The 144,179-nt window shown below is 46.4% G+C and overlaps 1 protein-coding gene and 1 non-coding gene across 2 annotated transcripts; both read left to right on the top strand.

Moving 5' to 3' along the window:
• The first annotated feature begins 62,707 nt into the window (after positions 1-62,707).
• CLRN3 (clarin 3) lies at positions 62,708-96,692 on the top strand. The gene is made up of 3 exons (XM_038743954.1): positions 62,708-63,081; positions 90,989-91,168; positions 95,308-96,692. The coding sequence occupies exons 1-3, from the start codon at positions 62,853-62,855 to the stop codon at positions 95,577-95,579; spliced, it is 681 nt and encodes a 226-aa protein (XP_038599882.1). The 5' UTR covers positions 62,708-62,852; the 3' UTR covers positions 95,580-96,692.
• Positions 94,832-94,969, top strand: LOC119926403. The gene has a single exon (XR_005450282.1). It is a non-coding gene; the product is annotated as a small nucleolar RNA SNORA7 (small nucleolar RNA).
• Positions 96,693-144,179: the final 47,487 nt, after the last annotated feature.

Here is a 144,179-nt window from a genome sequence, read left to right as displayed (position 1 = left end):
CTTGGGAAGTACAAGCTGGCAACATATAGAGACAGTCCCTACCCAACAGTGGGCTCACATCATCATCATCATCAATCGTATTTATTGAGCGCTTACTGTGTGCAGAGCACTGTACTAAGCCCTTAGGAAGTACAAATTGGCAACATATAGAGACAGTCCCTCCCCAACAGTGGGCTCACAGTCTAAAAGGGGGAGACAGAGAACAAAACCAAACAGACTAACAAAATAAAATAAATAGAATAGATATGTACAAGTAAAATAAATAGAGTAATAAATATGTACAAACATATATACATATATACAGGTGCTGTGGGGAAGAGAAGGAGGTAAGATGGGGGGATGGAGAGGGGGGCGAGGGGGAGAGGAAGGAAGGGGCTCAGTCTGGGAAGGCCTCCTCTGATAGATGGTGAACCCCGTGTGGGACTGTATCCGACCTGATTATCTGGTATCGAACCCAGGCGCTTGCCACATAGCAGGTGCTCAGTAAATAACACTAATTTTTTATAACCTCTGGATTGTTTTTCTACAAAAACGTTGAGGACACATCGCCCCGCTCCTCGGAAAACTCCAGTGGTAGCCCAGCCCCATTTTACAGATGTACTCAGTGCTTAGTACAGTGCTCTGCACACAGTAAGCGCTCAATAAATACGATTGAATGAATCCACCTCAGCATCAAACAAAAACTCCTCACCCTTAGCTTTCAAGCTCTCCATCCCCTCGCCCTCCTCCTACCTCACCTCCCGTCTCTCCTTCTCCACCCCAGCCCGCACACTCCGCTAAACTCCTCACTGGGCCTCCATCTCACCTATCTCGCCACAAACCCCTGGCCCAAATCCTACCTCTGGCCTGGAATCAATCAATCAATCATATTTATTGAGCATTTACTGTGTGCAGAGCACTGTACTAAGCGCTTGGGAAGTCCAAGTTGGCAACATATAGAGACGGTCCCTACCCAACAGCGGGCTCACAGTCTAGAAGGGGGAGACAGAAAACAAAAGCATTGAGGTCTGTCTCCCCATCTCTACACTGTAAGCTCGCTGTGGGCAGGGAATGTGTCTATTATTGTATTCTTCCAAGCGCTTAGTACAGTGAAGAGAAGCAGCGTGGCCCAGTGACAAGAGCAAGGGCTTTGGAGTCAGAGGTCATGGGTTCAAATCCCAGGTCTGCCAACTGTCAGCTGTGTGACTTTGGGCAAGTCGCTTCACTTCTCTGTGCCCCTGTTCCCTCATCTATAAAATGGGGATTAAGACTGTGAGCCCTCTGTTGGACAACCTGATCACCCTGTAACCTCCCCAGCGCTTAGAACAGTGCTTTGCAAATAGTAAGTGCTTAATAAATGTCATTATATGTTGCCAATTTGTACTTCCCAAGCGCTTAGTACAGTGCTCTGCACATAGTAAGAATTCAATAAATACGATTGATGATGATGATGATGATGATGATGATGATTATTATTACAGTGCTCTGTACACAGTAAGTGCTGAATAAATACGATCCAATGAATAAAATACTCCATTAGATTATAAGCTCACTGTGGTAGAGAACATGTCCGTCATCCAGTCAATTGTATTTATTGAGCACTTACTTGAGCAGAGCACTGTATTAAACACTTGGGAGAGTACAATATAACAGACACATTCCCTGCCCACAGTGAGCTTAGAGTCTAGAGAGGGAGACAACCCCCCTCTGTCTACCAAATCTGTTGCATTGTACTCTCCCAAGTGCTTAGTACAGTGCTCTGCACACAGTGAATGCCCAAATAAATACTATTGATTGATGGATGGACTGTCTCTATGTGTTGCCAATTTGTACTTCCCAAGCGCTTAGTACAGTGCTCTGCACATAGTAAGCGCTCAATAAATACGATTGATGATGATGGATCGTGATGCAAAACTACGGTTGGCCAAACAATTTTTAGTTTCAGTTTGACATGAAGATTTTTGGTTTATTAGCCTGATTGGAACATTTACAAACAACACGCAAAACAGCAACCTTAGAAAACTAATCGATGCAGAGAAAGAATGAATAACAAAAGAATAAAAGTCGGCAGGATTAACAGGGTTCTGATAAATTATGGATGGGCAGACCAGAGTGGGAAGCAGTGTGATATAGTGGATGGAACCCCGGGCCTGGGTGTCAGAAGGTCATGGGTTCTAATCCCGCCTACGCCACTTGTCTGCTTTGTGACCTTGGGCTAGTCACTTCACTTCTCTAAGCCTCACTTACCTCATCTGTAAAATCATCATCGTATTTATTGAGCACTTATTGTGTGCAGAGCACTGTACTAAGCGCTTAGGAAGTACAAGTTGGCAACATATAGAGACAGTCCCTACCCAATAGTGGGCTCACAGTCTAAAAGGGGGAGACAGAGAACAAAACCAAACATACTAACAAAATAAAATAAATGGAATAGATATGTACAAGTAAAATAAATAGAGTAATAAATATGTACAAATATGTATGTAAAATGGGAATTAAGACTGTGAGCCCTTTGCGGGACAGGGACTGTGTTCAACTCAATTTGTATGTATCCTCCCCAGTGCTTAGTACAGCGCCTGGCACATAGTGAGCATTTAAGAAGAACCAGTTATTATATTAAAATAATTATTAGTATTACTATTATTAAAAGGAACATCCTCGGTCACTGAAGGAGACTCAGGGAGTAATCAATCCATCAATGGTATTTATTGAGCACTTACTATGTGTAGAGAGCACTGTACTACTACTACTACTAATAATGATTCTGGTATTTCACTGAGGGAGACTCAGGGAGTAATCAATCCATCAATGGGATTTATTGAGCACTTACTATGTGTAGAGCACTGTACTACTACTACTAATAATAATTCTGGTATTTGTTAAGCACTTACTACATGCAAAGCACTGTTCTAAGCGCTGGGGAGGATACGAGGTGATCAGGTTGTCCCATGTGGGGCTCACAGTCTTAATCCTCATTTGACATGGCTCACAGTCTTAATCCTCATTTGACAGATGAGGTAACTGAGGCACAGAGAAGTGAAGTGACTTGACCAAAGTCACACAGCTGACAAGCGGCGGAGCCGGGATTTGAACCCATGACCTCTGACTCCCAAGCCCGGGCTCTTTCCACTGAGCCACGCTGCTTCTCGTACTAAGCGCTTGGGAGAACCCAGGAGCTGGTGGGCAAGTTTCCTAACCACAAGAAGCTTACAGTCTAGAGCAGGAGACAGACCTTAATATAAAGGAATAATTTGCAGATTCTGAACATTCATTCATTCATTCAATCGTATTTATTGAGCGCTTTCTGTGTGCAGCGCACTGTACTAAGCGCTTGGGAAGTACAAGTTGGCAACATATAGAGACAGTCCCTACCCAACAGCGGGCTCACAGTCTAGAAGTAAGTAAGTACTTTAATAATCTGGGTCATTGGGGAGAGTCAGGGATGGACAGGGGAAAGTCAGAGGGGTTGGATGATCAATCAATCAATCAATCGTATTTATTGAGCGTTTACTATGTGCAGAGAACTGTACTAAGTGCTTAGGAAGTACAAATTGGCAACATATAGAGACAGTCCCTACCCAACAGTGGGCTCACAGTCTAAAAGATCCGTGCTGGGTCCCTGGGAAAAGTCAGGGATGGAGAAGAGGAGGGAGCCAGGAGTTTGGGGGGATTCTGAGAATAGCAAACACAGAAATGGCAGAGAGATAGAAACTGCTTCCCAAAGCACTTCCCACAGACGTTTTTGATAAAACTTCTCAATTGGAAATCAACTATTTTTGGCCTGGGACCAGATGCGGTAAATTCAAAATAGGGACGGAAGTTAGACGGACAAAGAGATGTGCCGGAATGTCTGCTGAGCAGGCAAAAGCATACGGAGAGTCTGTGGACATGCTCAGAGTTAATTCATTAATTAACGATGGCATTTGTTGAGCGCTTACTATGAGCCGAGCGCTGTTCAAAGGGCTGGGATAGATTCAAGGTTATAATAATAATAATAATAATGGCATTTATTAAGCACTTACTCCATCCCCCCATCCTACCTCCTTCCCTTCCCCACAGCACCTGTATATATGTATATATTTTTGTACATATTTATTACTCTATTTATTTATTTATTTTACTTGTACATATCTATTCTATTTACTTTATTTTGTTAGTATGTTTGGTTTTATTCTCAGTCTCCCCCTTTTAGACTGTGAGCCCACTGTTGGGTAGGGACTGTCTCTATATGTTGCCAATTTGTACTTCCCAAGCGCTTAGTACAGTGCTCTGCACATAGTAAGCGTTCAATAAATACGATTGATGATGATGATGACGTGCAAAGCACTACTAAGCGCTGGGGAGGTTACAAGGTGATCAGGTTGTCCCCTGGTGGGGCTCACAGTCTTAATACCCATGTTACAGATGAGGTAACTGAGGCACAGAGAAGTGAAGTGACTTGCCCAAAGTCACACAGCTGACAGGTGGTGGAGCCAGGATTAACACCCACAACTTCTGACTCTCAAGCCCCTGCTCTTTCCACTAAGCCACACTGCTTTTCATTCATTCATTCAATTCATTCAATCGCATTTATTGAGCACTTACTGTGTGCAGAGCACTGTACTAAGCGCTTGGGAAGTCCAAGTTGGCAACAAATAGAGACGGTCCCCACCCAACAACGGGCTCACAGTCTAGAAGGGGGAGATAGGGATAGGGACCATCTCTATATGTTGCCAACTTGGACTTCCCAAGCGCTTAGTACAGTGCTCTGCACACAGTAAGCACTCAATAAATACAATTGAATGAATGAATGAATCTGGGAGAGGACAACAGAATTGGGAGACAGGATTCCTTCCCTCAAGGAGCTTACAGTCTATTGTGTAAAGAACACTCTGCTGAGCGTTAGGGAGAGGACAATAGAGTTAGTAGACATGATCCCTGTCCTCAGGGAGCTGACAGTCTACTGCATGGCCTAGTGGTTAGGTATTGGTTCATTCATTCATTCTATCGTATTTATTGAGCGCTTACTGTATGCAGAGCACTGTACTAAGCGCTTGGGAAGTACAAGTTGGCAACATATAGAGACGGTCCCTACCCAACAGTGGGCTCACAATCTAGAAGGGGTTCTAATCCCGGCTCTGCCACCTGTCTCCTGTGTGACCTCGGCAAATTCACTTCACTTCCCTGGGCCTCAGTTACCTCATCTGTAAAATGGGGATTGGGACTGTGAGCCCCATGTGGGACAGGGACTTTGTCCAACCGGATTTGCTTCCATCCATCCTAGCACTTAGTACAGTGCCTGGCACATAGTAACCTCTCAAACAGCTTAATTATTACTATTACTGTGTGCAGAGCTCTGTATTGAGCATCATCAATCGTATTTATTGAGCGCTTACTGTGTGCAGAGCACTGTACTAAGCGCTTGGGAAGTACACGTTGGCAACATGTAGAGACAGTCATCTGGGAGAGGACAAGAGAGTTAGTAGAAATGACCACTGCTCTCAAGGAATTTAAAGTCTACTATGGGCTGAGCTGTGGACTGAACGACTGATTCCCTTGACACCATTCGTTCATTCATATTTACTGAGTGCGTAATTCATTCACTCGTATTTATTGAGTGCTTCCTGTGTGCAGGCACTGTACTAAATGCTTGGTGGGCAGAGCACTGTACTAAGCGCTTGGGGACAACCATAAACAGATACATTCCCTGCCAAAAGGGAGTTTACAATCCAGCCCCTATTTTCTCCTGCCTTCACTTCAACCCAGCACCTATTTTCTCCTAAATCCAGACCTCTTCATTTCCAATGACGCAAGGATGTGCACACGATTCAACAATTTCCTCCGGGAATCGCTGGATTAAGTGGTTATTGCTGCTGATCACCTCTCCTACAAGGCCTTTCCACTAAGCAGCTGTCGGAGAAGCAGCGTGGCTCAGTGGAAAAGAGTGCGGGCTTTGGAGTCAAAGGTCATGGGTTCAAATCCCGGCTCTGCCAATTGTCAGCTGTGTGACTTTGGGCAAGTCACTTCACTTCTCTGGGCCTCAGTTACCTCATCTGGAAAATGGGGATGAAGACTGTGAGCCCCATGTGGGACAACCTGATCACCCTGTAACCTCCCCAGTGCTTAGAACAGTGCTTTGCACATAGTAAGCGCTTAATAAATGCCATTATTATTATAGGCCGATGGCATTCATTCATTCGTATTTATTGAGCACTTACTGTGTGCAGAGCACTATACTAGGACAGAGCGAGCTCCAGGTCCACTATCAGGGAATGGCAGACCCCAAGACCACCTCGAGGGCCGAGTGAGGCTTACTGACAAGAGCTTAGGAGTCAGAGGTCTTGGGTTCTAATCCCGCCTCCACCACTTGTCTGCTGTGTGACCTTGGGCAAGTCACTTTACTTCTCCAGGCCCCAGTTCCCTCATCTGGAAAATGGGGGTGAAGACTATGAGCCCTTCGTGGGACAACTTGATTATCCTGCATCTCCCCCAGTGCTTAGAACAGTGCTTGGCACATAGTACGCGCTTCATACTATTATTATTATTATTAATAATAAATGCCATCATTATTATTATTATTATTATTAGAGAGAAGCAGCATGGCTTAGTGGCAAGAGCCCGGGCTTGGGAGTCGGAGGTCATGGGTTCTAATCCCGCCTCCGCCACTTGTCTGCTGTGTGACCTTGGGCAAGTCACTTCACTTGTATATATGTACATATGTTTGTACATATTTATTACTCTATTTATTTATTTTACCTGTACATATCAATTCTATTTATTTTATTCTGTTAGTATGTTTGGTTTTGTTCTCTGTCTCCCCCTTTTAGACTGTGAGCCCACTGTTGGGTAGGGACTGTCTCTATATGTTGCCAACTTGTACTTCCCAAGCACTTAGTACAGTGCTCTGCACACAGTAAGCGCTCAATAAATACGATTGATTGACTGATTGATTCTCTGTGCCTCAGTTCCCCCTTCTGTAAAATGAGGATTAAGACTGCAAGCCCCATGTGGGACAACTTGATTAGCCTGTATCTACCCCAGTGCTTAGAAGAGTGCTTGGCACATAGTAAGTGCTTAACAAATACCATCATTATTATTATTATTATTATTATTATTAATTATATAATTATATATTATATAATAATTATCATATCATTAATAAGAATAGCAATTATTAATAATATGATTAATAATCATGACAATTAATAATATTGATAATTACATGCAATATATTATATTATTATTATTAACCATCATAATTATTAATCGTATTATTAATAATCACTATTCTTATTAATTATATAATAAGAATAATATTATATAATAATTATGATCATATAATTAATAAGAATAGTGATTATTAATAATATGATTAATAATTATGATAATTAATAACATTGATAATTATATGTAATATATTACATAATTATTATTATTATCACATGATGATGACAGGCTCCAGGCCCACCCCGGGGTTACAGGGAGCACAAACCCGCCTTGAAGGCACAGAACTGAGGCGTTTCCAGCCTCCTCTCCAGCAGCTCGGGGATGACACGTCTGGTCACGTCCAGTAGCCAGTCAATCAATCGGTCAATCGTATTCATTCATTCATATTTATCGAGCACTTACTGTGTGTAGAGTACTGTACCAAGCCCTTGGGAGCGTACAATACAACAATAAACAGACACACTCCCTGTCTGTCGGATGTGAGGAGGAAGGGCATTCCAGGCCAGAGGCAGGACGTGGGCGAGGAATAGGCGGCAGAGGAGCGGAGGGTGCGGGCTGGGATGGAGAAGGAGAGAAGTGAGGGGGCGAGGTAATAATAATAATAATAATGGCATTTATTAAGTGCTTACTATGTGCAAAGCACTATTCTAAGCACTGGGGAGGTTACAAGGTGATCAGGTTGTCCCACGTGAGGCTCACAGTCTTAATCCCCATTTTACAGATGAGGGAACTGGGTCACAGAGAAGTGAAGAAGTCACACAGCTGACATTTGAAGGAGCCGGGATTTGAACCCGTGACCTCTGACTCCAAAGCCCGGGCTCTTTCCACAGAGCCACGCCGCTTCTCGTGCTCTAAACCCAACGGTGAGGAGCTTTTGTTTCATGCGGAGGCGCACGGGCAACCGCTGGAATTTTTTAAGGAGCGGAATGACGCGTCCTGAAGGTTTTTGTGGAAAAATGACCCAGGCAGCAGGGGGAAGGATGGTTTGGAGTGGAGAGAGGCAGGAGGCAGGGAGGTCAGCAAGGAGGCTGACGGGGTAATCCAGGTGGAATAGGCTGAGTGATTGTTTTAATTTGGTAGCAGTTGGGATGGAGAGGAAAGGGCCGATTTCAGCGACGTTGCGAAGGTGGGACCGACAGGGTTTAGTGATGGATTGAATATGTGGGTTGAGTGAAAGAGAGGAGTCAAGGATAATGCCAAGGTTACAGGCTTGTGAGACAGGAAGGATGGTGGTGCCGTCTACAGTATTAAGTAAGCGCTCAATAAATACGATTGATTGAAGTGATGGGGAAGTCATGGGGAGGATAGGGTTTGGGTGGGAAGATAAGGAGCTCTGTTTGGGATATGCTGAGCTTGAGGTGATGGGAGGGCATTCAGGTACAGATGTCTTGAAGGCAAGAGGAAATGCAAGACTGCAGAGCGGGAAAGAGATCAGGGCCTATTGAGCACTTACTGTGCGCAAAGTGCTGTAATAATAATGATAATGATGGCATTTATTAAGCGCTTACTATGTGCAAAGCACTGTTCTAAGCGCTGGGGAGGTTACAAGGTGATCAGGTTGTCCCATGGGGGGCTCACAGTCTTAATCCCCATTGTACAGATGAGGTAACTGAGGCCCAGAGAAGTGAAGTGACTTGCCCAAAGTCTCACAGCTGACAGTTGGTGGAGCTGGGATTTGAACCCATGACACTAAGCGCTTGAGAGTGTACAGCACAGCAACATAACAGACAGATTTCCCGCCCACAATGAGCTTTCTGCCAAGATGGGCCAGAATCAGTGTCAAATAGCCAGACAGGAAGAAGCTTCGTGGATTAATGGAGAGAGCCCGGGCCTGGGACTCAGAGGACCTGGGTTCTAATCCCACCACCTTCCCCCCCTGTCTGCTGGGTGACATTAGGGAAAGTCACTTCTCTTCTCCAGGCCTCAGTTCCCCTACCTATAAAATGGGAAATCAATACCTGTTCTTCCTCCTACTTTTGTTGTCTGTCTCCCCCTTCTAGACTGTGAGCCCGTTGTTGGTTAAGGACCGTCTCTATACGTTGCCAACTTGTACTTCCCAAGCGCTTAGTACAGTGCCCTGCACACAGTAAACACTCGATAAATACGATTGAATACATGAATGAATGAATACTTAGACTTTGAGCCCCATGTGGGACTCAATGACCTTGTATCTATCCCGGTGTATATTTCAGTGCTTGGTACATAGTAAGCACTTCAAAATTATCACAATTATTAAAGGTCCAAGACCAGGCACAGTGGAAAACAAAACAGAAAGAAAACAATGTGACAACATTACATCCTTGGGACAAGAGAAGTGAGACTGAAGTTTCTCTAACAGCCTTGACTTGGTAACTGTATAGTGTGGCTCAGTGGAAAGAGCCCGGGCTTGGGAGTCAGATGTCATGGGTTCTAATCCCAGCTCCGCCGGACTGAGCCCCCTTCTTCCTCTCCCCCTCCCCGCCCCCCCCCCGCCTTACCTCCTTCCCCTCCCCATAGCTTTAATTCTATTTATTTAAATTCTATTTAATTCAATTTATTCTGACAATTTTGACACCTGTCTACATGTTTTGTTTCCCTACTGAGAGCTCACCTCCTCCAGGAGGCCTTCCCAGACTGAGCCCTCTTTTTCCTCTCCTCCTCCCCATCCATCCCACCCTACCTCCTTCCCCTCCACACAGCACCTGTATATATGTTTGTACAGATTTATTACTCTATTTCACTTGTTCATACTTACTATTCTATTTATTTTGTTAATGATGTGCATCTAGCTTTATTTCTATTTGTTCTGACAACTTGACACCTGTCCACATGTTTTGTTTTGTTGTCTGTCTCCTCCTCCTAGACTGTGAGCCCGTCGTTGGGTAGGGACCGTCTCTATATGGTGCCAATTTGTACTTCCCAAGCGCTTAGTACAGTGCTCTGCACACAGTAAGCGCTCAATAAATACTATTGAATGAATGAATGTATATATGTTTGTATGTATTTATTACTCTTTTATTTATTTATTTTACCTGTACATATTTATTCTATTCATTTTATTCTGTTAATATGTTTTGTTTTGTTGTCTGTCTCCCTCTTCTAGACTGTGAGCCCGCTTTGAGTAGGGACCATCTCTGTATGTTGCCAACTTGGACTTCCCAAGCGCTTAGTACAGTGCTCTGCACACAGTAAGCGCTCAATAAATACGACTGAATGAATGAATGAATGTCTGCTGTGTGACCTTGGGCAAGTCACAACCTCTCTGAGCCTCAGTTACCTCATCTGTAAAATGGGGGTTAGATGGTGAGCGCCATGTGGGACAACCTGATCACCTTGTATGCCCCCCAGCACTTAGAACAGTGCTTCATACATAGTAAATGCTTAACAAATGCCATTATTATTATTATTATTATTATTATTATTATTAAAGCACTAGAGAAGTTGTGTTGTCTAGGGCCCGGGCCTGGGAGTAAGAGGACCTGGGTTCTAATCCTGGCTCCTTCCCTTGTCTGCTGTATGACCTTGGGCAAGTCACTTCCCCCCAGCCCCTCAGCACTTGTGTACATTTCTGCCATTTTATTTACTTGCACTGATGCCTGTCTCTCCTTTCAGACTGTGAGCTCATTGTGGGCAGGGAATGTCTCTGTTTATTATTGCATTGTCCTTTCCCAAACTCTTAGTACAGTGCTCTGCACACAGTAAGCGCTTAATAAATACAACTGAATAAATGAATGAATACTAATCCATAATGTATTTATTTCTGTTAATACCTGTCAATCAATCAATCAATCAATCGTATTTATTGAGCACTTACTATGTGCAGAGCACTGTACTAAGCGCTTGGGAAGTACAAGTCAAGTACAGGGTGTCCCCACCTTTAGACTATAAGTTTGCTGTGGGAGGATAAAATAATAATGATGGCATTTGTTAAGCGCTTACTATGTGCAAAGCACTGTTCTAAGCGCTGTGGAAAAGGTCTACCAACTTTTATTTTTTCCTCTACCAAGCGCTTGGTAAAGTGTCCTGCACATAGTAAGCGCTCAATAAATATGATGGATTGATTGACTGATTGATTTCTAAGCATTTGGAAGAGTACAGTAGAATAGACACTATCCTAGTTCTCCAGGATATTTTCATCCCGGCTCAAATTCCGGCTCCGCCACTTGTCAGCTGTGTGACTTTGGGCAAGTCACTTAACTTCTCTGTGCCTCAGTTGCCTCATCTGTAAAATGGGGATGAAGACCGTGAGCCCCACATGGGACAACCTGATCACCTTGTAACCTCCTCAGCACTTAGAACAGTGCTTTGCACTTGGTAAGCACTTAATAAATGTCATCAATATTATTATTATTATTATATAGTTGGATCTCACAATTTTTTAGTCTAAGACAACGAAGAAGAAATTGGACAAATTGCAGGGGTTAAAAGACCAGGCTGTGAGAGAAGGATTAAATAATGGAAAAGAGATGGGTAAATAAAAGGCCTAATATGAATAGACACACCCAGTTCTCCGGAACCTCTGTGCCTCAGTTACCTCATCTGTAAAATGGGGATTAAGACTGTGAGCCTCACATGGGACAACCTGATCACCTTGTAACCTCCCCAGCGCTTAGAACAGAGCTTTGCATGTAGTAAGTGCCTAATAAATGACATTATCATTATTATTATTATCTAGTTGGATCTCACAATCTTTTAGTCTAAGACAAGGAAGAAGAGATTGGACAAATTACAGGAGTTAAAAGACCAGGCTGTGAAAGAAGGTTTAAATAATGGAAAAGAGATGGATAAATAAAAGGCCTAATATGAATAAATAGATACACCCAGTCCTCCAGATCCTCTGTGCCTCAGTTACCGTAAAATGGGGATTAAGACTGTGAGCCTCACATGGGACAAACTGATCACCTTGTAACCTCCCCTGTGCTTAGAACAGTGCTTTGCACGTAGTAAGTGCCTAATAAATGCCATTATCATTATTATTATTATTAATATTATCATTATCTAGTTGGGTCTCACAATCTTTTAGTCTCAGACAAGGAAGAAGAGATTGGACAAATTACAGGAGTTAAAAGACCAGGCTGTGAGAGAAGGTTTAAATAATGGAAAAGAGATGGGTAAATATAAGGCCTAATATGAATAAATAGACACACCCAGTTCTCTGGAACCCGTGACCACTCTTGCAAAATATGCTATTAAACGTAAATAAAAATATTTAAAAGAGGACGCACGGCCTCTGGTAAAGAGTATGGGAATGGGGAGTCAGAGGACCTGAGTTCTAATTTCAACCCTGCTCTGGCCACGTGACTTAACCTCTCTGGGCCTCAGTTTCCTCACCTGAAAAGTGAGGGTGAAATAAACGCTCTTCCTCTCAGATTGTGAGCGTCCTGAAGGCCGGGGATTGTGTCTCATCTGATTATCCCCAGTACTTACCACTGTGCTCTACAAACGGGCATTGCTCGATAGACACTATCGATAGCTTGCGATTCCTAACCAAAATTCTCAGAATAATGAAATAAATCCCATATCATGAGGCCTACTTAAGTCCTTCCTGATTTTCCCAGCCAGTTTTCCTTTATCTTCTTTTATCTGCAAATCGTTCTGTGTGTCTGTCCCTGCTGCTACACCGTAGGTTTTTCCATACTTTCAGGGCATGGAAGCGGCCCAGCCTAGTGGAAAGAGCGAAGTCCTGGGAGTCAAAGGATTTGGGTTCTAATTTTGGCTCCATCGCTTGTCTCCTGAATGGCCTCGGCCAAGTTATTTTACTTCTCTGTTCCTCAGTTTTCTCCTCTGTAAATGGAGATTCGATTCCTGTTCTCCCTCCCCCTTAGACTGTGAGCCCCAATTAAGCCCTCGTCCTTCCGCATAATCACTATAATAATAATAATGGCATTTATTAAGCGCTTACTATGTGCAAAGCACTGTTCTAAGCACTGGGGAGGTTACAAGGTGATCAGGTTGTCCCACGGGGGGCTCACAGTCTTAATCCCCATTTTACAGATGAGGGAACTGAGGCCCAGAGAAGTGAAGTGACTTGCCCGAAGTCACACAGCCGACGATTGGCGGAGCAGGGATTTGAACCCATGACCTCTGGCTCCAAAGCCCATGCTCTTTCCACTGAGCCACGCTGCTTCTCTACCCTCACCAACTCTGAAGTCCCTCTATTTGACCACAACCTCCTCCCTGTAAATCTGTGCTGTTCTCCCACAGAGCCCTCCGAACCTTTGACAACCATCTCTATTTATTTATTTTACTTGTTTTATTTTATTTTACTTGTACATATCTATTCTATTTATTTTATTTTGCTAGTATGTTTGGTTTTGTTCTCTGTCTCCCCCTTTTAGCCTGTGAGCCCACTGTTGGGTAGGGACTGTCTCTATATGTTGCCAACTTGTACTTCCCAAGCGCTCAGTACAGTGCTCTGCACACAGTAAGCGCTCAATAAATACGATTGATTGATTGATCCAATTTTCTCAAGTCATCACACCTCATTTAGTCTCCATACCCAAACTACTTTTTGTGGGTGACCAAAATGACGCGCTCATCATCACCCTCTCTAAAGAACTGAACTCACTTGCTCCCCTATCTCTTCGTCGATCGCATACCACTAACCCACATCTCTGGATCACCTCTGCAGTTTGGGCACAAAGCGACTTCACCGACGTCAGGTTTATCCTTACGTGGTTCAACCCTGCCCTCTCCTCTGCCTGGAAAAATGATTTCCTCATCTTTATTGACACCCATTGCCCATTGCCCTCTCCAGTTGTTTAACTCTCTCCTCAAACCCCCTGTCCACCCACCTCCCCCATCCTTAGCCCCTAATGATCTGACCACGTATTTTATTGAGAAAATTGAAACTATCAGGCGTGATCCCCATAAAATCTCCCCTGCCCCTTTCCAGTCCCTCCCTCCTCCATCCCCTTCTTCAATTCTCCCATCTTTCCCAGCAGTATCTCAAGAAGCCTTCTCTCAAAATTGGATGCCCTTCATCTATGCTTCATTGGATGCATCTTCACATCCAAGCCGTCACCAAAACCTGCCGGTCTCAGGTCCGCAACATTGCCAAGATCCGCCCTTTCCTCTCCATCCACACCGCTACCCTTCCCGTTCAAGCTCTCATCCTATCCCGTCTGGACTACTGCATCAGCCTTCTCTCTGATCTCCCATCTTCGTGTCTATCCCCACTTCAATCCATAGTTCATGCTGCTGCCCGGATTGTCTTTGTCCAGAAACGCTCTGGGCATATCACTCCCCTCCTCAAAAATCTCCAGTGGCTACCAATCAATCTGCGCATCAGGCAGAAACTCCTCACCCTGGGCTTCAAGGCTGTCCATCCCCTCGCCCCCTCCTACCTCACCTCCCTTCTTTCCTTCTCCAGCCCAGCCCGCACCCTCCACTCTTCTGCCGCTAATCTCCTCCCTGTGCCTCGTTCTCGCCTGTCCGCCATCGACCCCTGGCCCACGTCCTCCCCCGGGCCCGGAATGCCGTCCCTCTGCCCATCCACCAAGCTAGCTGTCTTCCTCCCTTCAAGGACCTACTGAGAGCTCACCTCCTCCAAGAGGCCTTCCCAGACTGAGCCCCTTCCTTCCTCTCCCCCTCATCCCCCTCTCCATCCCCCCATCTTACCTCCTTCCCTTCCCCACAGCACCTGTATATATGTATATATGTTTGTACATATTTGTTACTCTATTTGACCTTATTCAAATAAATATGGATTTTTCTAATAAAGTTCAAAAACATTTTCAGGGAGAAAATTGGTATTCATTATCTTCTGCTTTAGTATGAAGTTGTTCACATGAGAATAGTGATCTGATCACTCCTCCGCCACTAATCTCCTCACCGTACCTCGTTCTCGCCTGTCCCGCCATCGACCCCCGGCCCATGTCATCCCCCGGGCCTGGAATGGCCTCCCTCTGCCCATCCTCCAAGCTAGCTCTCTTCCTCCCTTCAAGGCCCTGCTGAGAACTCACCTCCTCCAGGAGGCCTTCCCACACTGAGCCCCTTCCTTCCTCTCCCCCTCGTCCCCCTCTCCATCCCCCCATCTTGCCTCCTTCCCTTCCCCACAACACCTATATATATGTATATATGTTTGTACATATTTATTACTCTATTGATTGATTGATTGATTGATTTTACTTGTACATATCTATTCTATTTATTTTATTTTGTTAGTATGTTTGGTTTTGTTCTCTGTCTCCCCCTTTTAGACTGTGAGCCCACTGTTGGGTAGGGACTGTCTCTATATTTTGCCAATTTGTACTTCCCAAGCGCTTAATACAGTGCTCTGCACATAGTAAGCGCTCAATAAATACGATTGATGATGATGATGATGATGATTTATGTATTTATTTTACTTGTACATATCTATTCTATTTATTTTATTTTGTTAGTATGTTCGGTTTTGTCTCCCCCTTTTAGACTGTGAGCCCACTGTTGGGTAGGGACTGTCTCTATATGTTGCCAATTTGTACTTCCCAAGCGCTTAGTACAGTGCTCTGCACACAGTAAGCGCTCAATAAATACGATTGATGATGATGATGATGAAAAAGCCCGGGCTTGGGAATCAGAGGTCATGGGTTCTAATTCTGCCTCTTGTCAAGAGTGTGACTTTGGGCAATAATAATAATAATAATGGCATTTGTTAAGCGCTTACTATGTGCAAAGCATTGTTCTAAGCGCTGGGGGGATACAAGGTGATCAGGTTGTCCCACGTGGGGCTCACAGTCTTAATCCCCATTTTATACTGAGGTCACTGAGGCCCAGAGAAGTTAAGTGGCTTGCCCAAGGTCACACAGCTGACAAGTGGTGGAGCGGGGATTTGAACCCATGACCTCTGACTCCCAAGCCCAGGCTCTTTCCACTGATGATGATGGCATTTATTAAGCGCTTGCTATGTGCCAAGCACTGTTCTAAGCACTAGGGCAGTTACAAGGTTATCAGGTTGTCCCACGTGGGACTCACAGTCTTCATCCCCATTTTACACTGAGGTCACTGAGGCCCAGGGAAGTTAAGTGGCTTGCCCAAGGTCACACAGCTGACAAGTGGTGGAGCGGGGATTCGAACCCATGACCTCTGACTCCCAAGCCCGGGCTTCTTTCCACTGGGCCACGCTGCTTCTCAATTCTCCAAGGACTCCCCATTTCTCACCCAGTAAGATCCCACGTCCCATTCCCGAGCTTCCAGGCTCTCCAGCAGCTGTCTCTTTCCCATAGGGCTAGCCGCTCTCTTTTCCCACCACCCCCCAGCTCAGACCCTAGCCCTCAATTCCCATTTCCACCCATTTCACAGCATTCCCCTCTCTTCTCAGCTTCACCAACAAATCAATCCTTCATTGAACACCCTTTAAGTGACACTACAAAGCCCTACTGAGAGCTCACCTCCCCCAGGAGGCCTTCCCAGACTGAGCCCCCTCCTTCCTCTCCTCCTCCTCCCCCTCTCCATCCCCCCCGCCTTACCTCCTTCCCCTCCCCACAGCACCTGTATATACGTATATATGTTTGTAAGGATTTATTACTCTATTTTATTTGTATATATTTATTCTATTTTATTTTAATATGTTTTGTTTTGTTGTCTGTCTTCCCCTTTTAGACTGTTTGTTGCCAACTTGTACTTCCCAAGCGCTTAGTACAGTGCTCTGCACACAGTAAGCACTCAATAAATACGATTGATTGATTCCGAGCCCGCGGTTGGGTAGGGACCATCTCTATATGTTGCCAACTTGTATTTCCCAAGTACTTAGTCCAGTGCTCTGCACACAGTAAGCGCTCAATAAATATGACTGAATGAATGAATGCTTCTCTATATCTGTCTCCCCCTCTAGACTGTAAGCTCGTCATGGGCAGGGACTGTGTCTGCTTGTTGTTATTTTCTACTCTCCCAAACGCTTAGAACAGTGCTCTGCACACAGTAAGCCCTCAATAAACACGATTGAAGGAATGAAGGCAGTTAGTAGACATGATTCCTGCCCTCAAGAAGCTGACAGTCAAGCAGGGGAGACAGACATTTCAGTAAATTTCAGGGAGAAGGAAGCCAATCTATTTTCTCCGCCGGAGCCCTGGAGCTCTGCGGCAAGCCATCAACCCAGCATGGCTTGGTGGCAAGAGCCCAGGCTCGGGAGTGAGAGGTCATGGGTTCTAATCCCGGCTCCGCCACTTGTCTGCTGCGTGACCCTGGGCAAGTCACTTCACTTCTCTGGGCCTCAATCACTCATCTGTAAAATGGAGGTTAAGACTGTGAGCTCCACATGGGACAACACGATGACTTTATATAGTGCTTTGCACATAGAAGTGCTTAATAAATGCCATCAGTATTATTATTGCAACAGATATAGAGAAGCAGCGTGACTCAGTGGAAAGAGCACAGGCTTGGGAGTCAGAGGTCTTGGGTTCTAATCTCGGCTTCGCCACTTGTCAGCTGTGTGACTTTGAGCAAGTCACTTCATTTCTCTGAACCTCAGTTATCTCATCTGTAAAATGGGGATTAAGACTGTGAGCCCCACAGTCCTTCCCAGACCGAGCCCCCTCCTTCCTCTCCCCATCCCCTCCGCCTTACCTCCTTCTCCTCCCCACAGCACCTGTATATATGTATATATGTTTGTACATATTTATTACTCTATTTTACTTGTACATATTTATTCTATTTATTTTATTTGGTTTATATGTTTCGTTTTGTTGTCTGTCTCCCCCTTCTAGACTGTGAGCCTGCTGTTGGGTAGGGACCGTCTTTATATGTTGCAAACTTGTACTTCCCAAGCGCTTAGTACAGTGCTCTGCACACAGGAAGCCACTCAATAAATACGACTGAATGAATGAATGAATGAATTATTATAACCCCAGTGCTTAGAACGGTGCTTGTCACATAGTAAGTGCTTAACAAATACCACAATTATTATTAGTAGTAGTAATAATAATATTTATATTAGTCTTTTAGACTGTGAGCCCACTGTTGGGTAGGGACTGTCTCCATAGGTTGCCAACTTGTACTTCCCAAGCGCTTAGTACAGTGCTCTGCACACAGTAAGCACTCAATAAATACGATTGATTGATTGATTGATAATAACAATAATAATATTAACCTTGCCTTCTGACTTTACTGCTAGTCTGTCTGTAAGCTGCCTCCTGATCTCATTCACTCATTCATTCAGTCGAATGAATTGAGCGCTTACTGGGTGCAGAGCACTGTACTAAGCGCTTGGGAGAGGACCCTAAAACAATAAAAAAACACATTCCCTGCCCACAATGAGCTCACAGTCTTAAGTGGGGAGACAGATATCAATACAAATAAATAAATGACAGATATAGACATAAGTGTTGTGGGGCTGGGATGGGGGAAGAGAAAAGGGAGCGAGTCAGGGCGATGTGGAAGAGAGGGGGAGCTGAGGATTGAGAGCAGCGTGGCTCAGTGGAAAGAGCGTGGGCTTGGGAATCAGAGGTCATGGGTTTGAATCCAGCCTCCGCCACTTGTCAGCTGTGTGACCTTGGGCAAGCCACTTTATTTCTCTGTGCCTCAGTTCCCTCATCTGTAAAATGGGGATTAAGATTGTGAGCCCCATGTGCGACAACCTGATCACCTTGTATCCCCCCAGCACTTAGAAAAGTGCTTTGCACATAGTAAGTGCTTAACAAGTACCATCATTATTATTATTAAAAGTGGGGCTTGGTCTGGGAAGGCCTCTTGGAGGAGATGATGTGCCTTCAATGAGGTTTTGAAGAGGGGGAGAGTCATTGTCTGTGGGATTTGAGGGAGGGAGGGCATTCCAGGCCAGGGGTCAATCAATCAATCGATCAATCATATTTATTGAGCGCTTACTGTGTGCAGAGCACTGGACTAAGCGCTTGGGAAGTAAAAGGCGGCAACACATAGAGACGGTCCCTACCCAACAGCGGGCTCACAGTCTAGAAGGGGGAGACAGAGAACAAAACCAAACATACTAACAAAATAAAATAAATAGAATAGATATGTACAAGATAAATAAATAGAGTAATAAATATGTACAAACACATATACATATATAAAGGTGCTGTGGGGAAGGGAAGGAGGTAAGATGGGGGGGATGGAGAGGGGGACGAGGGGGAGGTGGGATGGGCGAGAACGAGGTCCAGTGAGGAGGTGAGCGGCACCAGAGGAGCAGGGGGGGAGGGCTGGGCTGGAGAAGGACAGAAGGGAAGTGAAGTGCTCTTCCTCCTCCCCCTTGTCTTAATCTCCCCCTTGTCTCTATCTGTTACCAAATTGTACTTTCCAAGCGCTTAGTACCGTGCTCTTACCGCCTTCCCCTCCCCACAGCACCTGTATAGATGTACATATATTTCTATGTATTTATTACTCCATTCATTTTGTTTGTATATATTTATTCAATTTATTTTATTTTGTTAATATGTTTTGTTGTCTGTCTCCCCCTTCTAGACTGTGAGCCCGCCGTTGGGTAGGGACCGTCTCTAGATGTTGCCAACTTGGACTTCCCAAGCGCTTAGTCCAGTGCTCTGCACACAGTAAGCGTTCAATAAATACGACTGAATGAATGAATGAAGGGTAGACCGCAGTCTATGTCCCACCTGGGACTCACAGTCTTAATCCCCATTTTTACAGACGAGGGAACTGAGGCCCAGAGAAATGAAGTGGCTTGCCCAAAGTCACACAGCAGACATGTGGCAGAACCACAAATTCAAGCCCTTCTCTTAATGGAGATTAAGACTGTAAGCCCCCCGTGGGACAACCTGATCACCTTATATCCTCCCCAGTGCTTAGAACAGTGCTTTGCACATAGTAAGCGCTTAATAAATGCCATCATATTATCATATTATTATTGTCTACCTCCTCCTCTCATTGGTACACTTCCTCCTTGTGCCACCTTCCTTCACCTCCTCTTCTTATGATGACACTTCCTCCTCCTCCTTCTCTTCTTCTTTTTCTTCCCCCACCTCCTCCCCCACTTCCTCTTCCTCCTCCTCCCTCTCCATTCCCCTTCTACCTCCTACTCTGGACACTCATCCATTCTTTCAATCAAATTTATTGAGCTCCAACTGTGCGCAGGGCACTGTACTAAGCGCTTGGGAGAGTACGCTATAACAATAAGCAGACATATTCCCTGCCCACAATGAGCTGAGAGTCTGGCCACTCTGGTCAGCTGTAGAGTGGCCAGAATCAATCAATCAATCAATCGTAGTTATTGAGCGCTTACTGTGTGCAGAGCACTGTACTAAGCGCTTGGGAAATCAGGGGGCTGACATGGCGGAAAGAGTTTGTGATTAAATGCCGACAGCCTCGCCGGCCCTTCCTATACAGACCGGGCTTCCCCTACATAAAGAACTTTTCTACATTATTTTTACGGTATTTGTTAAGCGCTTACTATGTGCCAGGCGCTGTACTAAGTGCTAGGATGGATACAAATTAATCAGGCTGGATGCAGTCCATCTCCCACATGGGGCTCACAGGCTTCATCCCCATTTTACGGATGAGGGAACCAAGACACAGAGAAGTGAAGTGGCTTGCCCAAGGTCACCCAACGGACAAATGACGGGGCCGGGATGAGAGCCCAGGTCCTCCCGACTCTTGGGCCCATGCTCTAGCCATTAGACCACCCTGCTTCTGCATTTTTGTTAAACTATTAGAGAAGCAGCGAGGCTCAGTGGAAAGAGCAAGGGCTTTGGAGTCAGAGGTCATGGGTTCAAATCCTGGCTCTGCCACTTGTCAGCTGTGTGACTTGGGGCAAGTCACTTAACTTCTCTGTGCCTCAGTTACCTCATCGGTAAAATGGGGATTAAGACTGTGAGCCCCCTAAGGGACAACTTGATCACCTTGTAACCTCCCCAGCACTTAGAACAGTGCTTTGCACATAGTAAGTGCTTAATAAATGCAATTATTATTATTATTATTATTATCTGAAGTAATGTCTCTCACACAAACACACACAAACCAGCTCACTGTCAGATGCTCAGCCATGAAAGAAAGAGACCCAATTATGTCCCACATCTGGCTAGTTCAATTCCAGTAGGGAATGTCCACAACTAAAGAGATTAAAGCCCTAGTTGTCATCCAGGACACAACTAATTCATTCATTTATTCAATTGTATTTATCGAGCGCTTAATGTGTGCAGAGCACTGTACTAAGTGCTTAGGAAGTACAAGTCGGCAACAGATAGAGACGGCCCCTGCCCAACAACAGGCTCACAGTCTAGAAGGGGGAGACGGACAACAAAACAGAACACGTGGACAGGGGTCAAAATCGTTAGAATAAATCAAATTATAGCTATATGCACATAAAATAAATAGAATAGTAAATAGTACAAGTAAAATAGAGTATTAAATCTGTACAAATATATACAAGTGCTCTGGGGAGGGGAAGGAAGTAGGGAAGGGGGTGTGGGAATTTATTCATTTGAATTTATGGAGCATCTGCTAAATCCTCTACCAAGCGCTCAGTGCAGGGCTCTGCATGCAGTAAGCACTCAGTACATAGCACCAATTGATTGATTGACCACAGAGCACTGAGCTGGACTCCTGCTGTGAGCTACGCACTGTACTGGGCCTCGGGAGTACACAATTAAGGTAGAAAGCCCAGTTTCGGCTCTTAGGGCTGCTACTTTCTAATCGGGTGGGAGACAGACGGATGCAGACTGTACTCATAAAAAAAGGAGCAGGAGGAAAAATACATACAGACCAAGCCATAGCCAAAGTCTAAAAAATAAAAAATAGTGTAGGAACAAGGGAAACAAAAAGCAAAAATACCCATAAATTTTGGGGGCATTCATTCAATTGTATTTATTGAGCACTTACCGTGTGCAGAGCACTGTACTAAGCGCTTGGAAAGTACAATTTGGTAACAGATAGAGACGATCCTTACCCGACAATGGGTTCACAGTCTAGAAGGGGGAAACAGACAACAAAACAAGTGCAGCGTGGTTCAGTGGAAAGAGCCTGGCTTGGGAGCCAGAGGTTATGGGTTCTAATCCCGCCTCCGCCACTTGTCAGCTGAGTGACTTTGGGCAAGTCACTTCACTTCTCTGGGCCTCAGTGACCTCATCTGTATAATGGGGATTGAGACTCTGAGCCCCACGTGGGACAACCTGATCACCTTGTATCCCCCCCCCCCACCCCCGCAGCGCTTAGAACAGTGCTTCTAGACTGTGAGCCCACTGTTGGGTAGGGATCGTCTCTATATGTTGCCAACTTGTACTTCCCAAGAGCTTAGTGCAGTGCTTTGCACACAGTAAGCGCTCAATAAATACGACAATGAATGAATGAATGCTTCACACATAGTAAGCACTTAACAAATGCCATCATCATTATTATTATAAGTAGGCAGGCATCAGTAGAATCAAAACAGATAAAATGAAGTCTAGATATATACACATCATGAATAAAATTGAGTAATAAATATGTACAAATATACACAAATGCTGTGGGGTGAGAAAGGGGGTAGGGCGGGGGGGATGGGGAGGAGGAGAGGAAAAAGGGGGCTCAGTGTGGGAAGGCCTCCTGGAGGAGGTGAGCTCTCAGTAGGGCTTTGAAGGGAGGAAGAGAGCTAGCTTGGCGGATTTGAGGAGGGAGGGCATTCCGCGCCAGGGGGAGGACGTGGGCCGGGGTCGATGGCTGGACGGGCGAGAACGAGGCCCAGCAAGGAGATTACTGGCATTGGAGCGGAAGGAGCCGGTTGGGATTCATTCATTCAATCGTATTTATTGAGAGCCTACTGTGTACAGAACACTGCACTAAGCGCTTGGGAAGTACAAGTTGGCAACATATAGAGACGGTCCCTACCCAACAGCGGGCTCACAGTCTAGAAGGGGGAGACAGACAACAAAACATATTAACAAAATAAAACAAATAGAATAAATACGTACAAGTAAAATAAATAAATAGAGTAGTAAATATGTAAAGCACTGTTCTAAGTGCTGGGGGAGATACAAGGTAATCAGGTTGTCCCTCGTGGGGCTCACAGTCTTCATCCCCATTTTCCAGATGAGGGAACTGAGGCCCAGAGAAGTGAAGTGACTTGCCTAAAGTCACACAGCTGACAAGTGGCGAGGCCGGGATTAGAACCCATGACCTCTGGCTCCTAAACCCGGGCTCTTTCCAGTGAGCTACGCTGTGGCGGAGCCGAGATTAGAATCCAGGTCCTTCTGATTCCCAGGCCTGGGCTCTATTCATTCATTCATTCAATCGTATTTATTGAGTGGTTACTGTGTGCAGAGCACTGTAGTAAGCGCTTGGGAAGTCCAAGTTGGCAACATATAGAGACGGTCCCTACCCAACAGCAGGCTCACAGTCTAGAAGGGGGAGACAGACAACAAAACATATTAACAAAAAACAAATAGAATAAATATGTACAAGTAAAATAAATAGAGTAATAAATATGTAAAGCACTGTTCTAAGTGCTGGGGGAGATACAAGGTAATCAGGTTGTCCCTCGTGGGGCTCACAGTCTTCATCCCCATTTTCCAGATGAGGGAACTGAGGCCCAGAGAAGTGAAGTGACTTGCCTAAAGTCACACAGCTGACAAGTGGCGAGGCCGGGATTAGAACCCATGACCTCTGGCTCCTAAACCCGGGCTCTTTCCAGTGAGCTACGCTGTGGCGGAGCCGAGATTAGAACCCAGGTCCTTCTGATTCCCAGGCCTGGGCTCTATTCATTCATTCATTCAATCGTATTTATTGAGTGGTTACTGTGTGCAGAGCACTGTAGTAAGTGCTTGGGAAGTCCAAGTTGGCAACATATAGAGACGGTCCCTACCCAACAGCAGGCTCACAGTCTAGAAGGGGGAGAGAGACAACAAAGCATATTAACAAAATAAAACAAATAGAATAAATATGTACAAGTAAAATAAATAGAGTAATACATATGTAAAGCACTGTTCTAAGTGCTGGGGGAGATACAAGGTAATCAGGTTGTCCCATGTGGGGCTCACAGTCTTCATCCCCATTTTACAGATGAGGTCACTGAGGCACAGAGAAGTGAAGAGACTTGCCTAAAGTCACACAGCTGACAAGTGGCGAGGCCGGGATTAGAACCCATGACCTCTGGCTCCTAAGCCCGGGCTCTTTCCATTGAGCTACGCTGTGGCGGAGCCGAGATTAGAACCCAGGTCCTTCTGATTCCCAGGCCCGGGCTCTATCCACTATGCCATGCTGCTTCTCTCTCAGCTTTCTGGATCCCAGCCCGACCTTCGCACCCGAATTACCTTTCTTCAAGTCTTAAAATAAAAGTTCAGACAAAAAGCTTTTTGTCTTGAGGAGCTGCCACAATGAGTCATGTTCCTTTTTTTTGTTGCTGAGAAGGCCTGAAGTCAGAGGTGTGACTTCCTGTGGGCATCTCTGGAAGCCTGGGGTCCGGGGGTCATCAGACCCTGGGATGTGACCTCTGACCTCTGACCCCTGCCAATTCAGCCTTCCCTGGCAAGATTCGACCACCGGCTCCTTCAGGAACCTCAGTGCCAGGCTGGTGTTCTGGCCTAGGGAGTCTGGAATAATAATAATAATTATTATTATCATTATTATTATTGTCATTGTTATTATTATTATTATTATTATGGTATTAGTTAAGGGCTTACTATATGCCAAGCACTCACCTAAGTGCAGGGTTAGAGACAAGGTAATAGGAATGATAATAATAATAATAATGGCATTTGTTAAGTGCTTACTATATGCCAAGCACTCACCTAAGCACAGGTTGAGAGACAAGGTAATAATAATGATAATAATAATGGTATTTGTTAAGTGCTTACTATATGCCAAGCATTCATCTAAGTGCAGGGTTAGAGACAAGGTAATAGTAATGATAATAATAATGGTATCTGTTAAGTGCTTACTATATGCCAAGCACTCATCTAAGTGCAGGGTAAGAGACAAGGTAATAGTAATGATAATAATAGTAATAATAATGGTATTTGTTGAGTGCTTACTATATGCCAAGCACTCACCTAAGCGCAGGGTGAGAGACAAGGTAATAGTAATGATAATAATAATGGTATTTGTTGAGTGCTTACTATATGCCAAGCACTCATCTAAGCGCATGTTGAGAGACAAGGTAATAATAATGATAATAATAATGGTATTTGTTGAGTGCTTACTATATGCCAAGCATTCATCTAAGCGCAGGGTTAGAGACAAGGTAATAGTAATGATAATAATAATGGTATTTGTTGAGTGCTTACTATATGCCAAGCACTCATCTAAGCGCAGGTTGAGAGTCAAGGTAATAATAATGATAATAATAATGGTATTTGTTAAGTGCTTACTATATGCCAAGCACTCATCTAAGTGCAGGGTTAGAGACAAGGTAATAATAATAATAATAATGATGGTATTTATTAAGCGCTTACTATGTGCAAAGCACTGTTCTAAGCACTGGGGGGATACAAGGTAATCAGGTTGTTACACAGGGGGCTCACAGTCTTAATCTCCATTTTACAGATGAGGTAACTGAGGCACAGAGAAGTTAAGTGACTTGCCCAAAGTCACACAGCTGACAATTGGCAGAGCCGGGATTTGAACCCCTGACCTCTGACTCCAAAGCCCGTGCTCTTTCCACTGAGCCACGCTGTAATGATAATAATAATAATAATAATGGTATTTGTTAAGTGCTTACTATATGCCAAGCACTCACCTAAGCACAGGGTGAGAGACAAGGTAATAGTAATGATAATAATAATGGTATTTGTTGAGTGTTTACTATATGCCAAGCACTCATCTAAGTGCAGGGTTAGAGACAAGGTAACAGTAATGATAATAATAATAATAAATTTGTTAAGTGCTTACTATATGTCAAGCACTCATCTAAGCGCAGGGTGAGAGACAAGGTAATAGTAATGGTAATGATAATGGTATTTGTTGAGTGCTTACTATATGCCAAGCAATGTTTTAAGCACTGGATTAGAGACAAGGTAATAGTAATGATAATAATAGTAATAATAATGGTATTTGTTAAGTGCTTACTATATGCCAAGCACTCATCTAAGCCCAGGGTGAGAGACAAGGTAATAGTAATGGTAATAATAATGGTATTTGTTGAGTGCTTACTATATGCCAAGCACTGTTTTAAGCGCTGGATTAGAGACAAGGTAATAGTAATGATAATAATAATAATAATAATGGCATTTATTAAGTGCTTACTAAAGGCCAAGCACTCACCTAAGCAAAGGGTGAGAGACAAGGTAATAGTAATGGTAATGATAATGGTATTTGTTGAGTGCTTACTATATGCCAAGCACTGTTTTAAGTGCTGGATTAGAGACAAGGTAATAGTAATGATAATAATAATAATAATAACAATAATAATAATAATAATAATGGTATTTGTTAAGTGCTTATTATATGCCAAGCACTCATATAAGCGCAGGGTGAGAGACAAGGTAATAGTAATGATAATAATAATGGTATTTGTTAAGTGCTTACTATATGCCAAGCACTCATCTAAGTGCAGGGTTAGAGACAAAGTAATAGTAATGATAATAATAATAATAATGGCATTTGTTAAGTGCTTACTATATGCCGAGCACTCACCTAAGCACAGGGTGAGAGACAAGGTAATAGTAATGGTAATGATATTTGTTGAGTGCTTACTATATGCCAAGGACTGTTTTAAGCACTGGATTAGAGACAAGGTAATAGTAATGATAATAATGATAATAATAATGGTATTTGTTAAGTGCTTACTATATGCCAAGCACTCATATAAGCGCAGGGTTAGAGACAAGGTGATAGTAATGATAATAATAATAATGATAATAATAAGAAGCAGCATGGCTCAGTGGGAAGAGCACGAGCTTCGGAGTCAGAGGTCATGGGTTCAAATCCCAGCTCTGCCAACTGTCAGCTGTGTGACTCTGGGCAAGTCACTTAACTTCTCTGTGCCTCAGTTCCCTCATCTGTAAAATGGGGATTAAGACTGTGAGCCCAACGTGGGACAACCTGATCACCTTGCAGCCTCCCCAGCACTTAGAACAGTGCTTTGCACATAGTAAGCGCTTAACAAATACCATTATTATTATTATCATTATTATCAACCCACCAAATACTTTTAGAATGTCTCAATTTATTCAACTCCTCCACAGCACCCTCACAGTACAATCCACACCATTTCCATTTTCACCTCTTTGGGTCTAAATCACTTTACATCCATCTCTCCCATTAGAATGGAAAGCGCTTGCGGAGAGGGAATGGGTCATTGGGTGATTCTTGAGTTCCCAAGCGCTTAGCATTGTGTGGCTCACTGGAAAGAGCCCAGGCTTGGGAGTCGGAGGTCATGGGTTCTAATCCCGACTCCGCCACTTGTCAGCTGTGTGACTTTGGGCAAGTGACTTCGCGTCTCTGGGCCTCCGGTAACTCATCTGTAAAAAGGGGATCAAAACTGTGAGCCCCAAGTGGGACAATCTCATCATCTTTTATCTATCCCAGTGCTTAGAAGAGTGCTTGGCACATAGCAAGCGCTTAACAAATGCCATCATCATTACTATTATTATTAAATTATGTTCACTCATTCGTTTGATCGTATTTATTGAATGTTTGCTGTGTGCAGAGCACTGTACTAAGTGCTTGGGAGAGGACAATACAACTATAAACAGTGACCTTCCCTGTCCACCGCAAGCTTACAGTCTGTTGGTGGGGGGAGACAGACATCATTCGTTCATTCAACTGTATTTATTGAGCGCTTACTGTGTGCAGAGCACTGTACTAAGCGCTTGGGAAGTACAAGCTGGCAACGTATAGAGACGGTCCCTACACAACAACGGGCTCACAGTCTATGTAATTACAAATAAATAAATGACAGATACGGACATAAGTGGTGTGGGGCTGGGAGGGGGGGAAGAACAAAGGGAGAAAGTTGGGGCGACGCAGAAGGGAGGGGGAGATGAGGAAAAGTGGGGCTTAGTCGGGGAAGGCTTCTTGGAGGAGACGGGCCTTCAATAAGGCTTTTAAGGCGGGGGAAAGTAAATGTCTGTGGGATTTGAAGAGGGAAGGCGTTCCAGGTGAGAGTGGCGAGACAGGCAAGATGGAGGCAAAGTATACTGTGTGCAGAGCACTGTACTAAGTGCTTAACTAGACATATGGACAGGAGTCCCGGCTGGGGTGGACACAAGATAATCGGGTTGGACACTGTCCCTGTCCCACTTGGGGCTCACAGTCTCAATCCCCATTTTCCAGATGAGGGAACTGAGGCCCAGAGAACTGAAGTGACTTGCCCAACGTCACACAGCTGACAGTTGGTGGAACCGGGATTTGAACCCATTCATTCATTCATTCAATCGTATTTATTGAGCGCTTACTGTGTGCAGAGAACTGGACTAAGTGCTTGGGAGGTACAAGTTGGAAACCTATAGGGACGGTCCCTACCCAACAGTGGGCTCACAGTCTAGAAGGGGGAGACAGATCATATTTCAATCGTATTTACTGAGTGCTTACCGTGTGCAGAGTACTGTACTAAGCGCTTGGAAAGTACAATTCTAGACTGTGAGCCCGTTGTTGGGTAGGGATCATCTCTATATGTTGCCAACTTGGACTTCCCAAGCGCTTAGTACAGTGCTCTGCACACAGTAAGTGCTCAATAAATACGGCTGAATGAATGAATTCAGCAACCTACCCAACAAGGGGCTCACAGTCTAGAGGTGGGGAGACGGACAACAAAACAAAACATGTGGACTTAATGGTTTCTGTTAAGTGCTTACTATGTGCAAAACAAAACATATTAACAAAATAAAATAAATAGAATAAATATGTACAAATAAAATAAATAGAGTAATAAATACGTACAAACATATATACATACATACAGGTCAGAGTACAGGTCATTTGTCCTTCTGACTCCCAGGCTGGTGTTCTGCTTCCAATCTGAGGCAAGTCACTTAACCTCTCTGAACCCCAGTTTCCTCATCGGCATAAAGCCCACTGTTGGGTAGGGACCGTCTGTCTCCCCGTTTTAGACTGTGAGCCCACTGTTGGGTAGGGACTGTCTCTATATGTTGCCAACTTGGACTTCCCAAGCGCTTAGTACAATGCTCTGCACACAGTAAGCGCTCAATAAATACGATTGATTGATTGATAAAGGGGCTCAGGTACCTGCTCCCCCTAGCTCTTAGGCGTTCGATCGGGTTATGCTGCCTCCATCCCGGTGCTTGGAAGATCCCCAGAACCAACCAGTCAATCAATAACATTCACCAAGAAGCAGCGTGGCTCAGTGGAAAGAGCATAGGCTTTGGAGCCAGAGGTCATGGGTTCGAGACCCGGCACCGCCACATGTCTCCTGTGTGACCTTGGGCAAGTCACTTAACTTCTCTGGGCCTCAGTTCCCTCATCTGGAAAATGGGGATTAAGACTGCGAGCCCCACGTGGGACAACCTGATCACCTTGTATTCCCCCCAGCGCTTAGAACCGCGCTTTGCACATAGTAAGTGCTTAACAAATGCCATTATTATTATTATTATCAAGTGTGCACTGACGACAGAGCGCTGTACTAAGCACTTGGGAGACTCCAACCAGAGTTGTTACCTCATCTGTAAAATGGAGACTAAGACTGTGACCCCCACATAGGACAATCTGATTACTTTGTATCTACCCCAGTGCTAAGAACAGTGCTTGGCGCAGAATAAGTGCTTTAAAAAATAATAATAATATAATAATAATAATAATGGCATTTATTAAGCACTTACTATGTGAAAAGCACTGTTCTAAGCGCTGGGGAGGTTACACGGTGATCAGGTTGTCCCATGTGGGGCTCACAGTCTTAATCCCCATTTTACAGATGAGGGAACTGAGGGCACAGAGAAGTTAAGTGACTTGCCCAATGTCACACAGCTGACTTGTGGTGGAGCCGGGATTCAAACCCATGACCTCTGACTCCAAAGCCCGGGCTCTTTCCACTGAGCCACGGTGCTTCTACCACTGTTATTATTATTCATTCATTCAATCGTATTTATTGAGCCCTTACTGTGTACAGAGCACTGTACTAAGTGCTTCGGAAGCAGCGTGGCTCAGTGGAAAGAGCCCAGGCTTTGGAGTCAGATGCCATGGGTTCAAATCCCAGCTCTGCCAATTGTCAGCTGTGTGACTTTGGACAAGTCACTTCACTTCTCTGTGCCTCAGTTACCTCATCTGTAAAATGGGGATGAAGACTGTGAGCCCCCCGTGGGACAACCTGATCACCTTGTAACCGCCCCAGCACTTTGAACAGTGCTTTGCACATAGTAAGCACTTAATAAATGCCATTATTATTAATATTATTATTATTATTACAAGTCAGCAACAGATAGAGACAGTCCCTACCCAACAACGGGCTCACAGTCTAGAAGGGGGAGACAGACAACAAAACATTAGTATTCATTCATTCATTCAATCGTATTTATTGAGCGCTTACTTTGTGCAGAGGATTCATTCAATCATATTTCAATCGTATTTATTGAGCGCTTACCGTGTGCAGAGTACTGTACTAAGAGCTTGGAAAGTACAATTCTAGACTGTGAGCCCATTGTTGGGTAGAGGCCATCTCTATACGTTGCCAACTTGTACTTCCCAAGCGCTTAGTACAGTGCTCTGCACATGGTAAGTGCTCAATAAATACGATTGAAATACGATTGAATGAATGCTCTGCCCACAATAACCGCTCAATAAATACGACTGAATGAATGAATGAATTCAGCAACCTACCCAACAACGGGCTCACAGTCTGAGGGAGACAGACAACAAAACAAAACATGTGGACTTAATGACAGTTTCTGTTAAGCGCTTTGTGCAAAGCACTGGGGAGGATACAAGGTGATCAGGTTGTCCCACGTGGGGCTCACAGTCTTAATCCCCATTTTCCAGATGAGGGAACTGAGGCCCAGAGAAGTGAAGCGACTCGCCCAAAGTCACCCAGCTGACAATTGGCGGAGCCGGGATTTGAACCCATGACCTCTGACTGCCAAGCCGGGGCTCTTTCCACTGAGACACGCTGCTTCTCATACTTCACCCTGCTGGCCGGATTATCTTTGTCCAGCACTGGTCAATCAATCAATCAATCGTATTTATTGAGCGCTTACTGTGTGCAGAGCACTGTACTAAGCACTTGGGAAGTACAAGTCGGCAACACACAGAGACGGTCCCTACCCAACAGCGGGCTGTTCAGCCCATGTTTCCTCCCTCCTCAAGACCCTCCAGTGGTTTCCCATCCACCTCCGCATCAAAACAGGACGTCCTCACCGGGGGCTTTTAAGCCCCCGATCCCCTCTCCTTCTCCAACCCACCTCGCAACCTTCGCTCCTCCACCGCCATCCTGCTCACTGCTCCTCCCTCTCATCTTTCTTCCTGCATGGCTCAGTGGAAAGAGCCCAGGCTTTGGAGTCACAGGTTACGGGTTCAAATCCCGGCTCCAGCAATTGTCAGCTGTGTGACCTTGGGCCAGTCACTTCACTTCTCTGGGCCTCAGTTCCCTCATCTGGAAAGTGGGGGTGAAGACTGTGAGCCCCCCCGTGGGACAACCTGATCACCTCGTAACCTCCCCAGCGCTTAGAACAGTGCTTTGCACATAGTAAGTGCAGTGGAAAGAGCACAGGATTTGGAGTCAGAGGTTACAGGTTCAAATTCCGGCTCCAGCAATTGTCAGCTGTGTGACTTTGGACCAGTCACTTCACTTCTCTGGGCCTCAGTTCCCTCATCTGGAAAATGGGGGTGAAGACTGGGAGCCCCCCCGTGGGACAACCTGATCAACTTGTAACCTCCCCAGCGCTTAGAACAGTGCTTTGCACATAGTAAGTGCAGTGGAAAGAGCGCAGGCTCTGGAGTCAGAGGTCATGGGTTCAAATTCTGGCTCCAGCAATTGTCAGCTGTGTGACTTTGGGCAAGTCACTTCACTTCTCTGGGCTTCATTTCCCTCATCTGTAAAATGGGGGTGAAGACTGGGAGCCCCCCGTGGGACAACCTGATCACCTTGCAACCTCCCCAGTGCTTAGAACAGTGCTTTGCACATAGTAAGCGCTTAATAGATGCCATCATTATTATTATTACTGTTACTATTAACCTCTTGTTCCTCCCTCCTGCTTGGAACTCTCTCCCTCTTCATTCATTCATTCAATCGTATTTATGGAGCGCTTACTGTGTGCAAAGCACTGTACTAAGCGTTTGGAAAGTACACTTCGGCAACAGATAGAGGCAATCCCTACCCAACAACGGGCTCAGCTCACAGTCTAGAATGGGGGTAACTGAGGGGTTCATTCATTCATTCAATCGTACTTATTGAGTGCTTACTGTGTGCAGAGCACTGTACTAAGCGCTTGGGAAGTACAAGTTGGCAACATACAGAGATGGTCCCTACCCAACAGCAGGCTCACAGTCTAGTCACTGTTCAGCACTTAGAACAGTGCTCAGCGCTTAGAACAGTGCTTTGCACATAGTAAGCACTTAATAAATGCCATTATTATTATAGAAGGGGAGACAGAGAACAAACCAAAACATATTAACAAAATAAAATAGAATATGTACAAATAAAATAGAGTAATAGATACATACGAACATATATACACATATACAGGTGCTGTGGGGAGGGGTGACTTTTCCCCACTTCTTCAAAGCCACCCTAACATCACATTTCCTCCACAAGGCCTTCCCTAACTTCTCATCCCCTTTAATAATAATAATAATGACGATGGTATTTCTTAAGCGCTTACTTTGTTCCAAGCACGGTTCTAAGCGCTGGGGGAGATGCAAGGAATTCAGGTTGTCCCACGTGGGGCTCGCAGTCTCCATCCCCATTTTCCAGGTGAGGAACAGAGAAGTGAAGTGATTTGCCCACAGTCACACAGCTGACAGGCGGCGGGGGTGGGATTAGAACCCACGACTTCTGACTCCAAAGCCCGGGCTCTTTCCGCTAAAGTCACGCTGCTTCTATTACCCCAGCTTTAGACTTTCCATCATCATCATCATCAATCGTATTTATTGAGCGCTTACTGTGTGCAGAGCACTGTACTAAGCACTTGGGAAGTACAAATTGGCAACATATAGAGACAGTCCCCACCCAACAGTGGGCTCACAGTCTAAAAGACACATTTCAGTCCTCATCCCTCCCAGACCCCCACCAGATTTTATGTCCAAACCTTTTCACTCTTGCTTTTCCTACCTATAATTGACTTAATGCCTGTCTCCCCCAGGAGGCTGTGAGCTCCTTGAGGACTGGGAGCCTATCATACCCTCCCAAGCGCTTAGTACAGTGGTCCGCACACAGCAAATTGTATGTTCCTTGAAGGCTGGGGTCATATCTTTAATACTACTACTACTGACACCTGTCTACTTGTTTTGTTTTGCTGTCTCCCCCTTCTGAATGTGAGCCCATTGTTGGGTAGGGACCGTCTCTGTATGTTGCTGACTTGTACTTCCCAAGTGCTTAGTACAGTGCTCTGCACACAGTAAGCGCTCAATTCGACTGAATAAATGAATCAATCAATCATATTTATTGAGCACTTACTGTGTGCAGAGCACTGTACTAAGCGCTTGGGAAGTACAAGTGGGCAACATATAGAGACAGTCCCTACCCAACAGTGGGCTCACAGTCTATAAGGGGGAGACAGAGAACAAAACCAAACATACTAACAAAATACAATAAATAGAATAGATATGTACAAGTAAAATAAATAAATAAATAAATAATGAATGAATGAATGAATGAATGAATGAATGAATGAATGAAGTATGGACTGGAGTGGGAAGAGACAGGAGGCAGGGAGGTCAGCAAGGAGGTCCATACAGGAGTCAGGGCAAAAACTACTACCACTACTAATAATATTGGTATTTGTTAAGCGCTTACTATGTGCCAAGCACTGTTCTAAGGCAAAAACTACTACTACTAATAATAATAATATTGGTATTTGTTAAGTGCTCACTAAGTGCCAAGCACTGTTCTAAGTGCTGGGGTAGATACAAGGTCATCAGGTTGTCCCATGGGGAGCTCAGCTTCAATCACCATTTCACAGATGAGGCAACTGAGGCCCAGAGAGGTGAAGTGACATGCCCAAGGTCTCACAGCTGACAAAGCAGCGGAGCTGGGATTAGAATCCACTACGTCTGACTCCCAAGCCCGGGCTCTTTCCACTAAGCCAAGCTGCTTCTCTGTGCCTCTGTGCTAAGTGTCTCGGTAAGCGAGGTGGCCGCTGAGATGGAGGAGGAGGGGAGACCCGCCCCCACCATGGGAGCCATGGCTGAGAGGGTCGAGGGGCGAGATGGACGCTCCCCATCCCGGCCCCCAACCCCGAATTCATTTCCATTCATTCTTTCAATCGTATTTATTGAGCGCTTACTGTGTGCAGAGAACTGTACTAAGCGGTTGGGAAGTACAAGTTGGCAACATATAGAGACGGTCCCTACCCAACAACGGGCTCACAGTCTAGAAGGGGGAGACAGAGAACAAAACATATTAACAAAATAAATAGAATATGTACAAGTAAAATAGAGTAATAAATACGTACAAACATATATACATCTATACAGGTGCTGTGCGGGAGGGAAAGAGGTAAGGCGGGGGGATGGAGAGCGGGAAGAGGGGGAGAGGAAGGAGGGGGCTCAGTGTGGGAAGGCCTCCTGGAGGAGGTGAGCTCTCAGTAGGGCCTTGAAGGGAGGAAGAGAGCTTGTTTGGCGGATGGGCAGAGGGAGGGCATTCCGGGCCTGGGGGAGGACGTGGGCCGGGGGTCGACGGCGGGACAGGCGAGAACGAGGTACGGTGAGGAGATTAGCGGTGGAGGAGCGGAGGGTGCGGGCTGGGCTGGAGAAGGAGAGAAGGGAGGTGAGGTAGGAGGGGGGCGAGGGGATGGACAGCCTTGAAGCTGAGAGTGAGGAGTTTTTGCTTGATGCATAGGTTGACAGGCAGCCACTGGAGATTTTTGAGGAGGGGAGTAACATGCCCAGAGCATTTCTGGACAAAGACAATATGGGCAGCGGTGTGAAGTATGGATTGAAGTGGGGAGAGACAGGCGGATGGGAGATCAGAGAGGAGGCTGATACAGTAGTCCAGACGGGATAGGATGAGAGCTTGAACAAGCAGGGTAGCAGTTTGGATGGAGAGGAAAGGGCGGATCTTGGCAATGTTGCAGAGGTGAGACCGGCAGGTTTTGGTGATGGCTTGGTTGTGAGGGGTGAACGAGAGAGCGGAGTCGAGGATGATACCAGGGTTGCGGGCTTGTGAGACGGGAAGGATGGTAGTGCCGTCTACAGTGATGGGAAAGTCAGGGAGAGACTTTCCAGCACCGGATAGGGTCTGGTGGCATCCTGGGGCAGCGCCAGCCAGAATAGCTTGCCCAGAGACACCCGGGTACCGGACAGACCCGGGAGCCCATCGCCATGCAGGACTAGGGAACACCAGGGCCGGGCTTGGGATGGACAGACAGATGGACAGACACACACACATCCCAAGCACTGGACAGACCCAGGAGCCCAACGCCATGCAAGGGAACACCAGGGCTGGGCTCGGGATGGACAGACAGATGAACGGACACACACACACATCCCAAGCACGGGGCAGACTCAGGAGCCCACCGCCATGCAGGACTAAGGAACACCAGGGCTGGGCTCGGGATGGACAGACAGATGGACAGACACACACACATCCCAAGCACCAGACACAGCCAGGAGCCCAACGCCATGCAGGACTAGGGAACACCAGGGCCGGACTTGGGATGGACAGACAGGTGGACGGACACACACACATCCCAAGCACCGGACAGAACCAGGAGCCCAACGCCATGCAGGACTAGGGAACACCAGGGCTGGGCTCGGGATGGACAGACAGATGGACGGACACACACACATCCCAAGCACCGGACAGAACCAGGAGCCCAACGCCATGCAGGACTAGGGAACAGCAGGGCTGGGCTCGGGATGGACAGACAGATGGATGGACACACACACATCCCAAGCACCGGAACACCAAGGCCGGACTCGGGATGGACAGACAGATGGACGGACACACACACATCCCAAGCACCGGACAGAACCAGGAGCCCAACGCCATGCAGGACTAGGGAACAGCAGGGCTGGGCTCGGGATGGACAGACAGATGGATGGACACACACACATCCCAAGCACCGGAACACCAAGGCCGGACTCGGGATGGACAGACAGATGGACGGACACACACACATCCCAAGCACCGGACAGAACCAGGAGCCCAACGCCATGCAGGACTAGGGAACACCAGGGATGGGCTCGGGATGGACAGACAGATGGACGGACACACACACATCCCAAGCACCGGACAGAAACAGGAGCCCAATGCCATGCAGGACTAGGGAACAGCAGGGCTGGGCTCGGGATGGACAGACAGAAGAACGGACACACACTCACATTCAGCACTGGAACACCAAGGCGGGACTCGGGATGGACAGACAGATGGATGGACACACACACATCCCAAGCACCGGACAGACCCAAGAGTCCACTGCCATGCAGGACTTGGGAACACCAGGGCCGGACTCGGGATGGACAGACAGATGAACCCAAGCACCGGACAGACTCAGGAGCCCACTGCCCTGTGGGGCCGGGAACGATTAGGCCCGCACTCGGGACAGACGGACGGACCGATGGATGGGCACAACCTCCCCCCAGACCCCGGCACCGGACAGACCCGGGGGTCCACTGCCCTGTGGGGCCGGGAACCACCAGGGCTGGGCTCGGGACAGATGGACAGATGGACAAGCTGATGGACACACCCCCTCAGCACCGGATGAGACCTCCACCATGCAGGGCCAGGGACCACAAGGGTCGCGCTCGGGGAGGACGGAGGGACAGACGGACATAATAATAATAATAACGATATTTGTTAAGCGCTTACTATGTGAGAAGCACTGTTCTAAGCGCTGGGGGGGGGGGATACAAGGTGATCAGGTTGTCCCACGGGGGGGGCTGACAGTCAATCCCCATTTTACAGACGAGGTAACTGAGGCACAGAGAAGTTAACTGGCTTACTCAATGTCACACAGCTGACAAGTGGCTGAGCCAGAATTTGAACCCATGACCTCTGACTCCCAAGCCTGCGATCTTTCCACTGAGCCACGCTGCTTCACATCCATGGTGGCAGACGGGCCCGGGCGCCCACCGCCATATGGGGCCAGGGGTGATGGATGGACGGACTGACGGATGGGCAGACAGACGCATATTCCAGGCACTGGACGGGAATGGGAGCCCACTGCCGTGCGGGACCACGAACATCCAGCCCAGGCTCGGGACAGAAGGACGGACACACACTCCCCTGGCCCCAGGACAGCCCTCCACCGTGCGGGGTCAGGGGTCAAACACAGGTAATAATAATAACGATGGCATTTATTAAGCGCTTACTATGTGCAAAGCACCGTTCTAAGCGCTGGGGAGGTTACAAGATGATCAGGTTGTCCCACGGCGGGGGCTCACGATCTTCATCCCCATTTTCCAGAGGAGGGAACTGAGGCCCGGAGAAGTGAAGTGACTTGTCCAAAGTCACACAGCTGATGATTGGTGGAGCTGGGATTTGAACCCATGACCTCTGACTCCAAAACCCGGACTCTTTCCACTGAGCCACACTGCTTCTCATGCACTTACTCGCTCACCCCTCTGTCCCTTCCCCTACCTCCCCCAGACCCCCTGGCATCTGGTGTGCAGGTCAGGGGGAGCCGGCTGCCCCTCGGGGGAAGAGTCTGTCCCTGCTGACTCCTGGACCTGCGGGGGGGCCCAAGCACGGGCCCTGCCCAGCCTTGCCCTGCACTGGACAGTCGCCCCCTCCCCCGGAGACCCTCGAAGCCCCTGCCCCAGCCGGGGATGGGAGTCGCTCAGTGTCAAGGTTATGGGGGGCCGGGGGGGGGGGAGGGGCTGGGGGGGTAAGATGGGGGGGTCAGCTGGGAGGTTCAGCTGGGAGGGGCAGGTGAGGACCAGCTGGGGGGGGGGGGGAAGGGGGAGGCCTGGGGGGGGTAGGATGGGGGGGCAGCTGGGGGGTGGCTGGGGGGCCAGCTGGGGGGGGAGGCCTAGGTGGGGTCAGCTGGGAGGTCAGCTGGGGGGTCAGGACCAGCTGGGGGAGGAGCTGGGGGGGTGGCAGGGGGGTCAGCTGGGGGGGGCAGGGCGAGGGCCAGCTGGGGGAGGGGGGGGCCTAGGTGGGGTCAGCTAGGGGGTCAGCTGGGGAGTCAGGACCAGCTGGGGGGGAAGATGGAGGGTCAGCTGGGCGGTGAGCTGGGAGGTGGAGGGTGAGGAGGAGGGGGCCGCAGGGTGGGAGCCAGGTTTGGGGACGGGGGGTTTGTCCTTGGCTTTGGGCCCCGCTGTCCCCGGGCCCGTTCGCTCAGCCGCTGCGGCCCCCACCCACCCCCCGCCCTGCTCCGCACCGGGGGCCCCCCCGCCCCCCCGTCCCCTCCGGGCCTTACCTGGGGGAGCCCGGGCTCGGGGCGGGGCGGGGCGGGGGGCTGGCTGGCTCTGGCTGTCCGTCCGCCTGACCGGGGGGTCTGGTGTGTCCGGCGGCAGGAGATGGGCGGGGGAGGAGGAGGAGGAGGAGGAGGAGGAGGAGGAGGGTCCGGCCTGTCCCCGCCTCCCGGACCCGCCAGGAAATTTCCCGGCCCCAGACACCAAACCTCCCTCCTCCTCCCCCCGCCCCCTGCACTCATCGCTCCTCCCTCCTCCCCCTTCCTCCTCCCCCCTCCTCCCCTTTCCTCCTCCCCCCTCCTCCCCTTTCCTCCTTCTCTCTCTCCCTCCTCCCTCCTCCTCTCTCCCCCTCCTCCCTCCTCCTCTCTCCTCCTTCCTCCTCCCTCCTCTTTCCTTCCCCTCCTCCCTCCTCCCCTCTCCCCCTCCTCCCCCTTTCCTCCTTCTCTCTCCCCCTCCTCCCCCTTTCCTCCTTCTCTCTCCCCCTCCTCTCTCCCCCTCTCCTCCTCCCCCTCTCCCCCTTTCCTCCTCCTCCCTCCTCCCCTGTCCTCCTTCTCTCTCCCCCTCCTCCCCCTTTCCTCCTTCTCTCTCCCCCTCCTCCCCCTTTCCTCCTTCTCTCTCCCCCTCCTCCCCCATTCCCCCTCCTCCCTCCTCCCCTCCTCCCTCCTCCTCTCTCCTCCTCTCTCCTCTTTCCTTCCCCTCCTCCCTCCTCCCCCTTTCCTCCTTCTCTCTCCCCCTTCTCCCCCTCCTCCCCCTTTCCTCCTTCTCTCCCCCTCCTCCCTCCTCCCCCTTTCCTCCTCCCCCTTTCCTCCTTCTCTCTCTCCCTCCTCCCCCTTTCCTCCTTCTCTCTCCCCCTCCTCCCTCCTCCTCTCTCCCCTCCTCCTTCCTCCTCCCTCCTCTTTCCTTCACCTCCTCCCTCCTCCCTCCTCTTTCCTTCCCCTCCTCCCCCCTCCTCTTCCTCCCCCTCCTTCCCTCTCCTCTTTCCCCCTTCTCCCTCCTCCTCCCTCCTCCCATTCCTCCTCCTCCCTCTTCCCATTCCCCCTCCTCCCTCCCCCCCTCCTCTTCCCCCCTCCCTCCCCCTTTCCCCCTCCCCTCTCCCTCCTCCCCCTTTCCTCCCCTCCCTCCTCCCTCTTTCTCCTTTACCCCCTCCCCTCTCCCTCCTCCTCCTCCCTCCTCCTCCTCCCCCTCCTCCCCTCTTCCCCCTCTTCCCCCCTCCCCCCTCCTCCCCGCTGCGGTCCCCCGGTGGGCGGTGCGGGGGCGCCCCCTGGCGGCCTCCTCGGGGCGGTGCGGGCAGCCCTGCCCCTGCCGGGGCTCGCTCGCTCGCTCACTCACTCACTCACAGAGCTCCAGAGACACACACACACCACACAGAGACAGACAGAGATACTCACAGAGACAGGCGGGGAGAGGGGGGGAGGGGGGCATTCATTCATTCAATCGTATTTACTGAGCGCTTACTGTGTGCGGAGCACTGGACTAAGCGCTTAGGAAGTCCAAGTCTGCAACAGCTAGAGACGGTCCCTCCCCAACAGCGGGCTCACAGGCTAGAAGGGGGAGACAGGCAACAAAACTAAACGTGGAGACAGGTGTCAATACCATCAGAATGCATCAAATTATAGCTATATACACATCATCAATAAAATAGAGTAAATATATACAAGTGAAATAGAGCAATAAGTCTGTACAGACATATATACAGGGGCTGTGGGGAGGGGAAGGAGGTAGTGCTGGGGGGGTGGGGGGAGGAAGGAGGGGGCTGAATGTGGGAAGGCCTCCTGGAGGAGGTGAGCTCTCAGTAGGGCTTTGAAGGGAGGAAGAGAGCTAGTTGGGCAGATGTGTGGAGGGGGCCATTCCAGGCCAGAGGTAGGATGTGGGCCGGGGGTCGGCGGCGGGACAGGCAAGAACGTAGGGACCGTCTCTATATGTTGCCAACTTGTACTTCCTGATGCTTAGTACAGTGCTCTGCACACAGTAAGCGCTCAATAAATACGACTGAATGAATGAATGAACTCTGTAACGGCACCTACTATGTGCAAAGTACTGTTCTGGATGCATTTTGGGACACAACTCTGTAGCGGTGCCTACTATGTGCAAAGTACTGTTCTGGATGCAGAGGGATAGCTTACAGAGCACCTGTGGTCTACAAACTACTATTTTGGACACTTTCTGCGGGCGAAACTCCCTGCCAGATGGCTGGGGAGTGTAGTAGACGTAAAAATCTGTAACCCCGCCTTCATAAACCTTACAATGTAAGGTTATTTTTACTCTGTGGTGGTGAAGAGCTGCAGAATGCAAAACTAAAGTCTGAGTTTAGATTGGTGCCCCTGGAAGACCGATGGGAGAAGCAGCATGGCCTGGCAGAAAGATCCAGGGCCTTGGCATCAGAGGACCTGGGTTCAAATCCCCGCTCCTCCATCTGCCCGTTCTGTGACCTCGGGCCAGTCGCTTCCCTTCTCTGTGCCTCGGTTTCCTCATCTTTAAAATGGGGATTAAGATTGGGAGCCCTGTGTAGAGAAGCAGCGTGGCTTAATGGAAAGAGCCCGGGCTTTGGAGTCAGAGGGCATGGGTTCAAATCCCAGCTCCGCCACTTGTCAGCTGTGTGACTTTGGGCAATCACTTCATTCAATCGTATTTTTTGAGCGCTTACTGTGTGCAGAGCACTGTACTAAGCACTTGGGAAGTACAAGTTGGCAATATACTTCCCTGTGCACCAGTTACCTCATCTGTCAAGTGCGGATTAAGACTGAGAGCCCCACATGGGACAACCTGATCACCTTGTAACCTCCCCAGCGCTTAGAACAGTGCTCTGCACATAGTAAGCACTTAATAAATGCCATTATTATTATTTTTATAAGCTGTGTGACTTTGGGCAAGTCACTTCACTTCTCTGTGCCTCAGTTACCTCATCTGTCAAATGGGGATTAAGACTGAGAGCCCCCTTGGGACAACCTAATCACCTTGTAACCTCCCCAGTGCTTAGAACAGTTCTTTGCACATAGCGCTTAATAAATGCCATTATTATTATTAAGCTGTGTGACTTTGGGCAAGTCACTTCACTTCTCTGCGCCTCAATTCCCACATCTGTAAAATGGGGATTAAAACTGTGAGCCCCACGTGGGACAACCTGATCACCTTGTATCTCTCCCAGCGCTTAAAACAGTGCTTGGCACATAGTAAGCGCTTAACAAATACCATTATTATTACGACCCCCGGGCCTGGAATGCCCTCCCTCTGCCCATCCGCCAAGCTAGCTCTCTTCCTCCCTTCAAGGCCCTGCTGAGAGCTCACCTCCTCCAGGAGGCCTTCCCACACTGAGCCCCTTCCTTCCTCTCCCTCTCGTCCCTCTCTCCATCCCCCCATCTTACCTCCTTCCCTTCCCCACAGCACCTGTATATATGTATATATGGTTGTACATATTTATTACTCTATTTATTTATTTTACTTGTACATATCTATCCTATTTATTTTTTTTTTTTGGTATGTTTGGTTTTGTTCTCTGTCTCCCCCTTTTAGACTGTGAGCCCTGTTGGGTAGGGACTGTCTATATGTGTTGCCAATGTGTACTTCCCAAGCACTTAGTACAGTGCTCTGCACATAGTAAGCGCTCAATAAATACGATTGATGATGATGATGATACCCAAGTTGCTCGTATCCACCCTAGCACTTAGGACAATGACTGGCACATAGTAAGCGCTTATTAACTTCTCTGCGCCTCGGTTTCCTCATTTGTAAAATAGGGATTAAGATTGTGAGCCCCATGTATGACAGGGCTTGTGTCCAACCCAATTTGCTCGTACCCACCCCAGCGCTTAGGACAGCGACTGGCTCATAGTAAGGGCTTCTTACAAACTTCTCTGTGCCTCAGTTTCCTCAGCTGTAAAATGGGGATTCAATACCTGCCCTCCCTCCTACTTAGACTGTGAACACCTAGGCGGGACAGGAACAGTGTCCAACTTAATTAACTTGTAATAATAATAATAATAATAATGGCATTTGTTAAGCGCTTACTATGTGCAAAGCACCGTTCTAAGCACTGGGGAGGATACAAGGCCAATCAGGTTGTCCCACGTGGGGCTCACAGTCTTCAACCCCATTTTACAGATGAGGTAACTGAGGCACAGAGAAGTTAAGTGACTTGCCCAAAGTCATCCAGCTGACAAGCTACCCAAGAGTTTAGAGCAGTGTTTGATTGATTCATTCATTCATTCAATCGTATTTGTTGAGCACTTAGTGTGCAGAGCACTGTATTCATTCATTCATTCAATCGTATTTATTGAGCGCTTACTGTGTGCAGAGCACTGTACTAAGCGCTTGGGAAGTACAAGTTGGCAACACACAGAGACGGTCCCTACCCAACAGCGGGCTCACAGTCTAGAAGGGGGAGACAGAGAACAAAACCAAACCTATTAACAAAATAAAATAGAATAAATATGTAAAAATAAATAAATAAATAAATGGAGTAATAAATACATAAAAACATATATACAAATATACAGGTGAACTAAGCTCTTGGGAAGTACTAAGCGCTTGGGAAGTACAAGGTGGTACAACAGAAGTACTAAACAAGTAACATGAAATAGACAGGCAATCAATCGTATTTATTGAGCGCTTACTGTGTGCAGAGCACTGTTCTAAGCGCTTGGGAAGTACAAGTTGGCAACATCTAGCAATGGTCCCTACCCAACGGTGGGCTCACAGTCTAGAAGGGGGAGACAGAGAACAAAACATATTAACATAATAAATAGAATAAATATGTACAAACAAAATATATAAATAAATGGAGTAATAAAAACATACAAACATATATGCATATATGCAGGTGAACTAAGCGCTTGGGAAGTACAAGGTGATACAACAGAAGTGCTAAACAAGTAACATGAAACAGACAAGCAAACAAACTAAAGCTTCTCTCTAAATTCATTTCCTCAAGCATGGGGCACAGAGTCCTCTTCCTCTCTGGAAAATCAATTGTAAATTAATCAATCGTAATTACTGAGCGCTTACTGTGTGCAGAGCACTGTACTAAGCGCTTGGGAAGTCCATGTTGGCAACATACAGAGACAGTCCCTACCCAACAGTGGGCTCACAGTCTAGAAGCGGGAGACAAACAAAACAAAAGATATTAACAAGATAAAATAATAGAATAAATATGTACAAATAAAATAAATAAATAAATGGAGTAATAAATACATACAAACATATATACATATATACAGGTGAACTAAGTGCTTGGGAAGTACTAAGCGCTTGGGAAGTACAAGGTGATACAACAGAAGTGCCGAACAAGTAACAGGAAACAGACAAGCAAACAAACGAAAGCTTCTCTCTAAATTCGTTTCCTCAAGCCTGGGGCACACAGTCCTCTTCCTCTCTGGGAAATCAATTGTAAATTAATCAATCGTAATTACTGAGCACTTACTGTGTGCAGAGCACTGTACTGATCAATCAATCGTATTTATTGAGCGCTTACTGTGTGCAGAGCACTGTACTAAGCTCTTGGGAAGTCCATGTTGGCAGCATAAAGAGACAGTCCCTACCCAACAGCGAGCTCACAGTCTAGAAGGGGGAGACAGAGAACAAAACAAAACATAGTAACAAAATAAAATAAATAGAATAAATTTGTACAAATAAAATATATAAATAAATGGAGTAAAAAATACATACAAACATATATACATATATACAGGTGAACTAAGCTCTAGGGAAGTACTAAGCGCTTGGGGAGTACAAGGTGATACAACAGAAGTGCTAAACAAGTAACATGAAACAATCAATCAATCAATCGTATTTATTGAGCGCTTACTGTGTGCAGAGCACTGTACTAAGAGCTTGGGAAGTCCATGTTGGCAACATACAGAGACGGTCCCTACCCAACAGCGGGCTCACAATCTAGAAGGGGGAGACAGACAACAAAACAAAACATATTAACAAAATAAAATAAATAGAATAAATATGTACAAATAAAATAAATAAATAAATGGAGTAATAAATACATACAAACATATATACATATATACAGGTGAACTAAGCTCTAGGGAAGTACTAAGCGCTTGGGAAGTACACGGTGATACAACAGAAGTGCTAAACAAGTAACTTGAAACGATCAATCGTATTTATTGAGCGCTTACTGTGTGCAGAGCACTGTACTAAGCGCTTGGGAAGTACAAGTTGAAACAGACAAGCAAACACACTAAAGCGTCTCTCTAAATTCGTTTCCTCAAGCCTGGGGCACAGAGTCCTCTTCCTCTCTGGGAAATCAATTGTAAATTAATCAATCGTATTTACTGAGCGCTTACTGCGTGCAGAGCACTGTACTAATCAATCAATCAATCGTATTTATGGAGCGCTTAGTGTGTGCAGAGCACTGTACTAAGCTCTTGGGAAGTCCATGTTGGCAACATACAGAGACAGTCCCTACCCAACAGCGGGCTCACAGTCTAGAAGGGGAAGACAGACAACAAAACAAAATATATTAACAAAATAAAATAAATAGAATAAATATGTACAAATAAAATAAATAAATAAATGGAGTAATAAATACATACAAACATATATACATATATACAGGTGAACTAAGCTCTAGGGAAGTACTAAGCGCTTGGGGAGTACAAGGTGATACAACAGAAGTGCTAAACAAGTAACATGAAACAATCAATCAATCGTATTTATTGAGCGCTTACTGTGTGCAGAGCACTGTACTAAGAGCTTGGGAAGTCCATGTTGGCAACATACAGAGACAGTCCCTACCCAACAGCGGGCTCACAGTCTAGAAGGGGGAGACAGACAAGAAAACAAAACATATTAACAAAATAAAATAGAATAAATATGTAAATAAATGGAGTAATAAATACATACAAACATATATACATATATACAGGTGAACTAAGCTCTACGGAATTACTAAGCGCCTGGGAAGTACAAGGTGATACAACAGAAGTGCCAAACAAGTAACATGAAACAATCAATCGTATTTATTGAGCGCTTACTGTGTGCAGAGCACTGTACTAAGCGCTTGGGAAGTACAAGTTGAAACAGACAAGCAAACACACTAAAGTTTCTCTCTAAATTCGTTTCCTCAAGCCTGGGGCACAGAGTCCTCTTCCTCTCTGGGAAATCAATTGTAAATTAATCAATCGTATTTACTGAGCGCTTACTGTGTGCCGAGCCCTGTCCTCGCAGAAAGGTCAACTCTCTGGCAACGCTGATGTTTTTTTCCCTGCGCCTGTGGACATGCCTGATTGCTGGCAGGAATTAAAAGCTGAATTTCAGATACTTTTTGCCAGGGACTTACTGTCTCTTCGGTAACGGGCGGCGTGGTTTAGTGGAAAGAACCCGGCTCCGCCAATTGTCAGCTGTGTGACCTTGAGCAAGTCACTTCACTTCTCTGGGCCTCAGTTCCCTCATCTGTAAAATGGGGATGAAGACTGTGAGCCCCACGTGGGACAATGTGATCACCTTCTATCCCCCCAGCCCTTAAAAATGCTTAAAACAAATACCAACATTATTAATGGGCAGAGGGGAGGTTCCTCATGGAGCCAATCCATCAATCAATCGTATTTATTGAGCGCTTACTGTGTGCAGAGTACTGTACTAAGCGCTTGGGAAGTACAAGTTGGCAACGTATAGAGACAGTCCCTACCCAACAGTGGGCTCACAGTCTAAAAGGGGGAGACAGAGAACAAAACCAAACATACAGTGCTCAGCACTTAGTACAGTGCTTTGCACATAGTAAGCACTTAATAAATGCCATCATTATTATAAGGCAGTGATTTCTTCCATGCTTAATCTGGGCCTGGGAGCACACTTTTTTGTGTTTTTGTTTTTAAATGGCATTTGTCAAAGGTTTACTCTGTTCCAGGTAGGGAAGCAGCGTGGCTCAATGGAAAGAGCCCGGGCTTTGGAGTCAGAGGTCACGGGTTCAAATCCTGGCTCCATCAATTGTCAGCTGTGTGACTTTGGGCAAGTCACTTAACTTCTCTGTGCCTCAGTTCCCTCATCTGTAAAATGGGGATTAAGAATGTGAGCCCCACATGGGACAATCTGATCACCTTGTATCTCCCCAGTGCTTAGAACAGTGCTTTGCGCAGAGTAAGCACTTTTATTTATTTTATTTGTACATATTTATTCTATTTTATTTTGTTAATATGTTTTGTTCTCTGTCTCCCCCTTCTAGACTGTGAGCCCACTGTTAGGTAGGGACCGTCTCTATATGTTGCCGACTTGTACTTCCCAAGCGTTTAGTACAGTGCTCTGCACACAGTAAGTGCACAATAAATATGATTGAATGAATGAATGAACAAATACCATCATTATTATTATTATTACTGTACAAAGTGCTGGAGTGGACAAAAGCTAATCAGGTTGGACACAGTCCCTGTACCCCATGGGACTTCACTGTCTTAATCCCCAATTTTACAGGCGAGGTGACCGAGGCCCGGCGAAGTGAAGTGACTTGGCCAAGGTCACACAGCCGACAAGTGGAAGAGCTAAGATTAGAACTCTGTTCAAGAAGACACAGGGAAGGGAGGCTCTCTCTGCTAGTGAGGTCATGGGTTCAAATTCCGACTCCGCCAACTGTCAGCTGTGTGACTTTGGGCAAGTCACTTAACTTCTCTGTGCCTCAGTCACCTCATCTGTAAAATGGGGGTGAAGACTGTGAGCCCCCCATGGGACAACCTGATCACCTTGTAACCTCCCCAGAGCTTAGAACAGTGCTTTGCACATCGTAAGCCCTTAATAAATGCCATTATTATTATTATTATTATTATTATTATTATATCAGACAGCGCTTAAACAATAGCATGAAAATATAGCTTGGAATTTCCCGTCACCGAAAGACACCTAGAATTGAATTTATTTATGGTCTTTGTTTAGTGATTATTGTGTGCCAGGCATTGTGCTAAGTACTGGAGTAGATATACCCTAATGAAGTTGGACACAGTCCCTGTCCCACCTATTGAAGATAATAATAATAATAATAATTGTGGTATTTATTAAGCCCTTACTATGTACCAGGCACTGTACTAAGCGCTGGAGTGGATACAAGCAAATCAGGTTGGACCCAATCCCTGTCTCAAGTGAGGCTCACAATCTCAATTCCCATTTTACAGAGGAGGGAACTGAGGAAAAAAGAAGTGAAGTGACTTGCCCAAGGCCACATAGTGAACAAGTGGCAGAGCCGGGATTAGAACCCATGACCTTCTGACTCCCAGTTTTGTGCTTTATCCACTAAGCCATGCTGCTCCTGGCTCAAAGTCTTAATCCCCAGTTTACAGATGAAGTAACTGAGGCACAGAGAAGTGAAGTGACTTGCCCAAGATCACCTGACAAATGGGGTGTCAGGATTGGAACCCACATCCTTCTGACTTCCGGGCCTGTGCTGTATCCAGTAGGCCACGCTTCTTCTCAACAGAGTTGGTAGACAAGTTCCTTGCCCGCAACGAGTTTATTAATAATAATAATAATAATGGTGATATTTGTGAAGCGCTTACTAGGTGCCAAGCACTGTTCTAAGCGCTGGGGTAGATACAAGGTAATCAGGTTGTCCCACGGGGGGCTCACAGTCATCACCCCCATTTTACAGATGAGGTGACTGAGGCACAGAGAAGGGAAGTGACTTGTCCAAAGTCACACATTTTACAAGTCTACAGGTGGGGCAGACATTAATATAAAGATAAGCTCAGCTTGGTTGGGGAATGTGTCCGCTAACTCTGTTGCATTGTACTTTCCCAAGCGCTTAGTACAGTTCCCTGCACACAGTAAGCACTCAATAAAGACAACTGATTGACTGATAAAGGCTTTAAGAAAAATAGCGTCTGTAGGAAAACCCTGATAAATTCAGGCTAATCTTCCTGCCAAAGGATACCAAAGCACTTAGAAAACTACCCGTCAGTGAAGAGGCATGATTCTAGACTGTGAGCCCTCTGTTGGGTAGGGACCATCTCTATATGTTGCCAACTTGTACTTCCCAAGCGCTTAGTATAGTGCTCTACACACAGTAAGTGCTCAATAAATAATAATAATAATAATGGCATTTATTAAGTGCTTACTATGTGCAAAGCACTATTCTAAGTGCGGGGGAGGTTACAAGGTGATCAGGATGTCCCACGGGAGGCTCACAGTCTTCATCTCCATTTTACAGATGAGGGAACTGAGGCCCAGAAAAGTTAAGTGACTTGCCCAAAGCCACACAGCTGACAAGTGGCAGAGTCAGGATTTGAACCCATGACCTCTGACTAGAAAACCCGTGATCTTTCCATTGAGCCATGCTGCTTCTCAATCATATTTATTGAGCGCTTACTGTGTGCAGAGCACTGTACTAAGCGCTTGGGAAGTATAAGTTGGCAATATATAGAGACAGTCCCTCCCAACAGTGGGCTCACAGTCTAGAAGGGGGAGACAGAGAACAAAACCAAACATATTAACAAAATAAAATAAATAGAATAGATATGCACAAGTAAAATAGAGTAGTAATAATAATAATAATCATACTCGATTGAATGAATGAATATATATTTATTTAGTTGGAGAGAACAAGACAGAGAGAGACAGAGAGAGAGAGAGAGAGAGACAGAGTGGCTTAGTGGAAAGAGCCCGGGCTTTGGAGTCAGAGGTCATGGGTTCTAATCCTGACTTAGCCACTTCCATTCATTCATTCAATTGTATTTATTGAGCGCTTACTGCATGCAGAGCACTGTACTAAGCGCTTGGGAAGTACAAGTTGGCAACATGTAGAGACGGTCCCTACCCAACAGTGGGCTCACAGTCTAGACGGGGGAGACAGAGAACAAAACAAAACATATTAACAAAATAAAATAAATAGAAAAAATGTATACAAATAAAATAGAGTAATAAATACATACAACCAATCAATCGTATTTATTGAGCACTTACTGTGTGCAGAGCACTGTGCTAAGCACTTGGGAAGTACAAGTTGGCAACATATATACAAATATACAGGTGCTGTGGGGAGGGGAAGGAGGTAAGGCGGGGGAAGGGAGAGAGGAAGGAGGGGGCTCAGTCTGGGAACTTGTCAGCTGTGTGACAGCTGTCACTTCTCTGTGCCTCAGTTCCCTCATCTGTAAAATGGGGATTAAGACTGTGAGCCCCCCGTGGGACAACCTGATTACTTTGTATCTCCCCCAGTGCTTAGAACAGTGCTTGGCATATAGTAAGCACTTAACAAATACCACAATTATTATTATTATAGGTGCATATGTATTTTTACTATAACTTCAATTAAAATAGCAGTTTTGCCCATTTTGTCGCTTGCTGTGTGTTAATGGGTTGTGGGGGTCTCAATCAACTACAACAGCAGTGGCTACGATTCAAGGACACCTGTGTGGTTAATGGAGAAGTCCCCAAACTTTCACAAAACACAAACATCAGATTAAAACTGACCACGTCCCATCAGTAACAACAGTGAGGCAGGGTCAGCCGGGAGTGAGAGCTCCTCATTTATTCTTTCAATCCTATTTATTGAGCGCCTACTGTGTGCAGAGCACTGTACTAAGAGCCCTTTGAAAGTACACTTCGGCAACAGATAGAGACAGTCCCTACCCATCAACGGGCTCACAGTCTACAAAGGGGAGACAGACAACAAAACGAAGTAGACAGGCATCAATACCGCCAGAATAAATAGAATTATAGATATAGACACATCATTAATCAAATAGAGTAATGAAACCTTTTCTAATTTGGGGAGGGGGCAACCTGCCCTCTTCATTCATTCAATCACATTAAGTGTTTACTGTGTGCAGAGCACTGTACTAAGCAGCGTGGCTCAGTGGAAAGAGCCCGGGCTTTGGAGTCAGCGGTCATGGGTTCAAATTCTGACTCTGCCAATTGTCAGCTGTGTGACTTTGGGCAAGTTCCAGCACTTGCACATAGTAAGCGCTTAACAAATACGATCATTATTATTGTCACTTAACTTCTCTGTGCCTCAGTTACCTCATCTGTAAAATGAGGATTAAGACCGTGAGCCCCCTTTGGGACAACCTAATCACCTTTTAACCTCCCCAGCACCTAGAACAGTGCTTTGCACATAGTAAGCGCTTAATAAATGCCATTATTATGACTATTACAAGTCGGCAACATATAGAGACGGTCCCTACCCAACAACGGGCGCACAATCTAGGCTCACAGTCTAGACACCGGTCCCTCTTGGTGGAACAGTTTCTGATCTTAGGGGCAGGGATGGGGGAAACTTGTACTTCCCAAGCGCTTAGTACAGTGCTCCGCACATAGTAAGCGCTCAATAAATATGATTGATGATGATGATGACAAAAAAGAGCATCGCGGCCTGGCAAAAAGGATTGTTTGATTTCAGACGGTGGTTGTATCCATCCCCTCCTTTTCTCTCCAGGGTCTCCTGTGGAAAATTAATTCAATCATATTTATTGAGCGCCTACTGTGTGCCGAGCACTAGAGCACAGCTTATGTATGCTGAGCAGAGTCAGAATCAGTGCTTCAAAGGGACCGGGGGGATCTATTTATTCTGATGACTTGAAACCTGTCCACACGTTTTGTTTTGTTGTCTGTCTCCCACTTCTAGACTGTGAGCCTGTGGTTGGGTAGGGACCATCTCTAGATGTTGCCAACTTGTACTTCCCAAGCGCTTAGTACAGTACTCTGCACACAGTAAGCGCTCAATAAATAAATACGATTGAATGAATGAATGGGAAGTACAGTGCACTGTACTGATCGCTTGGGAAATACAACAGACGCTCAGAACATGGTCCCAGTCCACAAAGATCTAACGCTCTGCTATCTGCTGAGTGCAGAGAGAGCTGAACTGGGTGTCTACTAGGTACAAAGCATTGGGCTGGGCACTTACTTGGTGCTGGGCACTGAACTGGGCATCTAGTGGGTGAGGAGAGCTGAACTGGATGTCTACTGTATGCAGAGCCCTGGATGGGGAGTCTTCTACGTGTAGACAGCTGTGTTGAACGTCTAACAGGTGGCCTAGTGGAAAGAGCTCAAGCTTGGGAGTCAGAAGACCTGGGTTCTAATCCCGGCTCCGCCGCTTGTCTGCTGCGGGACCCTGGGTGAGTCACTTCACTTCTCTGGGCCTCAGTTCATTCATTCATTCCTTCAGTCATATTTATTGGGCACTTACTATGTACAGAGCACTGTACTAAGCGCTTGGGAAGTACAAGTTGGCAACATATAGAAATGGTCCCTACCCAACAGCGGGCTCACAGTCTAGAAGGGGGAGACGGTTCCCTCATCTGTCAAATGGGGATGAAGACAGTGAACCCCACGTGAGACAGGGACTGCGGCCAACAGGATTAGCGGATAACTACCCCAGCACTTAATACAGTGCCTGGCACTGTACGCTGATGACACCCAAATCTCCATCTCTGCCCCTGCTCTCTCCCCCTCTCTCCAGGCTCGCATCTCCTCCTGCCTTCAGGACATCTCCATCTGGATGTCTGCCCGCCACCTAAAGCTCAACACGTCGAGGACTGAACTCCTTGTCTTCCCTCTCAAACCTTGCCCTCTCCCTGACTTTCCCATCTCTGTTGACGGCACTACCATCCTTCCCGTCTCACAAGGCCGCAAACTTGGTGTCATCCTCGACTCTGCTCTCTCATTCACCCCTCACATCCAAGCCGCCACCAAAACCTGCCGGTCTCAGCTCCGCAACATTGCCAAGATCCGCCCTTTCCTCTCCAACCATACCGCTACCCTGCTCGTTCAAGCTCTCATCCTATCCCGTCTGGACTACTGCATCAGCCTTCTCTCTGATCTCCCATCCACGTGTCTCTCCCCACTTCAATCCATACTTCATGCTGCTACCCGGATTATCTTTGTCCAGAAACGCTCTGGGCATATTACTCCCCTCCTCAAAAATCTCCAGTGGTTACCAATCAATCTGTGCATCAGGCAGAAACTCCTCACCCTGGGCTTCAAGGCACTCCATCCCCTCACCCCCTCCTACCTCACCTCCCTTCTCTCCTTCTCCAGCCCAGCCCGCACCCTCCACTCCTCCGCCACTAATCTCCTCACCGTACCTCGTTCTCGCCTGTCCCGCCATCGACCCCCGGCCCACGTCCTCCCCCTGGCCCGGAATGCCCTCCCTCTGCCCATCTGCCAAGCTCGCTCTCTTCCTCCCTTCAAGGCCCTGCTGAGAGCTCACCTCCTCCAGGAGGCCTTCCCAGACTGAGTCCCTTCCTTCCTCTCCCCCTCGTCCCCCCTCCATCCCCCCATCTTACCTCCTTCCCTTCCCCACAGCACCTGTATATATGTATATATGTTTGTACATATTTATTACTCTATTTATTTATTTATTTTACGTGTACATATCTATTCTATTTATTTTATTTTGTTAGTATGTTTGGTTTTGTCTCCCCCTTTTAGACTGTAAGCCCACTTTTGGGTAGGGACTGTCTCTATATGTTGCCAATTTGTACTTCCCAAGTGCTTAGTACAGTGCTCTGCACACAGTACGCGCTCAATAAATACGATTGATGATGATGATGGCACATAGTCAGCCCTTAATCAATACCATAAAAAATAAGGCTGTCCCCGTTATTTACAGTAATAATAATAATAATGTTGGTATTTGTAAAGCGCTTAGTATGTGCCACGCACTGTTCTAAGTGCTAGAGTAGATATAAGATAATCAGGTTGTCCCCCGTGAGGCTCACAGTCTTCATCCCCATTTTACAGATGAGGTAAGTGAGGGACAGAGAAGTTAAGTGACTTGCCCAAGGTCACACAACAGATACGTAGCAGAGCCGGATTAGAACCCACAACCTCTGACTCCCAAGCCTGGGCTCTTTCCACTAAGCCACGCTGTAATAAACCTAGAGGAGAGTTCCATAGATTAAAAGCATCGTCCCTGCCCTCCAGTAGCTTACCGTGAAATGTATTTAAAACACGTGTATTCATCCCTCGTTGGCCTTCCCAAAAGCAAACCAGTTCCTGGGATCTGATGAATTCCTCTGGGATCTGATGAATTCCTCTGGGATAAAAGGAGCAGAGCCGTTTCTTAGTCATTGCTCTTTAATGAGAATTAGCCTAACGAGCTCAATCATCCCCATCTGGGAATTGGGGCGGCACCTTCCACTTGCTCCAGGGAGAGAAGGCAAAGGAGAAGGGGTTGGCAACTGACACACCTGTGGCCACACAACTCCGAGAAATTGTGTGCGCAAACCTGAGTCAGCAGTACACACAAAACCATTCATTCATTCAATTGCTTATATTGAGCGCTTACTGTGTGCAGAGCACTGTGCTAAGTGCTTGGGAAGTACAAGTTGGCAACGTACAGAGATGGTCCCTACCCAACAACGGGCTCACAGTCTAGAAGGGGGAGACAACCAGAACCCAGGATGAGAAACAGGGAGACTAGGTGGCAAGCTTGTGCTGGACTGGGAAACTATCTGCCTTATTGCCCTCTCCCAAGCACTTAGTGCATTGCTCTGCACAGAGTAAATGCTCAGTAAAAGCCATAAATTAATAATAATAATAATGGTATTTGTTAAGCACTTACTATGTGCAAAGCACTGTTCTAAGCACTTGGGGGGGACACAAGGTGATCAGGTTGTCCCACGTGGGGCTCACAATCTTCATCCCCATTTTACAGATGAGGGAACTGAGGCGCAGAGCAGTGAAGTTATGTTGCCAACTTGTACTTCCCAAGCACTTAGTACAGTGATCTGTACACAGTAAGCACTCAATAAATACAACTGATTGATTGATTGAAGTGACTTGCCCAAAGTCACACAGCTGACGAGTGGCAGAGCCGGAATTAGAACCCATGACCTCTGACTCCCAAGCCCAGGCTCTTTCCACTGAGCCACGGTGTCCCTCTGTCATCCTAATTGATTAATTGATTAAGATGGGAGGCTCAGAGAGGACATAAACCATGGAAATCACGGGGCTCCCTGAGATACAACAGTGTTCAACCCAATTTGTTTGTATCCACCCTGGCACTTTGTACAGTGCCTAGCAATGACTAGACTGTGAGCCCACTGTTGGGTAGGGACCGTCTCTATATGTTGCCGACTTGTACTTCCCAAGCGCTTAGTACAGTGCTCTGCACACAGTAAGTGCTCAATAAATACAATTGAATGAATGAGGAGTAGTGTGACTTAGTGGAAAGAGCTCCGGCCCGGGAGCCAGAGGACGTGGGTTCTGCCCAACATGGGACTCACAGTCTCAATCCTCACTGTGCAGATGAGGTAAATGAGGCCCAATCAATTAATCTATCAATCAATTGTATTTATTCAGCGCTTACTGTGTGCACAGCACTGTACTAAGCGCTTGGGAAGTCCAAGTTGGCAACATATAGAGACAGTCCCTACCCAACAGTGGGCTCACAGTCTAGAAGAAGTGAAGCGACTTGCCCAAGGTCACACAGCAGACAAGTGGAGGAGCTTCCCAGCCCCTACGTAGGAGGGAGAACAGGATTCATTTGATCCCCATTTTACAGAGCAAGACACTGAGGCACCCCAAGAAATGAAGTGACTTGCCCAAGGTCTTACAACAAAGTGGCAGAGCCCGTAGTCTTTCTAGTAGGCCACACTGCATTCTCTTGCCTGCTAGGTGACCTTGTCCAGGTCACTTGACTTTGTAGGTAAAATGGGGATTTAATACCTGTTGCCCCTTTCAGCCCAATGTGACACAAGGACTGTATGCCACCTGATATTCTTGCACATAACAATAACAATAATAATCTATCAAAGTGTTTAGTACAGTGTTTGGCACACAATAAGCTCTTAACAAATACCACAATCATCATTATTACTATTATTATTGTTATTAGTGGTCTTCAGCATTTCCACGCCAACTATATTCTGAGAAGCAGTACATCTACAGAGAAAGAAAGAAAGAGCCCGGGGTTTGGAATCAAGGGTGGTGGGTTCTAATCCCGACTCTGCCGCTTGTCAGCTGGGTGACTTTGGGCAAGTCACTTCACTAGTCTGGGCCTCATTTACCTCATCTGGAAAATGGGGATGAAGACTGTGAGCCTCACGGGGGACAACCTGATGACCTTGTATCTTCTCCAGAGCTTAGAACAGTGCTTGGCACGTAGTAAGCGCTTAACAAATACCGTCATTATTATATACTGCTGTAGTCACCTCCTCCAGGAGCCTTGTGCAGCACACCTTAGCCGCCCAATCTTTTAAGCACTAACTCACATCCTGTCCCTGTTCCTTCTTTCCAGTTTAGTAATTTATTTTGTGCCTGTCTCCCCTGCCAGACTGTAAACTCCTGGAGGGCAGGGATCGTGTCTACCAACTTAAATTGCCCTCCTCCAAGCGTTCAGTACAGTGCTCTGTGCTAAGTAGATTGGAAGCTCCTCGAGGACAGGGATTGTGTCCACCAATTCTACTGCGCTCTCCCAAGCGCTCAGTACTACGCTCTGCATTCAGTTTGACTGTAAGGGGCTCAAGGGCAGGAATCACATCTATTAACTCCATTGGAATCTCTCAAGCGCTCAGTACAGCGCTCTGCACATTGTAGGGCTCGATCAATACTGTTGATTGATAGGTTTGCATTAGATAAAAGGTTCAGGGACCGGGAAAAGAGAAGCCATCCCCGAGGTTGCTGTGGAGACCGTGGACCTGTTTTCCAGGCCGTAGGGACGCGTCCATGAGGATTTCGCGTCACTTAACGTCTCTGTGCCTCAGTGACCTCATCTGTAAAATGGGGATTAAGACTGCGAGCCCCATGTGGGACAACCTGATTACCAGAAGCGGCGTGGCTCAGTGGAAACGGCACGGGCTTTGGAGTCAGAGGTCATGGGTTCAAATCCCAACTCCGCCACTTGTCAGCTGTGTGACTTTGGACAAGTCACTTAACTTCTCCATGCCTCAGTTACCTCATCTGTAAAATGGGGATTAAGACTGCGAGCCCCATATGGGACAACCTCATCACCTTGTAACCTCCCCAGAGCTTTAGCACAGTGCTTTGCACATAGTAACTGCTTAATAAATGCCATCATCATCATTATTATTATTACCCCAGCGCTTAGAATAGCTAACAGTTAACAGAACAAATATAATTCTATTTATTCTGACGGTTTTGACACCTCTCCACGTGTTTTGTTTTCTGTCTCCCCCTTCTAGACTGTGAGCCCGTTGTTGGGTAGGGACCGTCTCTAGATGTTGCCAACTTGTACTTCCCAAGCGCTTAGTACAGTGCTCTGGACACAGTAAGCACCAATAAATACGATTGAATAAATGAATGAATGAACAGTGCTTGGCACATAGTAAGTGCTTAACAAATGCCAGCATTATTATTATTATTATTCTGGGACCCACCTTTCTGCCCATCTCACGTGCAAGACATATGGTCTCCTCCTGTGACCCAAATAGCAGTGTTGCCTGCCCTGGGGATTAATTAATATTAAAGCCATCCGTAGCAGGCCCCCTTCATTCATTCATTCATTCATTCATTCATTCATTCATTCATTCATTCATTCAATCGTTTTTATTGAGCACTTAATAACTCTGGGAGATGAACAAGACCTGCACAGATGTGTGCGTTTATGCGAGTGTGAGCGTGGGGGTGGGGGTGTGAGATTGGGTGGGTGGCGGCACAGGGGATTATCAATCAATCAGTCAATCAATCAATCAATCGTATTTATTGAGCGCTTACTGTGTGCAGAGCACTGTACTAAGCGCTTGGGAAGTACAGGTTGGCAACATATAGAGACAGTCCCTACCCAACAGTGGGCTCATCTAAATGCTCTTCCCGTCGACACCAAGTTAAGAACATCAGCCATCTACGGGGTAGCCTGAGAAGCAGTGTGGCCTAGTGGAAGGCGCCCGGGCTTGGGTGTCAGAGGTCGTGGGTTCTAATCCCTGCTCCGCCATTTGTCTGCTGTGTGACTTTGGGCAAGACACTTCACTTCTCTGGGCCTCAGCTACCTCATCTGTCAAATGGGGATGAAGACTGTGAGCCCCACGTGGGGCAACCTGATTAGCTTGTATCTATCCTGGCGCTTAGAACAGTGCTCAGCACATAGTAAGCGCTTTAGAAATACCAACATCATTATTATTATTACTGTACATAACGGGGACAGCCTTATTTTTTTAAATGGTATTGATTAAGGGATGACTACGTGCCAGGCACTGTATTAAGTGCTGGGGTAGTTACCTGTTAATACTGTTGGCCGCAGTCCCTGTCTCACATGGCGCTCAGAACGGCGCTCGGCACATAGTAAGTGCTTAACAAATACCATCATTATTAATTTAAAGCCCTGACTTTTCCCCAGTGGGCAGCGGGCTCTTCCTGCTTTTCCCTGAAGACCGGCCTCGTGGATGCGGCACGGAAGGAAGTGGTTAGTACAGTGCTAAGTGCTTAGTACAGTGCTATGCACATAGTAAGCGCTCAATAAATACGATTGATGATGATGATGACGGGGAAGTCGGACAACCGGGCCCGGCTCTGTCTCTGGCCTGCTGGTGGACCCTGGGCAGGACGGGAAATCTCTCTGGGCCTCAGCAGTGTGGTCGAATGGTTAGAGCAGAATGACCTGGGTTCTAATTCCACCACTTGTCTGTTGTGTGACCTTGGGCAAGTCACTTCTCTGGGCCTCCATTACCTCATCTGGAAAATGGGGATTAAGACTGCGAGCCCACGTGGGACAGGGACTGTATCCAACCTGATTACCTTGTATGTATGCCTAGAACAGTGCTCAGCACTTTGAACAGTGCTTTGCACATAGCAAGTGCTTAATAAATGCCATCATTATTATTATTATTATTACCCAGTGCTTAGAACAGTGCCTGGCACATAAGCACTTAAATGCCAATCAATCAATCAAACAATCGTATTTATTGAGCACTTACTGTGTGCAGAGCACTGTACTAAGCACTTGGGAAGTACAAGTTGGCAACATATAGAGACAGTCCCTACCCAACAGTGGGCTCACAGTCTAATACCACAATTATTGTTATTATTATTATTATTAGTAGTAGTAGTAATAATAATAATAATAATCTGTAAAATGGAGATAAGAGAGAGGTCCTCCCTCTCTCTTAGACTGAAAGGTCGAATTGCAAGGACTTGAGCTGTGTCCACTCCAACTATCTCAGCTCCACCCCAGGGCTCTCCGTTACCACTTGGCAGTTAGTAAGTACTTCTGTTGTCCTCTCCTAAGAGCTTAGTACAGTGCTTTGCGCACAGTAAGTGCTCTATAAATACCATTGATTGATTGATAAATAAATACCAGAAATGTTTCCTTCAGAGTGGAAACTCCTCGTGGTCAGGAAATGTGTCACTTGCATCCAGGGTCACTCACTGCATACAGGGTCACTCAATACATGCTGTTACTACTGATATTTTACTACACTCCACTGGACTGGATTATTCTGTATTTTTCAATGCTGTATGGTACTAGGTTTTCCAGATGAGGTACCTGAGGAATACAGAAGTAAAGTGACTCACCCAAGGTCACTCAGCAGGTAAGTAGCGGAGCTGGGATTTAAAACCCAGATCCTTCGGATTCTCAGTCCCTTGGCCTAATTCATTTAATTGTATTTATTGAGCGCTTACCGTGTGCAGAGCACTGTACTAAGCGCTTGGGAAGTACAAGTTGGAAACATATAGAGACGGTCCCTACCCAACAGCGGGTTCACAGTCTAGAAGGGGGAGACAGACGACAAAACAAAACATATTAACAAAATAAAATAGAAGAAATATATACAAGCCTAATGGCAAGAGCACAGATTTAAGAGTCAGAGGACGTGGGTTCTAATCCCGGCTCCACAACTTGTCTGTTGTGTGACCTTGGGCAAGTCACTTCACTTTTCTGGGCCTCAGTTACCTCATCTGTAAAATGGGGATTAAGACTGTGAACCCCCATGTGGGACAGGGGCTTATGTCCAAACTGATTACCTTGTATTTACTCCAGCGTGTAGAATAGTGCTTGGCACACAGTAAGCACTTGACAAGTACCACAATTATTATTCATAATAATAATAATAATAATAATGGTATTTGTTAAGCGCTTACTATGTGCAAAGCACCATTCTAAGCGCTGAGGTGAGGGGGATACAAGGTAATCAGGTTGTCCCACGTGGGGCTAACAATCTCAATCTTATTTCTAGGCTGTGAGCCCACTGTTCGGTAGGGACCATCTCTATATGTTGCCAACTTGTACTTCCCAAACGCTTAGTACAGTGCTCTGCTCACAGTAAGTGCACAATAAATGCGATTGAATGAATGAATGAATGAATGAATCCCCATTTTACAGATCAGGTAACTGAGAAACAGAGAAGTTAAGTGACTTGCCCAAAGTCACACAGCTGATAAGTGGCGGAGCCAGGATTAGAACCCACGTCCTCTGACTCCCAAGCCCGGGCTCTTTCCACTGAGTCTTATCCATTAGGCCGCTTCAGTTTTGAGAGCAGATTTATTCATTCATTCAGTAGTATTTATTGAGCACTTACTGTGTGCAGAGCATTCATTCATTCATTGTTGTATTTATTGAGCACTGTACTAAGCACTTGAAAAGAACAACTTGGCAACAGATAGAGACAATCCCTACCCAACAACGGGCTCACTGTCTAGAAGCGGGGAGACTGACAGCAAAACAGAACAAGAAATGAGAACTAAGAATAAGAATAAGTAATAAGAACAAGGCCCTACTGAGAGCTCAAGGCCCTACTGAGAGCTTCAAGGCCCTACGGAGAGCTCACCTCCTCCAGGAGGCCTTCCCAGACTGAGCCCCTTCCTTCCTCTCCCCCTCGTCCCCCCTCCATCCCCCCCATCTTACCTCTTTCCCTTCCCCACAGCACCTGTATATATGTATATATGTTTGTGCATATTTGTTACTCTATTTATTTATTTATTTATTTTACTTGTACATATCTATTCTATTTATTTCATTTTGTTAGTATGTTTGGTTTTGTTCTCTGTCTCCCCCTTTTAGACTGTGAGCCCGCTGTTGGGTAGGGACTCTCTCTATATGTTGCCAACTTGTACTTCCCAAGCGCTTAGTACAGTGCTCTGCACACAGTAAGTGCTCAATAAATACAATTGATGATGATGATGAAGTAGACAGGCATCAAATAAGAGCAGCAGTGTGGCTCAGTGGAAAGAGCCCGGGCTTTGGAGTCAGAGGTCATGAGTTCAAATCCTGACTCCGCCACTAGTCAGCTGTGTGACCTTAGGCAAGTCACTTCACTTCTCTGTGCCTCAGTTCCCTCATCTGTAAAATGGGGGTGAAGACTGTGAGCCCCACGTGGGACAACCTGATCACCTTGTAACCTCCCCAGCGCTTAAAACAGTGCTTTGCACATAGTAAGTGCTTAATAAATGTCATTATTATTATTATTATTATAACATCAATATATATAAATAGAATTATAACTATCTACACATCATGAATGAAATAAATAGAATAATAAATATGTATAAATATCATCATCATCATCATCAATCGTATTTATTGAGCGCTTACTGTGTGCAGAGCACTGTACTAAGCGCTTGGGAAGTACAAGTTGGCAACATATAGAGACAGTCCCTACCCAACAGTGGGCTCACAGTCTAAAATGGGGAGACAGAGAACAAAACCAAACATACTAACAAAAGAAAATAAATAGAATAGATATGTACTAAATAGAATAAATATGTACAACAAGTGCTGTGGGGAGGGGAGGAGGAGCAGAAGAAAAGGGGGGCTCTGGCTGGGAAGGCCTCCTGGAGGAGGTGAGCTTTCAGTAATAATAATGATAATAATAATAATGGCATTTATTAAGCGCTTACTATGTGCAAAGCACTGTTCTAAGTTCTGGGGAGGTTACAAGGTGAGCAGGTTGCCCCACGGGGGGCTCACAGAGCACTCTACTATGCAATTAGGAGACAAATAATAATAATATTCATTCATCCCATCGCACTTACTGAGCCTTTACTGTGTGCAAAGCAGTGGATGGTTAATGTTGGCCCTGGTGGCTTGGCCTTGGCGGCTTCCTCTCAAGAGGAAGAAGTCATCCACCATAATCTCATGTACGCAGAACCACCTCTGAAGCAGTGTATCGATCAATGAAGCGGTGATATTTACCGAGTGCTTACTGTGTGCCAAGCATCGTACCAACTTGGCGCTCAATAAATACTACTATTGACGGATGGATACTAAACACTTGGGAAAGTACAGGACAGGAGATTTGGTAGATGTGATCCTTGCTCACAAGGAGCCTAGAGCCTACAGTGAGAGGTGGACATTATAATAAGGAAAATAGAGTGTAAGGATATTTATGTAAGCGCTGTGGGGCTGGAGGCAGGTTCAGAATACTAAAGGGGTACACTGCTAAAAAATACGATTGAATGTATATATTTATATGTACCTGTATATATGTATATATGTTTGTACATAGTTATTACTCTATTTATTTATTTATTTTACTTGTACATATCTATTCTATTTTATTTTGTTAGCATGTTTGGTTTTGTTCTCTGTCTCCCCCTTTTAGACTGTGAGCCCACTGTTGGGTAGGGACTGTCTCTATATGTTGCCAATTTGTACTTCCCAAGCGCTTAGGACAGTGCTCTGCACATAGTAAGCGCTCAATAAATACGACTGATGATGATGATGATTTTTGTAGGTATCTATTACTCTATTTACTTATTTATTTTTTCTGTACATATTCTATTTATTTTATTTTGTTAATATGTTTGGTTTTGTTCTCTGTCTCCCCCTTCTAGACTGTGAGCCCACTGTTGGGTAGGGGCCGTCTCTATACGTTGCCAACTTGTGCTTCCCTAGCGCCTAGTACAGTGCGCTGCACACAGTAAGCGCTCAGTAAATACGAATGAACGTATATATACCTGTATATATGTCTATATGTTTGTAGGTATTTAGTGCTGTATTTACTCATTTATTTTATCTGTACATATTCTATTTTATTTTGTTAATATGTTTTGTTTTGTTCTCTGTCTCCCCCTTCTAGAGTGTGAGCTCACTGTTGGGTAGGGACCCTCTCTCTATGTTGCCAAGCGCTTAGTACAGTGCTCTGCACGCAGTAAGCGCTCAATAAATACGATTGAATGATTGAATGAATGAAAAGGCCCGGCCCTTTCCAGCTGGGAGCTCGGAATGGTCTCTGAGCAGGTGATTCCCCAGGCCGGCCCGGGAATGTCACCTCACCCGCCCACTTGGCGGGAAGTAGGGCCTGGTCCATCCCTCCTCTGCCCGTGACCATAGCAACGGCCGTCCGCCGGACCAAAGTCCGGATTCTCCCCGCCTTCAGGGCCAGGCCGGGGGGTTCAGGGTTCAGGGCGGCCACCAGCCCGCCGGGTCGGAGGACGCGGTGTCTCTCCGGAGGCCCAAGGCCTGAGGCCTGAGGCGACACCATAGGCCCGAGATCAAGAAGCGGAGGCGTCGGGCATCCGACCCGCGTCCCTGACGGGGCACGATGCCGTCGACGGAGAAGAAGCTGTTGTTCTCGTCGGCCTTTTTCACCAGCTTGGCCGCCTTCATCGTGGCCTGCTCCGTGCTCGGAACCCAGGCCTGGGTCACCAGCCGGATCGCCATGACTGACATAGCCAGCAACGGCACCACCATCCTCACCTACGGCCTGCTCACGGCCGTGGGCTCTCAGGAAACAGAAGCCGGCTTCACCTTCTCCGACCGGTCCTTCGAAGGTAACGGCTGCTGCCGTGGGTGGCCCTGAGGGAGGGCGGCCCGGGACTGGGGACTGGGGGGCGACGGGGTGCTCGCACCAAGGTGGCCCAACCGGCACCCCATTCCCGGCCGTCTCGCCTTCCTCGGTGAAAGAGAAACTTCCTCCTTCAGAGAAAAAGAAACTTTCTTCCTCAGAGAAAGAAAAAAAAAAGAGAAACCCGGGCCCGAGGCAGTGATAGCTGTCTTGACCATTTGATGAGCAGGGAAGGTTCTTTGACTCCTTTCCTCCCGGCTTTCCAGGAAGTGAAATAATAATAATAATAATGGCATTATATTAAGCACTTACTATGTGCCAAGCACTATTCTAAGCACTGGGGAGGTTACAAGGTGATCAGCTTGTCCCACGGGGGGCTCCCAGTCTTCATCCGCATATGAGATAACTGAGGCCCAGAGAAGTGAAGTGATTTGCCCAAAGTCACACAGCTGACAATCGGCGGAGCTGGGATTTGAACCCATGATCTCTGACTCCAAAGCCCGGGCTCTTTCCACCGAGCCACGCTGCTTCTCTAATAATCTCTTCTCTAATAAATAATCTGCGCCCAAATTTAAATGGAACAGTGGCCACCTCTCTCGTCTCCTCTAAAATCCTCCCCGGTCTCCCCGGGTATCTCCACATCAAATACGATCTTCTCACTGTCGGTTTCCAGGCTCCCTACCAACTCTCACCACTGTCTCTCTCTCTGTTCTCCTCTTCCATCGGAGCCACCGACTTGGCTCCTTCCAGCGTGGCTCAGTGGAAAAAACACAGGCTTTGGAGTCAGAGGTCATGGGTTCAAAACCCGGCTCTGCCACATGTCTGCTGTGTGACCTTGGGCAAGTCACTTAACTTCTCTGAGCCTCAGTTACCTCATCTGTAAAACGGGGATTAAGACTGTGAGCCCTAGGTGGGACAACTTGATCATCTTGTATCCCCCCAGCTCTTAGAACAGTGCTTTGCACATAGTAAGCGATTAACAAATGCCATTATTATTATTATTATTATTATTATTATTATTATTCCAGGCTCCTCATCCTAGCAGTCCCACGCTATCCCCTCTCCTGCCTCAATCCCCTCGCTCTCCACTGGCCTGGAATTCCCTCCTTCTCTCCCCTCATCAGATCCCAGCTCTACCCTCCTCCAAACCTCTCCTCCAATCCCACCTCCTCCAACGAGCCTTCCCTGATTGCAGTGGAAAAAGCACGGGCTTTAAAGTCAGAGACCATGGGTTCAAATCCCTCTTCGCCACTTAATAATAATAATAATAATGATGGCATTTGTTAAGCACTTACTATGTGCAAAGCACTGTTCTAAGCACTGGGGGGATACAAGGTGATCAGGTTGTCCCACTTGTCGGCTGTGTGACTTTGGGCAAGTCACTTCACTTCTCTGGGCCTCGGTTACTTCATCTGTAAAATGGGGATGAAGACTGTGAGCCACATGTGGGACAACCTGATCACCTTGAAATCTCCCCAGCGCTTGGAACAGTGCTTTGCACATAGTAAGCGCTTAATAAACGCCATTAAAAAAAATCTCCCAATCCCTGAGCCACACTAGCTTCGATCAACTCTGGCTCTTATAGATGTAATTTATACCCTCCAGCGCCCATGCATCTGTGTCTGCTCAATTTATTAATTTTGACGGCACGAGTTGTAAATAATTTTTCATTTGTCTCCCCTATTAGAATGTAAGCTCCTTGTGGGCAGGGAATGCATCGCTTTGTTATCCGTAGTTCCCAAGCACCTTGTACAGTCCACCTCATCAAGAGGGCCTTTGGTAAATAATAATTCTTCTAGACTGTGAGCCCGCTGTTGGGTAGGGACTGTCTCTATATGTTGCCAACTTGTACTTCCCAAGCGCTTAGTACAGTGCTCTGCACACAGTAAGCACTCAATAAATACGATTGAATGAATGAATGAAGGAATAATAATAATGATGGCATTTATTAAGCACTTACTACATGCAAAGCACTGTTCTGAGCACTGGGGAGGTTACAAGGTGATCAGGTTGTCCCACAGGGCCTCACGGTCTTAATCCCCATTTTACAGATGAGGTAACTGAGGCCCCGAGAAGTGAAGTGACTTGCCCAAAGTCACACAGCTGACAATTGGCGGAGCTGGGATTTGAACCCATGGCCTCTGACTCCAAAGCCCCGGCACTTTCCACTGAGTCACGCTACTTCGACTATTGCTCCCCCTTCTAGACTCTGAGCCCATTGTTGGGTAGTAATAATAATAATAATGGCATTTATTAAGTGCTTACTATGTGCATCCCACTGTTGGGTAGGGATTGTCTCTATATGTTGCCGAACTGTACTTCCCAAGCGCTTAGTACAGTGCTCTGCACACAGTAAGTGCTCAATAAATATGATTGAATGAATGAATGAATGAATGTGAGCCCGTTGTTGGGTAGGGATTGTCTCTGTTGCCGAACTGTACTTTCCAAGGGATTAGTACAGTGCTCTGCACACAGTAAGCACTCAATAAATATGATTGAATGAATGAATGAATGTGAGCCCGTTGTTGGGTAGGGATTGTCTCTATCTGTTGCTGAACTGTACTTCCCAAGCGCTTAGTACAGTGCTCTGCACACAGTAAGTGCTCAATAAATATGATTGAATGAATGAATGAATGAATGTGAGCCCGTTGTTGGGTAGGGATTGTCTCTGTTGCCGAACTGTACTTTCCAAGGGATTAGTACAGTGCTCTGCACACAGTAAGCACTCAATAAATATGATTGAATGAATGAATGAATGTGAGCCCGTTGTTGGGTAGGGATTGTCTCTATCTGTTGCCGAACTGTGCTTTCCAAGTGCTTAGTACAGTGCTCTGCACACAGTAAGCGCTCAATAAATACGAACGAATGAATGAATTGCTACTGCTACTACTACTCTAACTACTACTGCTACAATGTCACATCCAAGCCACCACCAAAACCTGCCGATCTCAGCTCCGCAACATTGCCAAGATCCGCACTTTCCTCTCCATCCAAACTGCTCGTTCAAGCTCTCATCCTATCCCGTCTGGACTACTGTTTGAGCCTCCTCTCTGATCTCCCATCCTCCTGTCTCTCCCCACTTCAGTCCATACTTCATGCTGCTGCCCGGACTGTCTTTGTCCAGAAACGCTCTCGGCATGTTACTCCCCTCCTCAAAAATCTCCAGTGGCTACCAATCAATCTGCGCATCAGGCAGAAACTCCTCACCCTGGGCTTCCAGGCTGTCCATCCCCTGGCCCCCTCCTACCTCACCTCCCTTCTCTCCTTCTCCAGCCCAGCCCGCACCGGGCCTCGTTCTTTCCTGTCCCGCCGTTGACCCCCAGCCCATGTCATCCCCCTGGCCCGGAATGCCCTCCCTCCCAACATCCATCAAGCTCACTCTCTTCCTCCCCTCAAGGCCCTACTGAGAGCTCACCTCCTCCAGGAGGCCTTCCCAGACTAAGCCCCCGCCTTCCTCTCCCCCTCGTCCCCCTCTCCATCCCCCCATCTTACCTCCTTCCCTTCCCCACAGGACCTGTATATATGTATGTATGTGTGTACATATTTATTACTCTATTTATTTATTTTACTTGTACATATCTATTCTACTTATTTTATTTTGTTAATATGTTTGGTTTTGTTGTCTGTCTCCCCCTTTTAGACTGTGAGCCCACTGTTGGGTAGGGACTGTCTCTATATGTTGCCAACTTGTACTTCCCAAGCACTTAGTACAGTGCTCTGCACACAGTAAGCGCTCAATAAATACAGTTGATTGATTGATAGTGCTCCTTCTCAGGGCCGCCCCGGAGAGTTTCCAGGCCTCTATCAGTCTCGGCTATGGGAGGGAGAGTGAAGCAGAGGCCTGGCCATTCCATTCCTAGCTTGGCTAGTGGCTAGCGAGTGGCAGGTATTGGCTACAAGGCAAAATTCCCCCATGTTGGGCAGCAGCGGCATGGGAGACCGTCGAGGGCAGAGACTCAAGTGTACCACGCGGATGGAGGCGATGGTCAAACGCTTCTGGATTTTTCCCAAGAAAACTCTGTGGCTCCACCACCAGAACCATGGTAGATGGAGAGCGGAGCCTTCTGGAAGAGATGAGAAGCAGCGTGACTCAGTGGAAAGAGTGCGGGCTTGGGAGTCAAAGGTCATGAGTTCGAATCCCGGCCCCGCCGCTTGTCAGTTGTGTGACTTTGGGCTTGACTTCCCTGGGCCTCAGTTCCCTCATCTCATCTCCCTCTCGTCCCCCTCTCCATCCCCCCCATCTTACCTCCTTCCCTTCCCCACAGCACCTGTATAGATGTTTGTACCGATTTATTACTCTATTTATTTATTTATTTTACTTGTACATATCTTTTCTATTTATTTTATTTTATTAGTATGTTTGGTTTTGTTCTCTGTCTCCCCCTTTTAGACTGTGAGCCCACTGTTGGGTAGGGACTGTCTCTATATGTTGCCAATTTGTACTTCCCAAGCGCTTAGTACAGTGCTCTGCACATAGTAAGCGCTCAATAAATACGATTGATGATGATGATGATGATGTAAAATGGGGATTAAGACTGTGAGCCCCCCGTGGGACAACCTGATCACCTTGTATCCCCCCCAGCGCTTTGAACAGTGCTTTGCACATAGTAAGCGCTTAACAAATACCACCATTATGTGTCCGTGGCGTCGCTATAGGTCGGAGGCAACTCGACGGCATAAGACAAGTGCGTGACTCAGTGGAAAGAGCCCGGGCTTTGGAGTCAGAGGTTATGGGTTCAAATCCCGGCTCCACCAACTGTCAGCTGTGTGACTTTGGGCAAGTCACTTAAGTTCTCTGGGCCTCAGTTCCCTCTTCTGTAAAATGGGGATTAAGACTGTGAGCCCCCCGTGGGACAACCTGATCACCTTGTATCCCCCCCAGCACTTAGAACAGTGCTTTGCACACAGTAAGCGCTTAACAAATACCACCATTGTGTGTCCGTGGCGTCGCTATAGGTCGGAGGCAACTCGACGGCATAAGACAAGTGCGTGGTTCAGTGGAAAGGGCCCAGGCTTTGGAGTCAGAGGTCATGGGTTCAAATCCTGGCTCCACCAACTGTCAACTGTGTGACTTTGGGCAAGTCACGTAAGTTCTCTGGGCCTCAGTTACCTCATCTGTAAAATGGGGATGAAGATTGTGAGCCCCCCCGTGGGACAACCTGATCACCTTGCAACCTCCCCAGCACTTAGAAGAGTGCTTTGCATATAGTAAGCACTTAATAAATGTCATTATTATTATTATTATTACAATTACTACTACTACCACTGGCACTATCAACCCATTAATCAATCAATGGTATATATTGATCGCTTACTATATGCAGAACACTGTACTAAGTGCTCGGGAAAGTGCAATACAACAGAATTAGCGGGCACATTCCCTGCCCCTTAACGAACTTGCTGCTACTACTGCTATTCATTTGTTCATTCAATCCTTTATTTATCGGGCATTAGCCATGTGCGGAGCATTCATTCATTCATTCAATCGTATTTATTGAGCATTAGCTGTGTGCAGAGCTCTGTACTAAGCGCTTGGGTGGGTACACTATAACAATGAACAGACACATTCCCAGTCCACAACAGTCTAGAAGGGGGGAGACAGACGTTAATAGAAATAAATAAATGACGGATGTGGACCTCAGTGCTGTGGGGTTGGGAGGGGGGATAAGCAAAGGGAGAAAGGGGGATGCAGAAGGGAATAGGAGAAGAGGAAAGGGGGGCTTAGTCAGGGAAGGCCTCTTGGAGGAGGTGGGCTTTCAATAGTAATAATAATAATAATAATAATTATTATTATTATTATTATTATTATTATTATTGGCATTTGTTAAGCGCTTACTATGTGCAAAGCACTGTTCTAAGCGCTGGGGAGGATACCGGCTGATCAGGTTGACCCACGTGGGGCTCACAGTCTTAATCCCCATTTTACAGATGAGGTAACTGAGTCCTAGAGAAGTTAAGTTAAGGCTTTGAATGGGGGGGAGAGTCATTGTCAGTCAGATATGAAGTCAGTCTTCTAGACTGTGAGCCCACTGTTGGATAGGGACCGTCTCTATATGTTGCCAACTTGTACTTCTCAAGCGCTCAGTACAGTGCTCCGCACACAGTAAGCGCTCAATAAATACGATTGAATGAATGAATGAATGAATATGAAGAGGGTGGGCATTCCAGGCCAGAGGCAGGATGCAGGGGAGGGGACGGCGGAGAAATAGGAGAGATCGAGTTGGCAAGAAAGGAGCCAAGTTTACGAGTTGGGTTGCAGTAGGAGGGCGGTGAGGTGAGATAGGAGGGGGGCTAGGTGGTGCACGGCTTTAAATCAATTAATCAATCAATCAATCGCATTTATTGAGCGCTTACTGTGTGCAGAGCACGGTACTAAGCCATTTAAAGCCAATGGTGAGGGGTTTCCGTTGGACGCGGTGGTCGATGGGCAACCGCTCGCGGTTATTGAGGAGTGGGGAAACGTGGCCTGAGCGTTTTTGTCCAAAAATGATCCGGGCAGCAATCAATCAATCAATCAATCGTATTTATTGAGCGCTTACTGTGTGCACAGCACTGTACTAAGCGCTTGGGAAGTACAAATTGGCAACATATAGAGACAGTCCCTACCCAACAGTGGGCTCACAGTCTAAAAGGGGGAGACAGAGAACAAAACCAAACATACTAACAAAGTAAAATAAATAGAACAGGTATGTAGAAGTAAAATAAATAAATAAATAAATAGAGTAATAAATATGTACAAACATATATACATATATGCAGGTGCTGTGGGGAAGGGAAGGAGGTAAGTTGGGAGGATGGAGAGGGGGACGAGGGGGAGAGAAAGGAAGGGGCTCAGCCTAGGAAGGCCTCCTGGAGGAGGTGAGCTCTCAGCAGGGCAGCAGAGTGAAGTGTGGGCTGGAGTGGGGAGAGGCAGGAAGCAGGGAGGTCAGCAAGGAGGCTGTTACAGCAATTCAGGCGGGATACTGCTTCTGCTACTACTACTAGCCTGGGCTTGGGAGTCAGAGGTCATGGGTTCTAATCCCAGCTCCGCCACTTGTCAGCTGTGTGACTTTGGACAAGTAATAATAATAATGACGGCATTTGTTAAGCGCTTACTATGTGCAAAGCAGTGTTCTAAGCACTGGGGAGGTTACAAGGTGATCAGGTTGTCCCACGTGGGGCTCACAGTCTTAATCCCCATTTTACAGATGAGGGAACTGAGGCCCAGAGAAGTGAAGTGACTTGCCCAAAGTCACACAGCTGACAATAGGTGGAGCCGGGATTTGAACCCATGACCTCTGACTCCAAAGCCGGGCTCTTTTCCACTGAGCCACGCTGCTTCTCTACTGCTACTAGCCAGGGTTTGGGAGTCAGAGGTCATGGATTCTAATCCCAGCTCCGCCACTTGCCAGCTGTGTGACTTTGGACAAGTAATAATAATAATAATGGCATTTGTTAAGCGCTTACTATGTGCAAAGCACTGTTCTAAGCTCTGGGGAGGTTACAAGGTGATCAGGTTGTCCCACGGGGGGCTCACGGTCTTAATCCCCATTTTACAGATGAGGTCACTGAGGCCCAGAGAAGTGAAGTCACTTGCCCAAAGTCACACAGCTGACAGTTGGCGGAGCTGGGATTTGAACCCATGACCTCTGACTCCAAAGCCCGTGCTCTTTCCACTGAGCCATGCAAGACACTTCACTTCTCTAGGCCTCAGTGACCTCATCTGTAAAATGGGGCTGTGAGCCCCACGTGGGACAACCTGATTACCTTGTATCCCCCACCAGCACTTAGAACAGTGCTTGGCACATAGTAAGCGCTTAACACATGCCATTATTATTATTATTATTATTACTGCTACTGCTACACTATTATTATGAGAGAAGCAGCGTTGTTAGTAGAAAGAGCCCGGGCTTGGGAGTCAGAGGTCGAGGGTTCTAATCCTGGCTCTGCCACTTGTCTGCTGTGTGACTTTGGACAAGTCACTTCACTTCTCTGGGCCGCAGTGACCCCATCTGTAAAATGGGGATTAAGACTGTGAGCCCCACGTGGGACAACCTGATTACCTTGTATCAACTAGTGCTTAGAACAGTGCTTGGCACATAGTAAGCATTTAACAAATACCATCATTATCATTATTATTATTACTGCCATTACAGCTGCTACTATGACCATTACTGTCACTACTGTTACTTTTACTGCTATTTTTACTGCTACTGCTACTCTGACTTCTATTATGTGACTTCTTCTACCATGCTATGCGTAAGCCCCCCCGGGACAACCTGATCACCTTGTAACCTCCCCAGCGCTTAGAACAGTGCTTTGCACATAGTAAGCGCTTAATAAATGCCATTTTATTATTACTATTATTATTAACTACTACTGCTACTCCCCCTTCTAGACTGTGAGCCCGTTGTTGGGTAGGGACCGTCTCTATATGTTGCTGATTTGTACCTCCCAAGCACTTAGTACAGTGCTCTGCACACAGTAAGCGCTCAATAAACACGATTGAATTGAATTGAAATTGAATTGTTCTGCTACTATTTCCATTGTATTTTAATTGTATTTATTGAGCACTTACTATGTGCAGAACACCGTACTAAGTGCTTGGGAGAGTACAGTACAACAGAGTTGGCAGACACATTCCCCGGCCACGGCAAACTTACAGTCTAGAGGGGGAGACCAATATGAATATAAGTAAATACATTATGGACATTCATTCAGTCATTCATCCAGTCATCATCAATCATATTTATTGAGCGCTTACTATGTGCAGAGCACTGTACTAAGCGCTTGGGAAGTACAAATTGGCAACATATAGAGACAGTCCCTACCCAACAGTGGGCTCACAGTCTAAAAGACTGTCATCCAATCGTATTTATTGAGCGCTTACTGTGTGCAGAGCACTGTACTAAGAGTTGGCAACACATTCATTCATTCATTCATTCATTCAATCAATCGTATTTATTGAGTGCTTACTGTGTGCAGAGCACTATACTAAGCGCTTGGGAAGTACAAGTTGGCAACATATAGAGACAGTCCCTACCCAACAGTGGGCTAACAGTCTAAAAGACTGTCATCCAATCGTATTTATTGAGCGCTTACTGTGTGCAGAGCACTGTACTAAGAGTTGGCAACACATTCATTCATTCATTCATTCAATCAATCGTATTTATTGAGTGCTTACTGTGTGCAGAGCACTATACTAAGTGCTTGGGAAGTACAAGTTGGCAACATATAGAGACGGTCCCTACCCAACAGTGGGCTCACAGTCTAAAAGACTGTCATCCAATCGTATTTATTGAGCGCTTACTGTGTGCAGAGCACTGTACTAAGGTCGGCAACACATTCATTCATTCATTCATTCAATCAATCGTATTTATTGAGCGCTTACTGTGTGCAGAGCACTATACTAAGCGCTTGGGAAGTACAAGTTGGCAACATATAGAGACGGTCCCTACCCAACAACGGGCTCACAGTTTAGAAGTAGTGTGGCTCAGTAGAAAGAGCTCGGGCTTGGGAATCAGAGGTTGCGGGTTCTAATCCTGGCCCTGCAACTTGTCAGCTGGGTGACTTTGGACAAATCACTTAACTTCTCTGGGCCTCAGTTCCCTCATCTGTAAAATGGGGATTAAGACTGTGAGCCCCACGTGGGACAACCTGATCACCTTGTATCCCCACCAGGGCTTAGAACAGTGCTTTCCACATAGTAAGTGCTTAACAAATGTCATCATCATTATTATTATTATTATTATTATTATTATTATTATTATTATTATTATTATTATTATTTGAAGGGACATGTACATAAGGGCTGAGGGTGAGGTAAATAAGGGGAGCATATAATAATAATAACAATGGCATTTGTTAAGCGCTTACTATGTGCGAAGCACCGTTCTAATCACTGGGGGAAGATACAAGGTGAAAAGATTGTCCCATGTGGGGCTCACAGTCTTAATCCCCATTTTACAGATGAGGTAACTGAGGCCCAGAGAAGTGAAGTGACTTACCCAAAGTCACCCAGCTGACAAGTGGCAGAGCTGGGATTAGAACCCACGACCTCTGGCTCCCAAGCCCGGGCTCTTTCCACTGAGCCACGCTGCTTCTCCATGCTCAAGGGTGATGCAGAAGGGAGAGAAGAGGAAATGAGGGTTTAATCAGGGAAGACCTCCCGGAGGAGATGTGCCTTCACTAAGGCTTTGAAAGCTTTTACACTTTGCCAACGTCAGATGTCACCAGGACTGAGCAGGACGACCTCGGAGGGAGCAATCCGGAGGGCTGAAACCTGCAGAAAAGTCAGCAACATCGTGGCCTAGTGAATAGAGCCCGGGCCTGGGAGACAGAAGGACCTGGGTTCGAATCCCAGCCCCGCCACTTGTCTGCTGGGCAAGTCACTTCACTTCTCTGGGCCTCAGTTACTTCATTTGCCAAACGGAGATTAAAGCTGTGAGCCCCGAGTGGGTCATAGACTGTGTCCAACCTGATAAGCAGCAGCTTGGCTCAGTGGAAAGAGTCCGGGCTTTGGAGTCAGAGGTCATGGGTTCAAATCCCGACTCCACCACTTGTCAGCTGTGTGACTTTGTGCAAGTCACTTCACTTTGCTGGGCCTCAGTTCCCTCATCTGTAAAATGGGGATGAAGACTGTGAGCCCCCCATGGGACAATCTGATCACCTTGTATCCCCCCAGCGCTTAGCGCTTTACACATAGTAAGCGCTTAATAAATACCATCATTATTGTTATCATTATTATAAGCTTGTATCTACCCCAGAGCTCAGTACAGTGCCTGGTACAAAGTAAGTGCTTAACAAATACCATTTAAGAACAAATAGCATTTAAGAAACAGCAGGCTGAGAGGAAGGAGAAGGGGAAGAAGAGACCCAAATGGTCTCCTTCCTTTCTTGGCCGTCCAGACATCAGTCCATCGGTTCTCTGAGGGCAAGGCTGGGCTGAGGTATACCATCCCTGTAGGCCCAGTTCCCGGGCTGGAAGTTTGTCCCTCAAGAACATGGAGTCCCAGTTTCCGAGCTGGAAATTTGACCCTCGAGAACATGGAGGTCCAGTTCCCGGGCTGGAAATTGGTCCCTCAAGAATGACGCATTTCCTCTTCCTGATGGGGTGTCTCGCAAGGAGCCTTTCAACAGACTCAGGGCGATGTGGAAGGGGATGGGAGATGAGGAGAAGTGGGACTTAGTCAGGGAAGGCCTCTTGGAGGAGATGATGTACCTTCAATATTCATTCATTTATTCATTCATTCAATCGTATTTATTGAGCACTTACTGCATGCAGAGCACTGTACTAAGCACTTGGGAAGTACAAGTCAGCAACATATAGAGACGGTCCCTACCCAACAGCGGGTTCACGGTCTAGAAGGGGGAGACAGACAACAAAACAAAACAGGTGGTCAGGTGTCAAGTCATCAGAATAAATAGAAGTAAAGCTAGATGCACAGCATTAACAAAATAAATAGAATAGCAAATACGGACGAGTAAAATAAATAGAGTCATAAATCTGTACAAACGTATATACAGGTGCTGTGGGGAGGGGAAGGAGGTAGGGCGGGGGGATGGGGAGGGGAGAGGAAGGAGGGGGCTCAGTGTGGGAAGGCCTCCTGGAGGAGGTGAGTGCTCAGTAGGGCTTTGAAGGGTGGGAGAGAAATTTTCTGGGGGATTTGAGGAGGGAGGACATTCCAGGCCAGAAGCAGGATGTGGGCCGGGGGTCAGCGATGAGACGGGCGAGATCAAGGCCCAGTTAGAAGGTTAATCTGGCAAATAAAGGTCTTTATCATCATCATCATCAATCGCATTTATTGAGCGCTTACTATGTGCAGAGCACTGTACTAAGCGCTTGGGAAGTACAAATTGGCAACATGTAGAGACAGTCCCTACCCAACAGTGGGCTCACAGTCTAAAAGGGGGAGACAGAGAACAAATCCAAACATACTAACAAAATAAAATAAATAGATTAGATGTGTACAAATAAATAATAAATAAATAAATAGAGTAATAAATATGTACAAACATATATACATATATACAGGTGCTGTGGGGAAGGGAAGGAGGTAAGATGGGGGGATGGAGAGGGGGACGAGGGGGAGAGAAAGGGGCTCAGTGTGGGAAGGCCTCCTGGAGGAGGTGAGCTCTCAGCAGGGCCTTGAAGGGAGGAAGAGAGCTAGCTTGGCGGATGGGCAGAGGGAGGGCATTCCAGGCCCGGGGGATGAGCGCTTTACTGAGCGCTTCCCACGTGCAGAGCACTGGACTGAGCACTTCGGAGAGAAAAATATAGTAGACCCATCCCTGCCCTCAAGGGCTTATGGTCTATTGTTCATTCATTCATTCAATCGTATTGACTGAGCGCTTACTGTGTGCAAAGCTTGGTACCTGGGAGAGAACGATAGTAGTCGTGATTCGTGCCCTCTAGCAGCTTACAGTCCGCTATGTGCAGAACGCTGTACTGAGCACTTGGGAGAAGCAGCGTTGCTCAGGGGAAAGAGCACGGGCTTGGGAGTCAGAGGTCATGAGTTCGAATCCTGCTCCACCACTTGTCAGCTGTGTGACTTTGGGAGAGTCACTTCACTTCTCTGTGCCTCAGTTACCTCATCTGTAAGATGGGGATTAAGATTGTGAGCCCCACGTGGGACAACCTGATCACCTTGTCTCTCCCCCAGTGCTTAGAACAGTGCTTTGTGCGTAGTAAGCACTTAATCAATCAATTGTATTTATTGAGTGCTTACTGTGTGCAGAGCACTGTACTAAGCGCTTGGGAAGTACAAGTTGGCAACATATAGAGACAGTCCCTACCCAACAGTGGGCTCACAGTCTAAAACTTAACAAACTTAACAGATACCATCATTACGATTATTATTATTATTAGAATAAAGTAGAGATAGTAGATAGGATTCCTTCCCTCCTTACGGTCTACCCTGTGGAAATGACTGCACTGAGAGTTTTGGAGAGTACAACAGAGTTAGTAAGACAGACTCCCTGTCCTCAAGATTATCCCAGACTACTGTGTGTGCCAAGCACTGTGCTGAGCACTTGGGAGAGCACAGGAGTTAGTAGACGCAAACCCTGCCCTCAGTGAGGTTACAGACCACCGTGTGCAGAACAGTGAACCAAGCACTTGGGAGAATAGAACAGGGTTAGAAGACGCGATCCCCGTCCTCAAGGAGCTTCTAGTCTACTGTGTGCAGAGCACTGGACTAAACGTCGGTCAGTCACCGTATTTATTGAGCACTTACCGTGTGCAGAGCACTGTACTAAGCATTTGGGAGGCGACAATAGAGCAATAAACAGACACCTTCCCTGCTCACAAAGAGCCAGTGCTTTGGGTGAGCACGATAGAGTCCGTTAGACGTTCCTCAAGGAACTTGCAATCTGACCAGAGACGGAACCCCAAAGGACGTTCAGATGGGAGGAAGAAGATGAGAAAGATGGCATGGGAACAAATAAATATTTCCACAGCAGCAGAGATAATAATAATAATAATAATGGCATTTATTATATATTATTAGACTTAATAATTATTATTTGTACATTAATTATAATAATTAATAACAATAAATTGATATTTATATATTGATGAATATTCTTATAATTATCATTAATGTTATATATTATTATAAGCCCTTACTGTGTGCTTCTCTCATCACTTTCATTCAACCCGCATAGTCAATTCTACTGAGAGCTCACCTCCTCCAGGAGACCTTCCTAGACTGAGCCCCATCCTTTCTCATCATCATCATCATCATCAATTGTATTTATTGAGCGCTTACTATGTGCAGAGCACTGTACTAAGCGCTTGGGAAGTACAAATTGGCAACATATAGAGACAGTCCCTACCCAACAGTGGGCTCACAGGCTAAAAGGGGGAGACAGAGAAAAAAACCAAACATACTAACAAAATAAAATAAATAGAATAGATATGTACAAATAAAATAAATAAATAGATAAATAGAGTAATAAATATGTACAAACATATATACATATATACAGGTGCTGTGGGGAAGGGAAGGAGGTAAGATGGGGGGATGGAGAGGGGGACGAGGGAGAGAAGAAGGAAGGGGCTCAGTCTGGGAAGGCCTCCTGGAGGAGGTGAGCTCTCAGCAGAGCCTTGAAGGGAGGAAGAGCTTGAAGGGAGGATTCATTCCCCTCCTCCCCATCCCCCCACCTTACCTCCTTCCCCTCCCCACAGCACCTGTATATATGTATATATGTTTGTACGTATTTATTACTCTATTTATTTTATTAGTACATATTTATTCCATTTATTTTATCTTGTTAATATGTTTTGTTTTGTTGTCTGTCTCCCCCTTCCAGACTGTGAGCCCGCTGTTGGGTAGGGACCATCTCTATATGTTGCCAACTTGTACTTCCCAAGCTCTTAGTACAGTGCTCTGCACACAGTAAGCGCTCAATAAATACGATTGAATGAATGAATGAATGCAAAGCAGTGTTCTAAGCACTGGGGAGGTTACAAGGCGATCAGGTTGTCCCACGGGGGGCTCACAGTCTTAATCCCCATTTTACAGTTGAGGTCACTGAGGCACAGAGAAGTTAAGTGACTAACCCAAAGTCACACAGCTGACAATTGGTGGAGCCGGGATTTGAACCCATGACCTGGAAGGCTAGGGGAAGCTGAAGGCCCCAGAGGGCTGACGCACTGGGGAGAAGAGGGATGAATCAGGGAGGGCCTCCTGGAGGAAGTGGGGCTCTGAGAGGCTTTGAAGGTGAGGAGAGCGGTGATCTCGAGCTTGAAAACTTTTCTATTTTGAGATTATTAGTTTAAGGGTTTGCCCACAACCACTCTTCATTTTCTAAACCCATCCTGATGAGGTTCCCCTAAAACAGTCATCATCATCACCATCAATCGTATTTATTGAGCGCTTACTATGTGCAGAGCACTGTACTAAGCGCTTGGGAAGTACAAATTGGCAACATATAGAGACAGTCCCTACCCAACAGTGGGCTCACAGTCTAAAAGGGGGAGAGTCAAAATTCACCAGGTTTTCTAGAGGCTCTGACCCAGCGCGGGGAAGCTAGATGTGGGTGGCCGGGATGGAACTATCATTTCCCTTTAGATTTCCAAGGATTTAAACAAAATGTATATGGGTTTTAGAGTTACGCAGAACTCATTTTGGAGCATACTTAGGTGAATTCATTCATTCAATCGTATTTATTGAGCGAATGGGTGGATGGCTTAAAACCCCACCTGTTCAAGTGGCCCACGTTCAGTTCCTAATAATAATAATAATAACAATGGCATTTACTAAGCGCTTACTATGTGCAAACCACTGTTCTAAGGGGGGGCAGGGAATACAAGGTGATCAGGCTGTCCCACGTGGGGCTCACAGTCTTAATCCCCATTTTCCAGATGAGGCAACTGAGGCCCAGAGAAGTGAAGTGACTTGCCCAAAGTCACACAGCTAAGTGGCGGAGCCGGGATTTGAACCCACGACCTCTGACTGCAAAACCCGGGCTCTTTCCACTGAGCTGAGACCTCCCGAGAAGGAGTGGGAATAAAAGTACCTGACTGGAGCAAGCTGCCCTTTGAGAGCTCACCTCCTCCTGGAGGCCTTCCCAGATTGAGCCCCCCTTTTTCCTCTCCTCCTCCTCCTCCCCTCCCCATCGTCCCCCTCCCTCTACCCTTCCCCCTTCCCCTCCCACAGCACTTGTCTATATTTCTACATATTTATGACTATTTTATTTGTGCATAATTATTACTCTATTTTTTTATGAAGTGTATAAAAAAAGAAAGATGAGGGAACTGAGGCACAGAGAAGTGGAGTGACTTGCCCAAAGTCACACAGCTGACAAGTGTGTGTAAGAGAAGCAGCGTGGCTCAGTAGGAAAGAGCCCGGGCTTTGGAGTCAGAGGTCATGGGTTCAAATCCTGGCTCCGCCAATTGTCAGCTGTGTGACTTTGGACAAGTCACTTCACTTCTCTGTGCCTCAGTTATCTCATCTGTAAAATGGGGATGAAGACTGTGAGCCCCACGTGGGACACTCTGATCACATTGCATCCTCCCCAGCACATAGAACAGTGCTTTACACATAGTAAGCGCTTAATAAATGCCATTATTATTATTATTATCCCCTAGACTTGTGGAGAGGAAACAGGTCTACCACCTCTGTCATACTTTGTATAGTGCTCTGCAAGTAGTAAATGCTCAATAATAAATGCCATTAATTAATTGATCGATGGATTGGTGTTCTGCACTTCCATCTGTAGAGCATTTAGAAATGGACGGTTCTATTTTGGACCAGAGAATTCTGACCAACCCATTCGGAAACATAAGGTCTTTCTCTCTAACACAGCTTACGTCCGGAACTCAAGCCCTGCATGATTTCTCAGTATGCTAGCTAAGAAATTTTGTCCCAATATAATTTATATAGAGGACATCCCCAATTTCAAAGCTCTCCTGAATCAATTAATCAATCAATGGCATTGATTGAGTACTTACTGTGTGCAGAACACTGTACTGAGCGCTTGGGAGAGTACAATAAAGTTAGTGGATGTGATTCCTACCCTTAAAGAGTCTTCAATCTCCCAATTTGGGAATCATAGGATGTGGATTCTAATCCCGGCTTCACCACTTTTTTTTTTTTTGATGGCATTTATTAAGCGCTTACTATGTGCCAAGCACTGTTCTAACCGCTGGGGAGGTTACATGGTGATCAGCTTGTCCCACGGGGGGGCTCACAGTCTTAATCCCCATTTTACAGATGAGGCAACTGAGGCCCAGAGAAGTGAAGTGACTTGCCCAAATTCACACAGCTGACAATTGGCGGAGTAGGGATTTGAACCCATGACCTCTGACTCCAAAGCCCGGGCTCTTTCCTACTGAGCCATGCTGCTTCTCTGACACACACTTGTCAGCTGTGTGACTTTGGGCAAGTCACTCCACTTCTCTGTGCCTCAGTTCCCTCATCTTTCTTTTAGACTGTGAGCCCACTGTTGGGTAGGGACTGTCTCTATATGTTGCCAATTTGTACTTCCCAAGCGCTTAGTACAGTGCTCTGCACACAGTAAGCGCTCAATAAATATGATTGATGATGATCTTTCAAATGGCGATTAAGACTGTGAGCCTCACGTGGGACAACCTGATTGCCCTGTATCTCCCCCAGTGCTTAGAACAGTGCTCGGCATATAGTAAGCACTTAACAAATACCATCATCATTGTTATTACTATTATTATTATTACCATAAAGTTAGCAGACTCGATCCCTGCCTTTAAGGAGCTGACAGTCTTCTGTGTGTAGAGCACTGTACTGAGCGCTTGGGAGAGTACAATAAAGTTAGTAGATGAGCATCTGGGAAAGTACTGTAGAGTCGGCAGACGTGATCCCAACCCTCGTGGAGCCTTTACCATCTAGCAGAGATGTTATTGAATATAATAAGCCGCCTCTAGAAAATCTCCATAAACACTTCAACGCCAAACACCTGACCACTTTGTTAGACGCTATTAGAGAAGGCCTCACATTTCAGCAACAGAAATTCAGTCACCTTTCCCTCAGCACTGGACTCGTATTTTCACAACAAGACACGTACTATGTACTCATTTCAAGGCCTAGACATGTGTGAATTTGAGATTGGGTAATAAGGCTTATCGCATGTAGACTTCAAGGAAAATATCAATCGATCGGTGACATTTATTGAGCTCTTAGTGTGAGAAGCACTGTGCTAAGCGCTTGGTAGAGTATGATACAGCAAAGTTTCCCTCTCCTCTTCCCCATCCCCCCCGCCCTACCTCCTTCCCCTCCACACAGTACTTGTATATATATTTGTACAGATTCCTCTATTTCATCTAGAGAAGCAGCGTGGCTCAGTGGAAAAGAGCCTGGGATTTGGAGTCAGAGGTCATGGGTTCGAATCCCGGGTCCGCCACAAGTCTGCTGTGTGACCTTAGGCAAGTCACTTCACTTCTCTGAGCCTCAGTTACCTCATCTGAAAAATGGGGATTAAGACTGTGAGCCCAACGTGGGACAACTTAATCACCCTGTATCCCCCCCAGCGCTTAGAACAGTGCTCTGCACATAGTAAGCGCTTAACAAATGCCATTATTATTATTATTATTATTTATTTTACTTGTACCTATTTACTATTCTATTAATTTTGTTAATGATGTGCATATAGCTTTCATTCTGTTTGTTCTGACGATTTTGAAACCTGTCTCCATGCTTTGTTTTGTTGCCTGTCTCCCCCTTCTAGACCGTGAGCCCGTTGTTGGGTAGGGACCGTCTCTAGATGTTGCCGACTTCCCAAGCGCTTCGTACAGTGCTCTGCACACAGTAAGCGCTCAATAAATACAATTGAATGAATGAATGAATGTATTACCTGTTCGTGGAGTCCAATTCCAGCCCTCTGGAGTCTTGAGAAACTCCCTTTTATGTGAAATCTGGTCTGGGATTGGCCTGATGACACTGAATCTACCCCCAGCACTTAGTACAGTGCTCAGCACATCCATGGCAGTGCTTACTGACAACCGCAGCACATCAAACGACCTGAAAAGTGTAATCTAGCACCGAGGGATCTCCTCACCATGGAGATTGTGAGGTCAAAGTCCCCAGAAACAAATCGCATGGTCATAATAAATGACCGTGAGCTCATCATGGGCAGGGAATGTGTCCAACAACTCTGCCCTATTGGACTCTCCCCCACCTCCCCCCCCCCACCCACAAAAACAACATATTATGGTACTTGTCAAGAACTTAGTATGTGCCGAGCACTGTTCTATGCACTGGGGTTGATAATAATAATAATAATAGCATTTATTAAGCTCTTACTATGTGCAAAGCACTGTTCTAAGCGCTGGGGAGGTTACAAGGTGATCAGTTTGTCCCGTGGGGGGCTCACAGTCTTAATCCCCATTTTACACATGAGGGAACTGAGGCACAGAGAAGTGAAGTGACTTGCCCAAAGTCACACAGCTGGCAATTGGCAGAGCTGGGATTTGAACCCCTAACCTCTGACTCCAAAGCCCGGGCTCTTTCCTACTGAGCCACGCTGCTTCTCCAACGTTGATACACGTTAATCAGGTTGGACACAGTCCCTGTCCCAACTGGGACTCAGAGTCCAAAGGGCAGGGGAAACTCATATTTTATCCTCTTTTCACAAATGAGGAAATTGAGATTCAAAGAAGGGAAGGGACTTGTCCAAGGTCTCACAGCAGGCAAGGGGCAGCGTCAGGACTGCCCCTTATAATGGCATTTATTAAGTGCTGACTATGAGCAAAGCACTGTTCTAAGCACTGGGAAGGTTACAAGGTGATCAGGTTGTCCCACGGGGGGCTCACAGTCTTCATCTCCATTTTACAGATGAGGGAACTGAGGCACAGAGAAGTGAAGTGACTTGCCCAAAGTCACATGGCTGGCAAGCGGCAGAGCCGGGATTTGAACCCATGACCTCTGACTCCAAAGCCCGGGCTCTTTCCACTGAGCCACGCTACTTCTCCACTGCCCCCTTGCCTGTCTCCCCCTTCTAGACTGTGAGCCCACTATTGGGTAGGGACTGTCTCTATATGTTGCCAACTTGTACTTCCCAAGCGCTTAGTACAGTGCTCTGCACACAGTAAGCGCTCAATAAATACGATTGATTGATTGATTGATTGACTGGAACCCAGATCTCCTGACTCCCAGGCCTGGGGATTTTCCTCTGTGTCACACTGCCTTCCAAATATATTTTTTGAAACAATCAATATGGTCTTTTATGAGTATTATTATCATTTTTGTTAAGCCCTTACTTTGTGCCAAGCACTGCCCTAAGCACTGGCATAAATATCAGGTAATCAGGTTGGACACAGTGCCTGTCCCACATTGGGCTCACGGTCTTAATCCCCATTTCACAGGTGAGCTAACTGAGGCCCAGAAAGGTGAGGTGACTTGCCCAAGGTCACACAACAGACAAACAGGATGCAACAGACAATTTACAGCACCTGTATATATGTATATATGTTTGTACATATTTATTACTCTATTTATTTATTTATTTATTTATTTATTTATTTATTTATTTATTTATTTTACTTGTACATAGCTATTCTATTTATTTTATTTTGTTAGTATGTTTGGTTTTGTTCTCTGTCTCCCCCTTCTAGACTGTGAGCCCACTGTTGGGTAGGGACTGTCTCTATATGTTGCCAATTTGTAATTCCCAAGCGCTTAGTACAGTGCTCTGCACATAGTAAGCGCTCAATAAATACGACTGATGATGATGAAATGACAGAGCCGGGATTAGAACCCACTTCCTTCCGACTCCCAAGCCCGGGCTCTATCCACTAAGCCATGCTGCTAATCAAGCACTTAGTACAGTGCTCTACACACAGAAAGCGCTCAATAAATACCACTGATTCATAGAACATCCTAGCCTGCGAGCTCCTTGTGTTCAGAAATTTTGTCTCCCTAGTTTTGCACTCTCCCGTAAGCTTAGTTCAATGCTCTGTACGTGAGCAATGCTCTGTTGTCTGTCTCCCCCTTCTAGACTGTGAGCCCACCGTTGGGTAGGGACCGTCTCTCTATGTTGCCAACTTGAACTTCCCAAGCACTTAGTACAGTGCTCTGCACACAGTAAGCGCTCAATAAATACGATTGATTGATTGATTGATTGATTGCAGAGCAGCTTACTACGGGGTTGTCTTATGCCGTCCAGTCATTTCCGACCCATCGTGACGCCATGGACATGACTCTTCTCAGAAGGCCCTGCTCTCCATCGGCAATTGTTCCGGGAGTGGAGCCGCAGAGTTTTCCTGGGAAAAATCCGGAAGCGGTTGACCGTTGCCCTCTTCATCCCAGTAAACCTGAGTCTCCGCCCTCGACTGTCTCCCGTGCCGCTGCTGCCCATGTCGGGGGAGTTTTGCCTTGTAGCCAATGCCTGCCACTTGCTAGCCACTGGCCAAGCTAGGAAAGGAATGGCCAGGCCTCTGCTTCACCCTGGTAGAGGACTGGAAACTCTACAGGTGCCTTCCTGAGAGGGGAACTAAGGGCTTGGGGGAGTCCAAAAGATTTACTAGATGTAATTCCCGCCCTCCAGGAGCTTACAGTCTGTCAGGGAAAAAATGACACTAAAATAAATGACAAATCGGGCCAGAAGGAAAAGAGGTACACACATGAGTTGAAGATTATGGGATAAGATGTGTAAGATAAGCTTCTGGTGGGCAGGGAATGTGTCTACAAACTCTATAGTATTATACTCTCCCAAGCACTTAGTGCAGTGCTCTGCACGTGCTAAGCATGCAATAAATATCATTAATTGATCAATTAACAGTGGCGGACTAGTGAAGCAAGTTCGTACTTCAACTGGGGTGCAGAATTGTCCGAAGCTCTGTTCTACCATGTCCTGACAATGCTCCCTCTGCCCTTGTTGCACTGTGAAAAGAGCAGGGACCTGAGTTCAAAATCCCTCTCCTAAACCTCCCTGCTGTGTGACCTTGGACCAGTCACTTCACTTCTCTGGGCTTCGGTTTCCTCACCTGCAAACTGGGGATAAGATCTCTGCTCTCCCTCCCTCTCATACTGTGAACACTGTGTGGGACAGGGACTGTGCGTATCTGCTGATCTTGTATTCATTCATTCATTCAATCGTATTTATTGAGCGCTTACTGTGTGCAGAGCACTGTACTAAGCGCTTGGGAAGTACAGGTCAGCAACAGATAGAGGCGGTCCCTACCCAACAACGGGCTCACAGTCTAGAAGGGGAAGACGAACAACAAAACAAAACGTGGAGACAGGTGTCAAAATCGTCAGAACAAATTGAATTATAGCTATATGTACATCATTAAGAAAATAAATAGTAAATATGCACAAGTAAAATAAATAGAGTAATAAATCTGTAGAAATATATATATATACAAGTGCTGTAGGGAGGGGAAGGAGGTAGGGCGGGGGGGATGGGGAGAAGGAGAGGAAAAAGGCAGCTAGCAGGCTTTGGAGTCAGAGTTCGTGGGTTCGAATCCCAGCTCTGCCACTTGTCAGCTGTGTGACTTTGGGCAAATCATTTAACTTCTCTGAGCCTCAGTTCCCTCATCTGTAAAATGGGGATTAAGACTGTGATCCCCACGTGTGATCCCCACCTGATCACCTGTTATTCTTCCCCCAGCGCTTAGGACAGTGCAGGACAGTGCTCTGCACATAGTAAGCGCTTAACAAATGCCATCATTATTATTATTGTTATTACAGTGCTTGGCACATATGAATGGCTTAACAAATATTATTATTTATTATTATTAATATTAGTATTTCAATTTCCCAATGGCAGCTCTCCCCCAAAGAGCTGTTTGAGTCTCATTCACTTCTTGAGTCCCACCGAGCATAGCTGAGTTCAGGTGAGCATCACCTCAATCCTGGTTCCATGTTCCTGGTTCACGGTTCCGCTTCCTAATCTTGGTTCCTTGTTCCCAGATTTTATCCCTAATCCTTTATCCCTAATCCTTATCCCTTATCACATTCAAATAGGATTGAATCCCTGAACTGCTGAACGGGGCCATCAATCAAACAGTCACAAACACAGCGCTTACAGTGTGCAGAACACTGTACTAAGCTCTTAGCCTTCAGAGTTTAGTACAGTGCTCTGCACACAGTAAACCCTCAATAAATATGACCGATTAATATCTGTGAGAACGCGCTGCGGAATTATACTTTCCAAACGCTTAGTACAGAGTCCTGCACACAGTAAGCATTCAATAAATAAGACTGACTGACTGAATGAATGAATTCTCTGCCCGCAAGGACCTTACAGTCTAGAGGGGGAGACTGACATTGAAATAAATTAGAGATGGATATATAAATTATCAATCAATCAATCAATCATATTTACTGAGCGCTTACTGTGTGCAGAGCACTGTACTAAGCACTTGGGAAGTACAAGTTGGCAACAAATAGAGACAGTCCCTACCCAACAGTGGGCTCACAGTCTAGAAGAGTTGGGGGGCTCGGCGAGGGGTGGATATAAAAATACTAAGCTCCTTGTGGGGAGGGAACATGTCTACCAAATCTGTTATATAATAATAATAATACTAATAATAATAATAATAATGTTGGTATTTGTTAAGTATTTGTTCTGACAATTTTGTCACCTGTCTACATGTTTTAGACTGTGAGCCCATTGTTGGGTAGGGACCATCTCTATATGTTGCCGACTTGTGCTTCCCAAGCGCTTAGTACAGTGCTCTGCACACAGTAAGCACTCAATACAATTGAATGAATGAAAGCACTGTTCTAAGCACTGGGATAGATACAAGGTGATCAGGTTGTCCCACCTGGGGCTCACAGTCTTCATCCCCATTTTACAGATGAGGTAACTGACGCACAGAGAAGTTAAGTGACTTGCCCAAGTTCACACAGCTGAGAAGCGGAGGAGCCGGGATTACAACCCATGACCTCTGAATCCCAGGCCTGTGCTCTTTCCACTAAGCCATGCTGCTTTTCTATTATACTCTCACAAGCACTTAGTACAGTGCTCTGCACATAGTAAGGGCTCAATAAATACTATTGATTGATTGATTAATTAAAAGTTTGAGTACAGTACTGGATGTCCCTGTCTGGGTGCTATGGGTCTGGACACCACATATCTAGATGCTGTGAGAAGCAGCGTAGCTCAGTGGAAAGAGCACGGGCTTTGGAGTCGGAGGTCATGGGTTCAAATCCCAGCTCTGCCAATGGTCAGCTGTGTGACTTAGGGCAAGTCACTTCACTTCTCTGTGCCTCATTTATTTTCTTCTAGACTGTGAGCCCACTGTTGGGTAGGGACCGTCTCTATATTCTGCCAACTTGTACTTCCCAAGCGCTTAGTACAGTGCTCTGCACACAGTAAGCGCTCAATAAATCATCATCATCATCATCAATCGTATTTGTTGAGCACTTACTATGTGCAGAGCACTGTACTAAGCGCTTGGGAAGTACAAATTGGCAACATATAGAGACAGTCCCTACCCAACATTGGGCTCACAGTCTAAAAGGGGGAGACAGAGAACAAAACCAAACATACTAACAAAATAAAATAAATAGAATAGATATGTACAAGTAAAATAAATAAATAAATAAATAGAGTAATAAATATGTACAAACATATATACATATATACAGGTGCTGTGGGGAAGGGAAGGAGGTAAGATGGGGGGATGGAGAGGGGGACGAGGGGGAGAGGAAGGAAGGGGCTCAGTCTGGGAAGGCCTCCTGGAGGAGGTGAAGGCCTCCTGGAGGAGGTGATTGATTGATTGATTGATTGATTGATTGTGAGTCTGGATGCCCGGAGAATGGGCACTGCAGGGCTGGACACTGCAGCTCTGGAGGCCCTGGTTTTGGATGCCGCAGGGCTGGACGCCCCAGGCTGGACATCACAGGCCTGATTGCCATCCATCTGGATGCTCTGGATTTGGATACCACAAGCCTGGATGCCCTGGTTCTCAACACTGTGGGTGGCTCAGTGGAAAGAGCCCGGGCTTTGGAGTCAGAGGTCATGGGTTCAAATCCCGGCTCCGCCAACTGTCAGGTGGGTGACTTTGGGCAAGTCACTTCACTTCTCTGGGCCTCAGTTACCTCATCTGTAAAATAGGGATTAAGATTGTGAGCCCCACGTGGGACAACCTGATCACCTTGTATCCCCCCAGCGATTAGAACAGTGCTTTGCACATAGTAAGCGCTTAACAAATACCATCATTATTATTATTATTATTATTGGACACCCCAGGTCTGGATGCTGTAAGTCTGGATGCCCTCAGTCTGGGCACTGCAGGGCTGGGCACTGCAGTTCTGGATGCCCTGGCTCTGGATGCCACAGGTTTGGATGCCCAAGTCTGGATGCCACGGGTCTGGACACCGCAATCAATCAATCGTATTTATTGAGCGCTTACTGTGTGCAGAGCACTGGACTAAGCGCTTGGGAAGTACAAGTTGGCAACATATAGAGACAGTCCCTACCCAACAGTGGGCTCACAGTCTAAAAGGGGGAGACAGAACAAAACCAAATATACTAACAAAATAAAATAAATAGAATAGATATGTACAAGTAAAATAAATAAATAAATAAATCGAGTAATAAATATGTACAAACATATATACATATATACAGACCGCAGGTCTGAATGCCATGCATCTGGATGTCTGGACAATGCAGGCCTGGATGCCTGTGTCTGAATTTCTAGACCGCAAGCCCGTTGTTGGGTAGGGCCCGTCTCTATATGTTGCCAACTTGTACTTCCCAAGCACTTAGTACAGTGCTCTGCACACAATAAGTGCTCAATAAATACGATTGAATGAATGAATGAATGAATGAATTCCCCAGTCTGGATGCCACTGGTCTGGACACTGCAGGGTATGGATAATAATAATAATAGTATTTGTTAAGCGCTGACTATGTGTCAAGCACTGTTCTAAGGGCTAGGATAGATACAATATTATCATCATCATCATCATCATCATCAATCGTATTTATTGAGCACTTACTATGTGCAGAGCACTGTACTAAGCGCTTAGGAAGTACAAACTGGCAACATATAGAGACAGTCCCTACCCAACAGTGGGCTCACAGTCTAAAAGGTCATCAGGTTGGACACAGTCCCTGTCCCACGTGGGGCTCAAAGTCTTCATCCCCATTTTACAGATGAGGGAACTGAGGTCCAGAGAAGTGAAGTGGCATGCCCAAGGTCACCCAGCAGACAAGTGGAGGAGCCGAGATTAGAACGCGCATCCTTTTGTCTCCCAGGCCCATCCTCTACTCACTAGGCCATGCAGCTTCCCAGTCTGGGATGCCCCAGTCTGGATGCCGCAGAGCTGGACGCCACTGGTCTGGACGCCGACAGTCTGGTCGCCCTGGGTCTGGATGGTGCCGGCTTGGACGTGGCTGGTCTGGATGCCCCGGCTGTGGATAATAATTAATAATAATAGTAATTATGGTACTTGTTGTACCATAGAGAAGCAGTGTGGCTCAGTGGAAAAGAGCCCGGGCTTTGGAGTCAGAGGTCGTGGGTTCAAATCCCGGCTCCGCCACTTGTCAGCTGGGTGACTTTGGGCAAATCACTTCACTTCTCTGGGCCTCAGTTCCCTCATCTGTAAAATGGGGATGAAGACTGTGAGCCCCACGTGGGACAACCTGGTCACCTTGAAACCTCCCCGGCTCTTAGAACAGTGCTTTGCACATAGTAAGCGCTTAATACATGCCATCATTATTATTATTATTGTTGTGAAGCAGCGTGGCTCAGCGGAAAGAGCACGGGCTTTGGAGTCAGAGGTCAGGGGTTCAAATCACAGCTCTGCCACCTGTCAGCTGTGTCGCTTTGGGCAAGTCACTTAACTTCTCTGGACCTCAGTTATCTCATCTGTAAAATGGGGATTAAGACTGTGAGCCCCCCGTGGGACAACCTGGTCACCTTGTAGCCTCCCCGGTGCTTAGAACAGTGCTTTGCACATAGTAAGTGCTTAATAAATGCCATTATTATTATTATTATTGTGAGCCCCATGTGAGACAGGGACTGTGTCTTATCTGACAACCTTGTACTTACCCCAGCACTTAGAACAATGATTGGAAAATAGTAAGCGCTTAACAAACATTACTAATAGTATTATTACTTACTGTGTTCCAAGCACTATTCTAAGTGCTGAGGTAGATCAATCAATTGTATTTATTGAGGACTTACTGTGTGCAGAGCACCGTACTAAGCGCTTGGGAAGTACAAGTTGGCAACATATAGAGACAGTCCCTACCCAACAGTGGGCTCACAGTCTAAAAGGGGGAGACAGAGAACAAAACCAAACATACTAACAAAATAAAATGAATAGAATAGATATGTACAGGTAAAATAAATAGAGTAATAAATATGTACAACCATATATACATATATACAGGTGCTGTGGGGAAGGGAAGGAGGTAAGATGGGGGGATGGAGGGGGGATGAGGGGGAGAGGAAGGAAGGGACTCAGTCTGGGAATCAATTAATCATATTTATTGAGCGCTTACTATGTGCAGAGCACTGTACTAAGCGCTTGGGAAGTACAAGTTGGCAACATATAGAGACAGTCCCTACCCAACAGTGGGCTCACAGTTTAAAAGGGGGAGACAGTGGGAAGGCCTCCTGGAGGAGGTGAGCTCTCAGTAGGGCCTTGAAGACACACAAACACACTCTCTCTCTCTCGCCACAGACAGACGGAGATAGACCAAACGAGTTTCCAACTCAATCAGGTTGGACAGAGCCCCTGTCCCACGTGGGGCTCCCCTTCCAAATCCCCATTTTACAGATGAGGTAACTGAAGCCCAGAGAAGTGAAGTGACTTGCTCAAGGTCACACAGCAGACATGTGGTGGAGCGGGGATTAGAACTCAGGTCCTTCCCACTCCGAGGCCCGGCTCCGTCCATTAAACGAGGCTGCTTCTCACCCGGCAGATGCGGACGGCCGGGTCTGGGCCTGCAGACGTCCCGCCGACGTCATCCCCCGGGCCTGGAATGCCCCCAATCCCTCTGCCCCTCCGCCAAGCTAGCTCTCTTCCTCCCTTCAAGGCCCTGCTGAGAGCTCACCTCCTCCAGGAGGCCTTCCCAGACTGAGCCCCTTCCTTCCTCTCCCCCTCGTCCCCCTCTCCATCCTCCCATCTTACCTCCTTCCCTTCCCCACAGCACCTGTATATATGTATATATGTTTGTACATATTTATTACTCCATTCATTTATTTATTTTACTTGTATCTATCTATTCTATTTATTTTATTTTGTTAGTATGTTTGGTTCTGTTCTCTGTCTCCCCCTTTTAGACTGTGAGCCCACTGTTGGGTAGGGACCGTCTCTATGTGTTGCCAATTTGTACTTCCCAAGCGCTTAGTACAGTGCTCTGCACATAGTAAGCGCTCAATAAATACGATTGATTGATTGATTGATTGATTGCAGTGTGAGCGAGGCGGTCCGGGGGGCTGCCCGGTGGTTCTCCGTGTGTTTCCGTTGCAGTGCTCTCCCAGCTGAAGGGCTCGGCTCTCCACACCGTCCACTCCTTTGTCATCCTCTTCCTGGTCCTCGGCCTGCTCTGCTCCCTCTTCAGCACCGGACTCACCTTCTACAATTCCGTGAGCAATCCCGCGCAGACCTTCCTGGGACCGTCCGGCGTGTACGCCTCCAATGGCCTCAACGGTCAGTAGGGACCGGAGGAACGGGATGAAGAGTGGGGATGAGGTTGGGAACGTCTGCTTCTCTTCTCTGTCCTCAAAGCCGTGCAGATCCCTCTAGACTGTAAGCTCGCTGTGGGCAGGGAATGCGTCTGTTTGTTGTTTTATTCATTCATTCATTCATTCAATCGTATTTATTGAGCGCTTACTGTGTGCAGAGCACTGGACTAAGCGCTTGGGAAGTCCAAGTTGGCAACATATAGAGCCGGTCCCTACTCAACAGCGGGCTCACAGTCTAGAAGGGGAAGACAGAGAACAAAACAAAGCATATTAACAAAATAAAATAAATAAAATAAATATGTACAAATAAGAGTAATAAATACATACAAACATATATATATATATATGTTTGTATGTATTTATTTGTTACATTTGTTTGTACGTATGTATGTATGTATATATATATATATATATATATATATATATATATATATATATACAGGTGCTGTTGTCTGTGAAGAAGCGGGAAGGTCAGCCAGTTTTGACCTCGGATGGGTCCCTCATCATCAATCGTATTTATTGAGCACTTACTGTGTGCAGAGCACTGTACTAAGCGCTTGGGAAGTACAAGTTTGCAACATATAGAGAATGAACATATAGAGAACCCAACCCTCAGTTGGGTTCGTGAGGGAAATACGCTTTGATGATGATGATGATGACGACGATGGCATTTACTAGGCGCTTACTAAGTGCAAAGCACTGTTCTAAGCGCTGGGGAGGTTACAAGGTGATCAGGTTGTCCCACAAGGGGCTCACAGTCAATCCCCATTTTACAGATGAGGGAACTGAGGTCCGGAGAAGTGAAGTGACTTGCCCAAAGTCACACAGCCGGGATTTGAACCCCTGACCACTGACTCCAAAGTCCGTGCTCTTTCCACTGAGCCACGCTGCTTCTCTTCGGCCTGGGCCCTCCTCGGCCGTCTTTTCCCCAGTGATGCGGCCTCGTGGCTTGCGTCCTCCCGGATCTTATTGTCCCCCCAAGCGCTTAGTACAGTGTTCTGCACACAGTAAGTGCTCAATAAATATGACTGAAAGAATGAATTCCTCACCCGCCTACCAGAGCCAACCACTGGGGTAGAGTCCAGACACACTTTCTTGGGGTCCAAGTTCTTAAATAATAATTGTGGTGTTTGTTAAGCACTTATTATATGTGAAGCACTGTAATAATAATAATAATAATGATAATAATAATGATGGAACTTGTTAAACCCTTACTATGTGCCAGACATTGTACTAAGCACTGGGGTGGATACAACCCAATCGGGTTGGACACAGTCCCTGTCCCGCATGGGCCTCACAGTCTTAATCCCCATTTACAGATGAGGTAACTGAGGCAAAGAGAAGTGAAGTGATTGAAGCAGCATGGCTCAATGGAAAGAGCCCGGGCTTTGGAGTCAGAGGTCATGGGTTTAAATCCTGGCTCCACCAATTATCAGCTGTGTGACTTTGGGCAAGTCACTTCACTTCTCTGGGCCTCAGTGACCTCATCAGTAAAATGGGGATGAAGACTGTGAGCCCCATGTGGGACAACCTGATCACTTTGTAACCTTCCCAACGCTTAGAACAGTGCTTTGCACATAGTAAGTGCTTAACAAATACCATTGTTATTATTATTATTATATGGCAAGCATTGTAATAATAACAATAATGATCATAATAATGATGGTATTTGTTAAGCACTTACTATGTGCCAGACATTGTACTAAGCGCTGGGGTGCATACAACTCAATCGGGATGAACACAGTCCCTGTCCCGCATGGGGTTCACAGTCTTAATCCTCATTTTACAGATGAGGTAACTGAGGCACAGAGAAGTGAAGTGATTTGCCCAAGGCCACACAGCAGACAAGTGGTGGAACCGGGATTAGAACCCATGAACTGCTGACTCTCAGGACCGTACTCTAGCCACTACGCCATGCTGCTTCATTCATTCATTCAATCGTGTTTATTGAGCACTTACTGTGTGCAGAGCACTGTACTAAGCACTTGGGAAGTACAGGTTGGCAACATATAAAGACGGTCACTGCCCAACAACGGGCTCACAGTCTAGGGGAAGAAGAAGAAGCTTCCCATGTACTAAGCGCTGGAGTGGGTAGAAGCAAATCGGGTTGGACAACAATCCCTGGCCTATGTGGGGTGCACAGTCTCAATCCCCATTTTACAGATGAGGTAAATGGAAGTCGAGTTGGGTGGGCATTAGCTGGGGTGTTTATTCAGTGCTTACTCTGGGCCCAACACTGTGTTAAGCACTGGGGTAGATACAAGATAATCAGGTAGGACTGAGATCCTGAGCCACATGGGGTTCAGAATCTAAGAGCTAAGGAAGGGCACTCTCTTATCCCCAGTGATCATTTGAGGAAACTGAGGCCCAGAGAGATGAAACGACTCACCCAAGGGAACACAGAAGCCCAGTGGCAGAGCTTGGATCCGAACCCAGGCCCCTTGGCTCCCCATTCCGTGCTCTATCCACTGGACCGTACTGTCGGTGTTGTAGTTTGGTGTCAGAGGGCGACGACGGCCTCGAGAATGGCTAAATGTCATTTCTTCAACTCCTAGAGATCCCACCTGGGAAGCCGGCAAAATAACTGCCTGCAGAAGAGGCTGCTTTTCCAGGAATAAGAATCACCCAATTAAGGGAGAAAAGCAGTGTGGCCTAGAGGATAGAGACCAGGTCTGGGATTCAGAAAAGCCCTGGCTTCAAATCCCAGCTCCGCCACTTGTCTGCTGTGTGACCTTGGGCAAGTCATTTCATTTCTCCATGCCTCGGTTCCCTCATCTAAAAAATGAGGATTAAGACTGTGAGTCCCACGTGGGACATGGACTGTGTCCAACCTCATTAGCTTGTATCCACCCCAAGAGCCTTTTAAAGCTCTTACTTAACTAATTATGAACTTTCTAAGAGCTATGTGGATATCCCAGTAAGCAACAGTCTCTATTTTATTTAATGGTATTTGTTCAGGGCTGACTATGAGAAGCAGCGTGGTTCAGTGGAAAGAGCATGGGCTTAGCCCCTTCCTTCCTCTCCCCCTCGTCCCCCTCTCCATCCCCCCATCTTACCTTCTTCCCTTCCCCACAGCACCTGTATATATGTATATATGTTTATACGTATTTATTACTCTATTTATTTATTCATTTTACTTGTACATATCTATTCTATTTATTTTATTTTGTTAGTACGTTTGGTTTTGTTCTCTGTCTCCCCCTTTTAGACTGTGAGCCCACTGTTGGGTAGGGACCGTCTCTATATGTTGCCAACTTGTACTTCCCAAGCACTTAGTACAGTGCTCTGCACACAGTAAGCGCTCAATAAATATGATTGATTGATTGATTGATTGATTTGGAGTCAGAGGTCATGGGTTCAAATCCCGGCTCTGCCAATTGCCAGCTGTGTGACTTTGGGCAAGTCACTTCACTTCTCTGGGCCTCAGTTACCTCATCTGTAAAATGGGGATTAAGACTGTGAATCCCCTGTAGGACAACCTGGTCACCTCGTAACCACCCTGGTGCTTAGAACAGTGCTTTGCACATAGCGCTTAATAAATGCCATCATTATTATTATTATTATTATGTGGGAGTCAGCTGAGGAAACTGAGCTCCAGGGAAGTTAAATGATTTGCCCAAGGTCACCCTTCCTCTCAGGGTCGCACTTGGAGAGTTTCCAGGGATCTACCAGTCTCGATTATGGGAGGGAGAGTGAAGCAGAGGCCTACCCTTTCCATTTCTAGCTTGGGCAGTGGCTAGTGAGTGGAAGGCAATCTACTACGAGTCACAACTCACCCGTGCTGGGCAGCAGCAGCACAGGAGAGAGTCAAGGGTAGCGATTCGAGTTTACTGCGGGGAAGGAGGAGATGGTAAACCACTTCTGGATTTTTCCCAAGAAAACTCTGTGGATCCACTACCAGAACGATGGCAGATGGAGAGCGGGGCCTTCTGGAAGAGATGTGTCCATGGCGTCGCACTCTAGACTCAACGGCATAAGACAAGACAGGGTCACCCAGCAGACGAATGGCGAATCCGGGATTAGAACCCAGGTCCCCCCTGCTCCCGGGCCCAGGCTCATTTCTGGTCTGCCTATCACATCCGTTCTATATTTCTTCTTTTTCAGCGCTCTTTATCACTCTGTCCATGATACTCTTCGCGGTGAACACGCAAATCAACGACTCGTCTGTGGCCCTGGCCAGAAAGGTTTACCCGATCTGGAGTTATGGAGAAACAACTCACAAGTACGGCTATTCCTATTGGCTGATGCTGCTTGTCCTGCTGCTGGATGGAGCCAGTATTTGGATCATCGTGGCTTTCCAGCACCTGAGATACAAAAAGAGGCAAGAGCAGAAGAGACCCATGGAATACGCTCCAAAGGACGGGATGTTGTTCTGAACAACCAGTGACCATTTCTGTAGGCCAAGAAGAACTCATCCATTCCCACCGGTCCCCTTTCCATCCTTCCCTCCATCCTCCCCTCCATCCCTTCCCACATCGCTCCCGCTCTCCATCCCTCTGATCCCAACGTACATCATCCTTCCCAGGTCCCGACGCTAATTTTTCCGGAACGGATTCTGCTCACTTCAGCTTATCTTGAAGCGTTGGCTCTGAGGCGGGCTCTTGGGTCCCCTTTGATAGACAGTCTCAGGGCCAGTTCTGCAGAGATGAACTGACCATCCAACGGCAGGGCGGGCGGAATGTTTCCCGGCGGAGATCACAGCCAACCGGCCACTATGCGTCCGCCTCCTTGGCTTCTGGGCGAGGGAGGGGAATGGCCCACAGCTCAGGCCTCCCACATTGGGAGTCACCGTCAGAGCGGAGAACTGAAGAAACGGACAGGGGCCCAATAAAGCCCGACTCCGAGGTGTCAGTGAGGCAGGGTGGGCCGGACCGGCTTGGACCCCAGCTCTGGGAAGCGGGCTGAGTCTCTCGGAGCAAAATTCCTGTCGGAAGTAGTGGACCTGTGGGGTGGCTGCCCGGTGGGACGGAGCCGGGGGTGGGAGGCCGGAGAGTTGGAAGAGGAGGAGGGAGCGTGTCTTCGGCTACGGGAATATTCCAATCAGGGACCTCCAAATGGCTCTTGGGAGTTTGAGTGTCCCAAAGTCCACTGACCATGAGTCAATCATTGCGGAGGGAAATTCCAAAGTCACTGACTTCCAGTCGCCTCATCAGAGTGGAAGCCCCTCGAGGGCAGAAACTGTATCTTTTCTCTGATTGGTTCCAGGCGCTGCACTCCTCGTCCACATCCTCCCTCAGGCCTGGAATGCCCACCCACTTCATATCGGACAGACCACAGCTCTCCTCACCTTTCAAAGCCCTCCTAAAATCACGTCTCCTCCAGGAAGTCTTCCCTGACAATTCCCTATTCCCCCTTCTTCCCATGTAGCTTGTGGGCTTCAGTCCAAACCCCTTAAGCACACATCCTTTTATTAGGTTAACTAGCAACCTGTAATTTATTTTAATGTGTTCTTCTCTAGATTGTAAGCTCCATGAGGGCAGGGATCTTGTCTGCTAATTCTATTGTATTGTCTTCTCTCAAGCACTTAGTACAGTGCTCTGCACACTGTAAACACTCAATAAATATCACCGGTTGATTGAATGTCTGCAATAGGTGCTCAATAAAGCCTAACGATTATGAACTCCACGCAACTGAACTTCCCTCCAGTTCAGATATCTCTAGTTTGATGCTTGAAGTATCCTTTTGTGTTTCTAGCTCTGTCTGCTTCTGCTTGGATTTTCCATGGGCATTATTCCCCCAATTCCTTCATTCATTCAATCGTATTTATTGAGTGCTTACTATGTGCAGAGCACTGTATTAAGTGCTTGTGAAGTGCAATTCAGCAACAAATATCTCTATATCTCAATAACTGCCCAGAGTAGACTCAAAGTCTGGAAGGGGGGAAACAACTGTACATGTACAACTTGTACAACTGCCAACTTGTACTTCCCAAGCGCTTAGTACAGTGCTCTGCACACAGTAAGCGCTCAATAAATACGATTGAATGAACGAATGAACAGACATCAAGATAAGTTAACAGGCATCAGTAGCATCATTATAAATAAATAGAATTGCAGATATATACACATCATTAATAAAAATAGATAGTATTATAAATATGCACATACATACACTAGTGCTATGGGGAGGGGGATAGAGAAGAGGGAGTGAGTCAGGGTGATGGGGAGGGGAGGGGGAGTGGAAGAAAAGGGAGGCTTAGTCTGGGAAGGCCTCCTGGAGGAGATGAGCTTTCAGTAGGGCTTTGAAGGGGGGAAGTGTGCTAGTTTGGTGGATTTGAGGAGGAAGGGCATTCCAGGCCAGAGGTAGGACATGGGCCAGCAGTCGAAGGTGGTACAGGCAAGAACGAGGCCCAGTGAGGAGGTTAGCGGCACCAGAGGAGCAGAGTGTGCAGGCTGGGATGGAGAAGGAAAGAAGAGAGGTGAGGTAAGAAGGGACAAGGTGATGGAGAGCTTTGAAGTCAATAGTGGGGAGTTTTTGCTTGATAAGGAGGCAACCATTGGAGATTTTTGAGGAGGGGGGTGACATGCCCTGAATGTTTCTGTAGAGAATCCGGGCAGCAGAGTGTAGTATAGCCTGAAGCGGGGAGAGACAGGAGGTTGGGAGATCAGAAAGGAGACTGATGCAGTAATCCAGTCGGGATAGGATGAGTTATTGTACTTATGTGGCAGCGGTTTGGATGGAGAGGAAAGGGTGGATCTTGGCGATGTTGTGAAGGTGAGACCGCCACGTTTTGGTGACAGATTGGATATGTGGGGTGAATGAGAGATTGGAGTCAAGGATAATAATAATAGCAATAATAATAATGGCATTTATAAAGTGCTTACTATGTGCAAAGCACTGTTCTAAGAGCTGGGGAGATTACAAGGTGATCAGGTTGTCCCACAGGGGGCTCACAGTCTTAATCCCCATTTTATAGGTGAGGTAAATGAGGCACAGAGAAATTAAGTGACTTGCCCAAAGTCACACAGCTGACAATTGGTGGAGCCGGGATTAGAACCCATGAACTCTGACTCCAAAGCCCGGGCTCTTTCCACTGAGCCACGCTGTTTCTAATCCTCCTCTCCTCCAAGGATGACACCAAGGCTGTGGGCTTCTGAGACGGGAAGGATGGTAGTGCCATCCATAGTGACGGGAAAGTCAGGGAAAGGACAGGGTTTGGGAGGGAAGATAAGGAGCTCAGTCTTGGACACGTTGAGGTTTAGGTGGCGGGAGGACATCCAGGTGGAGATGTCTTGAAGACAAGAGGAGATTTGAGCCTGGAGGGAGGGAGAAAGAACAGGGGAGGAGATGTAGATTTGAGTGTCATATGCGTAGAGATGATAGTTGAAGCTGTGGGAGTGAATGAGTTCACCAAGGGAGTGAGTGTAGATGGAGAACAGAAGGGGACCAAAAACTGACCCTTGAGGAACCCCTACAGTTAGGGGATGAGAAAGGGAGGAGGAGCCCGTGAAGGAAGCTGAGAATGAATGGCCAGAGAGATAAGAGGAGAACCAGGAGAGGACGGAGTCTGTGAAGCCAAGGTTGGGTAGCGTGTTGAGGAGAAGGGGGTGGTCCAGAGGTCGAGGAGGATTAAGATAGAGTAGGAGCCATTGGATTTGGCAAGAAGGAGATAATTGGTGACTTTTGAGAGGGCAGTTTCAGCGGAGTGGAGGGGATGGAAGCAGGATTGGAGGGGGTCCAGGAGAGAGTTGGAGTTGAGGAATTTGAGGCAGTGAGTGTAGGCAACTCGCTCCAGATGTTTGGAAAGGAAGGGTAGGAGGGAGATGGGGCAATAACTGGAGGGGGCGGTGGGGTCAAGGGAGGTTTTTTTTTAGGATGGGGAGACGTGGGCGTGTTTGAAGGCAGAGGGGAAGAAGTCATTGGAGAGTGAATGGTTAAAGATGGAAGTTAAGGAGGAGAGGAGGGAAGGGGTTAGAGTTTTTATGAAGTGGGAGGGAATGGATCTGAAGCTCATGTCAAGGGGGTGGCACTTGAGAGGAGGGAGGAGATTTCCTATGAAGATACTGCTGGGAAGGATGGGAGAGCAGAAGAGGGGTTCAGGGTGGGGGATGAAAGGGGGAGAGGTGACTTTGGGGAGCTCAGACCTGATGGTGTTAATAATAATAATAATAATGATGATGACATTTGTTAAGCGCTTACTACGTGCAAAGCAATTTTCTTTGTGCTGGGGAGGATACGAGTTGATCAGGTTGTCCCACGTGGGGCTCACAGTCTTCATCCTCATTTTACAAATGAGGGAACTGAGGCCCAGAGAAGTGAACTGACTTGCCCAAAGCCATACAGCTGACAAGTGGCTGAGCCGGGATTAGAACATATGGCCTCTGACTTCCAAGCCCGGGCTCTCTCCACTGAGCCACGCTGCTTCTCTTATTTAATTTTAATTGAATGCTAATTTTCCTAATGAAGTAGGTGGCCAGATGGTTGGGGGTGAGGGATGGTGGAAGGGGAGGAACAGAGGGACTGAGGAGGGAGTTAAATGTCCGGAACAGCTGACGAGGGTGATGGACATGAGTGTCAATAAGGGAAGAGAAATAGTTTCCCAATCCCACTCCAGTCTGGAGTGAGAGCTCCTTGAGAACAGGTCTTCATCTCTGCTCCCCTTAGGGTCTTCCCGAACGGGTTTTTAAGTTAATGCCTTGGCTCCAGATCAATAACTGGTGTTTCCCTGTTAACAGTTAAGGGCTTCAAACTATTTTTGGATCTTCTATCTGATTTTGGGAGCTGAGGGCATTATTTGGTAAACATTATAATGATAATTACATTTATGGTATTTGTTAAATTCTTACCCTGCATCAGGTACTGTTCTAAGAGCTGGGGTGGATAAGATAACAGCTGGGGAAGCAGCGTGGCTCAGTGGAAAGAGCCCGGGCCTTGGAGTCGGAGGTCATCGGTTCAAATCCCGATTCTGCCACTTGTCAGCTGTGTGACTTTGGGCAAGTCACTTAACTTCTCTGGGCCTCAGTTCCCTCATCTGTAAAATGGGGATTAAGACTGTGAGCCCCACATGGGACTGTGAGCCCACTGTTGGGTAGGGACCGTCTCTATGTGTTGCCAACTTGTGCTTCCCAAGCGCTTAGTGCAGTGCTCTGCACACAGTAAGCGCTCAATAAATATGATTGATTGACAACCTGATCACTTTGTAAACTCCCCAGCACTTAGAACAGTGCTTTGCACATAGTAAGCGCTTAATAAATGCCATCATCATCATCATCATCGTCCTAAAAGTTAATCAGGTCAGACACAGTCCCTGTCCCATGTGGGGCTCACAGTTTAAGGGGGAGAGAAGACAGGTACTGAATCCACATTTTACAGGTGAGGTACTGAAGCCCAGAGAAGTTAGGTGACTTGTCCAAGGACACTTAGGAGGCAGGTAGCAGAGCTGGAATTAGAACCCAGGACCCTGTGACCCCGAGCCCGGGCTCTTTCCTCTAGGCCACACTGTATCCCATGGAGAATCAATCAATCAATCAATCGTATTTATTGAGCGCTTACTATGTGCAGAGCACTGTACTAAGTGCTTGGGAAGTACAAATTGGCAACACATAGAGACAGTCCCTACCCAACAGTGGGCTCACAGTCTAAAAGGGAAGCAGCGTGGCTCAGTGGAAAGAACCCGGGCTTCGTAGTCAGAGGTCATGGGTTCGAATCCCCGCTCCGCCACATGTCTGCTGTGTGACCTTGGGCAAGTCACTTCACTTCTCTGAGCCTCAGTTACCTCATCTGTAAAATGGGGATTGACTGTTGAGCCCCATGTGGGACAACCTGATCACATTGTATCCCCCCAGTGCTTAGAACAGTGCTTTGCACATAGTAAGCGCTTAACAAATGCCATTATTATTATTATTATTATGGAGCTGAGGTCATTTTGGTAAGAGGGGGTGCCTTCAGCTAAACCCTCTGGGAAATTGTTGTCTTATGCTGTCAAGTCGTGTCCAACCCACGGCGATGCAATGGACACATCTTTCCCAAACCACCCCACTTCCATCTGCAATCCTTCTGGTAGTGGATCCATAGAGTTTTCTTGGTAAAAATCCAGAAGTGGTTTCCCATCCCCTTCTTCCGCGCAGTAAACGAGTCTCCGCCCTCCACTCTCTCCTGTGCCTCTGCTGCCCAGCACGGGGGAGTTTTGACTGCCTGCCTCTCGCTAACCATTGCCCAAGCTAGGAATGAAATGGACAGGCCTCTGCTTCACTCTCTCCCCTGTAGTCCAGACTGGTGCAAAAATCCTCAAAAATCTCCAGTGGCTACCAATCAATCTGCGCATCAGGCAGAAACTCCTCACCCTGGGCTTCAAGGCTGTCCATGAGCTCGCCTCCTCCTACCTCACCTCCCTTCTGTCCTTCTCCAGCCCAGCCCGCACCCTCCGCTCCTTTGCCGCTAATCTCCTCCCCGTACCTCGTTCTCGCCTGTCCCGCCATCGACCCTCGGCCCACGTTATCCCCCGGACCTGGAATGCCCTCCCTCTGCCCATCCGCCAAGCTAGCTCTCTTCCTCCCTTCAAGGCCCTACTGAGAGCTCACCTCCTCCAGGAGGCCTTCCCTGACTGAGCCCCTTCCTTCCTCTCCCCCTCGTCCCCCTCTCCATCCCCCCATCTTACCTCCTTCCCTTCCCCACAGCACCTGTATATATGTATATATGTTTGTACATATTTATTACTCTATTTATTTATTTATTTTACTTGTACATATCTATTCTATTTATTTTATTTTGTCAGTATGTTTGGTTTTGTTCTCTGTCTCCCCCTTTTAGACTGTGAGCCCACTGTTGGGTAGGGACTGTCTCTATATGTTGCCAATTTGTACTTCCCAAGCGCTTAGTACAGTGCTCTGCACATAGTAAGCGCTCAATAAATACGATTGATGATGATGATGATGATGCAGTACTGGACGCTCTCCAACTACGACCCTGAAAGGCCTCTGGGCAAAACTGAGATTAAATGACTATGTGTTGGACACACTAAAATCACCTTTGCAGTGGCCAGAATTTATTACATAATTATAGAATTGGCAGGAAGCACTCACCAAGAGCTAAGGACAGGGAGAGACACAACCGAAGTGCAAGGACACAGTGTCTGTCCCACATGGGGTTCCCAGGCTATGAGGGAGGGAGAATAGCTGTCGTCACCCCATTCATTCATTCAGTCATATTTACTGAACGCTTACTGTGTGCAGAGCACTGTACTAATCAATCAATCAATCCATCGTATTTATTGAGCGCTTACTGTGTGCAGAGCACGGTACTAAGCACTTGGGAAGTACAAGTTGGCAACATATAGAGATGGTCCCTACCCAACGACGGGCTCACGGTCTGACTCCTGGGCTTTGGAGTCAGAGGTCATGGGTTCAAATACTGCTCTGCCACTTGTCAGCTGTGGGCCTTTGGGCAAGTCACTTCACTTCTCTGTGCCTCAGTTCCCTCATCTGTAAAATGGGGATTAAGACCGTAAGCCCCCCCATGGGACAACTTGATCACCTTGGAACCTCCCCAGCTCTTAGAACAGTGCTTAGAGAAGCAGCGTGGCTCAGTGGAAAGAGCCCGGCCTTTGGAATCAGAGGTCATGGGTTCAAATCCCTGCTCCTCCAATTGTCAGCTGTGTGACCTTGGGCAAGTCACTTCACTTTTCTGTGCCTCAGTTACCTCACCTGTAAAATGAGGATTAATACTGTGAGCCCCCTGTGGGACAACCTGATCACCTTTCTAGACTGTGAGCCCACTGTTGGGTAGGGACCGACTCTATGTGTTGCCAACTTGTACTTCCCAAGCGCTTAATACAGAGCTCTGCACACAGTAAGCGCTCAATAAATATGATTGAATGAATGAATGAATGAATGCTCTGCACATAGTAAGCACTTAATAAATGCTTATCGTTATTATTGTTATTATTATAGAAGGGGGAGACAGACAACAACAGAGGATGAAACTGAGGCACAGAGAGATTAAGTGTCTTGCCTGTGATCACACAGCAGTCTCAAGGCAGTGCTGGGATTAGAACTCAGGTCTCCTGGCTGGCTCCCAGCCCTGGGCTCTTTCACTGGGCCATCCCACCCCGATCATGTGATGGTTTCCATTCGAGGTGGGTTAAAGAGATGTGGTCTCTCACTCTGGAAAAAAATGTTTTCATTTTATGTCTGTTTCCCTCTGCTAGGATCCACGCTCCTCATGTTCTCCGTTACTGTGAGAAGCAATGTGGCCTAATGGAAAGACCCCAGGCTTGGGAGTCAAGATATATAATAATAATAATAATGATGGCATTGATTAAGTGCCAACTATGTGCAAAGCACTGCTCTAAGCACTGGGGAGGTTACAAGGTGATCAGCTTGTCCCACGGGGGGCTCACAGTCTTCATCCCCATTTTACAGATGAGGGAACTGAGGCACAGAGAAGTTAAGTGACTTGCCCAAAGTCATACAGCTGACATGTGGCAGAGCCGGGATTTGAACCCATGGCCTCTGACTCAAAAGCCCGGGCTCTTTCCAATGAGCCACGATGAGTTCTGATCTTGGTTCTGCTACTTGCCTTGCTGTGTGACCTTAAGCAAATCGATTTATTTCTCTGGGCCTCAGTGGCCTAATCTGTAAAATCGAGATTAAATATCTGTTCTCTCTCCCCTTCAGAATGTGAGCATCATGTAGGACAGGGACGGATTATCTAGTATCTACCCCAGTGCTTAGTACTATGCTTGACAGGGTAAGGGCTTAATAAATACTATTATCGTTATTAATATTATTTATTCATTCATTCATTCAATCATATTTATTGAGTGCTTACTGTGTGCAGAGCACTGTACTAAGTGCTTGGAAAATACAAATCGGTAACATATAGAGACGGTCCCTACCCAACAACAGGCTCACAGTCTAGAAGAGGGAGACAGACAACAAAACAAAACATATAGACAGGTGTCAAAATCGTCAGAACAAATAGAATTATAGCTATATGCCCATATATCAATCAATCAATCAATCAATCGTATTTATTGAGCGCTTACTATGTGCAGAGCACTGTACTAAGCGCTTGGGAAGTACAAATTGGCATCACATAGAGACAGTCCCTACCCAACAGTGGGCTCACAGTCTAAAAGGGGGAGACAGAGAACAGAACCAAACATACCAACAAAATAAAATAAGTAGGATAGAAATGTACAAGTAAAATAAATAAATAAATAGATAAATAGAGTAATAAATATGTACAACCATATATACATATATACAGGTGCTGTGGGGAAGGGAAGGAGGTAAGACGGGGGGATGGAGAGGGGGACGAGGGGGAGAGGAAAGAAGGGGCTCAGTCTGGGAAGGCCTCCTGGAGGAGGTGAGCTCTCAGCAGGGCCTTGAAGGGAGGAAGAGAGCTAGCTTGGCGGATGGGCAGAGGGAGGGCATTCCAGGCCCGGGGGATGACGTGGGCCGGGGTTCGATGGCGGGACAGGCGAGAGCGAGGTACAGTGAGGAGATTAGTGGTGGAGGAGCGGAGGGTGCGGGCTGGGCAGTAGAAGGAGAGAAGGGAGGTGAGGTAGGAGGGGGCGAGGTGATGGAGAGCCTTGAAGCCCAGGGTGAGGAGTTTCTGCTTGATGCGTAGATTGATCGGTAGCCATTGAAGGTTTTTTAATATATGCATAATATATGCATATATTATGATTATTAATAATAATAAAGTCTCTTACAGCACAGAATTAGCCAAAAATCCTCATTAGAAAATGAGGATCTACAAATACCCCATTGTATAATCAGCACAATCTACCAAGTGTGTGGGTTGAATCACATCACATGCCTTTTGAACTCCTGTGGGGCTCCTAGGGCTTAAAGACTTCTTATATCCTGACGACCCTATGTAATTGTCACCACACCAGTGAGTCAGTCAATCATATTTATTGAGCGCTTACTATGTGCAGAGCACTGTACTAAGCTCTTGGGAAAGTACGACACAACAATAAACAGACATGGGGCTCCTAGGGCTTAAAGCCTTCTTATATCCTGACCACCCTATTTAATTGTCACCACACCAGTGAGTCAGTCAATCCTATTTATTGTGATTATATGATTATTATGATTATATGATTATTATGACTTACTATGTGCACAGCACTGTACTAAGCACTTGGGAAAGTACAACACAACAATGAACAGACATTCCCTGCCCACAGTGAGTTTACAGTCTAGAGTAGGGACACAGACATCAATACGAATCAATGTGACAGATTTGGACATTAAGTGCTGTGGGGATGGGAGGGAGGATGAATAAAGGGAGCAAGTCAGGGAAACGTAGAAAGGAGTGGGAAAAAAGGAAAGGAGGGTTTAGTCGAAAAGGTCTCTTGGAGGAGACGTGATTTCAGTAAGACTTTGAAGGTGGAGAGAGTCATTGTCTGTCGGATTCGAGAAGGAAGGGCATTTCCTTCCTTCCTCTCCCCCTCGTCCCCCGTCCATCCCCCCGTCTTACCTCCTTCCCTTCCCCACAGCACCTGTATATATGTATATATGGTTGTACATATTTATTACTCTATTTATTTATTTATTTATTTTACTTGTACAGTTCCATCCTATTTATTTTATTTTGTTGGTATGTTTGGTTCTGTTCTCTGTCTCCCCCTTTTAGACTGTGAGCCCACTGTTGGGTAGGGACTGTCTCTATGTGTTGCCAATTTGTACTTCCCAAGCGCTTAGTACAGTGCTCTGCACATAGTAAGCGCTCAATAAATACGATTGATTGATTGATTGATTGATTTCAGGCCAGAGACAGGACTTGAGCAAGAGGTGAGTGACAAGATAGATGAGATCGAAGTACAGTGAGGTTAGCACTAAAGCCTGGTGAGGTAGGAGGGGACAAGGGGATCGACTGCTTTAAAGCTGATGGTGAAGAGTTAATTTTTGACGCGCGAAAGGTGGACGGGTAAACACTGGACGTTTTTGAGAAGAGAAGATTTTTGTCGAAAAATGATCCAGGCAGCAGAGTGAAGTACGGACTGGAGTTGGGAGACAGACAGGAGGCTGGGAGGTCAGCTGATACAGTAATCAAGGTGGGATAGAGTAAGTGATTGTATTTCCGTGGTAGCAGTTTGGATGGAGAGGAAAGGGAGGATTTTGGCCATGTTGTGAAGGTGGAACTGGCAGGGTTGAATGATTTCATTCATTCAATCGTATTTATTGAGCGCTTACTGCGTGCAGAGCACTGGACTAAGCGCTTGGGAAGCACAGGTTAGCAACATACAGAGACGGTCCCTACCCAACAGCGGGCTCGCAGTCTGGAAGGGGGATACCGACAACAAAACAAAACATATAAACCAAATAAAATAAACAGAATAAATATGTACAAGTAAAATAGAGTAATAAATATGTACAAACATATATACATGTATACAGGTGCTGTGGGGAATGATGGATTGACTGTGCATTGAATGAAAGAGAGGAGTTAAGGGTAATGCCAAGGACAACACCGAAGTTAAGGGCATTACAATAATAATGATAATGGCATTTATTAAGTGCTTACTGTGTGCAAAGCACTGTTCTAAGCACTGAGGAGGTTACAGGGTGATCAGGTTGTCCCACAGGGGGCTCGCAGTCTTAATCCCCTTTTTGCAGATGAGGTAACTGAGGCCCAGAGAATAATACTACTAATAATAATAGCAGCATTTATTAAGCGCTTACTATGTGCAAAGCAATGTTTTAAGCGCTGGGGAGGTTACAGGGTGATCAGGTTGTCCCACAGGGGGCTCACAGTCTTAATCCCCTTTTTACAGATGAGGTAAATGAAGCCCAGAGAAGTGAAGTGACTTGCCCAAAGTCACACAGCTGACACTTGGCAGAGCCGGGATTTGAACCCATGACCTCTGACTCCAAAGCCCGGGCTCTTTCCACTGAGCCACGCTGCTTCTGATGTGGATTGACTATGTGCATTGAAAGAAAGAGAGGAGTCAAGGATAACACCAAGGATAATACTGAGGTTAAGGGCATTTTCCCATCACCCATCACTTAACACATCCTCTTCCCTGCTATCCAGGTAGACAGACTACTGATAGCATTTGTTAAGCGCTTACTATGTGCAAAGCACAGTTCTAAGCGCTGGGGGGGATACAAGGTGATCAGATTGTCCCTCTTGGGGCTCACAGTCTTAATCCCCATTTCACAGATGAGGTAACTAAGACCCAGAGAAGTTAAGTGACTTGCCCAAAGTCACACAGCTGACAACTGGCAGAGCCGGGATTTGAACCCATGACCTCTGACTCCCAAGCCCGGGCTCTGTCCACTGAGCCATGCTGCTTCTCTTACAGACCTATTTGCCCTCCACTTGACATAGTTTACTTCCAGAATTCAGTCTGGGAAGGAGTCTGACCTAGTGGAAAGAATCGGGCCGGGGAAGCAGAGGACTTGGGTTCGATTCCCCACTCTGCCACTTTCCTGCTGTGTGACTTCGGGCAAATCATTTCACTCTTCTCTGCCTAAATTTCCTCATCTGTAAAATAAAGATTCAATCCCCATTCTCCTTCCTACTTAGACCGTGACACCCATTTGAAATAAGGACTGTGTCCAATTGAATTATCTTGTATCTATTCTCACGCTTGGTACAGTGCTGGGCACAGAGTAAGCGCTTAACAAATACCGCAATTACTGTTATTTTTCTTAGCGCCCGGGAGTGATTGTGATTAAAAGAGGTTCTGGGTATTTGAAGCAGTCGAGTGCTGTTGTACACTTTTGCTCTGGCATAGTGGAGGGTATCCGTACCTTGAGAAAAAAATAGTGTTGGTTAAGTACTTACTATGTACTTACTAGAGAAGCAGCTTGGCTCAGTGGAAAGAGCCCGGGCTTGGGAACCTCAGTTACCTCATCTGTAAAATGGGGATGAAGACTGTGAGCCCCACGTGGGACAACCTCCGGGGAAATAGCATGGGCTTTAGAGTCAGAGGTCACAGGTTCAAATCCTGGCTCCACCACTTGTCAGCAGTGTGACTTTGGGCAAGTCACTTAACTTCTCTGTGCCTCAGTTACCTCATCTGTAAAATGGGGATTAAGACTGTGAGCCCCACGTGGGACAACTTGATCACCTTGTATCCTCCCCAGCGCTTAGAACAGTGTTTTGCACATAGTAAGCGCTTAATAAATGCCATTATTATTATTATTATTATTATTATTATTATTATCTCCCCCACTGCTTAGAACAGTGCTTTGCACGTAGTAAATGCTTAACAAATGCCATCATTATATGTCAAGCACTGGTTGTATCCACTGGGGTGGATACAAGCAAATTGGGTTGGCACAGAGTTGGCACATCCCACATGGGGCTCACAGTCTCAATCCCCATTTTAGAGATGAGGTCACTGTGGCCCAGAGAAATAAGGTGACTTATCCAAGGTCACACGGCAGTCACTTGGCGGAGCAGGGATTAGAACCCATGCCCTTCGGACTCTCAGGCCGGTACTCTATCCAGGTAGTTGGGTAGGGACCGTCTCTATATGTTGCCAACTTGTACTTCCCAAGCGCTTTGCACACAGTAAGCACTCAATAAATGATTGAATGAATGAATCCCCATTTTACAGATGAGGTGACTGAGGCACAGAGAAGTGAAGTGAATGAATGAATGAATGTTGCCTCTCTCTAGAAGTCTTATTATGTGCTTTGTGTGCTATGTGCTTTGCACATACTAAGCGCTGAACAAATACCAAAATTATTATTATAAATGAGAAGGGTGTGAGGTGGGTTCACCCAGCTGGGATTTCGGGCCCTGATCTTTAAGTGGAACTGCAGATTGAACCCAAATTAATGCCAGGCTACATTGTAGAATTAACCTCTGTTAATATAATCTTCCTAAAATCTCCCCTGCTACACTACAGTCCCTCCCTCCTTCTGCTCCTCTTCAGCTCTCCCATCTTTCCCAGCAAGATCTTGCCTGTCCCGCCGTCGACCCCCAGCCCACATCCTTCCCCTGGCCCAGAATGCCCTCCCTCCACAAATCTGACAAGCTAGCTCTCTTCCTCCCTTCAAAGCCCTACTGAGAGCTCATCTCCTCCAGGAGGCCTTCCCACACTGAGCCCTCTCCTTCCTCTCCCCCTCCCCATACCCCCAGTCCTACCTCCTTTCCCTCCCCACAGCACCTGTATATATGTTTGTACAGATTTATTACTCTATTTTACTTTATATTTACTATTCTATTTATTTTGTTAGTGATGTGCATCTAGCTTTACTTCTATTTATTCTGATGACTTGACACCTGTCCACATGTTTTGTTTTGTTGACCCCACCTCACCTTCTAGTTATCGCCCCATCTCCCTCCTACCATTCCTTTCCAAACTCCTTGAACGAGTCGTCTACACGCGCTGCCTCGAATTCCTCAACACCAACTCTCTCCTCGACCCCCTCCAGTCTGGCTTCCGTACCCTACCTTCCACGGAAACTGCCCTCTCAAAGGTCACCAATGACCTCCTGCTTGCCAAATCCAACGGCTCCTACTCTATCCTAATCCTCCTCGACCTCTCAGCTGCCTTCGACACTGTGGACCACCCTCTTCTCCTCAACACGCTATCCAACCTTGGCTTCACAGACTGTCCTCTCCTGGTTCTCCTCTTATCTCTCCGGTTGTTCATTCTCAGTCTCTTCTGCAGGCTCCTTCTCCCCCTCCCATCCCCTTACTGTGGGGGTTCCTCAAGGTTCAGTTCTTGGTCCCCTTCTGTTCTCGATCTACACTCACTCCCTTGGTGACCTCATTTGCTCCCACAGCTTCAACTATCATCTCTACGCTGATGACACCCAGATCAACATCTCTGCCCCTGCTCTCTCCCCTTCCCTCCAGGCTCGCATCTCCTCCTGCCTTCAGGATATCTCCATCTGGATGTCTGCCCGCCACCTAAAACTCAACATGTCCAAGACTGAACTCCCTGTCTTCTCTCCCAAACCCTGCCCTCTCCCTGACTTTCCCATCAGTGTTGACGGCACTACCATCCTTCCTGTCTCACAAGCCCACAACCTTGGTGTCATCCTCGACTCCGCTCTCTTGTTCACCCCTCACATCCAAGCTGTCACCAAAACCTGCCGGTCTCAGCTCCGCAACATTGCCAAGATCTGCCCTTTCCTCTCCATCCAAACCACTACCCTGCTCGTTCAAGCTCTCATCCTATCCCTTCTGGACTACTGTATCAGCCTCCTCTCCAATTTCCCATCCTTGTGTCTCTCCCCACTTCAATCCATACTTCATGCCACTGCCTGGATTGTCTTTGTACAGAAATGCTCGGGGCATGTTACTCCCCTCCTCAAAAATCTCCAGTGGCTACCAATCAACCTACGCATCAGGCAGAAACTCCTCACCCTAGGCTTCAAGGCTGTCCATCCCCTCGCCCCCTCCTACCTCACCTCCCTTCTCTCCTTCTCCAGCCCAGTCCGCACCCTCCGCTCCTCCGCCGCTAATCTCCTCACCGGGCCTCGTTCTCGCCTGTCTCGCCGTCAACCCCCAACCCACATCATCCCCCTGGCCTGGAATGCCCTCCCTCTGCACATCCGCCAGGCTGGCTCTCTTCCTCCCTTCAAGGCCCTACTGAGAGCTCACCTCCTCCAGGAGGCCTTCCCAGATTGAGCCCCTTCCTTCCTCTCCCCCTCCCCCCCGCCATCACCCCCACCTTACCTCCTTCCCTTCCCCACAGCACCTGCATATATGTATATGTTTGTACATATTTATTACTCTATTTTACTTGTATATATCTGTTCTATTTATTCTATTTTGTTAATATGTTTGGTTTTGTTCTCTGTCCCCCCCTTCTAGACTGTGAGCCCACTGTTGGGTAGGGACCATCTCTATAAGTTGCCAACTTGTACTTCCCAAGAGCTTAGTACAGTGCTTTGCACACAGTAAGTGCTCAATAAATACGATTGATTGATTGATTGATTGATTGATTGATTGATTGTCTACCTCCCCCTTCTAGACTGTGAGCCCGTTGTTGGGTAGGGACTGTCTCTATATGTTGCTGATTCTACTTCCCAAGCGCCTAGTCCAGTGCTCTGCACACAGTAAGCGCTCAATAAATACGATTGAATGAATGAATGAAAAGAGGAGCTCTCCTGCCTTCTCTCAAAATCCATCCCTTCCACCTGCATCTCTGCCCCTAACTCTTTGCACCTTATCTAAACACTTGCCCTGTCCCTTCTTTCTTCCCTGACCACCATCCTCAACTGTTCACTTTGGTTATGGTATTTGTTAAGCGCTTACTATGTTCCAGGCACTGTACTAAGTGCTGGGGTCGATACAAGATCATCAGGTTGGACATACTCTCCAATTGCTTCTTCTTCACTGTTTTCAAACACTCCCATGTCTCCCTTATCCTAAAACAATCCTCCTTCATTCCCACTGCTCCCTTCAGTTATCGCCCCATGTCCCCCCTACCATTCCTCTCCATCCTCATTCTCAGTCTCCTTTGTGGGCTCCTCCTTTGCCTCCCACCCTTTAACTGTGGTAACCCCTCAAGGTTCAGTTCTGGGTCCCCTTCTATTCTCCATCCACACCCACTCCCTTGGACAATTCATTCATTCCCGTGGTTTCAACTACCATCTCAATAGGATGACTTCCAAATCTCCAGCTCCAGCCCTGATCTCTCTCTTCTGCAGTCTCACATTTCCTCCTGCCTGCAGGACGTCTCTACCTGGATATCTGGCTGACAATCAAACTTAACATGTAAAAAACAGAGCTAATCATCTTCATCTCCACACTCTGTCCCCTCTCCTGACTTTCTCATCACTTCAGTTACCACCATCTTCCCTGTTTCACAGGGACATAACCTTGGCATTTTCCTCCACTCATCTCTCTCATCTAGCCCACACATTCATTTTGTCACCAAATCCTATCACAACCTTTCTAAAAACCATTCTTCCCTCCATCCGATCTGCTACTACGCTGAGTGAATCACTTACCCTATCCTGCCTTGGCTACTGGAGGAATGGGGAATGGCATCAGCCTCCTTGCTGGCCTCCCTGCCTCCTGTCTCTCCCCACTCCAGTCTACACTTCATACATTTTGCTACAAAAACGTTCAGTTCATGTTTCTCCATTCCTCCAGAACCTCCAGTGGTTGCCCATCCGCCTCTGCATCAAACAGAAACTCCTCACCATCGGCCTGACTTTGGACAAGTCACTTCACTTCTCTGTGCCTCAGTTCCGTCATCTGTAAAATGGGGATTAAGACTGTGAGCCCCTCATGGGACAACCTGATCACCTTGTATCCCTGCAGTGCTTAGAACAGTCCTTTGCACATAGTAAGCGCTTAACAAATACCATCACTATTATTATTGTTATTTAATGCACTCAATCACCTTGTGCCCTACTAACTTACCTCCCTGATTTCATTCATTCATTCGATCTTATTAATTGAACGCTTATCATGTGCAGAGCACTGTACTAAGCACTTGGGAGGCCTCCAGGAGGCCTTCCCAGACTGAGCCCCTTCTTTCCTCTCCCCCTCGTCCCCCCTCCATCCCCCATCTTACCTTCTTCCCTTCCCCACAGCACCTGTATATATGCATATATGTTTGTACATATTTATTACTCTATTTATTTATTTTACTTGTACATATGTTTGGTTTTGTTCTCTGTCTCCCCCTTTTAGACTGTGAACCCACTGTTGGGTAGGGACTGTTGCTATATGTTGCCAACTTGTACTTCCCAAGTGCTTAGTACAGTGCTCTGCACACAGTAAGCGCTCAATAAATATGATTGATTGATTGATTGATTGGGAAAGTACAATACAACAATAAACAGACACATTCCCTGCCCACAGCGGGCTTGCAATCTAAAGGGGGATGAAAGACATCCGTACAAATAAATAAATGACAGAAATGTACTTAAGTGCTGTGGGGCTGGGAGGGGGATGAATTAAGGGAGCAAGTCAGGGCAACGCAGAAGGGAGTGGGAGATGAGGAAAGTGGGGTTTAATCTGGGAAGGCCTCTTGGAGGAGACGTGCTTTCAATAAGACTTTGAAGGTGGACAGAGTTATTGTCTGTCAGATTTGAGGAGGGAGCGCGTTCCAGGCCAGAGGCAGGATCTGGGGGAGAGTTCAGCCGCAAAATAGATAAGATGGAGGCACAGTGAGAAGGTTAGTGGCACCAGAGGAGCAAGGTGTGTGGGCTGGGTTGTAGAAAGAGAGTAGCAAGGTGAGGCAGGAGTGGGTAAGGTGGTGAACTGCTTTAAAGCCAATGGTGAGAAGTTTTTGTTTGACATGGAGGTGGGTGGGCCACCACTGGGGTTTTTTGAGGAGCGGGGTGACTTGCCCTGAATGTTTTTGTAGAAAAAGGAATGGGACAGCAGAGTGAAGTATGGCCTGGAGTAGGGAAAGACAGGAGGCTGGGAGGTCAGCGAGGAGGCTGATGCGGTAATCCTGGTGGGAGAGGATGAGTGATTATATTAACACAGTAACATTTTGGGTGGAGAGGAAAGGGCGGATTTCCTGCTGCGACCCAGCCCACACCAGTTCACTTTAATTTCAACCTACTCACTGTACCTTGATCTCTTCTGTCTCGCCACCGACCTCTCGCCCACATCCTGCCTCTGGCCTGGAATGCCCTCCCTCCTCTTATCTGACAGACAATCACTCTCCCCACCTTCACATCCTTATTAAAACACATCTCCTCCGAGAGGCCTCCACTGACTAAGTCCTCGCTCCCTTTATATGTCTTTCCTTCTGCATCACCTATGCACTAGGGTCCGTAACTCTTGACTGCTTTGATTTTTCAAGTTAACCCCACAGCCCTTATCAGCCGAAGCAGTTTGGCTCAGTGGAAAGAGCCCGGGCTTTGGAGCCCGAGGTCATGGGTTCAAATCCCGGCTCCGCCACTTGTCAGCTGTGTGACTATGGGCAAGTCACTTCACTTCTGTGGGCCTCAGTTCCCTCATCTGTAAAATGGGGATTAAGGCTGTGAGCCCCCCGTGGGACAACCTGATCACCTTGTAACCTCCCCAGCGCTTAGAACAGTGCTTCGCACATAGTAAGTGCTTAATAAATGCCATTATTATTATCTTTTAGACTGTGAGCCCACTGTTGGGTAGGGACTGTCTCTATATGTTGCCAATTTGTACTTCTCAAGCGCTTAGTACAGTGCTCTGCACATAGTAAGCCCTCGATAAATACGATTGATTGATTGATTGATTGATCTATTTATCCACCTGAAATTTGTTTGAACATTCAGTTTCTCCTCTATTCTGTAAGCTTTTTATCCACCTGAAATTGGTTTGAACGTTCAGCTTCTCCTCTATTCTGTAAGCTTCTTGAGAGCAGGGATCGTGTCGACCAGAAGCAGCATGGCTCAGTTGAAAGAGCACGGGCTTAGGAGTCCGAGGTCATGGGTTCAAATCCTGGCTCTGCCAATTGCCAGCTGTGTGACTTTGGGCAAGTCACTTCACTTTTCTGGGCCTCAGTTCCCTCATCTGTAAAATGGGGATGAAGACCATGAGCCCCCCATGGGACAACCTGCTCACCTTGTAACCACCCCAGCCCTTAGAACAGTGCTTTGCACACATAAAGCACTTAATAAATGTTATTATTATTATCTCCATTGTATTGCACTCTCCCAAGTGTTACAGTGCTCTGCACGCAGTGAGCATTTATTATTATTATTGTTATTATTATTATTGTTATTATCATTCTGTCATACCTTCCCCAGGAATAAATTCAGTGCCCAGCACCCAATGGGCACTTAATAAAAATCTATACTACAACTATTCAAGAACTTTAAAATCTAAAAGAGATTCTGGTGATATGGAAAAACTCACACGTAAAAATAGCACTGGTGACTCTACAAAACACAGACAAATTTGTAACATTTGAATAATTTTTATTAACTTTAGTGGACAGAGCTAGTTCTGCCTAAGCTTTGTTGTTCCTGCTAGCCAAAATTTCAATTTTACTCGAAGATGTGCATTTTTAAATGTAATGACATTCTCCCCAAATTAATGTAACATGATTAGTTTATGCTATTCCTTACAAAAAAGGAATTGTTTATTCTGATTAGGTATGGACCCAAGTTATGTCACAGTAGCTACAAATTCTATTTATTCTGATGGTATTGACACCTGTCTACTTGTTTTGTTTTGTTTTGTTTTTTTGTCTACCTCCCCTTTCTAGACTGTGAGCCCGTTGTTGGGTAGGGACTGTCTCTATATGTTGCTGATTTGTACTTCCCAAGTGCTTAGTACTGTGCTCTGCATACAGTAAGCACTCAACAAATACTATTGAATGAATGAATGAATAAATGAATAAAATGGATTTTTATTAAGTAGAAGCTTTAGGACAAGGTTTGTTTTTAAATGGAAGGGGAAAGAGTATTTTTCTTTCCAGTAATTACTAGATTTGTTTTCCTTTGGGGGACGTGTCCCTTTGATCTTATAGTACATTACACGTTTAAATTGTATTTGTGAAAACAAAACATTTTCAATCCTAAACTGGGCACCGATCCATGTTTCACTTTCGGGAAGATGAATAGCTAACTGCAAAGAATACAGTAGTAATTCTCATAATCCACTAAAATCTAATCAATCCCCCCAAATTGTTCATTAACATGCATACATGCAGTTTACTAGGTGACCATTGTGTGCAGAGAATTGGGCTGGGCATCTACAATGTGTAGAGTGCTGTACTGAGCACCTACTATGTGCAGAGCACTGTACTAGATTCTTGGGCTGTACAGAGTGCTGTACTCCATGACTATTGGGTTCAGAGTGCTATACTGGACACCTCCTCTGTTATGGCCTGGAAGAAAGAGCCTGGGCCCAAGAATCAGAATAACCTAGGTTCTAGTCCCGCCTCTGCCACTTGCCTGCTCTGTGACCTTGGGCAAATTACTTGACTTCTCTGGGCCTCCTTTCCCTCATCTGTAGATTGGGGATTAAGACTGTGAGCCCCATGTGGGATATGGACTATGTCCAACCTGATTATCTTGTATCTATCCCAGTGCTTACAACAATGCCTGGACCATTAAGAAATACACACACACCCACACACGAATTGTGAGCCCACTGTTGGGTAGGGACCGTCTCTATATGTTGCCAACTTGTACTTCCCAAGTGCTTAGTACAGCGCTCTGCACACAGTAAGCGCTCAATAAATACGATTGATTGATTGATTGATTGATTGATAAAAGGGGAGGGCATGCCAGGCCAGAGGCAGGATGTAAGCGAGAGGTGGGCATAGAGATAGGTGAGATCAAGGTTCAGGGAGCAGGTTGGCACAGGAGGAGTGAAGTGTTCGGGCTGGGTTGTAATAAGAGAACAGTGAGATGAGGTAATCAGTCAGTCAATTGTATTTATTAATCGCTTATTATGTAGGGCAATATACTAAATGCTCGGGAGAGTGCAATACAATGATATAACAGCCCGTTGTTGGGTAGGGACTGTCTCTATATGTTGCCGACTTGTACTTCCCCAGCGCTTAGTAATAATCAATCAATCAATCAATCAATTGCATTTATTGAGTGCTTACTGTGTGCAGAGTAATGTACTAAGCGCTTGGGAAGTACAAGTCGGCAACACATAGAGACAGTCCCTACCCAACAGCGGGCTCACAGTCTAGAATAATAATAATAATAATAATGATGGCATTTGTTAAGCACTTACTATGTGCTAAGTACTGTTCTAAGCGCTGGGGGAGATACAAGGTAATCAGGTTGTCAAATGTGGGGCTCACAGTCTTAATCCCCATTTTACAGATGAGGTAACTGAGGCCCAGAGAAGTGAAGTGACTTGCCCAAAGTCACACAGCTGACACTTGGCGGAGCCGGGATTGGAACCCATGACCTCTGACTCCCAAGCCCGGGCTCTTTCCATTGAGCCACGCTGCTTCTCTAGTACAGTGCTCTGAGCACAGTAAGCACTCAATAAATACGATTGAATGGATGAATGAATGAAAGGACGAGGGTATGTGCTCGTCTTTTAGACTGTGAGCCCACTGTTGGGTAGGGACTGTCTCTATATGTTGCCAATTTGTACTTCCCAAGCACTTAGTACAGTGCTCTGCACACAGTAAGCGCTCAATAAATACGACTGATGATGATGATGAGGGTAAAGAGGAGGATGAGGAGGGGGAGGAGAGGAGCAGGAGGAGGATGAGGAGGAGAGGGAGACATAGAAGGAGAGGGAGGGGAAGGAGGAGAAAGGGGAAGAGGATGAGGAGGTGGAGGAGGAGGAAAAGGAAAAGGAGAAGAAGAGGAGGAGGGAAAAGGAAAGGAGGAGGGAGGGAAGAGGACAAGGAGGAGGGGGGAAGAGGATAAGGAGAAGGATGAGGAGGAAGGAGGGAGAGGAGGGCAAGGAGATGGAGAAAGAAGAGAAGGGGGTGAAAAAGAAAAGTATTTGTTAAGCATTTACTATGTATCAAACACTGTTTTAAGCATTGGGCAGATACAAGTTAATCACATCAGACACAGGCCCGACCCCATATGGGAGTGAGGTATTGAATCCCCATTTCACAGTTGAGGAAACTGAGCTCCAAAGGAAGGGAAGTGATTTGGCCAAGGTCATACAGCAGACAGCGGGTGAAGCCAGAATTAGAACCCAAGTCGTCTGGCTTCCAGGCCTGGGCTCTTTCCACTCGGCCACGCTGCAGCATAGCCATGGAGTTCAGTTCATCCCTGTCCTTCCTGGGCATCGCATAGGACCTTTCTATGCTTGGGCTCACTTGCCCTCCGGCTCCCAAACAGTTCATTCATTCATTCAATCGTATTTATTGAGCGCTTAATGTGTGCAGAGCACTGTACTAAGCGCTTGGGAAGCACAATTTGGCAACATATAGAGACGGTCCCTACCCAACAGTGGGCTCACAGTCTAGAAGGTTGCCTGCAGAGCAATAGTAGCAATATTATTATTATTATTATTATTACTACTACTACTACTACTACTACTACTACTACTACTACTACTACTACTACTACTACTACTAGGAGAAGCAGCGTGGCTCAGTGGAAAGAGCCCGGGCATTGGAGTCAGAGGTCATGGGTTCAAATCCCAGCTCCGCCACTTGTCAGCTGTGTGACTTTGGGCAAATCACTTCACTTCTCTGGGCCTCAGTTCCCTCATCTGGAAAATGGGGATGAAGACTGTGAGCCCCACGGGGGACAACCTGCTTACCTCGCTTGTATCTACCCCAGCGCTTAGAACAGTGCTTGGCACGTAGTAAGCGCTTAACAAATACCAACATTATTATTAATATTCACCACAGAGCCTCAGGACAGGAAGCCCCAGAATAAAGTGAGCGGCCAAACCAGTCAACTCAGGGCCCAGAAATGAGGTTTGCTCAAGGCAGAGAAGGAAAAAACTGGAATTTCTGCTGCGGTTTCGAGAGTTTTGCTTTCCAAAACTCTGAATCTGGAGGGAAAATCCACAAGGAGGCAGCAAATGCCCTTGGTCTGACTCACCAAGATGGGCAGAAAACATGGTCAGGATCCACTCATTCACTCCTTCAATCATATTTATTGAGCGCTTACTGCGTGCAGAGCACTGGGCTAAGTGTTTGGAAAGTATAACTCAGCAACAAAAAGAGGCAATCCCTGCCCACAGCGGGCTTCCAGTCTAGAGGGGGGGAGACAGACATCAAAACAAGTAAACAGGCATCAGTATAAATAAATAGAATTATAGATAGAATAATAATAATAATGGCATTGGTTAAGCGCTTACTATGTGCAAAGCACTGTTCTAAGCTCTGGGGAGGATACAAGGTAATCAGGTTGTCCCACAGGGGGCTCACAGTCTTAATCCCCATTTTCCAGATGAGGTCACTGAGGCCCAGAGAAGTGAAGTGACTTGCCCAAAGTCACACAGCTTCTCTCTCTCTCTCTGTCTGACTCCCAAGCCTGTGCTCTTTCCATTGAGCCATGCTGCTTCTCTAATATATATACATTTATATGAGATATAGTGATGATGATGATGATGGTATTTGTTTAGCGCTTACTATGTGCAAAGCACTGTTCTAAGCGCTGGGGAGGTTACAAGGTGATCAGGTTGTCCCATGAAGGGGGGGGGGGGGGGGCTCACAGTTTTAATCCCCATTTTAGAGATGAGGGAACTGAGGCTCAGAGAAGCGAAGTGGCTTGCCCAAAGTCACACAGCTGACAATTGGCAGAGGCAGGATTTGAACCCATGATCTCCGACTGGGCTGTTTCCATTGAGCCACGTATACCCAAGTGCTGGGGGGTGGGGGGCCGGGAGAGCAAAGGGAGTGAGTCGAGATGACGCGGAAGGGAGGAGGAACTGAGGAAAAGGGGGCTTAATGTGGGAAGGCCTCTTGGAGGAGGTGGGCATTCAGTAGGGCTTTGAAGGGACGAAGAGTGATTATTTGGTGGATTTGAGGAGGGTGGGCTTTCCAGGCCAGAGGTAGGATGTGGGCCAGGGGTCAAAGGCGAGACAGACGTTCCCTTCCCCACAGCACCTGTATATCTGTATATATGTTTGTACATATTTATTACTCTATTTATTTATTTTACTTGTACATATCTATTCTATCTATTTTATTTTGTTAGTATGTTTGGTTTTGTTCTCTGTCTCCCCCTTCTAGACTGTGAGCCCACTGTTGGGTAGGGACTGTCTCTGTATGTTGCCAACTTGTACTTCCCAAGCGCTTAGTACAGTGCTCTGCACACAGTAAGCGCTAAATAAATACGATTGATGATGATGATGATGAGACAGGCGAGATCGAGGCACTCACTTTTCCACCTTAATCAATCAGTGCTATTTATTGAGTGTTTACTGTGAGCAGAACACTGTATAAAGCAGCTGGAAGAGTACAACAGAGTTTGTAGAGGTGATCCCTATCCACAAAGAGTTTATATAACCTCTGGACTGTAAGTTCTTCGATAATAATAATAATAATATAATAATAATTGTGGCATTTGTTCATTCATTCAATCGTATTTATTGAGCGCTTACTGTGTGCAGAGCACTGCACTAAGCGCTTGGGAAGTACAAGTTGGCAACATAGAGAGACGGTCCCTACCCAACAGCGGGCTCACAGTCTAGAAGGGGGAGACAGATAACGAAGCAAAACGTATTAACAAAATAAAATAAATAGAATAAATACGTACAAATAAAATAAATAGAGTGATAAATACGTACAAACATATATACATATATACAGGTGCTGTGGGGAGGGGAAGGAGGTAGGGCGGGGGGATGGGGAGGGAGAGGAAGGAGGGGGCTCAGTCTGGGAAGGCCTCCTGGAGGAGGTGAGCTCTCAGTAGTTCTTTGTTAAGAGTTTACTATGTGCCACACACTGTACTAAGGTATATGCAGGCAAATCGGGTTGGACACAGTCCCTGTCCCATGTGGGGCTCACAGTCGCAATCCCCATTTTATGGATGAGGTAACTGAGGCCAAGAAAAGTGAAGTCACTTGCCCAAGGTCACAGAGCAGACAAATGGTGAAGCCGGGATTAGAACCCATGACCTTCTGATTCCCAGGCCCCGATTGTAGCCACTATGCCATGCTGCTTGTGGGCAGGGAATGTATCTGTTAATTGTTGTATTGTACTCTCCCAAGCGCTTAGTAGTATGCTCTTCACACAGTAAGTGCTCGATAAATATGATTGAATGAATGAACAAAATCAGAGAATTTTAGAATTATTCCCAAGACTTAGTTCCCTCTGCTGCTAATAACCTCACCTCCAACTACTCCTGGTAAATGTAAAGAGGAATCAGCATGGCCTAGTGTAGTTTAGTGGAAAGAGCCTGGGTTTCGGAGTCAGAGGACATGAGTTCTAATCCTGGCTCCGCCGCTTGTCTGCTGTGTGACTCTGGGCAGGTCGCTTCACTTTTCTTGGCCTCAGTTACCTCATCCATAAAATGGGGATTGAGACCGCGAGCCCCACATGGGACAGGGACTGTGTCCAAACCGATTTGCCTGTATATACCTTAGTACAGTGTGTGGCACATAGTAAGTTCTTAACAAATGCCACCATTATTATTATTATTATTATTATTATTATTATTATTATTATTGTTGTTGTTTTATTATTATCAAATAACTTACAGTCTAGAGGTTATATAAACTCTCTGTGGATAGGGATCACGTCTACAAACTCTGTTGTATTGTACTCTCCCAACTGCTTTATACAGTGTTCTGCTCACAGTAAGCACTCAATAAATAGCACTGATTGATTAAGGTAGAAAAAATGAGTGCCTCAATCTCGCCTTCTGTGCCTCAGTTACATCATCTGGAAAATGGAGATTAAAATTGTGAGCCCCACGTGGGACAACCTGATGACCTGGCATCTACCCCAGCCCTTAGAACAGTGTTTGGCGCATAGTAAGCACTTAACAAATACCATCATTATTATTATTATTACTAGTGGAAAACGCACAAGCCTGAGAGTCAGAGGACCTGGGTTCTAATCCGGCCTTCTTCATTTAACTTCTCTGTACCTGTCACATTATCTGTAAATGGGGGCTCAATACCGATCAATCAATCTATCAATAGTATATACTGAGTGGTTACTGTGTGCAGAACACCATACTAAGCTGTCAGGAGAGTACACTATAACAGAGTTGGTAATAATAATAATTAATAATGGTGGTATTTGTTAAGCGCTTTCTATGTGCGAAGCACTGTTCTAAGCGCTGGGGGGATACAAGGTGATCAGGTTGTCCCACGTGGGGCTCACAGTCTTCATCCCCATTTTACAGATGAGTTCACTGAGGCCCAGAGAAGTGACTTGCTTAAGGTCACACAGCTGACAAGTGCGGGGGCAGGGATTAGAACCCACAACCTCTGACTCCCAAGCCTGGGCTCTTTTCACTGAGCCATGTTGCTTCTACACGTTCTCTGCCCCCAACGAACTTGTAGTCTAGAAGGGGAGACAGACTTAACAAATGCCATCATTATTATTATTATTATTAGACATAAATAGAAATGAATAAATGATGGTTGTGGACATAAGTCCTGTGGGGCTCAGGGAAGAGGGAATAAAGGGGGAAAATCCAAGGGCGATAATTATTCCCATTCCTACTTAGACTGTGAGCCCCATGAGGGACAGAGCTCGTGTCCATCCTGACGTTGTTGTAACTACTCCAGCACTTAGTGTTTGACACATAGTAAGCGCTTAACAAATTCCACAACAATTAGGAAGAACTCAAGCTTCAAGGCTTCAAGGCTCTCGATCACCTCTCCCGCTCCTACCTCACCTCTCTTCTCTCCTTCTCCATCATCATCATCATCAATCGTATTTATTGAGCGCTTACTATGTGCAGAGCACTGTACTAAGCGCTTGGGAAGTACAAATTGGCAACATATAGAGACAGTCCCTACCCAACAGTGGGCTCACAGTCTAAAAGGGGGAGACAGAGAACAAAACCAAACATACTAACAAAATAAAATAAATAGAATAGATGTGTACAAATAAAATAAATAAATAAATAGAGTAATAAATCTGTACAAACATATATACATATATACAGGTGCTGTGGGGAAGGGAAGGAGGTAAGATGGGGGGGATGGAGAGGGGGACGAGGGGGAGAGGAAGGAAGGGGATCAGTGTGGGAAGGCCTCCTGGAGGAGGTGAGCTCTCAGCAGGGCCTTGAAGGGAGGAAGAGAGCTTGTTTGGCGGATGGGCAGAGGGAGGGCATTCCAGGCAAGGGGGAGGACGTGGGCCGGGGGTCGATGGCGGGACAGGCGAGAACGAGGCCCAGTGAGGAGATGAGCGGCGGCAGAGGAGCGGAGGGTGCGGGCTGGGCTGGAGAAGGACAGAAGGGAGGTGAGGTAGGAGGGGGCGAGGGGATGGACAGCCTGGAAGCCCAGGGTGAGGAGTTTCTCCAGCCCAGCCCGCACCCTCCGCTCCTCTGCCGCTAATCTCCTCACCGTTAGGCCTCGTTCTCGCCTGTCCCACCATCAACCCCCGGCCCACGTCATCCCCCTGGCCTGGAATGCCCTCCCGCCTCACATCTGCCAAGCTAGCTCTCTTCCTCCCTTCAAGGCCCTACTGAGAGCTCACCTCCTCCAGGAGGCCTTCCCACACTCAGCCCCCTCCTTCCTCTCCCCCTCCTCCCCCTCCCCCTCCCTCCCGCCTTACCTCCTTCCCCTCCCCACAGCACCTGTATATATGTATATATGTTTGTACGTATTTATTACTCTATTCATTTATTTTGTTTGTACATATTTATTCTATTTATTTTATTTTGTTAATATGTTTTGTTTTGTTCTCTGTCTCCCCCTTCTAGACTGTGAGCCCACTGTTGGGTAGGGACCGTCTCTATACGTTGCCAATTTGTACTTCCCAAGCGCTTAGTACAGTGCTCTGCACACAGTAAGCGCTCAATCAATACGACGGAATGAATAAGTGAATGAATGAACTCGATCAGTGAGAAGCAACGTGGCTCAGTGGAAAGAGCCCAGGCTTGGGAGTCAGAGGTCGTGGGTTCTAATCCCGGCTCCGCCACTTGTCTGCTGTGTGACTTTAGGTGAGTCACGTCACTTCTCTGGGCCTATATTCCCTCCTCTGTCAAATGGGGATTAAGACTGTGAGTCCCATGTGGAACAACCTGATCACCTTGTATCCCCCCCAGTGCTTAGAACAGTGCTTGCCACTTAGTAATAGCTTAACAAATATCATCATCATCATTATTATCATCATCATTTTTAGTATTATTATTTGCTGGTGATGGAGGTGGAGGCCGGGTGGTGGTAATAATAATAATAAATAATTATGGTACTTGTTAAGCACTTACTATGTGCCAGGCACTGTAAGGATGGTATTTATTAAGCGCTTAGTATGTGCAGAGCACTGTTCTAAGCACTGGGGAGGTTACAAGGTGATCAGGTTGTTCCAAAGGGGGCTCACAGTCTTAATCCCCATTTTACAGATGAAGTAACTGAGGCCCAGAGAAGTGAAGTGACTTGCTCAAAGTCACACAGCTGACAATTGGCAGAGCTGGGATTTGAATCAATCAATCAATCAATCATATTTATTGAGTGATTACTGTGTGCAGAGCACTGTACTAAGCGCTTGGGAAGTACAAGTTGGCAACATATAGAGACGGTCCCTACCCAACAGTGGGCTCACAGTCTAGAAGACCATTTGAACCCATGACCTCTGACTCCAAAGCCCTTGGTCTTTCCACTGAGCCACGGTGTACTAAGCACTGAGGTAGATACAAGCAAATTAGGTTGGACACAGTCCCTGTCCCACGTGGGGCTCACAGTTTTCATCCCCAGATGAGGTAACTGAGGAACAGAGAAGTGAAGTGACTCGCACAAGGCCACACAGCAGACAAGTGGCGGAGCTGGGATTAGAACCCATCATCATCATCATCAATCATATTTATTGAGTGCTTACTGTGTGCAGAGCACTGTACTAAGCGCTTGGGAAGTACAAATTGGCAACATATAGAGACAGTTCCTACCCAACAGTGGGCTCACAGTCTAAAAATTATTATTATTAGCATCAATGCTGCAGCCCCTCAAAGCCCCCCTCCTACCTCACCTCCCTTCTCTCCTTCTCCAGCCCAGCCCGCACCCTCCGCTCCTCCACCGCTGATCTCCTCACTATACCTCGTTCTCGCCTGTCCCGCCATTGACCCCCGACCCACGTCCTCCCCCGGGCCTGGAATGCCCTCCCTCTGCCCATCTGCCAAGCTAGCTCTCTTCCTCCCTTCAAGGCCCTGCTGAGAGCTCACCTCCTCCAGGAGGCCTTCCCAGACTGAGCCCCTTCTTTCCTCTCCCCCTCGTCCCCCTCTCCATCCCCCCGTCTTACCTCCTTCCCTACAGCACCTGTATATATGTATATATGGTTGTACATATTTATTACTCTATTTGTTTATTTATTTATTTTACTTGTACATTTCTATCCTATTTATTTTATTTTGTTGGTATGTTTGGTTCTGTTCTCTGTCTCCCCCTTTTAGACTGTGAGCCCACTGTTGGGTAGGGACCGTCTCTAGATGTTGCCAACTTGTACTTCCCAAGCACTTAGTCCAGTGCTCTGCACACAGTAAGCGCTCAATAAATACGATTGATTGATTGAGGCTCGCTACTTTCTGCGAGAGCCCCGCCGCCACCCGCCTCAGCCCCACAATCCGTCACTGTCAATTAAGAAGATGAGTCTCTCCAGCTGTCGGGACTGCCAAATTGAGACATTCAAGTGAGCCGCTTCATTGGGTTCTAAGAGAAAGCAGTCGTGTTTAGAAGTCGCCGACCCTGGTTTGTTTTCCGTAACCGGTGTCAACTCTGCGCTGATTGCCAAGGGCTCCTGCTGTTCCGGAGCTGAGATGGTCTCCGGAGCTGTGACTGGCCTCTTCTCATTTCTTTGGTCCTGAAACCGTCCTCAGAGGAAGGACACTCCAGGCTGCTAAGCATCCTCTTCCCTTAATTAGCCCGACCTCTCTCCATTTCTTGCCGGTAAAACAAACTACATTCCCTTTATCGCACTAAATGGTGGCATCCTCCTGGGTCTGTGTGTGTGCAAGCGTGTGCACAGATGTAAATGCAGTGGACAGAGCTGGGAATCAGAAGGTCATGGGTTCTAATCTCTGCTCCACCACTTGTCTGCTCTGTGACCTTGGGCAAGTCACTTCACTTTTCTGTGCCTCAGTTCCCTCATCTATAAAATGGGGATTGAGTGCCACTAACCTCCCCACTGTACCTCGTTCTTGCCTGTCCCGCCGTCCTCCCCCTGGACTGGAATACCCTCCCTCCACCCATCCCCCAAACTAGCTCTGTTCCTCCCTTCAAAGCCCTACTGAGAGCTCACCTCCTCCAGGAGGCCTTCCCAAACTGAGCCCCCTTCCCCCCCCCCACCCTCCCCATCCCCCCCACCCTACCTCCTTCCCCTCCCCACAGCACTTGTATATATTTGTTCGTATTTATTACTCTATTTATTTTACTTGTACATATTTACCACTCTATTTTCTTAATGATGTGCATAGCTATAACTCTATTCTGATGATTTTGACATCTGTCTACATAGTAATGATAATGGCATTTATTAAGCACTCACTATGTGCAAAGCACTGTTCTAAGTGCTGGGGAGGTTACAAGGTGATCGGGTTGTCCCACGTGGGGCTCACAGTCTTAATCCCCATTTTACAGATGAGGGAACTGAGGCCCAGAGAAGCTAAGTGACTTGCTGTGTTGTCACACAGCTGACAAGTGGTGGAGCCAGGATTTGAACCCATGACCTCTGACTCCAAAGCCCGGGCTCTTTCCACTGAGCCACGCTGCTTCTCATGTCTTGTTTTGTTTTGCTGTCTGTCTCCCCCGTCTAGACTGTGAGCCCATTGTTGGGTAGGGACCGTCTCTATATGTTGCCGACTTGCACTTCCCAAGCGCTTAGTACAGTGCTCTGCACACAGTAAGCGCTCAATAAATACAATTGAATGAATGAATGAATGTGGGACAGGGACTGGGTCCAACCTGATTGCTTTGTATCTTTCCCAGCACTTAGTACAGTGCCTGGCACATAGTAAGCACTTAACAAATACTACAGAAAAGGAGTCTACCCAATGGAAAGGGAAGAGAAACAGAAAAGCAGCAAGTCCTAGTGGATAGAGCACAGGCTTGGAGTCAGACGGTCATGGGTTCTAATACTGCTCTACCACTTGTCTGCTGGGTGACCTTGGGCAAGTCACTTCACTTCTCTGAGCCTCAGTTCCCTCATCTGTAAAATGGGGGTTGAGACCTTGAGCCCCACCTGGGACAGGAACTGAGTCCAACTCAACTTGCTTGTCTCCACCACAGCGTTTATTACAGTGCTTGGCACATAATAAGCACTTAACAAATACCATTATTACTATCATTATTTATTCATTCATTCATTCAATCGTATTTATTGAGTGCTTGCTGTGTGCAGAGCTCTGTACTAAGTGCTTGGAAAGTACCAGTTGGCAACATTGTTATTACTATTATTATTTTTAGGCAGGGTTTCCATTAATAACTCCCACCTCTGCTGAAAAGGAAATTTTTTTTCAAGTTTAGGAGAGCTTGCTTCCTTTTGCAGAATTTGAGGGAGAGCTGCTTTTGTTTCATTCCTGCTGGGTGGGATTTTGCCCCTTTCTTTCCTGGGGTTCCACAGCCTGAGGGAGGGGGGCTCTTTCAGTCTCTTTCATGCTCTTTGCCACATTCATTCATTCATTCATTCATTCATTCAATCGTATTTATTGAGCACTTACTGTGTGCAGAGCACTGTACTAAGCGCTTGGGAAGTACAAGTCAGTAACAGATAGAGACGGTCCCTACCCAACAGCGGGCTCACAGTCTAGAAGGGGGAGACGGACAGCTAAACAAAACAATCAATCAATCAGTAGCATTTATTGAGTGCTTACTCTGTGCAGAGCACTGTACTAAGCGCTTGGGAAGTACAAGTAGACAGGTGTCCATACCGTCAGAATAAATAGGATTATAGCTATATACACATCATTAATAAAATAAACAGAATAGTAAATACGTGCAAGTAAAATAAATGGAGCAATAAATCTGTACAAACATATACGCAGGTGCTGTGGGGAGGGCAGAGGTCAGCAGCCAGGAGTCGGGGTCCGCTGTCAGGGGTCAGAGGTCAGGAGGCAGGGGTCGGGGGTCAGCAGGCAGGGGTCAGCAGTCAGGGGTCAGAGGTCAGCAGGCAGGAGTCAGGGGTCAGAGGCCAGGAGGCAAGTGTCAGCAGGCAGGGGCCAGGGGTCAGCAGGCAGGAGTCAGAGGTCAGCGGGCAGGAGTCAGGGTCAGCAGTCAGGGGTCAGAGGTCAGCAGGCAGAGGTCAGAGGTCAGCAGGGAGGAGTCAGAGGTCAGCAGAGTCAGGGGTCAGAGGCCAGGGTCAGCAGGCAGGAGTCCGGGGTCAGTAGTCAGGGGTCAGAGGTCAGCAGGCAGGTGTCGAGGTCAGCAGGCAGGGGTCATTCATTCATTCATTCATTCATTCATTCATTCAATCGTATTTACTGAGCGCCCACTGCGCGCACATGATGAGGAAGCAGCTGACTGCTGGAAATCCGGACAACTATCTCGCCCATCATCTGACCCCAGGTCTTCCCACCGGAGACGGTTGGAGGGTGGAGAAACAGTCCTGCCTAGTGGAAAGAGCAAGGGGCTGAGAGTCAGAGGACCTGGTTTCGAATTCTGCCTCCATCACCTGCCTGCTGTGTGACTTTCACAAGGGCTGAATAAATACGTTTGAATGAATGAATTCATTCATTCAATCGTATTTATTGAGCGCTTACTGTGTGCAGAGCACTGTACTAAGCGCTTGGGAAGTACAAGTTGACACAACATATAGAGACGGTCCCTACCCAACAACTGGTTCACAGTCTAGAAGGGGGAGACAGACAACAAAACAAAACATGCAGACAGGTGTCAAAATCATCAGAACAAATAGAATTATAGCTAGAGGCACATCATTAAGAAAATAAATAGAATAGTAAATATGTACAAGTAAAATAAATAGAGTAATAAATCTGTACAAACATATAGACAGGTGCTGTGGGGAGGGGAAGAAGGTAGGGAAGAGGGGGCAGATGGGGAGGAGAAGAGGAAAAAGGGGGAAATGAATGAGGAAAATGAATGAAAGTCACTTAACTTCTTTGGGTCTCAGTTTCTTCATCTGTAAAATGGGGTTCCAATCCCTGTTCTCCCTCACCCCTTAATAACAGGGGTAGGGACCGTCTCTCTATGTTGCCAACTTGTACTTGTACAGTGCTCTGCACACAGTAAGCGCTCAATAAATATGATTGAATGAATGAATGAATGAATCTGTTCTGTTATTCATTCTGAATGAATGAATCAGGTTGTCCCACGGTGGGGGGCTCACAGTCTTAATCCCCATTTTCCAGATGCGGTAACTGAGGCCCAGAGAAGTGAAGTGACTTGCCCAAAGTCACACACCTGACAATTGGTGGAGCCGGGATTTGAACCCGTGACCACTGACTCCAAAGCCCGAGCTCTTTCCACTGCGCCACGCTGCTTCTCAGCTCTGCAACATTTCTGCTGTGTGACCTAGGGCAAGTCATTTACCTTCTCTGAACCTCAGTTCCCTCATCTGTAAAATGGGGGGATTCAGACTGTGAGCCCCATGTGGGACAACCTGATTACCGTGTAGCTACCCCAGCGCTTACAACAGTGCTTGGCACATAATAAGCACTTAACAAATACCACCATTATTATATTATTATTATTATCATTATTACTATTATTATTATTATTATTATTATTATTATTATTATTATTATTATTACACATGTGCCTAGATGGCCACAGACCAGGTACACGGGGAGGGTGCCGTCAAGGGAAAAGTATATTAACTCAGCTTTTCCTTCACAATCCCTTTGGTCACCCTGATAATGCCCAGGGCAGATGGGGGACGAGCCAAGGGGGCCATGTCCTGGGGCCGGGGTGGGGAACCCACTCTGAGCCCGGATTACAACAAATAATAATAATAATAATAATAATAATGGCATTTATTAAGCACTTGCTATGTGCAAAGCACTGTTCTAAGCGCTGGGAGGTTACAAGGTGATCAGGTTGTCCCACGGGGGGCTCACAGTCTTAATCTCCATTTTACAGATGAGGTAACTGAGGCCCAGAGAAGTGAAGTGACTTGCTCAAAGTCACACAGCTAAGTGGCAGCGGGATTTGAACCCATGACCTCTGACTCCAAAGCCTGAGCTCTTTCCACTGAGCCACGCCGCTTCTCCTTCTCCACCCCCCCTCCCAACTAGGCGGCTAGGGAAATTGATCCCGCAAAGGGCAGAGGATTTTAAAATTCCAAGAGGTTGGAAATGTAATCAGAAGATATCGTCATTTAAAATTGCTTTCTGGTTGCGAAAGTTTCCCCATTTTTAATAAAACTGCGACACCGAGTCCAGAGAGAACATTTCCGATTAGGCTGCTGAAAGTGCAGGGACTGGGCAAAATTTATTTCCAAAACTCACAATCCCTTCCCAAACAGGCAGTGGTATTTATTCAGCACTTACAGTGTACGGAGCATTGTACTAAACTTTTGGGAGAGTACAACAGAGTTATTATTGATAATAATAATAATAATGATGATGATGATAATAATAATAATAATAATAATAATAATAATAATAATAATAATTGTGGTACTTGTTAAGTACTTACTATTTTCCAGACAGTGTTCCGAGCACTGGGATGGATACAAGCTAATCACGTTGGAAGCAGTCCCTGTCCCACAGGGAGCTCACACTCTCCAGCAACGTGGCTCAGTGGAAAGAGCACGGGCTTTGGAGTCCGTGGTCATGGGTTCAAATCCCTGCTCTGCCAACAGTCAGCTGTGTGACTTTGGGCAAGTCACTTAACTTCTCTGTGCCTCAGTTACCTCATCTGTAAAATGGGGATTGAATGTGAGCCCCCCCCCCCCCACGCCGGAACAACCCGATCACTTTGTATCCACTCCAGCGCTTAGAACAGTGCTTGGCACATAGTAAGTGCTTAATAAATGCCATCATTATTATTATTATTACAGATGAGGTAATTAAGACTGATGCACAGTTTTAATGCACAGTCTTAAGAGTGTGTATTCTCTGATGCACAGAGAAGTGACAGAGTTGATAAACGCACATTCCCTGCCCATAAGGAACACTTACGTCCTTATCTGTAATTTATTTATTTCTATGAATGTCTGTTTCCCCCTCTAGACTGTAAGCTCCATTTGGGCAGGGAACATGTCTACCAACTCTGTTATTTTATTATGAGAAGCAGCGTGGCTCAGTGGAAAGAGCACAGGCTTTGGAGTCAGAGGTCGTGGGTTCCAATCCCGGCTCTGCCAGTTGTCAAGCTGTGTGACTTTGGGCAAGTCACTTAACTTCTCTGTGCCTCAGTTACCTCATCTGTAAAAGGGGCATGAGGACTGTGAGCCCCCTGTGGGACAACCTGATCACCTTGTAACCTCCCAGCGTTTAGAACAGTGCTTGGCACATAGTAAGCGCTTAATAAATGCCATTATTATTATTATTATTATGTTGTATTCTCCCATTGCTGACAGACCACCACCATCTCCACTTTCAAAGCCTTATTAAAATCACATTTTAAAAGATTCCTCAGTTCCCCAATTTTCCCTCTCATATTTCCTATGTACCCCACTTTTAATCCCAACTCATCAACACTCCTGTCCTTATCCCTAATTTATTTCAATGTCTTTCTCCCTCTCTAGTTCCTTTTGAGCAGGGAACATATCTACCAACTCTTTCATATTGCTATATATACATTCATATTCATATATATATATATTCATATATATTTCATATTGTACTCTCCCAACTTCTCAGTACAGTGCTCTGCACTCAGTAAGTGTTCAGTACAGAAGCGGTGTGGCCAAGCAGAAAGAACACAGGCCTAGGAATCAAAGGACCTGGGTTCTAGTCCCAGATCATCCACTCGTCTGCTGTGTGACTTTGGACAAGTTGCTTCACTTCTCTGGGCCTCAGTTCCCGCATCTGTAAAATGGGGATTAAGACTGTGAATGGCAATAATAATAATGATGGTATTTGTTAATCCCGGCTCCGCCATTTGTCAGCCGAGTGACTTTGGGCAAGTCACTTAACTTCTCTGTGCCTCAGTTACCTCATCTATAAAATGGGGATTAAGACTGTGATCCCCAGTGGGACAACCTGATCACTGTGTATCCCCCCCAGTGCTTAGAACAGTGCTTTGCAAATAGTAAGTGCTTAATAAACACCATCATCATCATCATTGAGTGCTTATTATGTGCCAAGAACTGTTCTAAGAGCTGAGGTAATAATAATAATAATAATAATAATAATAATAATAATGGTATTTATTAAGTGCTTACTATATGCAAAGCACTGTTCGAAGCACTGGGGGTAGACTGTGAGCCCACTGCTGGGTAGGGACTGTCTCTATATGTTACCAACTTGTACTTCCCAAGCGCTTAGTACAGTGCTCTGCACACAGTAAGCGCTCAATAAATACGACTGATGATGATGATGGGGGGATACAAGGTAATCAGGTTGTCCCAAGTGGGGCCTCACAGTCTTAATTCCCATTTTACAGACGAGGTGACTGAGGTGCAGAGAAGTGAAGTGACTTGCCCAAAGTCACACAGCTGATAAGTGGCGGAGCCGGGATTAGAACCCACGACCTCTGACTCCCAAGCCCGGGCTCTTTCCACTAAGCCTCGCTGTTTCTCTATGTGAACTCTATGAAGGACAGGAATTGTGTCCATCTTGATTCGCTTGTACTTACTCCAGCGCTTAGAACAGTGCCTGGCCCTGTAACTGCTTAATCAATATCATTAAAAAATAAAGAAATACCATCGGTTGATTGATTAAAGTAGGCTTTTGCTCCTCCGGGAAGTTCTTTCATTTCAACAGGGTGCGGGTGATAGGTCCCCAAAGAGCCTCATCTGGAGAGTTACAAAAATTGTTGCCAACTCCACAGCCTAATCAGCCAGGCTTCCCGGAGCGACGGTAATTTCAAAGCGAACTGAGTTGACATATCAGACTGCACCTGCTCTTTCCTCTCCATCCAAACTGCTATCATATTAATACGATCATTCATCCTATCTCGCCTGGATTACCACATAATAATAATAATAATAATGATGATGGCATTTGTTAAGCACTTACTATGTGCCAAGCACTGTTCTAAACACTGGGGTGGATCCAAGGTGATCAGGTTTTCCCACGTGGGGCTCACAGTCTTCATTTTACAGAGGAGGTAACTGAGGTTCAGATAATAATAAATAATAATAATGGCATTTATTAAGCGCTTCCTAGGTGCAAAGCACTGTTCTAAGCGCTGGGGAGGTTACAAGGTGATCAGGTTGTCCCACGTGGGGCTCACAGTCTTCATCCCCATTTTACAGATGAGGTAACTGAGGCCCAGAGAATAATAAATAATAATAATGCTATTTATTAAGCGCTTCCTAGGTGCAAAGCACTGTTCTAAGCGCTGGGGAGGTTACAAGGTGATCAGGCTGTCCCACGTGGGGCTCACAGTCTTCATCCCCATTTTACAGATGAGGTAACTGAGGCGCAGAGAAGTGAAGTGACTTGCCCAAAGTCACACAGCTGATAAGTGGTGGAACCAGGATTAGATCCCATGACTTCTGACTCCCAAGCCCAGGCTCTTTCCACTAAGCCACACTGTTTCTCCATGTGAACCCTATGAAGGACAGGAATTGTGTCCAACTTGATTCGCTTGTACTTACTCCAGCTCTTAGAACAGTGCCTGGCCCTGTAACTACTTAATCAATATCGTTAAAAAATAAAGAAATACCATCGGTTGATTGATTAAAGTAGGTTTTTGCTCCTCCGGGAAGTTCGTCCATTTCAAGAGAGTGCGGGTGACAGATCCCCAGAGAGCCTCATCTGCAGAGTTACAAAAATTGTTGCCAACTCCACTGCCTAATCAGCCAGGCTTCCCGGAGCGACAATAATTTCTTTGGTTTTGTTGTCCGTCTCCCCCTTTTAGACTGCGAGCCCACTGTTGGGTAGGGACTGTCTCTATATGTTGCCAGCTTGGACTTCCCAAGCGCTTAGTACAGTGCTCTGCACACAGTAAGCGCTCAATAAATACGATTGATGATGATGATGATGATGATAATTTCAAAGCGAACTGAGTTGACATATGAGACTGCACCCGCCCTCTCCTCTCCATCCAAACTGCTACCATGTTAATACAATCATTCATCCTATCTCGCCTGGATTACCACATAATAATAATAAATAATAATAATGGCATTTATTAAGCGCTTACTATGTGCAAAGCACCGTTCTAAGCGCTGGGAAGGTTACAAGGTGATCAGGTTGTTCCACGTGGGGCTCACAGTCTTCATCCCCATTTTACAGATGAGGTAACTGAGGCCCAGAGAATAAGAAATAATAATAATGGCATTTATTAAGCGCTTACTATGTGCAAAGCACCGTTCTAAGCGCTGGGAAGGTTACAAGGTGATCAGGTTGTTCCACGTGGGGCTCACAGTCTTCATCCCCATTTTACAGATGAGGTAACTGAGGCCTAGAGAATAAGAAATAATAATAATGGCATTTATTAAGTGCTTACTATGTGCAAAGCACTGTTCTAAGCGCTGGGGAGATTACAAGGTGATCAGGTTGTCCCACGTGGGGCTCACAGTCTTCATCCCCATTTTACGGATGAGGTAACTGAGGCCCAGAGAATAATAAATAATAATAATGGCATTTATTAAGCGCTTACTATGTGCAAAGCACCATTCTAAGCGCTGGGGAGGTTACAAGGTGATCAGGTTGTCCCACGTGGGGCTCACAGTCTTCATCCCCATTTTACGGATGAGGTAACTGAGGCCCAGAGAATAATAAATAATAATAATGGCATTTATTAAGCGCTTACTATGTGCAAAGCACCGTTCTAAGCGCTGGGGAGGTTACAAGGTGATCAGGTTGTCCCACGTGGGGCTCACGGTCTTCATTCCCATTTTACAGATGAGGTTACTGAGGCCCAGAGAATAATAAATAATAATAATGGCATTTATTAAGCACTTACTATGTGCAAAGCACCATTCTAAGCGCTGGGGAGGTTACAAGGTGATCAGGTTGTCCCACGTGGGGCTCACAGTCTTCATCCCCATTTTACAGATGAGGTAACTGAGGCCCAGAGAATAATAAATAATAATAATGGCATTTATTAAGCACTTACTATGTGCAAAGCACTGTTCTAAGCGCTGGGGAGGTCACAAGGTGATCAGGTTGTCCCACGTGGGGCTCACAGTCTTAATCTCTGTTGTACAGATGAGGTAACTGAGACCCAGAGAATAATAAATAATAATAACGATGGCATTTATTAAGCGCTTACTATGTGCAAAGCACTGTTCTAAGCGCTGGGGAGGTTACAAGGTGATCAGGTTGTCCCACGTGGGGCTCACAGTCTTAATCTCTGTTTTACGGATGAGGTCACTGAGGCCCAGAGAAGTGAAGTAACTTGCCTGAAGTCACACAGCTGACAAGCAGCGGAGCTGGGATTAGAACCCACGACCTCTGACTCCCAAGCCCGGGCTCTTAATAACAACAATAATAATAATAATGATAATAATAATAATAATAATAATAATGGCATTTATTAAGCGCTTACTATGTGCAAAGCACTGTTCTAAGCGATTGATTGCCACTGAGCCACACTGCTTATTCACAGCAGCCTCTTTGCTGACCTCCCTGCCTCCTGTCTCTCCTCACTCCAGTCTCTACTCCACTCTCCTGCCCGGATCATTTTCCTTCAAAAATGTTCAGACCCCATTTCCCCACTCCTCAAGAACCTCCAGTAGTTTTCCATCCACCTCTGCATATGTTTGTACATATTTATTACCCTATTTATTTCTTTATTTATTTTACTTGCACATATCTATTCTATTTATTTTATTTTGTTAGTATGTTTGGTTTTGTTCTCTGTCTCCCCCTTTTAGACTGTGAGCCCGCTGTTGGGTAGGGACTGTCTCTATATGTCGCCAATTTGTACTTCCCAAGCGCTTAGTACAGTGCTCTGCACATAGTAAGCGCTCAATAAATACGATTGATGATGATGATGATGATGCATCAAACAGCAACTCCTCACCGTTGGCTTTAAAGCAGTCCACTACCTCACCTCACTAGTCTCACTAGCCACTAGCCACCTCACTAGCCACTAGAGAAGCAGAGTGGCTCAATGGAAAGAGCACGGGCTTGGGAGTCAGAGGTCATGGGTTCAAATCCCTGCCCTACCAATCAATCAATCAATCGATCAATCGTATTTATTGAGCGCTTACTGTGTGCAGAGCACTGTACTAAGCGCGTGGGAAGTACAAGTTGGCAACATATACAGTCCCTGCCCAACAGTGGGCTCACAGTCTAAAAGTTGTCTACCAATTGTCAGCTGTGTGACTTTGGGCAAGTCACTTAACTTCTCTGGGCCTCAGTTACCTCATCTGTCTAATGGGGATTAAGACTGTGAGCCCCCTGTGGGACAACCTGATCACCTTGTATCCTTCCCAGCGCTTAGAACAGTGCTTTGCACAGAGTAAGCGTTTAACAAATGCCATTATTATTATTATTAGTCTCCTTCTACAACCAAGCTGCAGACTTCGCTCTTCTAATGCCAACCTTCTCCCTGTCCCTCAATCCTGTCTATAATAATGATGGCATTTGTTAAGCGCTTACTATGTGCAAAGCACTGTTCTAAGCGCTGGGGAGGTTACAAGGTGATCAGGTTGTCCCACAGGGGGCTCACAGTCTTCATCCCCATTTTACAGATGAGGTAACTGAGGCCCAGAGAATAATAATAATGATGGCATTTGTTAAGCGCTTACTATGTGCAAAGCACTGTTCTAAGCGCTGGGGGGGGACACAATGTGATCAAGTTGTCCCACGTGGGGCTCACAGTCTTAATCCCCATTTTTACAGATGAGGTGACTGAGGCTCAGAGAAGTTAAGTGACTTGCCCAAGGTCACACAGCAGACTTGTGGTGGAGCCGGGATTCGAACCCATGACCTCTGACTCCAAAGCCCGGGCTCTTTCCATTGAGCCTCGAGCCGCTCATCTCTTGCCAAGTCCTGCTTTGGCCTGAAGTGTCCTCCATCCTCATATCAATCAATCAATCAATCAATCAATCAATCGTACTTATTGAGCGCTTACTGTGTGCAGAGCACTGTACTAAGCGGTTGGGAAGTACAAGTTGGCAACATATAGGGACAGTCCCTACCCAACAGTGGGCTCTCAGTCATATCCGACAGACAATGACTTATGGAAGACCCACCTCCTCCAAGAGGCCTTCCCTGACTGAGCCCTCCTTTCTCCTTCTCCGGCTCCCTTCTGCATTTCCCTGACTTGCTCCCTCTATCCATCCCCGTCCCCCGAGCTTCCCACCACTTCTGTCCAGATCTGTCATTTTATTTACTTATATTAATGTCTGTCTCTCCCTCTAGATGGTGAGATCACTGTAGGTAGCCATGAATATAAATAAATAAAATTACAAATATGTGCATAAGTGCTTTGGGGCTGGGAGAGGGGATGAATGAAATAAATAAAATTACAAATATGTACATAAGTGCTTTGGTGCTGGGAGAGGGGATGAATGAAATAAATAACATTACAGATATGTACAGAAGTGCTTTGGGGCTGGGAGAGGGGATGAATGTGCTCTGTTTATTCTTATATTATGCTCTCCCAAGTGCTTAGTATAGTGCTCTGCACACTGTAAGTGCTAAATAAATATGATTGACTGATTGACTTGGTAATAATAATAATAATAATGATGGCATTTCTTAAGCGCTTACTATGTGCAAAGCACTGTTCTAAGCGCTGGGGGGGATACAACATGAGCAGGTTTGTCCCTTGTGCGACTCCCAGTCTTAATCCCCATTTTACAGATGACGGAACTGAGGCTCAGAGAAGTGAAGTGACTTGCCCAAGGTCACACAGCAGACATGTGGCAGAGCTGGGATCAGTCGATCGTATTTACCGAGCGCTTACTGTGAGCAGAGCACTGTACTGAACGCTTGGGAAAGTATAATATTCATTCATTCATTCAATCATATTTACCGAGTGCTTACTGTTTGCAGAGCACTGTACTAAGCGCTTGGGAAGTACAAGTTGGCAACATATAGAGGCGGTCCCTATCCAACAATGGGCATAACAAACAGATATGTTCCCTGCCCACAATGAGCTTACAGTCTGGAGCGGGAGGAAGGAAAAGGGATGGGGTTTCTGAACTGGCTTTCCGAGTTCTTTTAGATTGTGAGCCCACTGTTGGGTAGGGACTGTCTCTATATGTTGCCAATTTGTACTTCCCAAGCGCTTAGTACAGTGCTCTGCACATAGTAAGCGCTCAATAAATACGATTGATGATGATGATGAGGGAGCTTCCCAGTTGAAGGCGGAGGAGACAGTTTCCCACACACAGAATGCCCTCAATAATAGGATTGTCATCTAGGCAGCTCACTGACCAATAGTGCAACCATAGACAAGGAAATAAAAAGCCAAGTCAACAGTAGACAAGGAAATTATTATTATTATTATTATTATTATTATGGTATTTGTTAAACGCTTACTCTGTGCCAGGCACTGTATTAATCGCTGGAGGGATACAAGCAAATCGGGTTGGACACAGTCCCTGTCCCAGGTAGGGCTCACAATCTCAATCTGCATTTTAGAGATGAGGGAACTGAGGCCCAGAGAAGTGTAGCAACTTGGCCAAGGTCACCCAGCAGACAAGTGGCAGAGTCGGAAATAGAACCCAAGACCTTCTTATTCCCAGAGCTGGTCTCTATCCGCTACACCTCTCTAATATGATGAGCCAAATCGAATACGACACATCATCATCATCATCATCAATCGTATTTATTGAGCGCTTACTGTGCGCAGAGCACTGTACTAAGCGCTTGGGAAGTCCAAGTTGGCAACATATAGAGACAGTCCCTACCCAACAGTGGGCTCACAGTCTAAAAGGGGGAGACAGAGAACAAAACCAAACATACGAACAAAATAAAATAAATAGCATAGACATGTACAAGTAAATAGATATGTACAAGTATTGTTAGGGTGGGGAGATTCATTCAATCGTATTTATTGAGCGCTTGCTGTGTGCAGAGCACTGTACTAAGCGCTTGGGAAGCACAAGTTAATAATAATAATGGCAAGATGAAATGAGAGTTTAGTCAGGGAGGGCCTCTGGGAGAAGATGGGATTTTAATAAGGCTTTGAAGCTGGGGAGAGTGGTAGTCTGTCAGGTATGAAGCGGGAGGGAGCTGCAGGCTATTATTACTCTATTTATTTATTTAATTATTTATTTATTTATTTATTCATTTATTTATTTTACTTGTACATATCTATTCTATTTATTTTATTTTGTTAGTCTGTTTGGTTTTGTTCTCTGTCTCCCCCTTTTAGACTGTGAGCCCACTGCTGGGTAGGGACTGTCTCTATATGTTGCCAACTTGTACTTCCCAAGCGCTTAGTACAGTGCTCTGCACACAGTAAGCGCTCAATCAATACGATTGATTGATTGACTGATTGATTGCAGGCCAGGGGGAGGAATGGGAGAGGGGTCAACGGTGAGATGGACGAGAACGAGGAACCGTGAGTAGTTTGGCATTAGAGAAGCACTAGTTTGGCACTAGGAGAAGCAGCGTGGCTCAGCGGAAAGAGCCCGGGCTTTGGAGTCGGAAGTCATGAGTTCAAATCCTGGCTCCGCCACTTGTCAGCTGTGTGACTTTCGGTAAGTCACTTCACTTCTCTGGGCCTCAGTTATCTCAACTGTAAAATGGGGATTAAGACTGTGAACCCCATGTGGGACAACCTGATCACCTTGTAACCTCCCCAGCACTTAGAACAGTGCTTTGCACATAGTAAGCGCTTAATAAATACCATTATTATTATTATTAGAGGAGCAGAGTGGGTGGACCTGGCTGTAGTAGCAGAGTGGCAATGATCAGACGGAGCTAATTGAGTTGATTGACTCTCTTACCTAGCAGGAATCTCTAGCAGAGACAAAGAATGGGAAAAGTACATCGGAAAAAGAAATAACTGTGGTATTTATTAAACTCTTACTGTACGCCAAGCACCGTACTAAACTCTGGGGTAGATACAACATCACCAGGTCCCACTTGGGGCTCACAATCTAAGTAAGAGGGAAAACAGGGATTGAATCCCCATTTTGCAGATAAGGGAACTGAGGCCCAGAGCGGTGAAGTGACCTGCTCAAAGTCACATAGTAGACAAACGGCGGAGCTGAGATTAGAACCCAAGTCCTCCGATTTCCAGGTCCGTACTCTTTCCACTACAACCTGCTGCTTCCCTTAAAAGCACTGCACATAATCCCCGTGATAGGCTTATTAGGGAGCAGAATACGTGATCTCCATCTTCTTATGTGCTGGGAGAAAGATATATTTTCTTTCCGATTTTCTCACGTTCTTGACGCATTTAATGGGGAGCCGAGATTTGAATCGCTCCCATTTTTCACTTAGCGATGTAGTCAATGGGAAGGTTTTGAAGACTGAATGGTGAGAAATTGGGAGTCCGATGGAATCGATCTCGCCGTGGGTTGCTGGGCAAACATCAGGGAAATCAATCAATCATATTTATTGAGCGCTTACTTTGTGCAGAGCACTGTACTAAGAGCTTGGGAAGTCCAAGTTGGCAACATATAGAGACAGTCCCTACCCAACAGTGGGCTCACAGTCTAAAAGGGGGAGACAGAGAACAAAACCAAACATACTAACAAAAGAAAATAAATAGAATAGATATGTACAAGTAAAATAAATAAATAGAGTAATAAATATGTACAAACATATATACGTATATACAGGTGCTGTGGGGAAGGGAAGGAGGTAAGATGGGGGGGATGGAGAGGGGGAACGGAGGGGGAAATGGCATGAACATGCGCGTAAGAATTTGACCACGTTGCAATTGTGATGATCCTCATTGTGGTCTCTTTGGACCGACCAAGTGAGATGAATTTGGAGTGGGGCCTGCTCCAGGAGCATGATAGTAAGTGCCCCCTTGTGAATTTCTCCAACTCAATCAACCAATCAATGGTATTGATTGAACCCTTACTGGGTGGGGAGCACTGTACTAAGTGCTTGGGAGAGTCCAATGCAAGAGGACTCGGTTTCCTAAATGATCAATCATTCAATTATATTGATTGAGCGCTTACTATGTGCAGAACACTGAACTAAATGCTTGGGAGAATATGCTCTTTATGGGCAGAGAACGTGTCTGCTTATTCTGATGTATTGAGCACCGTCTGGGAGTCACAGGGTCATGGGTTCTAATCCCGGCTCTGCCACTTGTCTGCTGTGTGGCCTTAGGCAAGTCACTTCGCTTCTCTTGATCTCAGTTACCTGATCTGTAAAATGGGGATTGAGACTGTGAGCCCCAAATGGGACAGGGACTGTGTCCAACCTGATGGAAAGAGCCCGGGTTTTGGAGTCAGAGTTCATGGGTTCATATCCCAGCTCTGCCAATCGTCAGCTGTGTGACTTTGGTCAAGTCACTTAACTTCTCTGTGCCTCAGTTACCTCATCTGTAAAATGGGGATTAAGACTGTGAGCCCCCCGTGGGACAACCTGATCACGTTGTAACCTCCCCAGTGCTTAGAACAGTGCTTTGCACATAGTAAGCACTTAATAAATGCTGTCATTATTATTATTACCACATATCTACCCCATTCATTCATTCATTCAATCGTATTTATTGAGCGCTTACTGTGTGCAGAGCACTGTACTAAGCATTTGGGAAGTACCCCAGTGCTTAGGACAGTGCCTGGCACATAGAAGGAGCTTAACAAATATCACAATTATTAGTAGTAGTATGTACTGTAGTCAGTCAGTTGTATTTATTGAGCATTTACTGTGTGCAGAGCACTGTACTATTTGGGAGAGTATAATGCAACAATAAACAAACATATTCCCTGCCCACAACAAGCTTACACTCTATTGTGCCCAACTAAGTTCAGGACAATGCTCTGCACATAGTAAGCGCTTAATAAATACCATTGATTGATTGATTATAATACAATAGAATTAACAGTCACATTCCCTAACCACAATGAGCTTACAGTCTATTGTACTCCCCTGGGCACTTAGTACAGTGCTCTGCCCATAGTAAGCACTTAATAAATAATGATGGCATTTGTTAAGTGCTTACCACATGCGAAGCACTGTTCTAAGCACTGGGTGGGGAGAATACAAAGTGATCAGGTTGTCCCACGGGGGGCTCGCAGTCTTAATACCCATTTTACAGATGAGGTAACTGAGGCCCAGAGATGTTAAAGTGACTTGCCCAAAGTCACACAGCTGACAAGTGGTGGAGCTGGGATTAGAACCCATGACCTCTGGCTCCCAAGCCTGGGCTCTTTCCACTGAGCCATGCTGCTTCAGAATGCCATTGATTGATTAACTGGCATTGATAGCATTAGTAAATGCCATTGATTGATTAACTGGCATTGATAGCATTAGTAAATGCGATTGATTGATTGAGTGATTATTATACAACAGAATTTGCAGACACAACTGGTGGAGCCGGAATTCGAACCCATAACCTCTGACTCCCAAGCCCGGGCTCTTTCCACTGAGCCACTAAATAAGTAGAGAAATGGATACATGGATAAAAGCAAATCCAGGTGGACACAGTCCCTGTCCCACGTGGGGCTCACAGTCTCAATTCCCATTTTACACGTGAGGTAACTGAGGTACAGAGAAGCAAAATGACTTGTCCAAGGTCATAGAACAGAGAAGTGGTGGAGCAGGGATTAGAACCCATGACCTTCTGACTTCCAGGGCCGTGCTCTATCTGAAAACTCGCTCTTTTCCTCCCTTCAAAGCCCTACTAAGAGCTCACCTCCTCCAGGAGGCCTTCCCAGGTGCTTAGTACAGTGCTCTGCACACAGTAAGCGCTCAATAAATATGATTGAATGAATGAATGGAGTCAGAGGTCATGAGTTCGAATCCCGGCTCCACCACATGCCTGCTGTGTGACCTTGGGCAAGTCACTTCACTTCTCTGAGCCTCAGTTACCTCATCTGGAAAATGGGGATTAAGACTGTGAGCCCCACGTGGGACAAGCTGATCACCTTGTATCCCCCCAGCGCTTAGAACAGTGCTTTGCACATAGTAAGTGCCATCATTATTATTATTATTCCCAGACTACCCATCTTTCCTCTGCTCCTCCTCCTCTCTCCATCACCCCACTCCATCCCTCTGCCCTACCCCCTTTCCCTCCCCACAGTACTTGTGTATATTTGTACATAATTATTACTCTATTTTATTAATGATGTGTTTATAGCTACAATTCTATTTATCTATCCTTAGTACAGTGCTAAGCGCTTAGTACAGTGCCAAGCGCTTAGTACAGTTCTCTGCACACAGTAAGCGCTCAATAAATACGATTGAATGAATGAGTAATAATAATAATTGTGGTATTTGTTAAGCACTTACTATGTGGCAGGCACTGTACTGGGGTGGATACAAGCAACCTAGGTTAGACACAGTCCTTGTCCAAAATAATAATAATGATGGCATTTATTAAGCGCTTACTATGTGCAAAGCACTGTTCTAAGCACTGGATGGTGCTGACACCTGTCTAATTTGTTTTGTTTTGTTATCTGTCTCCCCTTACTAGACTGTGAGCCCACTGTTGGGTAGGGACCATCTCTATCTGTTGCCCATTTGTACTTTCCAAGCACTTAGTACAGTGCTCTGCTCACAGTAAGCGCTCAATAAATATGATTGAACGAATGAAGACAACATACCTGCTTACAAGGAGTTTACAGTTCACAGGGGAAGACAAACATTACCATAAATTATCTACTGGGGAAATGGGAGAGAAAAAGGATAATGATAGAAATGCATTTGTCTCGCTTTTATTCTATTCTCCCAAGGGCTCAGTTCAGTGCTTCGCCCTCAGTGGAAGGTAAATAAATACCACTTGATTGATTGATTGACTGACTGATCATACCTGTACAGATTTATTCTATTTATTTTATTTGGTTTATATGTTTTGTTTTGTTGTCCGTCTCCTCCATCTAGACTGTGAGCTCCCCGTGGGACAACCTGATCACCCTGTAACCTCCCCAGCGCTTAGAACCGTGCTTTGCACATAGTAAGTGCTTCATAAATGCCATTATTATTATTATTATTATTATTATTATTATTATTATTATTATTATTATTATGTGTGGCCACTATGACTACTGCAGATTTTGCCACGGGGTGCCACCTACGAAATCCTGAAGAGATCAAATTGGCTTCTGGCCACAGACAACCTCTGACTCATAAAATGTGAGTTCTCACTGGTATTTGTGATGATATTTCTATGTGGGAGAGAGTGAGTAAACATGCATTCATGGATTCAGCAGTATTTATTGAGCACTTACTGTGTGCAGAACACGGTACTAAGCTCTTGGAAAGTAAAAGAGAGAGACAGTGTGGCTCAGTGGAAAGAGCACGGGCTTTGGAGTCAGAGGCCATGGGTTCAAATCCCAGCTCCGCCTCTTGTCAGCTGTGTGACTTTGGGTGAGTCACTTAACTTCTCTTTGCCCCAGTTCCCTCATCTGTAAAATGGGGATTAAGATGGTGAGCCCCCTG

This window comes from Tachyglossus aculeatus, chromosome 3 (genome assembly GCF_015852505.1).
Source record: "Tachyglossus aculeatus isolate mTacAcu1 chromosome 3, mTacAcu1.pri, whole genome shotgun sequence".
Classification (NCBI taxonomy): domain Eukaryota; kingdom Metazoa; phylum Chordata; class Mammalia; order Monotremata; family Tachyglossidae; genus Tachyglossus; species Tachyglossus aculeatus.
The sequence above is the reverse complement of the archived record's forward strand: the minus strand, read 5'-3'. Positions and strand labels throughout refer to the sequence as shown.

What these genes read in the sequence shown, in the direction of transcription:
- CLRN3 (XM_038743954.1), top strand. Translation starts at nt 62,853, where the DNA reads ATGCCGTCGACGGAGAAGAAGCTGTTGTTCTCGTCGGCCTTTTTCACC. An exon ending in CTCCGACCGGTCCTTCGAAG is followed by an intron (nt 63,082 to 90,988) that starts GTAACGGCTGCT and finishes TTTCCGTTGCAG; the next exon opens with TGCTCTCCCAGCTGAAGGGC. An exon ending in CGCCTCCAATGGCCTCAACG is followed by an intron (nt 91,169 to 95,307) that starts GTCAGTAGGGAC and finishes CTTCTTTTTCAG; the next exon opens with CGCTCTTTATCACTCTGTCC.